The 121472-nt window shown below is 39.5% G+C and overlaps 3 protein-coding genes across 5 annotated transcripts; 1 reads left to right on the plus strand and 2 right to left on the minus strand.

Annotated features, from left to right (window-relative positions):
- The first annotated feature begins 26269 nt into the window (after positions 1–26269).
- On the plus strand, positions 26270–46957 carry cables1 (Cdk5 and Abl enzyme substrate 1). Of its 3 annotated transcripts, XM_054626415.1 has the most exons (10): positions 26270–27030; positions 35038–35109; positions 35250–35342; positions 36489–36566; positions 40017–40125; positions 41319–41475; positions 41597–41700; positions 44124–44230; positions 44366–44573; positions 45138–46957. In XM_054626415.1, exons 1-10 carry the CDS (start codon positions 26417–26419, stop codon positions 45276–45278), a joined length of 1683 nt encoding a protein of 560 aa, XP_054482390.1. In that variant the 5' UTR covers positions 26270–26416; the 3' UTR covers positions 45279–46957. The 3 variants fall into 3 exon arrangements, with proteins under 3 accessions (XP_054482390.1, XP_054482405.1, XP_054482397.1); XM_054626430.1 differs by lacking the exon at positions 36489–36566; XM_054626422.1 differs by lacking the exon at positions 35038–35109.
- Positions 46958–54740: 7783 nt separating this feature from the next.
- npc1 (Niemann-Pick disease, type C1) lies at positions 54741–70833 on the minus strand. The gene is given in 26 exon segments (XM_054596150.1): positions 54741–56791; positions 56907–57069; positions 57403–57516; positions 58139–58370; positions 58988–59173; positions 59360–59489; positions 60246–60361; positions 60976–61166; positions 61463–61552; positions 61710–61844; positions 62044–62171; positions 62340–62454; positions 63006–63188; positions 63430–63619; positions 63727–63829; positions 64745–64845; positions 65266–65492; positions 65696–66066; positions 66175–66257; positions 66395–66509; positions 66512–66643; positions 66793–66960; positions 67200–67363; positions 67755–67861; positions 68029–68157; positions 70711–70833. Coding segments are annotated over 26 exon segments (3834 nt in total). The 5' UTR covers positions 70789–70833; the 3' UTR covers positions 54741–56708.
- A 2461-nt stretch (positions 70834–73294) lies between these two features.
- egfra (epidermal growth factor receptor a (erythroblastic leukemia viral (v-erb-b) oncogene homolog, avian)) lies at positions 73295–114364 on the minus strand. Its single transcript, XM_054624123.1, has 28 exons — positions 114136–114364; positions 94528–94679; positions 92901–93087; positions 92656–92787; positions 92500–92568; positions 92161–92279; positions 91646–91787; positions 90456–90572; positions 89557–89683; positions 89363–89436; positions 89188–89275; positions 88854–89053; positions 88565–88697; positions 88022–88112; positions 87198–87355; positions 86298–86336; positions 85989–86133; positions 85573–85695; positions 84176–84274; positions 82823–83008; positions 82264–82419; positions 80851–80926; positions 79627–79773; positions 79365–79462; positions 79083–79250; positions 76828–76875; positions 76640–76733; positions 73295–75549 (listed from the first exon to the last, which is right to left on the minus strand). The coding sequence occupies exons 1-28, from the start codon at positions 114215–114217 to the stop codon at positions 75206–75208; spliced, it is 3594 nt and encodes a 1197-aa protein (XP_054480098.1). The 5' UTR covers positions 114218–114364; the 3' UTR covers positions 73295–75205.
- Positions 114365–121472: the final 7108 nt, after the last annotated feature.

Here is a 121472-nt window from a genome sequence, read left to right on the forward strand (position 1 = left end):
TAACACTTTTATTGGGTGGAAAACAATTCTCTATTTGAATATTTTAGCGGCTGGTACGGGACACAGTAAATAAAGCTCTACTCTGATATGCAAACATTCAAAACAAATAAAACCATGTTGGGATTCAATGCCTGGCCTGCCAGTGAAAAAGCTTGTCACGTTTTGTATTTGTTCAATCTGTTGTTCCTCCTAAAGGTGCAGACTGGAACTCTGTGCTATGAATGGCGTGCCAAACTGGCACAAACAGGAGGTCATTGTAAAGGAGAGATGTGGACAGTTTGTTTTTGAATGAGGGCAGTGTGGAAGCATTTCTGTTTGGTAATAAATCATTAACACTATTTTTATTTCAATAAAGCAGTAGAGAGTAGGACATAGAGTTATCTCTTCTACTTGTAGAGGACATTCTACGGTATGTTAATTTGTTGTATTTATGTACATACATACAATTTTAGGTGTTGTGTAATAGTTTTATTCCAAAAGTCTTACATAGTAGGACCATTTTTATTCCATGGTAGAATCTATGATAGGAGTGTGGAAGGGAAAGTAGAGATAGAAGAGCACTACTACCCAGGCAAGGGGCGGAGTCTATAAAAAGGGGCGGGAAGCTCACCTGGGCTTTGCTTCCTGCACTGAAACACCTATGAGAGAGTCCAGCTTTTGTTTGGTGTTTGATTTGGTAAGCTCCCTTTCAAAAAAAATGATGATTTTAATAATAAAACTGTAGAACTATGAAATGTTTATTTTAGCTCATACTATCAAGTAAAATATTTGTTGAATTAGGACACTTATGACACTTGAAGTGATTACTAACATCAGCAAAGAAACAAGCAATGCTCAAGCAGACCAGATATGTTTTAAATATGTTTTGGTCCCTTTAATACAACATGGTTCTTTATAAATATAGATTCCAGTCACCTTTATGTCTCTACTGGGAGAGGGGGCAGTTAGCCTGTCTAGCAAGGTATATTATTTACGCTTAAATTGCATATGTTTTGCAAAATGTTTCTATATTAATGTGCTTCTATTTCTTTTATTTTTCAAACAAATACAGAGGATCCAAGACTTTAGATTTTATTGTGCCTTTAACTCATCAATTGAATATGCATTTTCCGTTTTATTTGTTTCTTGAGGGGCCTCCTGCCGTGTTAGAGGTGGGACTGAGTTGTAGAGCGGCCATCTTGCATGTGTGCTTTATTGTGTGGTTTGAGTCAACTCAGCTTGCTGTAAAATAGTTATGTTTTGGCTCAAACTGGTTTGTGTCTAATGGTGGTTGATTTATAATTCGCTACATAATTTGTGATAATTTCTTCTTTCCATGCATAACTCTACATTAACCTCCCTGACTGTGCAGTCAAGCCGCACATTGTTTGTTTTCTTTGCAATTGACTTCATCCCTTCTTTTATTATTGCCTGCCTTCTATTCGAACTTCCTTACTTCCAGTTGAATGGAGAAAGTCTTTTATGCATTGTCAATAAAATCTATATTTGGTATAGAACATTTGTAAACGTGATGCCAGTTTTTTTCCCAGGTAACAGCTCTGTGAGTCTCTAAAGGAAAAGTAATTTAATAACCAAGCCCACTGCCTAAAGGGGTCTGGGCTTTGAAACTCAGCCACTAAATCATGTAACTTGTGTAAGTATTTTCTGCTGCCGCGGTAGAAGGAGTACGCTGGGATTCTTGGGAGTTCAATGCAAGGTTACAGCTATCTCTCCACTCCGACTAGCCCGACAGTCAGCCTTGTGTCCAAGGCGTTTTGAATTAGGTTCAGTGCTCTCGTGTATGGGAACCCGAGCGCGCCGCCAAATGCAATACTTCCCGGAGTACTTCTGTCAGAACCCAGGCCTCTAAAAACAAAACACAGTGAAATCACAGCAGGGCTGTTTTAATCAATTAAACATATGTCAACAAGCAATATGCTAATCATAAGTTCGACAGGGAGAGCAAATTCTCTCCTGGTGAGGTATGATCAGAAGTCATCATGATTGTGAAAGGACAAAACTTCAAAAGTTCAGTTTTAAGATTGATGCGAAATATACTGTGTTGATAAAATTGTGAAGAAAAATACAGGCATACATATTTTCAGTTTGCCATTGGTATCATCTGTATTGTTCAGGTTTAGTGTGAAATGGATAAAACAATAAAGGGAGTCAGAGTAGGGAATTTTCTTTTTCCCATGCTCCATGTTGTGTGTTTGTGTGTCTGTGTTTGACTTGGATGAAGAGGCGTGTGTGGAAACGGTGCCTTCCTGACTGGTATCAGACATTTAGCTCAGAGTCTCCGGCCTTGGAGAGAATCTGCACGGAGTCATCGCTTTAGTCATTTGGGTCACCCGAGGGCTAGGAAGTTCGATGGGATTTTATCGGCCTCCCCCTCCTACCCAGACTGCAACACTGCATCTCAGACTTTCGGACTTTAAAACGAGGTATGCTTGTGTAAACACCATTTGGCTCCGTGAAGACTTGAAATGCAATAAATTTTCATCTAGAGCTCAAGATAGCAGCACAGCCACACAGTGCAGACGGGGGATGAATTGCAGGATGCAGCAGCTTGACAGAGGAGCCCAGCGAGGCTCCTCTCTTGCCTGCTGATTGGACGTCTCTCCACTGAGACCTCTTACGAACACTCCTGATAACCAAATGAGCATCTAAAATAAATAACAGGCTGACGCATGGCAGGCTCCCAAACAGAAGAGACAGCTGCTCATTAAAATCACACCAGTCAGTGTAGTCAGGTTTTATTAACCATATATTTTACTTTTAAGATATTTACAAAAATGCAAAAAAAAAAAATCAAATTCTGTTTGAAGTGAATATACAAAGCCAAAATCTTACAGGAAAACTATCACAAAATTTGGTTTTGTAGCTTCAGCCGTGTCTAATGATAGCATTGTACTAACCAAAGTAGTAACTGAGATAACGACAAGAAACCAATAGATTTTATTTTGTGACTATTTCACAAATTGCCGTGAGACTGTGATGGAATGCCACATAGCTGTGCTAGCCCCAGGCTACTGCTAGTGAGCTAGCATGTTTACTGCTGGCTGTGCAAGCTATTAATAAGGTGTTATCTTATATATCACACTTTATGATGTTTTACTACAGTAAAGTCTTCCAAATTTGATAAACTACAAATTCTGTTGGTTGAATAGTCATAAGTTAGCATATATCTTGGAGCGAAGTTGGCGTGCTGCAAGTCTGATATATTTTTGTATTGATTACATTGGAATCACAGTTGCTGTTTTGAGAATCAAGGTAGGTTTATTTTCCAAGGACAGATGTCTTAAATGTTTCTTCATTGAATAACGTCTAACAGTACAAGTAGGAAGGCTACTGAAAACCACCTTTACTTGTTTTTTTATGTTGTCGTCAGATATTTGCTGCAGTTTTCTGTGGAGAGTCTCCCGAAGGGTTCAAGTACACACTCTCGGTTTTCCTGTGCAATGAGGGATGATAAGCAATACTACACACTAGCTCACTTTTGCCAGTTTATTAGTTCTACCTCATACAAGCTTGTTTTCACCCTCCACAATAGTCTGGCTGCTCTTGGTTGTTGCCCCTTTGGACCTACTTTAAAAATGTGGCTGCGTTCCAAGATGTTAGCAAATACTTTTAACTGATGGCCGGACATACAGAAATAAAACCCAAGTTGCAATAATGTGTAGCTTTCCTTTTAAAAACATCCCCAGCAGCATAGACTGTATGAAGTCTTATGTGAACCCAGTGACTGAGCACAACAACAGAGCGGCTTCCTCATGCTCCCCTGACCAGGCAGACCCTTTGGCTGAGGCGACCAATTAATTATAGACGTGACTTTAAAACTTCCTGTTTTTCCCTCTTTAATTAGGCCAATCTTCCCTGCTGCCCTAAAGAGAGGAAACCCCTCAAAATAGTTCCCAATTTCAGCACATTCAATTATTTTGTGCCCAGTACAGATTGCATCGGTCGTGTTAATGTACGAACCAACAATGTTTGATCACAGGGAAATTATGTCTGTCATTTCTTCCTGCTCCGCCCCCGAATAATGTGGGAATTGTGAGAGAGTTGGTGCCCAACACTGGCACGGCCCTTACACGGGTTACTAACTACGTGCCCTTAGTCAGGCCTGTCCAACATCAATCTCTGCCCGAGATGTTTATTATTACACCCATGCGGTCACTTATTCTGAGAAGAGAGGAAAAAAAAAATCCCTGATTTATGCCTCCACTGTTACTCTTTCCTGTCCTCATTTATGAAAACAAAATTCCAGTAAATTCCTGCAGTATTAACACTAAGCAGTTATGAGGTCAAGCTTTCACTTACATTGCACAATTCAACTGGCCGGCTACAGTCCACGCACAGATATCGTGCTGTTTGCTGTAGCTTCACTGTTTTGGCTTTATTGACACGTGAGAGTAAAGGAGTCTGAGTACAAACTTACAAACTGACCTTGACAGCAGACACTTCTCTCTCCGCCTTTTTTCATTTTCAGTTACACTAAGTCTACAGCCAGTGTTCAACAGCACCAAGTCAACTTGAGTGTTATCATGAATTCACCACACTTGTTGAACACCTGCCAGTGTTTTCTCAGTGGTGCCCTTTTCAACTTTGAACTGAAACTCACCTCCAGGCCTCACCCTTCAGTGTTTTTCACTGGGAAACAGGAAAAAGGAAGAAAAAGTGAAAACGTACTTGGACGCAAAAAAACAGAGGTGGGGCAATTGGAAATGTAGGGGTTTTATGTGGAGTGTTTCTTTAGAAACGTCTGGAGTTTGGCCTTATTTAAGAACGGAGCACAGTGGGAAGTGATTTTATTAGTCATATCAGGGGAATAACATCTATTGTTCTCTGCTTTGGTATCTTTATGCCAGATCAGTGGGGTAGGTGAGTCTTCTGTAGGTGTGTACCACCAACAAGTATTATATACTATATATTTATATCATGAAATACCAGTTTTACCCCATTACTACTGATTTCTAATATGGGCTGTATATCAGAATATCATTATATCAGTATTTGGTCTTATCAGCCTTTACTTTTCGAGAAAGGGGTCTCTGTGACTCCTTTTCAATTATGTTTTTGAAATAGGGGGTGACTGAACACGGAGGCTTTTCTCTTAACATTATTGTGTTGTACAGTTTGTTGTTGTGCCCCAATAAACTACGTACCAGAACACACATACAAATAAACACATAATTTGGGAGTTTGGATCCGAACATGCCACATGTATTATTTTTACCACATGTCTTGTCAAAGATGTGGCCATGCTATAGTTTTGTTAGCATAACATTGTACTCATCAGCATCTTTGTTTCTGGCTCACTAACCAGTTTGATGGAAAATTCTGAGTTTTCACTAAACCTGCGTTTGGATTAAGTCCCAGATGTTGGCCTTTTTATAGTTTCTGCAGGCTTAGCCATGAAAATCGCAATGTAAAGCAACAAAGAAAAATGATATCACAGCTAAACGTTTTGGTTTCACATTGTTCCTCAAGTGGCTGAATTCCTGTCATTCTTCAGTCTGAAGAAAAAGAAAGTTCATATGTGATTTGTTAATTTGACCAGAGAGGAAACCGGCCTGATGACTTATTTGGCAAGATCAAGAGGATCCTGGCCTTGAATGCAGAATAAGTCAAGTGTCGAATTACAGTCATTCCACAATTGTCTCAATATGTTTCCAGCAAACCGGACACTTCACAGTTTGCAATAGCTGACACCTACACTTAAGAGTATGCACTTAACTTTTTGCATTACTGTTCATGCAATGCCATTCATGTACAAACCCTTAAATTGTGTCCATTCGGTGAGTGGATGACACGATTCTTTCAAGTTCTGAAGCAGTGTATAAGAACAGATAGAAAGAAAGGGGCGCCTGATTTGGTGGACTGGCGGTATGACATCATCAAAGAGGAAACCCAAGCAGGCCTTCTAGCTGTCCTGCTAGAGGCCCCTCAATAAACAGGCTGGTTATCACATCACTAACATTTATTTAACCCTTCTGCAGAAGGTGTTCTGTAGAGGATGTTCAGAGGAGGGAGCTCCCGACTCTTTTTGGCTGACCTGTAACCAACCTTAACCGATACCCTAAACACACACATACACAAGTCCGTACAGATTCATAACAGTATTGTGTAGTGACATACAATTGCTGTCTTCTCTCGGCCATTAAGTGTTTTAGACTGATCTCAAGACAACCCCCCCCATTCCCTTGAACTCCACTACTCTCCGTCTCCCACTTCATCCAGTCCTCCCAAGTTTGGCTGCCTCTGTGAGACTGAGGACTGAAACCATGACTTCAGCAGAGAGAGAGAGAGAGGTTTGAGGGGTCAAGAAAGGATGAAAGGATGAGGGGAATGCTCCTATCCCTGGATTCCGTATGTCCAACTCTAGCTCTTTCCCGTTTGTAGTGAGTCAGTGCGTGCCTCTCTCTCCCACACATCTCCGCACCCGAGCTCCAGGCTCTGTGTTTTCTTAATTCATTACTTAAAGGGAAGAAATGTAGCCCGTACAAAAATAAATACGGCTCTCTTGGATCCGACCATGTGTCAGAGTGCGATAGCTCCTAGGAAAAGACTTGTTGTTTTAACCGGAGGAGGATGGAACACTGGCTCTGCAGAGCGTCTGTCATTCCGCTCTCTGTCTCCGTCACACGGCACAGACCAGCAGCATGCACCCTTATCGCTAGATTTAGACCTAAATACATTACTTTAAAGTGGGTAACACTCAGCGATGAAACCAGATTCACTGGGTGTCACTCTGGAGTTAATGACCTGAGGCTGGGGGCTTTGGTTTTGGCAGTATTTTTTATATTCTTTAGGCCTACACAACTTTATTTTTTTTGCCAACCAGCAGCATAGTTCTAGACAAAGTTGGTCAGTCCACTATTTTGTCAAAGATTGAAATATCTAAACAACTATTGAATGGATGACTGATTACATTTTGCAATAACATTCATGGTACCCAGAGGATGAATCCTAATGACTCTACTGATGCCCTGACTTTTACTCTTTGCTACCGTGAGTGTGTTTTAGGGAAATATCTCCACAACTATTGGATGGATAATGAAATATTGATGGTGGTTGATGGTCCCCTTCGTGAAAACTTTTGCAATCCCTTCACTTTCATCCAGTGCCATTGTCATGTCAAAACTTGTATTGTCCAATGTTTTGGTTAAATGACCCGATACCTACAAAGCTAATTACCCTCTCAATACGCCTCAGCTGTATTTTGTGTTAATTGCTATTTAGCAAATGTTAGCATGCTGATATGCATAACTAGGACAGTAAACATGGTAAACAATATACCTGCCAAACATCAGCATGTTAGCATGGTCATTGTAAACACATTGTTATGCAAACATTAGCATTTAGCCCAACGCACTGTGCCTCACGTATAGCTTCACAGAGCCGTATAAGACTCTTAAATAGCGTTCCAAATTGCATACTACACACTGCAAAGTACATACTGTTGTATGCAATTGGGACATACTTCTTCCTCATAATATTACACCTTGAACTTTGACCCTCTTGCTCATATATCATCTGCGCAGAGGATTGTGGGTCAGAATAGCCAGAAAAGCATGCAGGCTTGCATACTGCAAAATACAACCAGGATGCAGTAGGACATCCTGGTATTTCTGGATTACTACATAGTATAGTAGTATGAGTTTTGGAATGCAGAATTAGTCTTGTAAAAGCCCAAAAAAATTCTGGGTTATTTCTGGATATATCTATAATTTCAAGCTTTAATTGTATCATCAATATTTTCAATATTTGCATATATAGTGATCGCTGTCCCAAGCCTTTGGAAATTTTTATTCTATATGACAAATACTGTGTTTTCTCAATTACTTGGTATAAATGGCACAACGTTGCACTCGTTCCTCAATTACCTTAGCATTTAAATACAAACCTGTCAAGAAGGCATCAAGATAAAGACTTGGGCAATTATTTTTCTTCCCATTTACAGCTCCTTGCTATTTGTTTCAGATTAACCCAAGCACGTCATTAAGAGTTCGTAGTCGCCTTCATGGAGCGTACGCTTCGGGTGAGGTCTGTGAAATGGCCAATTGAATGCTCTGTCAAGCAGAACCTTACTCTGACCCTGACACACACGCTCACACATGCACGCACGCACATGCATGCACGCACACACACACACACACACACACACACACACACACACACACATGCACACACAAACATTTACTGCACTGGCACAGTCCAGCACAATCCTTTGCTAGAACATCAATAGTTTGTTTATAATTAGCCCTGGCACCTCTTGACTACTTAGAGAGAGTGATTGTTTTTGAAAATGGCCCCTGGGGTCCTGTTGACTGATTGGCCTGCGGTGGTTAAAGGGGGGGAAAAGGAGGAGGGGGATTGAGGGTCTGCAGTGTGCAGTAGAGGGTCTGTTGCTGGCCCACAGTTGTAGGCTGCATTCCTCTCCAGCCGCTCTGGACCCTCGTCTGACAGCCACTCCGATAATATCCCAGTCAGATAGAGTCGCAGGGGCGGCGTGTCTGAGCCCTGTTCTGAATCACTCAATTAGTGGAGGAGGAGGAGGAGGAGGAGGAGGAATAGGAGGAGGTGGTGGAGGGGGGGGATCTAAAATATATTTTGTTCTCCCAAAAAGAGTCTCCAGAGAAGTACACAAACAGCGTGAGCTCAATTAATAGCAGCGGTGTTTATGCAGGAAAGAAATGCAAGGTGTAAATACAGTTTGTGTGGTCTTGTGGCGAGTTCTCCATTGGTGGGAAGAGGTGTGAGCGTGTTTGTGCTGACTCTGTTTATAGACAGGAACATCACCGCACAACCTTGCTCCACATGGGTGCCAGCACCTGCTGAATACATCTATCACCCTGCAATCAATTCAAAGAGACCTGCATCTGAGTGTGCACTACTGTGCGTCAGGAAACAATTCGTTTTTTTTAGTTATAAGAATAGTTATCATTACGATGCACGATAAATATACAGAAATTCTTTAAAAGTATACAGTTTGTTTGACAAAAAGAATCTTAACTTAACGTTCACTTACTTGCTTGTTTTCAACTGCATCTCGTGGTCTTCATCAGTAAATGGGGTTTGATCTGTTGTCATGAAGTAAAGTGAGTGATTTAACGCTGACATGAAAGGGCTAACACTGACATGAAATGGCTAACATTACAACTGGAATCTTATTTCCCAGTTTTAGCCATCCATCTCCATAACTTTTTTATGTACTTTTCCTAAATTATTTTTAACTTGGATACTAAAATGTTATTTATGTCAATGGGATGATCATCAAAACTGTGGAACTATGGTTGTAAGCATTTTTGTTCATTTTCAATTTCCCTATTTCTACAGGACATCTTTTATGTGCCGTCAAACTGGTGAGTGGTTTATATCATTTGCTTGTCATTTGCGCATGTTAGGATAAATTCTAAGGGATTGAACTCTCTTGTCCACTTTAAAAATAAATTGTTATAAACCAAGATTATCTTTTACGATCTTAACCTTTTAAACCAGATTTTCTTTATTATCACCAGAGATACATGTAATCCTTAAAATGAGGCAAAGAAATTCAAAGAATATGGGACGACACCACCACTAAGTGAAGATAAAATTGTCTCTGGAATTGTGTGAAACATGCAGGAGAGGTATGGGAACAAAAACACATGTTACCTAAGAACTTGTTTTTATATTTATTTATATAGATATGGTTTACATACTTAAAATAATATGTGTATACTGTATTATGTTATATATTACTCAGCCAATTGATTTATTGCATTATGAGCAGCGGCACTGTTTGTTGCCTCATTTTTCATCCGGCACATTGGGACTATTTGGTTATACAGGGCCACGGTTTGATTCCAGCTGAGGTGAAGGAGTGGGGGTTCAACCTCACCCTGTTCTTCCACTCAGCAAACCAGCTTTCTCTTTAGATTTATTTTCTCCACCTCTGCTCAGACTGGCGGCTCTGCCAGCCTGCGACCGACCCCTCACCTCTCGCTGACCCGTCACCTGCAGACACCCTCTGTGGCCGCCTTTGATGCGATGTTTGCTCTTATGTACAGTAGGGGTTAATCACACACCTTGAGTCAGCGACGTAGAATTCCATACAATGGGTCCGCTGGCTGGTGTTGTCTGAGGGATTAGAGATTAAAGGGCAGCCAGTGTGTGAGGTAAACAGCAGAGAACAATATTCTACCTGCTCCACTTCAAGTCAGCGGATGTTGCTGTCAGTCTTTTTTTCAAAGGGATAGTTTTCACTCACTGACTGTGTTTATTCTCTCCTTGTTTTCACTTTTCCCCTGGAATTCCCTATAGTTGGATGTTAAAGAAGTGTCAAATTTAAAGTTTATTTTAAAAGTATAGGTATAAATGTGTCCTATGTTACATTACTTACATTCTTTAATCATGGTTGGCATCATTAAAGCTGCAAAAATTGCAACATATACATTTTTAGGAGCTGGGCTTAAAGGTGTTAATGGTGGTAACGTATGGTACAATTTCTTTAATAATATTCAAATGGTGCATTCAAAGTGATTACTGGTTTTATTTGACTCAGATAATGTTTTGCAATCTTGGCAGTACTTCTGTGTTTTTTTTTGTTCCTTCTTTCTTTCTTCCTTTTTCTCTTTTCATAGACACGAGGAATTCATTTAAAATAATTTATACTTTGATATTTAGTGCCAAGATGACTGTTTAATATGGCAGCATATGAATATTAATGTTGCCACGTTTTGGGACCCTTTAGAAGTTTGGGTTAGGTTTGTTAGTTTTTAGAGTCTTGGGTTAGTCTTAGGTTTTTCTTATAGGTTTTGCATGTTACTGTATAATAGCCTATATGCACTTTTCCAAATCTAGTTGGTAAACGTATATTTTAAATATCATCTGCTTAGAGTCTGGGCCCCTATTTCTAAGCTCAAATATAACTTATCAGGGTGTCCCATTTCACATATCTCCTTGTGTTTTAAGATTGTACTTATATACTGTATTTAAACTTTGTTGTAAATCAACTGAACTGAAAATTGATGATCTGATTTAGAATTCATATAGAAAATGCACTAAAATATTTAAATCCCACAAACCACAAAAGAAAAAACTGGGCCACACCTCACCGAACTAACATGCTGTTAGTCATCACATACTCAAAGCCTCACTGAAAAGAAATGTTATATTTAATAAAATATTTCAAAACAGGCTTGAGGTGTGGTTTCTGTTGAAGCTGCAAAGTTTTGGTGCTTTGTAGTAGTTTGTTTCGATGTTATCAACCATTTATGGAAACCTTTTATCCAAATTAAACAAAGATGTTTTTGCAGTGAAACCGAGGATTGCTAAATCATAAGCACCATAAATATGCCACATCTGTCACACTAATGCTCCTTTCTCTTTCTCAGAAGAGTTTGGGGAAAAAACAACTCCAGCATCATTGATCTTCTAATCTGGGAAGTAACCCAACATGTTTGTAATGTTCATTCAATCTTTCAGCTTTGTTGCAAAAACTTGCTTGCGCTGAAAGACGAGCTCCAAAGAACAGAAAAATATATTCCCTCGATCGCTGAGGGCCGCGCTCAGGAATGGTGTTGTTTAAAAGTTAATTGTAACAAGACACTCCCTCAAGAACATGGTCATTCACACACTAATTGAAACTGAAGTACATGAGTTATGGTGTAATGATTACTCATAAAAAACACCATTAATTTTTGTGACGGCAGAAAACAAACCAAACTATAACAGTAGATATCATCTCATGAGAAGATATCTGCAACACACATGATGAATGGACAGTGAATGCAGATCCCCATATAGGGACTCATTAGAGAAGATTCATAGCTAGGGAATCCAGGAACGAATTTATCAATTTGGTGCGATTGGAAAAACTTCAGCTGGTGCCTTACATCACAGCCAGTTTCACCACTAATCATTGTGTTCATGCACACAGAAACTGCTTAGCTTTTTGTCTTTGAGATTAAAGTATACAGATCACACTCAAAATCAAAACTGTGATTAGAGAAGATTCATAGCCAAGTAATCCAGGACCAAATTGATCAGGAGCTGGCCCTGATCAATTTGGTGCCCTAGGAAAAACTTAAGCTTGTGCCTTACATCACACTCAAAATAAAAAACGTTTTTCTCAAAATCATTTTGTTGGTTGTTCCTAAAACACCTATTTATTGGCTATTGGGTTGATGCTGTGGGCAACCAAGAAGAAAGGGCCTATTTATTCAATAGGCTACATAGTTATGGTGTTATGGGCTTTTTTGTAATATTTTAAAATGATAGTATTATTAACCAATATAGCTCCACAACCATAAGACTTATGTCTGGTCTCCTTTAAAAGGTAAGAAGCAAAGTAATTTGAATCCATTGTAAGTCAACTTAACTATATTACCATTCCAGAGTAAATGGAGATGCAATAAAGAAATAAATAATATTTAATCCTAACATAGTATATTATCTAAATTTAAAAGGCAATATCACCAAGATCCCATAGAGATGCAACTAAATGTATTCGCACACTCATTACCTCAACTGGGACTGTTCATTGACAAAAATACATAAAAGTACAGCATTAATGATAGAATTTATAAAGATATACTTTTAATATCTATTGTTGAAATACCTCATAATAATACATAGTTTGGACAACAACATACAGTTGATTTACGGATTCTGAAATCTGAAGACCCCCATGTTTTCAAAACAATATAACATCCATATGTTCTATAAATAAACCATCTTACATTGTGACTGAGAAAAGGGCGGATGCTGACAAAAGCCTAAATAAGACTACTAAATGACATCACACTGAACAGTAGTCGGTGGTGACATGAAGTCATGTGACAGTGGTGTAGTTTGTTAGCTTTTTACTTCTGCTAATTGCATTCACGCTTCAAAAATCATAAAAGTGGTGATCATTTGTGAGGATAATCTTAATGAACAAAACGTGTAAGTATCATAAATGTTTTGTTGCCATATAGAGCTTATTTTATACAACAATTCAAATTCCACTGGAAAAATCCCATTGGCTTTATGTTGAGGGAACCAGTGTGATGCCAACTTCCAGGTTGGCCAACAAAAATACATCATCCCTGCAGCACTCTATTATCATGCACAAATAATGTAGCTACGTAATTGATGTGATGAACACTGATAGATTACAGAAGTTAAGCAAGTGCCAAAAGTTGATTATGGATTTTGTCCTGAATCAATAGCTGCTTAGAGTGGTTTGGAGAACGAATCCAAACAAGAGACTAAACAACATGGTTTATGATGAGAGGTTTATTTGATAACACAGTAAATTAACACCAATACACACACACACACACACACACACACACACACACACACACACACACACACACACACACACACACACACACACACACACACACACACACACACACACACACACACACACACACTATTATGGCCATTTAAATCTCTAACAATTCATTCAAGATAATCATAATCATGTATTGTAGGTAAAATCTTCTATCTATAAAAAAATGAATATCTTCTTATGAAAGGTAAAAGTATAAAGCAACGACAACAAGAAAATAAAAATACCCAAATGAAGTACAAACTTTTACCTTAAGTCCTGTAAATGTGATGACCCTGACATCAGACTGTGAAAAGCATTCACTGCATTCCCAGTGTGACAGCAGCACGCCGATGATGAAGCCATTCTTTTTAGTCAAAATACCGCCAGTGCTCTCAGTAATTTCAGGGTGAATCAAGTTATGACAATGTTTACCTTGGCCCTCAGCCTCTCACATGCTGTGCAATGCATAGGGGGACAGCAGGGAGTGAGGCTGCAAAAAACATTATGTCTGTCATTACATTATTCTTTCAGACTGCAACACCTGATGAGCACCGTCACTGACTCTTTCAGTCCCACACGCTCCTCTTACTGTGACTCCTCGACCTCCAATAACTCTTTCTCATTGACATGAAGTGGGTGTGATGGTGATGTTTGTTAAAGAAATGGCTCACCAAAAATGTAACTTTTGGTAAATTTGAGTCACATGTGTAGTCAACAAAAAAAACAACTTGTTTTATGCAGATTAATTATTTTTTTTATTTTAAACTACGCTTTGAATAAAACGAGCAACTGTAACGTCTCAATTGTTCCCAACGCTCTACATCTGTGGGTCGAACCATTGTTGGTCTGATGTATTGTCACCTGATCTTGGCTAACAGGCTAATTTTGACATGCTTCATTATATGTCCTTACTGACACCAGATTAAATAGACCGCAGTTAACTTTAGTTAATTCTTATTGACGCTGCGTTTGATTATGTCATGTGTTAGCAAGAAGGGTCTGATTTCAATTGTTTCGCTTTTATTGTCTGTCATCACTGAGCTTGAGACAAAAAACATGTGCCACTATCAAGGACCATGTCATGCTTTCTGAGTGATACAATGTTGTATTGGGAAATCTGTTTTACAATAGGTTGATTCCCCTACCTTCCACTACAATTTACTTCATTTTATGTCGTGAGGGGAGACAGGTAAAGCTTTAGAGTTGCCATACAGTAATACTTTTCTTGAAAATATAAGCAACAAGAGGTGTAAGAGTGTTGAAAGACATGAAGACTCATGTTGCAAAGGAACTTTCTGATGAGATTTCTGAGAAGAAGTGTCTGTAGGGGTCAGATGCTGCCTGTGAACGGGCCTGGTTGCTCTTTGCACAACGTCTCCATCCCTCCCACTGGAATCTGATGACAAACTAGGTTTAACCTCCCAACTATGAGTAGCTGGGTTCAGCTACTTATTGCTCCGTGTGGAGGAGTTGCTTGTCTTCCGAGAGATGAATTCTAGTGGCGGAGTTATGATTCAGGATTCACACATATGGATTGTGGTTTCTTCCAGCATGCAAGCACCTTTAGTGGGACTGAAACAGACAGGGATGAATGCATGACTCTGCAATTTTAAAATGTCAATAGAGTGGTCAACACAAACGGATTTCTCTAGTTTTTTCTCTATTATTATCAGTTGAATCCAAAAGTTGCAAACCTTAAACATACAGCCTCACTTGAAGATGATTAATGGAGTTCATATACAAGCGTTCGGATCCTCTTCTGTTTAAGTTAAACCTGCATTAGGTGATTCTTTTTGCAACTTTCTCGCAAAATTACGTTGATTTGCTGAACATCTTACACATCCAACAGATATGGGGCAACATTAGCATTTATGCTGAGTCGCACGTCAAGCCAACTGATTTCAGTCCAATATTCACTCAACTTTAAGCTTTGGACTAACTCCTGAGAGAAATATTTGGCTTTTCTTTTGGCTGATAAATGCTCATCTGTGTTCAGCAGCTAGTTGCTAACTGTCTGACATTTATTGCTCGACAGGAAGAAAAAAAAAAAGGTTTATAAGCGCCTCTTCCATGAAAGCAGCTGCTGCAAAAGGTGAATGAGAACGGTGAGAGTAAACAAAAACAGAAATGTTGTTGGACATTATCAAAACTATGATCTGAATAATGCTCAAACACTTACCAGAGTTGTGGTTAAATAGTGCCACAATATGGTGACTCTTTTTGTAAGCATACACCGAGAGTTGAGAGTTGTTTATATTATACTGCTATCAATTAGCAGACTCTTAAAACTGATCTAAATGAAGCTATTGCAGGATCAATGTTAAATCCTCTCTGTGTTCTAGCTAGCTAGCTGGACACAACACATTACATGAAGCCTGACAAGATGGATTTTTGGCTAATATGTGCTATCAATCGCGAGATATCTGGCTGTTGTGCAAGTTATATGTTGTGTTTCCATCAGAGTGAATTCATCAAATATTTTGTAATTATCACTGCATAGTAGAGCAGAGCATTAAGTTGATCTATCTGGATTAGAAATTATTTGGGGGGAAAAATGGATAACTGAAATACTAGAAGTAGATCCAACTAAGGATAATCAGGATTTTTAGCAGAATTATTACTTGTGATGTCAAGTGATTTGTGTTGGGTTGAAACATGCAGAACCACTGGTATGGCCATTTAAAGTATACTATAGCCTACATGATCTGTGTTTACAGAGCTCTGGCCACTGGTTTGCTGGCTAGATCTACATGACGCTGACCAGTGCACACTGGTTTAAATATAGTCTCAGGGGGAGATAAAAACAAGTGAAAGCTCAATTATCTCAACTTCAAAGCAGTCAAATTGTCAATACTTCCCCATGCCATTTCAAGTTGTGCCAGTTCTTTCATCTCTGCCCACGGCCCTTTAGGGCCAGGCACTTAGATGGAGCCAGGAAGTCATTGGCACAGCTTGGCATACAGGGATGTCGGAGGCTCGGTCCTGTATAGTATATGGAGACAATTATCCTTGTAAAGGTATTTATTGAGCCGGACCTTGTTTCTGTACTTCATGATTTAATGGTGTCCTTTTGTCAGTGGTTACTTTCCTCTTAGCTTCACTGACTCCCAATTGATGACCCAAGACGAGAAGAAATCCTGTTGTATACTACCCCTGCTGGGGAAAAAACCCTGACTATACAGAAACCTTAGTGTTCTCTTATAGCCTCCACTTGGTGCCACCAGCTTCACTTTAACATGACAAATCGGGCACATTTCCAGCCTAGGTGTTTCCTCCAAAGACCATTTCACGGACAAAAGAAAACCAAAAAGTGCTGATGTAGCATGAAGGATGGTGTTTTCATAAGTGGTTCGGCGTCTCTTGTCACAAAGCCTGCCACACACCACTATCCATTATCTTTCCGTGGGACAGGGGAAGTTCTCTTGGGGACCTATTGTATGCTCGGTGGAGTTTTGACTATGTGTTTGTGGCACCTCTACTGTGCATACAGGAGGTGTCGGGACACCAGGGCTGGAGTCTGGGATCCCAGAGGAAAGTCTCGGCTCCAGGGGGCCTGTCCTCCCCTCCGGCCCTTGCTGGGCTGCTGGGGAAGCCAGGAGGAGTATGAGGGGAGGGGGAGGGGGGGGGGCAGCAGCAGCATAGAAGCAAATGAGCAGAAGAGGTGCTAGGCCGGCTCTTGCCCTCTCACTGACAGGATCTGGTCAATGTCCTGCCGCCAAGGGTCGCGGCCCAGCTTACGCACACAAACTTATCTCCAGTGCATCTGCCGGGCCGCCTGCGCAGTCAGGCTGTCTCCATTGCGGGCCACGGACGTTTTCCTGCTGGGGGTGAGAGGAGGATGGTGGGAGGATAGAGGGAGGAAGGGAGAAGGGTGGGGGAGATGCAGGAGGGGGAGAGAGGGAGCTTGAGGCGGGACAGGAGGGGGCTCAATGTGAAACTGCCCCTGTAGAGCCTTGCCAAGTCGCTGAGCTATATGGAAAACACGAGCTGCCTCCAGGGTAACGGGACCACTTCTGATTTTCTACAAACAAAAATAGCTCCGATGTCTGGCTGCGACCTCTCTGGTCTCTGGCCCTCGTCGCTCTCTGCGCGTCTGTCACATTCAAATTCCCACACGAAGACAAAGCTCATGTTTGAACCTAAACAGTCCCCAAGAACAACTTCAGTCACTGTAGAGAAAGGGGGGGGAGGGGGGAGAGGAACACCGAAATTTAATAATTGTGTGGAGCCGAGCGTATTTATCATTCCTTCTCTTCTCTCGGATGGAGATGACCTCTTGGCAACCAATTGTGTGGACCTCAATCGAGGTCCCTTTGGTGAGCCATTTCATCATTTAAACAGCACGAGATCCAATTCTCATGACCTAATGCGTTGTAGAATGCCTGAAATCTGCCGCTTGTGTTTTCTCTCCTCTCCCTCAACCCCTTTCTCATCAGCAGCAAAAGGGATCCATAACAGGAAGCTGTTGAGACAAGGTGGTGAGCTTGCAGTCGAGACAGGATTGAAATGTGTGAACTTTTATAATATCAGTAAAGTATAATTAGCTTTTTTTAATCTTTCTTTTGGTATTTTTGTCTTCATTTGATAGTTTATAGTGTAGATGTAGACAGGGAACACAGGAAAAATAGGGGCAAGAAGACTCCCAAGGTAGAAACAAACCAGTCATGTTGCAGTATATGTCCTAATGACCAGCCCCCCAAATTTTGTTTAAATGAAAAGAATTCTAATGTTGACCTTCCTATCTATTGGTATATATAACATTGTACTTATCAAAATAATTGCTGAGATCAGGGAACACGGTGGCATTGCAAGTCTGTCGGTGCAAGAAACAACAGACAAGACGGGTATTACACAATCCAACGGTTTATCTAAACAACTTTATTTGAAGTAAAGCTCAACAGAGCACACTCAAAATGTTGGGAGCAAACTGTCATTGTACAAGAAAACTATTGGTTTACAAAACAACAGCTTGAACCAGGGAGTTGGTCTCTAAACTGGGATGTATGTTTACAATTGACAATATGACAATACGTTTGGCTAACCTGGAGTTTCGGTTTAAATCCCAATCGTTTTGTCACACTAGAACCTAAATATTTGACGTTATCCAAATAAATCCTTTCTGTAGGTTCAATGACAACATTGCATCGCTGCATGGAAACTACTGTGTGGTTAGTGTTAGGGAAAGATGGTGGTTACAGTAAGAGATGCAAACTTTGGTCCTTTACACCAAATTTGGCACTAAATGTTGGAAGAAAATTGTGAGCTCACAACAGTATGGACGTTATTGAAACCTGCACGGTCGTGTTGCTTTACCTGTCTGGCTTCTTTTAACAATGCAACTGTGTTTCCAGATCTCAGAATTTAGTTGAATTCAACCCTTATTACCAATAGGTATAATGGCCAAAACCACAGCACAAATTGTAGTAAACCAAAATGATCATTTGATGCATATACATAAAAAAAGAGCTTAATAAATGACTTGAATAAACTTCTCATCATTGTGTTTTGTTCGCATTTTACAGTTCTAATCATCTGCATTGCCTGATGGGGGAAAAAAACTTGAAACTAACTTATTTTAGGTCAGTTACCTCTTGCCTGTAAAACAGTGCACCATTCCTCCTTGATACTAATTCTAAATTCCCAAGACCTGCAATAGATCCTCCAAGTCCTACATGACAGCACACTCAACACTGACACATGCACACCTATAAACCTTCCGCACACAACTCCCCTCATCTGCTACTCATTGGCTGCACTGTTAAAGCAGGACATTTAACACAAAGGTGAAACCGTGCAATGGGTGTTTACAAGGCAAGATTTAGCCATGTGACCTCCGACGCTAAAACAGTTTGACAGCGACTGAAGGAGGAAGGGAGCAGCACGGCGAGGGCCTGATTATGGCGGACTGCTCTTCAACCTTTAAACGCTCTTGATGTAAAGACACAAACAGCACTGTTAAATGGAGCCAGTAGTATTTGAGCCTTACATTCAGGTGGCTAATTTCCTCTTATTCCTCATTTGTTAAGCAAAAGAGGAAGTAACATAAATGAGGACGAGCTTACAAGTTTACCCTCCAATTTGCACCTCAGTCCAGAGATTTTAGAGAATGTTTTTAGCATGTAGTTAATATGAAGGGTGCAGGGAGAGGAATAAGGAGAAAGCTGGGGAGAGACGACCTCCTTAATGTACATTCTGTCCTGCTTTGGCTGTGATTCCCAAGGTTGCCTGTCTACCGTGTGTGTGTGTGTGTGTGTGTGTGAGTGTGTGTGTGTGTGTGAGAGAGAGAGTGAGTGTGTGGTGGTGCCAGGCACAGCGTTTCTTCTGGCTCACACTGTGTTGACCCTGCCCTGTACTCTCCTCCTACTATGGGCGAGGCTTGGTGGTAAAGCACGTAGCAACACTGTGCTTCTTACTGATATGTGCATACACAGATAGGCCAACAGACAGGCACACACACACACACACACACACACACACACACACACACACACACACACACACACACACACACACACACACACACACCAAAACACACACACTCAAAGAATAAAAACTGTGACATAAGCTCATTGCATAAATACATTCAAAGTTCAGAATCTGCCAAAATGAATTCTGCTCTTTAATGTTTATTTCCCCATTATTGCTGCTTTTAGCGAGTAGCAAAAAAGCTCAACTGCATTCTTTCAGCATGTTATTCATGAACTAGACAACGAGGCTGCTAATCGAAACAGTGTAGTAGCTTTATTAATGGCAAGGTGTAAAAACGTCAGAACGGGTTACATTTCTCTTCCTCTGTATTATGGATTGACTGCTTTAGAAGAAGAGAAGAATTCAAATAAAAGTCCTTTCTTCCCTTCATCTCACCCCTCCATTAACATCACCCGACACTCTCAACCCCAGATTTTATAAGTGAGACAAATACTGCAAACGCGGGGTATGTGAAAGTACATTCCTGCAAATGTTTTACCCTGATTTAAGGCTTTCTCGCCCAAGTTCAAGTCTTTAAAACCTCACTGCTCATGTGCGCGAGCCCACGTAGTCCGATCGTATCTTGCTGCCAGTCCACTTTGTCTCTCACCCACTCCATTCTAAATGAATATAAATGAGTGTTTTCATTGTGAGACAGAACGAAAACAGCAAAGTATGTTATCAAAAACACTGGCCAATACTTTATAAAGGAGCAATCTAGTCTAAAAGGAAAACAAAAGTAGGAAATTCTTGCACAAAAAAAAAAAGTTCAAGCTCAAATAGTTTTTAATGTCTGCATTTGGTGCACAAACTGCAGAAGAGCAAAAGGAAGATGAGAAAGAGCATTAACAGTAATGGTTAATAATTAATGCTTATATTATACTCCACATTAAATTCTATGAATATAAAATATGTCTGTTTTAGGCGTTTAGCTGTTAAATCATCCAAAACTTCTTACAATAAGTGCACTAGTGCAACAAGCCTACATTCCTAAACTAAAAACATCACAAAGTAACTAATAGGAAGGAGTGCAAAGGTCAAAGCAACAGGAACAAGTCACTGGATGTGACATGAATTTGTGCAAAAAGCAGTTCAGACTTCACATACAAGATCAACCATAGAGCCTTACTACTCAACAAGAAATATAAAAATAATATCTGAACTAATGTTCCCAACAAGTGATTTCGTCATTACTGTGGAATTCTTAAAGATGCCAGGAAGATGTCAGAAATAAAAAGGAGTTTTTTAATAACTTTAACTCTGCCTTCCTCATGGTCAGACGGAAAGCGTGTGCTCATGTGTTTATAGCATCAGATGATACTGCTGGACATTTACAGCATATACATACAGAGACGTATATGACAAAAATATATTTATGGATAATTCATGAATCATGGAGGACGGTCATAATATGAGTATCAGCTAGCTAACTGAAGCTGTCAGATGTAAGGCAGACGTCACAGAGCCTCACATGGCTTCTTCTGGATCTGTAGGTTGTCTCAGTGTAAATCTCTCAGTTCAGGACCCGGGCTGACCCTGAGAGTTAGCCTTTGTTTGGCAGACGCCTTGGCCCCCTTTAATCTTGTGAAGAGATAAATCCTTTGATGGACCTGGCCTGACTCAGTTGAAAGTGCTGCCCAGCCATCTCCATAGATCAACACAACATGTTTGATGTTGGGGGGCTGTGGCACGCGGGTGGGCTCTTTCTCCACGACCTATAGCAGAGTCATCAATCCCAGGCCACAACCGCAGACCCCGACCAGCTCTACACGCCTCCTGTCCCCTCCTCCTCCTCCAACCGTGAACCCGACCACAACCAGTCCTGCCCTCTTGACCACAGAGCACTAACACTCAACCAGGATAAGCATATCTGTGTGTGTCAGGCACAAACAGGCAGACGCTGAGATGCCAAGCGTTTGATAGCCTTCACAGACACATTCCTTATTCAAAATACCTTACTCTGTCTAAAAAAAATACTTTGATATTTGAGGAATCGTGATCACTAACTCACTCCCTTGCAGAGAATCAGGGGGTTAGTTGTCTGGCAACATCACTGACAGCAAGACTCCAGGAAGTCACCGCTCCCGGCCAAGAAGTAGTCCGTCTCATAAACTCTGTCAACCCACAATGTGTTGTTTTTTTCCCTTTTGAGATTAAACAAACAAGATGTTACATGCTGATAGGTGGATTGTGTTACCTTTAGACACAGCCAGACTGGCTGTTTCCCCCTGTTTCCAGTCTCTGTGCTAAGCTAAGCTAACCAGCAGCTAACTCCAACTATAAACTCACTCTACACACATAAGGCCCTGATATGCGCCTCACGTTTATTGCAGAGGCGCCTCCAGTTAAAAAAAATGGATTTAAGATTGAAAAAAACAACGACTTAATGTTGTATTTTCTTATTGTGGTGACTGCTACGTACCCAGAGCTATATGACTTCATCAACGTAGTTGCCATGATCTAAGCAGAAAACAGCAGGCCTGAGTGCAAATATTAGCTGTAATTGAGATTACAAGTTCTTTTCATATATATAAATAGTACTTTTAACTCTTAGGTAGCATGCGGTTCATGGTCTGTGGTTAGCTAACGTTAGCACTCATTCTTTGTCTGCAATATTAATAATAATAAAATAAGCAAACTGCAGAAATCACTGTGGCGTCTTCAAATACAAAAGATGCACTGTGGTGCACCTTGCTTTTTCAACTCTGATCAGGGTGTTACGATCTGTAACACCCTGATCTATAATGCTGATATAGATTTGATTTTTCATGTCTCTCAGCAAGACGGGAAATAAGTGTATTTCCCAAAGTACAGTGCAGACTAATTCCTCATATCTTCCTCGATGAACTGTTGAATCATCCACACTCCCTGGACAGCATAAAATCACATTTAGCCTAATCTGTTTGTCCCTGATCTTATTATCCACAACCCTCGTATGAAAGGGAATGATCCTTTCCACTGAGTCACTGGTCTATATAAGTGTCGTCCAAAAGCCCACGATTTAACTGAGGTGAACTTCAGGGAGCTCTCTTGATTCCTCTGATAAGATCCTGGTCCCATTAAGACGAGCTGTCCCTGTGCGAGAGCTCAGCGCAGGCCTCACACACTCGCTCTTATCTAAATCCTTCATCAACAGGCACCTAATCTGACCACGGCTGCTAATGTTGATAGATTTGATTCTCCACTGGGGAATATGGGAGAGTTGAGTGTCAAAAGTCAAACAAACCATTTAATAATCTCATTGTAGATAGGATCAGGTATTATGCACTGTATATTATATTTGTTTTGTTTTCTTGCTTGGGTGCAGTAAGAGTTAAGGCACTCTATAGGTGATGCTGTCATGCTTTCCTAGGCCATGTATTTTGTGTGTACGTGTGTATGATTGTGTGTGTGTGACACATGTAAAGAGTCCTGGCAAGACCAACTAAGGCAAGCAGCGACATTAGCACCCCTGAAATAGCTTGGCAGGCATTTTAATTGCTTTACCCTGCAATGGCTCAAAATGTTATTGGTGTACAAAAAAAAAGACAGGAGAAAAAAAAAAAGGGTGAAACCTTTCTCAGGCATTGGATTACCAGAAACAATAACCGTACATCACTGACAGGGAGTTTCTCCAAGTGAGAGCTAAATTGCACGCTTATAATAACAACAAATACCTGAACGACTGAATTTTATTCCCTATTGTTGTTTCTGATCTTTGCCCTCTTCCTTCCGCATTCTGTCCTCTCACCCTAATGCCATCTTTCTTTCACTTGTGCACCCAATCTTTCAAACTAATAATAATATTTGGGCTTATAATTTTTGTACGATTGCACAATGCTACACCCAGAAAGAGACTAGTATTGTGTTTCTACCTCTTGGGGCAGTGAGGGAAATTTATGATGCATGTTGGCATGCTGGTCTTTAATCATTGTGAAAGTAATGGCCGAGCCATGTGCATGAAGCCTCACAATGAGGTGCTGAAGTACTTCATGAGTAGGAAACTTCACACAAACACAGGAAGCTCAGAGTTTCTCATCGAGGGGAGTCTTTGCCACGGCGCTGCGGGGCCTGATGGGCCGCTCAGATTAACTGGGGCCAAAGAACCTGCAGTTCCTACACATTATTGTTGCCCAGGCTGTCTACAGAGAGGCATCAGAGTATAGATTTGCAGGGCATAGAGTTGTTATCCCAAGGTAAGTGTTAAATGTAGAATACTGTTTAAATAGCATTCTGGTTGAGTGTTGGAGACACTTTTCCTGTTTACAAAAAAAGGAGGCAAGATTTTAAACTCTACTTCTCTTTTTGGGTGCACAAGTGAAGTCAAATTAATATATATATATATAAAAAAAGAGTCCCTAAAGATGAATCATCAGTTGTGATTTGTATGTATATGTCATTATCATAACCTTATGGAGGAGTAACTAACACAACATCATAAGTGCCTTTAACCTGTGTTAGTTATAGTATATCAGCAATAAAACACACTACGAGTGATTTTAAGGTACATAGGATGATATTATGATGTTCATCCACTCAGGGGATTTATGCACATCAGTTATATTTGCACCTTTGTGTGATGTAGAATGGAAGAAACATGCAGCAAAGTGCCGATTTGAGGTCCAACAGTGATCTCTAGTGGCAAAGAAGTGCAATGTTGTTTGCAGTCTCAACAAAGCGAATTATACAGTATACCAAAGCAATATTTTTTTCCAATTATTTAATTAAAACTTTTTAAACATTATTTGTCTGTTGCGTAAGACCAATTCTGCAGATGAAAACAGGGTTTGTATTGTTTTGACTTTAGCCATATTACAAGCTATCACCTGTCTTTATCATTTCTATATGGAATCTGCAACATTTAGGTTGATATCCAATTGTAAAGAAATTTAACATTGTATCTATTTATACACAAACAGTATATGATCAAGCATGGTTAAAGTGAACATTGCTAAAATTTGATTTTGAGCGATTGATGAACATTTTTTAATTAATTAATTAATAAAAAATTGTATCAGACATATATGTTGGCATAACACCTGTTAAAAAAATGCAATGAAACAAAATAGCTGCTTATCTCACCTGGGATTGCTTGCGGGACTAGAACTTTACCAGAGTATGCATTGGTCTTATTTTAAAAAGTTTTAATTAAATAACTGGAAAAAAATATTGCTTTGGTACACTGTATAATTCGCTTTGTTGAGACTGCAATTTTGTAATTTCCCCATTGTGGGACTAATAAAGGATTGATTATTATTATTATTATTAGAGAGAAGAATAGGTTTAGATAGATTCTTTGGTGAGGAACATGACTGTAAACTTCTGGGTAAAATATCTTCCTCTGGTAGCAGTAGTCATGAGTTTGATGTCATTATGAACATGTCGGTTTATCACATTCACAATTGGTTTTGAAGTAGGGAGAAAAACCTCTTTGTAAAATAAGGTTAAATCCCAAATTGTTCATCATTCCCAAGATTCCCTTTGTGCAGTCTTGTGGACCCATGTCAAAATGTTAGGACTTTATGTTCATATTGTGCTCACAGGGAGTGTAATCCTAATATAATTTAGGCATGGGAGCACTGGTTGTTTTCTGGGTCTGATGACATGCTGCCTTACCCTCTAATATTTTTGTTTCCCGAGTTTAATATGACCCTGGCAAGAGGTATTTAACATCACTTTAGTTGCCAAATAGTGCAAACAAAAGAAAGTAATTCATTTTGGGAATAAGCAGTATTCCCTAAAAGGCTGTGTCCCTTCAATATTTTACTCAATGCCATCTTAAAATTTGGAAACATAGTCAACAACACATTTAACATATTCAATTAATAGGCAAAACAACCCCCTGTTTATCCATCAACCCTGCCTCTCATGAGCTCTTCATCAAAACTTGTTGTCTCTCCAACGGTATATGCTCCTGCAATAAACTACTGTGGTTGTCACCCCAAAAAAACCACTAGATGGCATATTTAATGGGGTTAAGGCAAAAAGGGGAAAAAACAGCACACTACATTGCATGTCAAGCAGACAGATGGCGCAATTGCTGCAGAAATGCTGACTTGTACAATTTATATAAAAAAAAAAAAAAAAAAAAAAAAGAATGATGTATTTTCTCAAAACAAACAGAGCCAGGCCCCTTTGTGACAGCTTCCATGGATCATTGTGCACACAGCAGCTTCTTCTGCCTTGTGTGGACAGAGGAAGCAGCATCAATGCTTTAGTGAAATATGTAATGCATGTAACACTTTCTTGCCATTATGCAAAACGTTTCTTGGATGAATATTGTTTCCCCCAAATTGATGCATAATGAAAAATGTTGCTTTTTTTTTTTGTGTGTGTGCAGGTCAGATTGTTTAGGAGATAACATGCTTTAGTTTATGTAATGTTGGCATACCCTGCTGTCAGGGAAGCGAGCTCCAGCAGTCGGGAAAAAGGTAGGGGGGGAGAGAAAAAAAAAAAAAAAACCCACATGTATTCCTGACAGCCCATTGGTCCAAATTTTCTGTGTGCTGCCACAATACTGCACACACGTGACCTCCCTGTTTTCACCCAGTTGGACGCGTGTACTTAAACGACGAGGCCACTACACCATGCACCAACACCAACACAAGCACGACTCACACACTCATTAATGCCAGCCAGGTGAGAGCAGTGCTGCGGGGGGGATCGGATCACTGGGAGCGGACCATGGCGGCTGCCACGAGCAGCAACAACACATCCACGCTTCAGATCAAGCACTCCGGCATCGAGCATACGCGGAAACGCATCGACCCGAGGAGGAGGCAAGCGGCGCTGTCCTTTCTCAGCAACATTTCTCTGGACGGGAGACCCGTGCAGGACGACGCAGACAACCAGAACGAGGAGGAGGAGGAGGAGGATGAGTCGCTTGAGCCCAGGACTAGGAGGATGGTTTCCCCGGAGCACGCTGCGTACGGGGCTGCAGGATCTGCCGCTGCCGCTGCCGCAGCCACCGCCGCTGCTGCTGCTGCCGCTGCTGCTGCCGCTGCCGCTGCTGCTGCCGCGGCGGCGTCAGCGTCAGCGGCGGCTGCGGCGAACACGGCCGCCCAGGCGCTGGCTTTTGCAAACCAGGCTTTCGGGACGGGTCCGGACGCAGAGGGAGACGCGTTCCTGCCCTCCACGTTCAGCTCCCCGTTCTCCGCCGTCCCAGCGTCGACCAGAGGGAGGCTGCAGACCTACACTCAGGGAATCCTTCCTGCCGCTTACTCCAGACAGACCTCCGGGAACTACAGCCTGGAGGGCGGTCAGATAGCCAACTCTGCCATAGAGCTGCAGAGATCAAGGTAACTGTATGAGCATGGAGGTCTGGTGTTTGTGTTTGTGTGTGTGTGGGAACATGCAGTATAAGTGTGTGTGTGTGTGTGTGTGTGTGTGTGTGTGTGTGTGTGTGTGTGTGTGTGTGTGTGTGTGTGTGTGTGTGTGTGTGTGTGTGAGATGATAAAGGTGCAATCTTGTCTGCAGGATCTGCACAGTCAGGCTGTTAAACTGAACATTGATGTCATCATAGCAAGCAAACAAAAAACTTAACCATGTCCCAGGAAAAAAAACAATCAGAGGAGAAATGCACAGAAGCAGTCCAGTCCTCATGTTTGGTAAACTCGCTTATCAGCAGACAGTCAACATTTCATTTGTTTTTAATACCCTGTTTCCTCTCAATAGGATGAATAAGCCTCTATTGCAGTTTATTTCGCACCACCAGTCTACAGTAGCATACGGTAGATCATCAGGGTTTCCTTTTTTCCATTTCACAATTTGGCACACCAGTTATTGAACTTCCAGTGCATGAAGTGTTTGTGTTGCGTTTCCTCCAAAACCACATTAACCAGGGCCCTGAATGAATCAACTCTAGGAACTGTTTGTCTTGCAGTTTTCTTTTTTAAAAGTCATCTGTTTTGGAAAAGGTGCTCGCAGTTCTCAGCAGCGCAGTCTGCCCGGACGCAATAAATACACATCAGAAGGATAAAGTTCAGCTGTTTGATTATGTGCAGGTGGTCATAATCTTATGATTCACTGGTCTGCACAGAGATGGATCGGTGCAGTATGATCACAGCTCCAGCAGCTGTGGAGCTGTAACCTAGTTTCTCCCCAGAGAGGAGAGAGAACTCACAGCAGCACACCTCAGAAGTTTCTTTCTTTTTATTACGTACTTGTGCAGATGCTCTCATGCTCATTGTCAAATTTACTATACCTCAAATCATTTTTTGTGAATGTCATTCCCTGTCACACACCTGCCGTCTCCTTCTCCTCAGCGTGATGTAAACATCCTGTAACTCTACACCCCTGTTCCACCACATTAACAACAGGGGTTTGCTGCTCCATGTGGATGTCTTTTTATTTGTCCTCTCTCCGCCCAAGGAGAGTTTGGAGGGTCTAACCTCGCCGCGGGACAGCTGTCAGTAACAGTCGTCTCGTGGTTCGCTCATTGTCAGAACCTGCTGTCCAATCCTTTCTGCTCGGCTTTCCAGTCAGAGCCCCCGTACCCCCCCCCCCCCATCCCCCCTGCCACCCTTACCAAAATCCTCTCCTCACTCTGTTGTCTCTGCCAGACTTCTCAGGAAGCGCTGCTTCATGGCGAAACACTCAATAGGCATTTAGTTCCCCTTTCCTGAACTCGAGAAAATTGCACTGGCAAACTAAAAACCCTTGGAAAGTCTAAATCTGTACTTTTTGATAGTGAAGGAAGTGCATTGAGTAAGTTTATATAACAATCAAGACATCATTAATCATTTCAAAATGTGCTTTTATTTTCTGAGAGATCATTTACAGTTTACTGACGCTCAAAAAGTACAGGGAATAAACAAAACATCACAAACACCTTGCAATTAAGAACTATCCTTTTAACTGCTGCCTCAAAATTAAACAGAGTTGAAGTGAAAGAAAGGCTCAAAATGAAGTTAACATGAGTTGACAAAACAGTCTCCTCACAAAGCCCATTTAGCTGTTTTGGAGTTTTCAAGCATATCACACAATCTACTTGTGCAGATGGAATTAAAGATGTTTACATTTTCATTTTCCTGTTCATGTTGGCGAAAAAGTCGAGATTGAAAGTTCATTCTTGAGCTTGGAAATAGCAGGTCTGACCAGGTTTTTTTTGCCGTTCTTAAGCTTAAACTTTTAAGCCAACATGGAAGAGAAGTCCTTAAGTGCTTAGAAAAACTGAAATTTGAAAATCTGCAATCCATTGCAGCTGAGAAAACTCCACCTGCTGAGTGAGATCATGTGACACGATCGAAAGCTCCAGAACGGACAGGTTGTTCTGTCTACTACTGTTTTCAAGGTCGAGAATGAACTGTCAGTCTTAAAATTAAAGTTATGGTTTACATAGGTTTTCATGGTGTGTATGTAATGTAATATAATATATTGTATAATAGTGTTGTTGGGTATCTATGTTGTTTTTGATACATTTTAATGCTTCTTTGCCACCACTGTTTTGGCAGGGTATCATTAAAAAAAAAAAAAGCCAAACTTCTCAAATGTTTAACATAAGCAGCTGTGCTAGAACTTTTCCTGAATGAAATACTGTCAAAAATTGGCAAAAGTATTAAATAAATCATAAACTGTGCAAAAAAAATATATCTCTGCCAGCTTCCATCACTTGACAGGTTTCAATACTTTGTGCTTTAGACAAGTTTCAGTTGGTACCAACAAAAGTTTTGAGGTTTAACACCCAGCCCTGTTGCATCTCATCTCTCATACTGTAAATACCGTACGAAGTCGTTAAACCCTGACTGTACTCTGCCTTTGGAATGTGCTCGGAGGATGTCAAAATTAATTCTCACGTTAAAAAGTAAGCAACCTGTTGATGCAGTGCGGCCATATTCCCTCAGCGCCCAGACAGACGAGCGCCCTGCACAGTGACTGGTTTGTTTTCTGAGGTCAGCTGGTGGAAACGTGTCCAAAGGTCCCTGGCTGGGAGAGGCAGGATGCCCAGGCTTTCTGAGAAGCAGCCTGGCTCTCCGCTCTGTATTTTCTGTCCTCCACTTCCTCTCCCAGAGGCATCAGGAGACACACTCTCTCCTCAGACTTTTAGCTTTCACTCCTGCTCCCATTCAGGAAGTCGCAGGGCGTCTGATGTGCTGCCAAAAGAGACTTTCTGAGGCCAAATCTGCTTTAGACCAAATAATGATAATGATGGATGATTTCACATTCAGCTCTCCTTCCACTCCTCAGCCTTCATCCGTCATGAATCAGCACGCCAAGTGTTGCAGCTTTAAACATAGCATACCTATTACCATCTGGCCTTGTCTGCCTAAGGTGTAGAGCTATTTTCATTCCATCCTTTCCCCCCATAAAACATATCCAGGTCTTTTTGCGTACTCTTTTAGTTACATTCCCAGCATCATTAGGTAGAATGAATCATGTTCTGAGCAGCATTTTAACAAGTTTTTTTTTTTTACCATGAGGCAGCAGATGTGGCTGGAAAACAAGCAGTTCAGGCCATTATAATAGCCCTGTGGAGTGTAGTGTGATTGGGTCACATACTTCTGGTTTATGAGGTTGATTTTTGTTCGTTGAGGTCATGGTTGGCATAATCACAGGATTATATAAGAATGCTTCATTTTCCTTCTCAGTGTCTGAGCTGTCAACTAACACCCCCAACAAATCCCTTGAGATTTAACTGAGAAATCCTCTTCAAGTATAAAACAAAGTAACAGTCAGCATGTGGTTTTGAAAAATGTTCTCACCCTGAACAGCTAACAGTCTTTCTGTTTCATTAACTTCCTTTTTCTGCCCATTCATTCTTTTTTTTTTTTTTTTTTTTTTTTTTTTTTTTTTTTTAATCTGCTGATTCATCCTGCTTGTACTCCCTGTGTGTTCGAGGATCAAAGAGGCTGAACTGCTCTGAGTGGATTTTTTTTTTTCTTTTTATAATCATCAGAATAATCAGATTTCCAATGGCCTTGGCTGTATTTGTGTGAAGAAGCCCAGAACATGACATTTATTTCAACTCAGCGACTCTCCGGCGAAAAAGGGAAGACTATGTCCTGTGGCAAGCTGCCAACAGGGCGTACGTGTGAAACGGCTTAATCTCCACATCTAAATAGTCCACTTGGGTTTTATAGCTTCGTTGCATGGCACTGCTGGGCAGGATTATCAATAGCCTTTTGGAAAACAGTTAAATTGCAAGAGGATTGCATTGTGTTTGCATAGAAACATCTTTATGTTACATGGATTGCATTTATCAGACACGCTTAAATAAAATCACTGAAGGCAACAATTGTGTTGGAGATACTGAAGGATGCTTGTTGTTGCCCCTTTGCCACTGATTTATACTGAGGTTTCTTTAAAGCTTTTGGCCCGGTCAAATCCAGTATATACAGACTGTTCCTCTAACCCTAGTTGGTAGGAGTTATGTCTGAGGTGAATAAGTGGCCAGCACAGTGTTATTGTTTCCAGGATTTGTAGCGGCCTGGAAAACATCTTTTGCATTAAAAACACTTCCTGCAGGTCTTTGGATCTGATCAAAGTCCTCACAGGTCAGCTGTGTCCTCAAGAACTGGGAACATGCCCCTGGGCCAACTAGTGAATGAGTTTTGAGGATCAGTAACAATTCACTGAGATATTTTTTGGACTGGAATAACGACAAAAGTGTCACACAAAGTGGAGACAGATGGCTACAATAAGAAGTTATTTCTGCTTTGGCACAGTGTAAGACTCTTTGCAGAGTTAGAGGACATGTTTGGATTTCTCGGTCTGTCCTAGTACAAAACTCATGCCTGTATGTACATTGAGTGCTATTAGTCGTTGTTAAATCTACCGTACATTCCTCCTTTCCTGCAAAAATCCAGTCACAGCTTATATGAGGCATCAGCAGGCAAAGTTAATGAAATCTAGCTTCCATTGTTGCAAGCCTTTTAGTACGAAAACCCATCTTTTTGTTACTAACCCTCCACTGCAGCTCTGCAAGGAAACACTGCGCAGGATAACCCCAAGGGTGAATTGTACTAAAAAGACAGTAGCTCTGAAGGATACACGCTTGATTTGTCTGAGTCAGACTCCTGAAGCCTCATGGGGATGGGATGAAGTTTACGATGCATTATTATTTACTCAGAGCATGAAATGTGGATTTGGTAGCCTCTCTCTTCCTAAGAAGTAATCAAATCGCTTCACAGTTAGAATGGACAGGAGGGATGATTACAGCAAACAATAACTCTCTCAATATGCACATGAGTCATATATTAAGAGGCCACAAATCTAAACCTTGGGGCCAGCTCAAGAAGCTGAAAACACTTTTTATTATTGGTATTACCTTATACAGTTGGTTTGGCGAAAGTGCTGGCAAACAGTTTCCTACACATCCAGCTGGAGGAGAAATATTAGCACCCAGTTGGAGAAGTGCCAACCTGGTGAATGCAAGTCATATATTCACTCTCTTTTTAGCTTTGTTTTGGTCTCAACCGACTCCTGAGAACAGTAACTGGCTCATTAGGTGATTAAAGGCTCCTTTTATGTTGAAAGCTTGATGCAATTTTTTTTATTCTGTTGTTTCATGCTAGGCTGCTAGTGCTCAGTGGGTCTGTCTGTTAAAAGATGAAACATTTTAATGGTCTCTGTAGAGCTCTGCAGTGCCGTTTAATAAATCTGTCTGTTCCATATTACATGCATCACCTCTCGCATTACACATCAGTCGTTTGATCCATCTAGTCATACAAAAATACCCATTAGTGCAGCTTTAAGTGAAGCCTTCAGTCAAAAACTCTAAATTGTATTCAGTTTTATGCTAATATTAAGATGAGGTGGTTTTTACATTCTCATTAGCAATGGACAGTAATATGTTACACGCCAACGTCACATTTCAGCTCTTAATGTATTAAAATATGGAAGCATGACGACATGGAAATGTTTTCTTATGACCTAAATTGTTCTAAAAGCTTCATTTAATATTAAGTAGCTTCGAGAATGAAGTGATGCAGCATCATGAGGAAGATACAAGTCCTCTTAGACTGTCTGTACTCTCAGATCTCTATCCAACCAATCTATCTCCTCCACCAGAGGGATGATGTAAGAGTGACTATAAACCACATGATCCATCCACTCATCTGACCATCAGTCAGAGTTCACACCCCTTCATAACAACCATGTCGGCTGTTCATCGTTCCACTCTGGACAAAAAGAATGTTCTGTTCTTTACGCTCTTTATCAGAGTGTTTTTAATTCTCCTCCTCCCAGTTTATGATCATTAGGGTCATAATGTACAGTGCAGTAGGTTAACCAGTATAATGGCTCTGGGTTTCTTGTCTGCTCCACTCTGGGTCCTCATGTACACACTTGTCTAAACTCGTCTCCTCAGGCGTACGCTGTTCACTCGGCTTGCATCGGTTTAAACCCTGAGAGATCCTCAAGGACGGAGTCATCTTTTGTTAATCTGTCCTCATGGTCTGTCGTACATTAACCAGCCGCTCTGCCGACTCCCCCTTTTTGTAATGTTCAGTGAAGAGAGGGTTGGGTCAGGGCAAGTGTCATCAGCTTGTTTCTCGCTATTACATTGTGAAAAGAATAACGTAGTCCAAGATTAAATCAAATACTCATGGTGCGAACAGACATTTGTTTGAAATCTTACTTTGCTTTTCCAACTTTGCTGCTGCAGATTTATTGATAGACCCCTTGGGAGAGTGCGTAGCGATTTAGTTATTTGACCACTAATGTGTTCATTTCCACTACTTTGAGTGTGGCCACTTTATAAAGCAGATTAATGATGTTGGATTATGTCGTTATTGTGGTGCTAAACATACAATTACAATCTAATTTTGGAACAGCGCAGGCCTACTTAGCTATCACATGTGGGTTTGTTTCTTAAACTGGCAGCCGATCATATAAAAGTGGTCCAGCAGAATGAGCCTGTTGAGTCGAGCAAACCGAAGTGTGAAATAAAGTCCATCTGTGACAAAATGTGTTACACAAAGTGGTTGCTTTGAGCCAACTCGTTATCCTCTCAGCAGCTCTGATCCTGGAAAATTGTCTGTGATGTACGCCAGATTGAGGACTGATCATTGACCACACAGGCACACAGTGGTGTAGATGGTTGATCATATCTGGACCGCCCAAGACTTGTTTTTTGTAAATGAACCACACAGAGACTCGTGATCATTTCACACCATTGTTTAACCTTTTGCTCCAAGGCCTCAGTGACCACAGTCATATTTTGTTTCAGGGCTTTATATCGAACCTTAAAGCTTTTTGAATACTGAATAAAATCTGTTTGTGACATCTAGTATCAAAAAGTGTAAGTATCCAAAGTTGGCATTGTATGCATGGTCAAATTCTTAGGTTATTTCTTTGATAAGATCGTTGTCTAAATCAAGAAACCTTTCCAACTTTAGAAAATAGTTGTTTAAATGCTGCCATGTGTACGGCATTACATTCTGAGAAGAATTGCGTAGTCCACGATTAACCACAATATGCATGGTGTGAACACATATTTGTGCAATCTTACTTGGCTTTCCCAACTCTGCTGCTGCAGATTTATTGATGGTTTCATATTTAGTTTTAAGGGTTTGTATTAAACCTTACTGCCTTTTGAATACTGACTTAAATGTGTCTGTGAAATCCAGTTTTAAGAAGAGTAAAGTATAAAAAGTTTGTTTTGTATGCATGGTCAAATTCTTAGGTTATTTATTTGATAAGATCTTTGTCTAAATCAAGAAACCTTTCCATATTTTGAAAATATTTTCTTTAAGAAAAAAATCTTTATTTAACACATTTTGTTACTATTGCCTCTAGTCCTAAAACTAAGGTATCGTGAAAGGTATTGTACCTAAAATGTGTGAATGGTATGGCACAAATGTCAAACATTTTCAAAAGATAACAAATAATTGTTTATTGCTGGGAAATAGGTGTTAGGAATCTCCCATGCTCTTCAGTTTCTCAATAGGTTTGTAAAAGTATAGTGAGGTTTATAGCAGTTTTAACCACTCATTGACCCATTGATTCACCCAAAGTAGGTAAATGGAGATTTCGTTTGTCTGTGTGTGTGAATGCTGATACCTTGGTTTTATTCTAAAAGCTAGACTGACCTCAGTTTGTGAGGAAAATGGATTGATTTTTACTGCCCACTCTTGCAATTTTAGGTATTGCTACGCTGTGGAATTGGCTTTGATTTAGTGCTTTTAATCAAATTGCTTTGCAGGACTATGTGTCTATGTATTTGGCAACAAAAAAAAGATCACACTGAGGATTATATCATTATGTAGTCCTCCTCTAAGCTGTTTTGCAGATGGACAGTTGGTCCTGTGTTTGGTATGTTGATGTCTCTTCATATCTTCTAACTTCGTCTCTGTCTGTCTTCCCAGACGGAGACTCATCTCTCAGCGCTCTTCGCTTGAAACGCTAGAGGACATTGAGGAGAATGCTCCTCTGCGCAGGTAGCGAACTGCACTGAAATACCGGTCACATTGTCTAATACTGTATACGCTTCTGAGACATTTAACTCAGTGTAATGTGTCCCACTAGGATTCTCTGTTTTTTTGTGGTACTGATGTTTTGTGTTTGTTTTACATTTTAGATGCCGAACCCTATCGGGTTCCCCCCGACCAAAGAGCTTCAAGAAGATCCACTTCATAAAGAACATGAGGCAACATGATATTCGCAATGGAAGGTATGATGGCAAACAACGCCACCCGTTAGTCAATACAAGTCCTCAGTGGATAATGGCAGGCTGCCCCAGTCAATGAACTGCAGTTTGGATGTTTCTCAAATTACAAGCCACATCGTAGGCAAGCAGACCTGGCCCGTTCACTGCATGTCATTCTGACTCATAAATTAAATGTAATAAACTAAGAATCCTTTTCATTTCAAACAGAATATCTGATTTAATTTTTCTTTTAACCTTCAGTTGATCACTGTTGAAACATTTTGGAATCACACCATGCAATCACTACTAAAAGCTAAATCACATATTGTATCGCAGTGCACATAAGCGCGTATGCAGCACACAAATCCCCAAATATTAAAAAAACAGTTAATGTTGACGGGTTACTGGCTGTGCAGACAGTAAACAAAGGAAAAATGATTATTTTTTTATTCTGGGCCGGGAGACCAAGGAAGTGTTTTACTGCTCCAGACATTCTTTGGATTTGAAATCTAACTGAGTCAGCTGTTTTTCAGGGTATTCTGTGATGCAGAGTGTAGTTCTGGTGCTTTCTTAGAAAAATCATTATCCAGTTGAATTGTGCAGATGTTAGTGCAGTATCTCTTGTTTAGACAACCAGTTCACCATATTTGATAAGTTTATCCTGATAAATCAGGACTCCTGATAGGTAAAGTTGTTTATCTTCATAAGCACATCCACATCTGACGTGGAATAACTGTGAGCTGGATTTTTTCCACACTATTAAGAACTGCTTGTTGACCTAGTGTTGTTTATATCTGATGTAGATTTTTTTTTTTTAAGTAGTGATATTCATTATGTGTCTGTGCATTGCAGATATTAAAAGACGTGTTACTTTAAGTATTCTTCCCTGTGCTGCTGACTCGTCATGCATGCATGTATTGACACGTACTAGGAAATGTATTCTAAAAAAAGCAAATGGTAACAGAAGTGACCTTATAACAAAAAAGCATCATTGTTGCCCCCAAACCTCTGACTACATGCTACATGTGCTACAGTACCACAAAAACAACACACACAGTTTCATCTCATTTTCCTAATTCTTATTTTAACTTCACACACTCTCCAATTTTTAACCTGTGGATATTGTCAGATAGATATTGATTAGCTTGTTTACCATTTTTGTTTTTTTAGGATAGTCCTTATCAGTGGCAGAAGATCCTTCTATAGTGTATTTTCTGTCCTGCCCTATCGAGATTGTAGCCAAGCAGGGTATGTATCCTACAGCATGCCGAACTTTGTAACCTCCTCCAGCCTGTGCTCCCTCTTTCCCTTTGTTTTTTCTCATCGCTCTATTTCTGTGGATGCATACTCTCCTCTGACTGGTGCATACTTTGCTAAGGGCTGGTTTTGGTGGATGCATTTTTACCATAATGGTTTGATAAATCAATAAACAGCGGGCTGAAATGGGCTTAAAAGGATTAATTTTTGTTTATTGTTGCCCAGTGCTTGTTGCTTGTATTGCTTTTCACCTAATGGCTCCTGTGGCTCGTAGCCACTCCTCCTTTTTGTTCAAGTCAAACCATTTTTGTCTGTTGCAACTGTCGCTGGCTTTTTAGCATTCAAGACTCACCTTTTTTGTCGGGGTTCCTGTTTCTTAGATTTAGAAAGTTTAGCTCTTAGTTTATTTCATGTGTTGTCTTCTATTTTTTGACTGGAGTTTTCTGCACACAGTTATGGCAGTTTCTAATAAGCCATTCTTGTTTAATCTTTGCCTTTTGTTAAATCTTTGTTTAAAAGTTTAACCCCCTTGGTGCTAGAGAAAAAAATGTATTCTGGCTCATGTGTAGACAACGCTTGGTTCCATGTAATGGGAACCCACCTGGCTTTCATAGGGATAGCTCTGGTATTGTCCACATTCTGACCCCCCCCCCCAGTTTGTTTTTTGAGGAAGTTAAAGAGAAAAGGGGACAGATAAACGCCAGAGAATACAATGCACAGAAATACAAGCTTCACACCGGGGCTTAGTGAAGAGCATAAAAGGCTCAATTTGTTCGTGGAATTTCCAAAGCCAGCCAATCAGTGTCAGGTTAAGGGTTAATGAGCCCCCAGGGCTATCCAATTTGACTGCTCATTGCTGCTAATTGACAGTTTACTGTTAGACTTTGGTTGGCTCAGTCAGGTGTTGTAACTGCAAATCAACATTTTAGTAGACCAACGGGCACCAAAAGGATGATTGCATGTAGTTTCTCTCTCTCTCTCTCTCTCTCTCTCTCTCTCTCTCTCTCTCTCTCTCTCTCTCTCTCTCTCTCTCTCTCTCTCTCTCTGTCTCTGTCCTCATGATTACTGTAACTACCGCCCCTTGAACAAAATTGCCGAATTTTGCAGTGTAGTCTGGCATGGTCCCTAAAGTTACAACACAAACTAATGAATTTCAAAGGGAATGGTTTGACATCTTGGGAAATGTACTTATCAGCTTTCATGCCAAGAGTTAGTTGAAAGCACTAACTCTGTCGTATCCGTCTGTTTGATGTGAAACTATAGCAATATAGTGCAGAAAAACCACAGTTTTTCTTTATACTTGATGCAGATACTAGTATCGGATATCGGGTCGATACTGACCCAAATAGCTGGATGGGGTATCCGTTACAATAGCCTGACCTCGTATCAGATATAATTTTCATTAATTTCTATGTATTACTAAAATAATCCCAATCAGTCATAGTGAGGCCTACAGTTTATTGATTAAACACTGGTATCTGATTGGTGCTCTGTATCGGACGATACCCAAAGATGAGGTATTGTATCAGTACTGAAAAAGTTGGATAGATGCCTCTCTACTTTATTTTTGTACCGAATAAACAAATAGGTTTAAAAAAATCTCTATATCTTAGTTTGGACAGAACCAGGCTCATATTTTCCCCCTGCTTTGAGTCTTCATGCTAAGCTAACAAACTACTGGGCGCAGCTTCTTATTGACCATACTTTCTCATCTAACTGTCCATGAGAAAGTAAATAGGCGCATCTTTTCAAAATGTCAAACTATTCCTGTAAGGGGAAAAATAAACATGAAACTTTGGAGACTAAAAGACTATTTGATTGGATTATTGGATCTATTTATGGGGCATCACTGTCTCATGACACCTAGATGGTTCTATGATCCAACCCCGCTGCGGTCAACTGTAGCTAGTCTGTGCAGACTTCGCATGTTCTCCCTTTGTTTGCATGGGATTCCCCACATGCTTCAGTTTCTCTCACCCTAAAATACATGCATGTTAGGTAATGCTCCTGGCAATGCATTGTAGTTGCAGTTGGCCTCCGGGGTAAAAACTAAGATTGGTTAAATGCAGAGGAAATGTCCTCACTGGGAATAATAAAGTATGATTAACTGATGCTCGTGAGTTTAGTGTAATGGTTGAAGCTCAGGCAAGACTGCAGGGGAATATTATTACAAGCCAATCAGGACAATTTGAAACTGTTTATATGAGCTGTTAAGTATTACACAGGGTCAAGATTCTTTTAGTCCGGTTAATAGTTATGCTTTGTGTGCTTGATGCTAGATTTAGAAGCATTTGGCAGGGCATGACGAGCACTTAGCATGGGTCATAACACTACTAACATACAGATGTTAGAAGCCAGTGATTCCTGTCCGTGCATGTTATAAAGCAATGTCAGCTTCTCTTATATTTTCCCTTTCATTTCTCCTTACTCTCAGCAGACTGAAGCAAAACAATTACATTTCTGGGATCGCTTCTTAGAAAAGCTCTCTCCTTAGAAAGCTTTCCGTCTCAAATGTTTCCCCCTTTTCTATTTAATCTCCACTGTTCTGTGAGACGTCTGCTGCCTGGGGATCTTCATGTCTATGATGCATCTATCAACAGCGTGCCCTGATGTGCCTGTTTGCCAAATAACACTGTTTGCATTATGTCGGATTGGCCCCACATGTTGTCAAAACACTGGGAGAGTCATGTGAGAGCCGACTGTGTCATTTCTTCTATTTATCTGGCCAGTTTGAAAAGAAAGCATGACTGAGCTAGGGAAGATTAGGGCAGAGTAGAAAAACAAAACAGTGTTACGATTTAATGTCTGCTGTCTGCTGACACCACAATGTAAATATTGTGCTAAAATAAGGCTGAAGTTAATATTACACAAACAGAAGTGGATATTTGGCTGCCTTTGTCTTCTTGCAAGCCCAAGAGACATTTCAACCCACAAAAACAATCTCAGTTTTTAAATCATAAAGTATAGTTAAATTATAGCAGTAAACGATGTCTACTTTAATTGATATTTCTTACTTTATAGTTTGCTGCTATGATGGATATTGTGGTTTTATCCTCTTATCGAAATGCTGAAATTCCATTTAACATAGACTTAATGGGCACACGTTTTTTTTTTAATTATACATGTGATCGCCCTGGTTTACTATGCATTCTCAGCAGCAGACATTAAATACAGAGAAAATTGGCCAACACAACATGTGTGCTGTCGAGGGCTCTCCACTGTTTGCTCCACTGACACACTTTACTCTCCAGCAGTTACAGAAACTAGACCAGCTGATGAGTGCAGGTCGATACAGGGCCGATCTGTGAGGTAGAGATGGAGAGGTGAGGTGAGCTAGAACAGGCCTGAGCAAGAAGGATTAAGGAAAGGGATGGGAGTTAAAAGAAGCTGAATGAAAGTTTGTTTGTACAGTGAAAGCTCTAAAGGTCTTGTGGTCATTAGGGATGTCAAGCTGGAAGGAGGAGGGCGTCAGCGGCACCCGTCAGGAGGCGTCAGTGCCAAGGAGATGGTGATCGGGCTGGAGGGAGTGGAGTTGGGAGCTGATGGAAAGGTGAGATGCACAGCAGAAATATGCTGTGTGGAGAGGGGGAATATAGTCACGTTATAAATATTAATAACTGGATGAATATTAAACTAAATACTACTGTTACTATTTGAACAAAAAATTTAAGAAAAATTCACATAACACTTTAAAGAATCAAAAATATTGTTTTTTTCCATTGTGTGTAAAATTACATGTTTTTAGAGTATAATTAGTATAATGTGTACATAAGACTTGATTTACTCACATTCAATGATATGAATTAAATTGAAAAGGTACCAATTACTCTAAACATGACAGAGTTACACTGAGGTACCACTGGGAGGGAAAAGGAAAACTAAATACAATTTCCACTGCTAAAAGGTTAAAAAATGACTTTCTACACTAAATATAATCTCAGTTTTTGCAAGAATGTGTTCAATATAATGAAACACTACAAATGGCCAAGATTTAGTTTCCTTAACACGGTGCTCATTTTCAACATTTTGAAAAATTGATAATATATTAACCGTTTTTGTCTCCCATACTAGCTGATAGTTACTAGCTTCTAATGTGCAAGACAGAAACATGCATGCTGTTGCTTCATAAACCTTCCAAAAGTGGTAGCTCATGGAATAATGGCTACATCACAAACATGTCTTTCCTCTAAAATAATGCAAAACATTTCTGAACATCTACTTTTCACAGTATCTTCTCATTCCTGAGTGTGTCACATGTGTGTCTGCTAAAGACATGTGCTCAGTAACAGCTCATCAATGCTTGAAATTTGAAGGACAATGAGTTAGCTCATGAACTTGTTGGTTGTTTGCTACTACAGAGGCTAGAATGGTACTAAGCTAGCTAGTCGGCCAACTTATTTGTCTTTTAAGTACTTAACTGTTTATCATAAACATTGCACTAGGTTTTTACATTTAGAAGATTTACATGTTTCATAACATTACACCTCTGGCGTAATTGATCACATTATTAAAAACTGCATTCCATTTAGGAAAGTCTGTTTCAGACTGCTGTTATGTTCATGCTGACTTACTGGTTTGAGGTACTGGGACAATTTGAAACTGACACACCTTTTAGGTTATTGGTGCTTTGACAAGCAAGTGAAAATGATTTATTATACCCGTTCAACCTGTTAGATAACTGCAAGGCCAAACTTTGTTTAAGCTATTATGAAACAGCCATTATAACTACACCTGTGTCTGCAGACCGTGTCCTACACCCAGTTCCTGTATTCCACTAACGTGCTGGGTGGTCGAAGAAACACCATCGACTCAACCTCGTCCTTCTCTCAGTCTCGCAACGCCAGCCATAGAAGCCTGAGTTTGGGCCGAGCCAACAGCAACCAGAGCAGCATAGACACGGGTCAGTCGACTGCCAACAAGAACTTCACTTTTTTTTTCCTTTATCCAGTTTATTTTTATCGGAAAAGGTAGTGCAAATGTTAACTTCTAGCTCGTGCTTTTTTTGTGTTTGTCTGTGGCAGGGAATGATTTGGGGGACTTTCGCGAGTACGACCCCAATCTGCTGGATGACCCCCAGTGGCCATGTGGAAAACACAAGAGAGTCCTCATCTTCCCCTCTTACATGGTGAGAAACGCATCACAACTACCAGCAACAACAACAACAACAACAACGACAATAACAACAACAACAGCATATGCGGCCATGTCTTTGAACCACCCAGGTTTTTTTTCAATGGTTATTTTTGTCACTATGGGCCTTCTGTACTCTGTTTTCCCACCACAACCAAGAACAATAACACACCAGAAAGATTTGTTGCCATGACAGTTTCTTTGGTAAAAATCTTCCTGAGTTTTATCAGCTGTTTTTGAGCCAGGAGGATGTTCAGAAGGCTTAAATCAACAAGGCCACTGGCCTAGACTCTCTCCCACTTTCTGGGACCTGAATGAATACACAGAATGTATCCCAGTATAGTGGGCAGTAGCTATTAAGTTGCAACAGTTAGTGATTTTATTTATTTTTTTCACCCCAGCACTAACCCCTCTCTTACTTTTCCGGAAAAGAACAGATGCCTTATCCTGTCTGGAAAAATAAAGAAAAAAACCTGACCAGACTCCCTATTCACTCTTTCCTGGTGACTGTTTTTGTTACGGAGACTTGCAGAATACACAACAAGGAATGACATAGCTAGTCAAGGCCAGGCTATGTGTTTTGTTTTGTTTTTTTCAGTTCTCTTCCTCCAATTACAAAACCCAGCATCTCATAACAATGGCCATTGTGTTTACTACAGGAGTGGAACCAGTAAATTCTCAGCATTTCACAGATTGAACACAGGCTATTTAGAAGACGTGACTCTCAAGCAACAACTTTTAAGCTGGGGATAATAATAGTTTTTGTACTCTGCATGCAATTTAGAAGAAACATGTGTGACCTAGAACACCAAGGATATTATTTTCAGTCATTTAGGATGTGGTTGGTTTTGTGGTTCATTGATTTGTGTAATAGTATCCTCACGGTGAAAACATGTAGTAATGAAATGTTTAGTGTGAGACATGGTCACAGAAGAGTATATTTTCTAACACGCAAAGTCATTGCCGTTCTGCTTTATGTTCATTCGAAAGCATTCCTTCTCCTTCATGGTTCATGATCAGTAACGTGTTCAGTTTGGATGCCATTATTCATACTCTAAGAGATGCCTGCAATACCATACATGCATTTTGAGAGTCATTTTAAAATATTGTGTGTCCTTAGTCACTTTAGTGCAGTGGACAGAAACACAGTCAGTTGTTTTAGGCGTATGGGTGAGTAGGGTGAAATGAGTGTAATATGTGTAATGTGTGTGTTCCAATATGCCACGATGTGTGTGTACATGTGAGAGTGAATAAATTAATCAAGCAAGCCAAATGAAATGGGTTAGATCATCTGGCTTAAGTGTTTCAGGTTCGAACTGAAAGTCAATGCAGACAAAGGGTTTGTAATAATCCTGTGAGCTCTAAGTATGGGAGGTCAGAGTTGAACCTAGAAGTATTTACAAAGGACATTTTGGGTAATTATATTAATTACTTGAACCATTAGGATAATACTGCTTGTGTTTCTTGCCCTGTCTGACTAGCAATGTTGGTATGTTCCTAGAGCTTCAATGCTGGTAAATGACGGTGTTACTAAGAAGAAGACGATTCCTTTTGCCTCTAGAAGGTCTTTAATTTAAGCTGTGGATTCAGCAAAGTGCTAGAAGTGTACTTTGTTCTGCAGGGTTTATTACACGGCCTTAATGTGACTCACCCACCTGGTACTCAAAGCATGTTATAACAAACACTAAGGATCGTCTAATGGAAGCCTGGAAAAGAAAAGCTTGGTCAGCAATCATATTTTTTTGTGTTCTCCAGATTTGTCTTTTTGTTATCCTTACCAAATCCCAGGAAAAGATGATTACCAACTAAGTGCTCATCATTTTTTAACATGAATGTGCTGTCTGACGCGCTCCGGCCCACGCCCAAGCCCCAAAACCTCAGTCATTTACCAAATCCGCAGGGCACTCAAACTTTTAGCAAGCATTACTCAAACAGGAGTAAATCATAATTGTTGAGGACAATTTTCATTGGCTGATTGATACATCATTTTGCTGCTGTAAATACTCACTAGCACAAAATAACCACAGTGGCTGTGTTCGCTGTGTTCATTGTAGTGATGGAACAAGTCACCAAGTGAAACATTACGGCTCATTGGAGTTGTTATTAGTGTTTTGACAACAATGACGCTCTGTGGCATAGAAGAATAAGATACATCAGGCTTTGGATGCACACAGTGGGGTTTGTGTGTCAGTATGATTAGTTCATTGTTATTTCTGCTCTTTTCATGGGATTTGTTGACGATAAGAAAGATGCAGAATATCACCAGACTTACCCTTCAAGTGACACGAACAACACCAGACCTCGGTAAAGCCACGTAGCGACACCGTGGAATCCAACACTAGTGTGTGAGGATCCAGTCACCCCGCCCAGGGCTGAACGCCTGGTCATTTTGACACCATCTCTGGTTTTCCTTTTCAGACTACGGTCATTGAATACGTCAAACCCTCTGACCTCAAGAAGGACATGAACGAAACCTTCAAGGAGAAATTCCCCCACATAAGGCTTACACTAAGCAAGATTAGGAGGTAAAACGGACAGAAATGTATAGAATGTGTCATATTAAGCATGTGTGATGACAAAGATGATTTATTTTCTTTAACATCAACATATTTATTTTTCCCTTTTCTCTTCCTCCTCCTCTGCTTTTCGCCTCACTGCAGCTTGAAAAGAGAGATAAAAAAGTTGGCCCAGGATGAGTGTGGCTATGAGGAACCGACGGTGGCCATGGCTTTCGTCTACTTTGAAAAACTTGTGCTTCAAGGCAAACTAAACAAGCAGAATCGGAAACTCTGCGCTGGAGCTTGTGTCCTGCTGGCGGCCAAGATTGGTGGTGATCTCAAGAAACACGAGGCCAAGCTCCTGATAGACGTAAGTTTCCTCACTCGCAACCTCCAAAAATCACAACTTCGGTGCCTCTATCATACTTTGATGATGATTTGTGTCCTCAAGTCGCACCAAATCACTCAAATAAAAGTAAACAAATCACACATAGTAAAAATGTTCTGCAGTGAACTGTTGATTATTCTGACTAGTCTCAAGCCACACCTGAGCTAACTCTGGTGACATCATAAGAGGTTATTTTGACTTAAAAAAAGCTGTTTTCAGAGCCACGAAAGACACGACACAATCAGTGGAGTGCCCCTTTTTAATAAAAGCTTTAGAGTTGCAAAACTCTGATTCCTGCAGAACTGCCGGAAAAACACATTTCTTATAGTCTATTCGTCAAATTCCACCCCTGCTACCAGTTGGCTTGTAGAGAATGGTGAATGCATCAACAGTGGGTTTGTCAAACATCCAACAGGCATCTCATCTTGTCCAAATCTTCTGTGCCAATCCTCGCTGGTTAAAAATAGCGGTTCTAATGAGAAGCAATAAGCAATGCAGAATCGTACATATCTATTATTTAATATTAACTCAATTTTTTTCTGGCAGAAACTGGAAGAGAGATTCAGAGTGAACCGCAGAGAGCTGATAGCCTTTGAGTTCCCGGTCCTGGTGGCGTTAGAGTTCAACCTGCACCTGCCAGAACACGAGATCATGCCCCACTACAGACGCCTCCTGCAAACCTCCTAGCATTAGTGACCCATCAGAAGGACGACCACCAGGCCTTCTTCTGATCCTCTGATTCCAATGGTATCCATCCTTCCATTTCTCTCCTCGTCTCCCGTCTGACAGCCCCAAGGTACCGCTGGCTGTCTCTCAACTGCAGCCGACAACACTCTCCTTCCTCTCAGAGACCTGAAATCAGCCAAAGGGACCCACAATTCTCAAACTTTCCTCTATTGTTTGACTTCTACATTCATCATCACTACACAGACTTCTGAAAAAAAAAGGGTTGGATCGTCTGCAAACAGGTTGTTTTTCTAGTTTGCATGTTCCTGCGTCTTCATCTTCACTTTCTACATTTTCCAGCTCTCTTGTTGATTAAGAGAGCCTTTTTTTTGTTTTAATCTGATGGTGAACTTTTTATCTTAGTTAAAGCAACCAATGATTGTAACATTTTTATCATCTCTTTTCATGAATCTCTCTTTTATAAAATCTGATATGATTGGTTGCCTCCTAACCTGCAAAAAAGTTAAACTAAAGCCATTTAAGTGGCTTGTTTGGCTGGACTTTCTAGGAGTGACTCATCTTTTCGCAAGCCCTCGTCTTAAAAAAGTGCACTTTTTGAAGATTGTGAGACATAGGGGGACAATTTTTCAGAGTTTTAATAATCTTGGGAACTAACACTGAAAAATAAGCTGTGTTCATAAACACCACAATCATTGCACCGTTTGAATTTTCTCTCATATGGTATATTCACAGTTTCTAGCCACAACTATCCGCATGAAAAGTATTGATTGTTTGCATACAGGTGCTTGCAGACAAAATGGGACTTCCTATTTTCACTGAAGTATTCCATTCATTTTCTACCAGTCAAATGCTTGCTATGGATTTACAGAGACTAGACCCCCTTTTATCATTGTCAAATTTCCTGTGCTCTATGTTAGAGTGTATTGCTAGCACATTTACGGTGCTATAAAGGGGTTAGGAAGGTAGTTTCAGAGGTGTTTATGAGTGCAAAATGCCATTAAACAGTTATCAGAATAAGCAGCAGGGTGCTCTCATGTTGAAAATGTAATCACTAGATGTGGACTAAGACCCTCTTCCTTCAGGCTTAAGGGACACTTTATTTGACCTGACCTCTGACCTCAAAAAAGAAGAAGAAAAATCTAAACGCGATCCAAACAGGGACCAATGACGGATCAAACATTTGCATATAACTTTAATCAGCATTTCTTGACTTGAAAACTAAGTAAAAAAAGAAAAATGAAACTGAAAGTTGACAACCAATGTGACCAATTTAAAAAATACTATTTCATTCATTTGGCATGTATCTCAACTTGATTTTCTTTTTCTTATTTCAGTATCTTGAAATTGTCTTACACAGTACCACAGAGTTCTGAGGGGGAAACAAGTATTTAATGCTGCTCCAAGTATTGATGATATTTTAGTGGAAATGATCACAACATTAAATCAAATTGTTGAACAAAGCAAGAATTGTGCTGATTTAAGGTGAAAAAGTACTGAGCATATTTGTGTTTGCAAGCCCAAAGATGTCGCTATAAGATGCACACTAAAGACTCGTGGGCGACACTTATTACCTGTGTATGTTTGTAAATAAATTGCTTTGCTTGTTCGATCAAAACGAGACTCGGACATGTTTTTGCTTCACCTGAATAAAGCGTGAATTGAGTAAACGGAAAGAACTCTCTGCGTCAACTCAAGCCTTCCCTGATTGCACGCAGCCTCTAAAATAAACCTGAAGTTTTGTGTGAACACACGGTTAAAGCCAATGAAAACATTTACTGAAGTCTACAGTGCTTCACTTTTTACAGTAAAGAGTAACTTAACACCAGGTAGAAAAGCAGCGTTTGTCTGCTCTCTCAGGTGGAAGGTTTAACGCCTGTTTTACCTCTGAACTTGGTGTGGTTAGCGATGTGCTTTGTTGCACCTTAAACCACACCCAACAGTGATGTTACGAGGTCCTGGAGAATGCCTGTGCATCACGGTAGCTAAATATAAATGGCAGAACAACGATTAAAGTTTGGTTAAAAAAAATAGTAAACATCTATGGTTATACCTTTTTTTAGTCAGAAGTATCTTCACAATACTTCACATGCTTTTCAAATGCATTGCAATAATAGTAAATCAAATTCACCATTACCCATATCAGTTGCCCTGTAAGTTTAATTTTCAACATTTGTTTCTATTTTAAAATGACAATTAAATAAGAGTAGAGAAACAGACACCCAGAAATCCATCTATTAAGATAAAAGAGAGGCAGACTGAATCACCAGCTCTTAAAGTGCCTGACTGTTAAGACACGCTTTGCGCAATAAACCCTGCTTTTCCCAGAAACGATTATGACACATCTGTTTTGCAAATGCACAACTCAACACAAAGATTTTAAACTGTTAGGACTCATTGTTTCAATACAGTAAAGTAAAGTGTTCCCCAGAAGTTTTGACTAGAAATGGATTGCACCTGTGGCTCTGATGCAATCTGAGAGGTCAGTTTCTCATCTAGTGGGAACTCTCGTGACACACATCCAACATAAACAACGCCCACAGTCACACCAGTCTCGTGCTGCCATCAAAACAAACAGAACAGGGTCGAGTGTGGACACATGGCATACGTGGCTTAGTCCCCTCCATTGACGGCCTAATTCCCCCTGCACCGTCTCATAAAGGGGTCTATTGACAGCCCTTCCTGAGCCCTGCTCACACACAAGTGACCCTCATTGTGAAAATATGTGTACCATCATTTGGGGCAAGCAGCGGTCTATTGCCATTCCCTTTAAAATAACAACATTTGGCTGAAACGGCATTTTGCCCCCTTCCTGTCATGATGCTGTGACTCAGGGCTTTTCCGCCATTTACAGTAGTTTTGTAAACAAGGAAGTGGATTGTGGCACATTAAACACTAAAATAAGTATGGGAACCTGTTTGATATCCTTTATCATGTATTGTCTTCTGCAGCAATATTACAAGTTTGACTATACAAATCATACATTTATTAATAATATTACATTTACATACAATATAGGCATGTCTCGAAGGTTAACAGGTTGGTTCATCTGTTAAAATCCACAAACTTCTTTCTTCACTAAAGGAAATGTGGACCATGATGAAAATCTGATCCTCTCTTTGTGTTTGACAAGGCTACCTTATCCCTTTTGTTCCACCCCAAGAGTCTATTTCAGAGTCAACTGAACTCACTGTAACAGAAAACCAGTGACGCAGAGCAGAACATTTAACACTTCTTACACTTATTTATTGATGGATCTTAAAAAAACACCCAGATCAACTTTTTAGTAGATCTGGAACCCCCCCAATGGGAGTTCAAGGACAACTGTGGGAGGAAGCAAAGGGAAGGGCTAGTGGACATAGATAGGACTTGATTTTGAAATAAGCACAGTCCATGTACTTTTACCCAATGACTTTCAGAAGCAGATGTCATAAAAAAGTCACATTTTAGTTTGCCATAAAGATGACATAGAAGAGTATGTCTTTCAAATGTCATAGTATAAAATGCCATTCATAATATCATATAAAAGTATGCAATAAACATGCCATAGTGAAGTATGCCATACAAATGTCATAATATAGTTGTTGCTGGTATGCCATAAAATAAGGAAAGGGCTAGTGAACATAGTGAGGACTAGATCAGTCCATGTGTTTGTATCTTTTGAGTTTCAGAAGCAGATGTCATAAAAACGTCATAGTACAGTATGCCATGAAAAGTCATAAAAATTGTACAACATGTCCAAAAAAGGTATAGTATCTCGAAAAATGTCATCAAAAAGTCTTAGCATTGATGTGGAAATGAGTCATAGTACAGCATCTCAAAAAAGGAAAAATGTCATAGTATAATGTGTCAAAGAAATGTATTTAATGTATGTCAACAAAAATAATAGAAAAGTCATGTAGTCAGTGTAGTATGTAGAAAACCCTTTAAAAACTATGTAGAAAAAAAATCATAGTATAGTTGGTAAAAAAGGTTCTAGTATAGTTTGTTGAAAAAGTAATAAAAAAAATGAAAAATGTCATAGCATTACACAAAAAAAGTATATCACAGTATATTAAGTCGAAAAAAGTAATAGTATAGTGTGTCCAAAATAATTTAAAAAGTCATAGTATAGTGTGTCAAAAAAAATATGTAGTATAGTATGTTAAAAAAGGTATAAAAATATCATAGCATAATACATCTGAAAAGGTCTTAGTATAACATATTGAGAAAAGCCATAACAAAGAAATAAATGTCAAAAAAGTCATAGTATAGTATGTCGACAAAAGTCATAGTATACTATGTCAAAATACGTCATAAAAATGTCATGGTATAGTATCTTGAAAAAAGTCATAAAATTGTCATCGTATAGTAGTATAGTGTCGATTTAAGTCATAGTATTGTGTGTCCAAAAGAAAAAAAAAATCCTATTATAGTATGTCGAAAAAAGTCATAGTATAGTATGTTGAAATATTCATCAAAATGTCATAGTATAGTATGGAAGAAAAGTCCTAGTATGGTATGGTGAGAAATATCATAGTGTAGTGTGTCCAAAAATATAAAAAAGGTCAAAATATAATATGTTGAAAAAGAATATCATAGCATTACACATCAGAAAAAATGTTGTATCGCATGTCGAGAAAAGCAACTTAAAAGCCATACTATTGCAAAAAGTCATGAAAATGCCATAGTATTGTATGACAAAAAAAGTCATAAAAATGTCATAATATAGTATGTCGAAAAAATGTCATATTATAGTATGTCGAAAAATGAAAAAAAAATGTCATATTATAGTATAGTTTGACAAAAAAAGTCCTAGTATGGTATGATGAAAAAAATCATACTGTAGTCTGTCCATAAATATAAAAAAGGACATAGTATAGTATGTTGAAAAAAGTCATTGTATATTTTATCAAAAAAAAGTCATTAAAATGTCATAGTATAGTAAGTCGAAATAAGTTAAAAAAAAAAAATAATTAGAGTATAGTATGTTTAAATATTCATAAAAATGTCATGTTGAAATAAATTGTAGTCTGGTATGTCCAAAAAAGTCATAAGAATGTCATAGTAAAGTATGACAAAAAAAGTCTGATTATAGTATAATGAAAAAATTCATACTGTAGTCTGTCCATAACTATAAAAAAGGTCATAGTATAGTATGTTGAAAAAAGTAAAAAATAAATAAATAATAGTATAGTATGTTTAAATATTCATAAAAATTCATGTTGAAATAAGTCATAGTATGGTATGGGGTAAAAAGACAGAAAAAGTAAAAAAAAAAAATCTTTAAAAAGTCATAGAATAGTGTTTCAAAAAAGTCACAGGACAATGTGTAGAAAAAAAATCATAACAAGGTCATAGTATGCCAAATTAAATTCATGGTTTCAGTTCTTTATTGTGGTTTGTAAAAAAACAGGAAAGCCATCACTGACAATGAAAATTGTAGATCTCTCTTCTGCTCCAAAAAAAATCATGGTATAGAGTATCATTAAAAATGCCATCAAAATATATAAGAATAGCATTTCATGAAAGATGTCACGATAACCCATAGTTTTTTATGCCTTGAAAATCACAAAAAAGTCTTGGTATCCTTCAAAAAAGAAACATTATAGTATTTTAAAACAAGTCATAAAATGTCTTATTATAGTATGTGGATTAAAAAAACTTTCAAAACTCAAAAAAAGATTAAATAAATGATAGTATAGTATGTCGAAATGTCATAGTAGAAAATGTTGAAAAATAACATTGTAAAGTAAGTCTAAAAAGTAAATAAATTGCATGTCGATCATAGTTTAGACATATAGTCAAAAATAATGTCATAATGTTGAATGGCACAGTATGCCATGCACATATTTCAAGAAAACTGTCAGATTATAGTATGTCATGAAAAAAGTCACAGTGTAGTCTCATGATTTACTTAACATTTGATACTTTACCAGTATTATGAAGCGTCTTGCACTCATTATACAAACGTAACAAAGATCTTTATAGCCTGTTTTCTGATTTCTTTAGTAGAACTCCCGAACTGTATTTGTTAGAAAATGAGAACATTTAAAGAATATTTTCGATATAAATCCCATTACCTAAAATAAAATATTCCAGGGATTGATAATCCAGGGTCACAGTCATGCAATGGGAGTTATTTCATCATAAATCTTCCTGACTGATTGTTTGCAGTATATTAAAATACATTCAATTTCTTTTTTTCCCCCAAAAAGTGAAATCTTCTTTTAGTGCAAATATTATTGGGACAGCTAACTGTCACATGATGCACAGATCTGATGCTACAGTAAACTGAGCATTACTATTATCTATACAGCAAAATAACTTATCAAGAACCCAGTTATAACAACTATAATATCACTAAACCGCTGGTCCTCTCTTTTGGGAATACAACATCACCTCTGTGAATCACTTCTGCTTTTACTTTTTCTTTCAATTTTGATATTATTGTCCTTAGTTCCAATCCACAACAACATTGTTGATTTGTTTTACTTCGGTTTGACTTTATAAAATACTTTGCAATGCTATTTTTTTGTTATTCTTTATCCCCTTACCATTCCGGGAAAATTTGCCTAAAACGCCTATCCAAGGCATACCCAAAGTAAATTGAAAGCTGTTCTTGAACCATTTGGAGTACATGCATGGTTTTGGTCTCTTTTGAAAGGTAACACTCTGAAGTTTTTTCCCCAACAGTCAGAATCACTCTAAGTGCTACTGGCATTGAGTAATAGAAGTTCGAACACACTGACGTAGAAGGTTTTTTATTTCCGCCTGAATATTTTTTTGCAAATAGATGCCTGCAGATGACTGTAGCTGACATTTATGGATTGGAAAACACAATGGGACCACAGCATGAAGCCTTACCTAGTCCCAGTTCAAATATGATAACAATACCACAGAAAATGAATATTTTACACATGTTTTTCTAAGGGTATGTCTAGGCGTTCCCAAAAAAAGGCCATTTGGAGACTCCAAAGGACCCTTGGTAACCATGGTCACTTACATAGGCTAAAAAGGCTACTAGTCTCATAATTATTTATTATTTATATTATTATTTAATATTTGTTATTAATTATACCCTTTCGCCATTACAAAAACTCAGAAACCACACTTTACGCCTTTTACGGCAGCAGCTGTTGGCGTTACGCATTGGAATCCCTCGTCGTGGTTTTAGATAAACCCCTGAAGCGGCACATCGTTGTTTCTGGAATTTCATTGGCTATCCGAAGAGTCAATCATCGGAGCAATCGCTTGCCATTGGCTCGCTCTTTAGACGCGAGAAGAGGGGCGGGCCCTTTGCGTCAACGCGCACTCTCGTTGGCTGTTGTCGGCTGTAGTCTGGACATGGAAGCTCCTCATGGGTCAAATGAGGTGTCCATCGAAAGGCCAGAGTGCAGCGGACATCTTGATAGCGAGATTTCTGCAATGTTTACATGCGAACGAGCGTTACTACGGAAACTACACAAACAATTCGGCGAATCTGCCGGCTAATTTGAAATGATCAGCAGTCCGTTTATTGATGTAATAATGTGTTCTGGACTAAATACTTTACTGGATCGTCTGGACCTTTGCCAATGTACCAAGAGCGTTTTTGTCTGAATGTTATTGATCTGTGGATTACTATTGAATGTTATTGATCTGTGGATGACTATTGCATGTTATTGATCTGTGGATGACTATTGCATGTTATTGATCTGTGGATGACTATTGCATGTTATTGATCTGTGGATGACTATTGAATGTTATTGATCTGTGGATGACTATTGCATGTTATTGATCTGTGGATGACTATTGCATGTTATTGATCTGACTATTGCATGTTATTGATCTGTGGATGACTAGTGACTATTGCATGTTATTGATCTGTGGATGACTATTGCATGTTATTGATCTGTGGATGACTATTGCATGTTATTGATCTGTGGATGACTATTGCATGTTATTGATCTGTGGATGACTATTGCATGTTATTGATCTGTGGATGACTATTGCATGTTATTGATCTGTGGATGACTATTGGATGTTATTGATCTGTGGATGACTATTGCATGTTATTGATCTGTGGATGACTATTGCATGTTATTGATCTGTGGATGACTATGAGGCTTCAGAGGTGAGTTGACACAAGTTTGTGACTGTTTGTTTGGTGGTGGACTGACAGAGGCGGTGATTGTACCTGCTGTTGTGATCGGATGAAATGGTTTGCATCAATCGAATCACAAGAATCTTAGCTTTCCAAAGATATGTCGCATCAGTACCTACCTATACACAGCAGTGGTGTAAATAACACATGTTTACACTAAACAGTGCGAGGGCCCGTCCTCGATAAGTTTAAATTAATACATCATTTTATGTTTTAGGATTCACTGCCAAGCAAAATGTGTCTACTTGATATCTAAAAACAAATAAAAAAGATCCCCAGAGTAATCATATAAGCGGGGCTATTCATTTCTGATTATTTTGTAGCCAAGTTACATTTGTCAGCTTTCAATTCAGTTTTTTTTTCTTCCTTTCTTTTTGTTCCTAAAATGTTTTTTCACATCATATTGAGCTAGCACACCCTGGCAGTGCAGTATAGGTTATTTTGTGACATAATGAAAGATGGGACTAGGTCAGAGTCTGGTTAGAGGCAAGCCTTGTTAAATCTTACATAACGGTGCTTTCACAGCAGGTATATCCTCCCCTGCAGACAGCAGATGCTGAGGAAATGAATATTTTAATCTTTCAGTGAGATTCAGAGAACAGTCCCCGCTCTCACAGGGCAGCGGATAAATAAGTCATGAGCTGGAGGTTTGTGTGACAACAGGGCCGGACAGACAGACACAACAATAACACGCTGGGAGGAAGTGCATTGATAAGGAGGTTTGGCAGCCACTTTCAGATGGGATGTGAGTGACTGGTGTGCTGTGACGTTGTGGTGTAAATATCTAAAAGCTGCAGATTTAGACCATGAACAACCAGTTTAACTAAGATGTATTAGTTCATATGTTCTGTCGAGTTGGCATTTGATACATTTGCACCCTGCAGAAATGTAATTCACTGACTATGTAAAAGCATGGCAGTACTGCTGCTCTTCCAAGACATAAAAATGAGGTCACTCCCACTACATTACTCAGTGAGAGCTGGATGCAGACAAGAGCTTGATGAACAGGTTCAGGCGCCACTCAGTGGTCAGTCTGAAGAAATGTAACGGTGTCGGTCTTAAAACTGCAGAGGCAACCACTGCAGTTATGGTAGTAACCCTAAAGGGAAAAAAAAAAAAAAAAAAAAATCCTGTACATTTTGTTCCAAGTAGACTTCTTTAGGATGGAGTTTAAAGACGAGATCGGACTTAATAGGACGGTTTGTAGTGTTTTTCTATGTGCAACTGGTACCTCATTCTAACTCGGGTATTATTTTATTAAACCAAATGTAATTCTGCGGGAAAAACAAACAAAAAAAACTTCCGTTGGAAAATAACAAGGGGTGGCAGGCTTCGAAACATACTTTTCTGAGAGGTATTTAATAACTGTTAAAATAGTTAAAAACTAAAGTATTCCAATTCTTGACTCATTGCAAAATGACTTTCTTAAATGCCAGAGATGATTTGTTCATTTGTACAGCACTATTAACAAGCACAATTCATTGTTATTCATGTTACAAAATATTAGGTTGTTTGCTCAGAAACTTCACATCTAGGTTTAAACTGTATATCGACACAATTCTTTCTTACACTTCCCCCCCCAAAAAAAACAATAAAAACAAAGAAGCGTTCTGCTCCTTTAAAATCCCAGTAGATTGTATACACCTGAATGTTAATAATCTCTTCCACGCATGTCACAACCCGATTCAAATTAAACTAGTTGGGGGATCATCTCGACTTGCGACTGTCTCGGACATGTTGTGGTAGAGGTGATGCGTATGATCACGGTTCTGGGAAGTTTTTTTGTTTTCCTTGAAAACAAAGTGATGCCTTTACTTGCAAGGTAAGACAGCTATGCATGGTAACGAAAATGTTAATAGTTAAAATAAAAAATAACTTAAATGTTTGAAAGAAATATTCAGGACTGTACCATTATCCAGTCATTTTACAGTTTTCTATATAAACACACTCTAGATGACATAGGAAAAAGTCTTAATTAGTCCTGTGTAAGCTATTAACAGTTAAATATAAAGCTCCTTCTCTTAACGCAACAATTGTTACGTAACTGCAAAACATATCACATCATATCAAATTAAATGTAAAGACATTTTTCGACATAAAGCATCCCTTTCACCTGGCATCAACATATATCTCGACTTGCGTCACACGGGGGTTTTGTAAAAGCACCTAAGAGGGAATAAAATTCTAGTTCTGCAAACACTTCAAAAGGACACTTAAGATGCATTAACTAGCTCTAAAATGAAATGTTGCACCAGATCATTTAAATAGCTTCCAATGTGGAAATAAAAGACATGGCAGGATGCAGTTTAGAGAGCAATAAGTAACACCTAAGGGCGCAGTGTGCACAAGAACTTGGACCGTTTCATTTTGGCTCTGATTTTTAAATAAAACAAGACTTTGAGGTTTCACTTTTGAGGGCGTTTACGTCCTCATCCATGTAGAAATTGAAACCTTTTGTTATACACACTCCCCAAAAGGTAAACGGGGCAACAATTCCTTCACTGCCCTCCCAACATGGATCTGAACATGACCAAACACCTGCTGAAAACACAAACTTCATTTCAAAGTGAAAACATTATTGTCCAAAGTGGCCCAGGAAGCACATTATTGCTAGGTGAAAAATGCTACAACTAGCTGTCCTGCTTTATAATACAGTATGTTAACCCATGGATATGATGTTGATGCCAGGTATTATGAGAGCGTATGATATAGTTATTGTTATCTTCTTAGCTCCACTGTGTGCCGTGTTCGAGTCAATAAATGTTTCATAATATCAAATAGTTCTACAAAAGTCCCACGCAAGTAAATAAATCCCTGTTACACATTGTTTTTTTTCTGGTATATATTAAAAAAAATATGAAAAAAACCCAACCAGTTTCACCCTTTTGAGCTTCCACTAATCGAAATAGCTAATAGCATATGGAACTGACTGCGAGGTTCTCTGTAAACTGATGTTGGGGTTGGTGTCTCTCCTACTTCCACAGCCAACATGGATTTTTTTTTTTGCTAATGCTAAAAACGCTGAAGTCAGGCCTTTCCTGTAGTGTGAGGAGGAGGAGGAGGAGGAGGAGGAGGAGGAGGAATGGAGGGGCAGTCCAAAGTCTTGTGAGAAAATCTAATTGTTTATAGTTGGACTAGTCCTCTGGCACTCCTATTCCCAAGAATATTCCTGAGTCAAATCCGTGCATAGAAGTGGCAACGACGATGAGGATGAGTGTGTCAGTAATCACAGGGATGGCTTGTGCCCACACCCACACACAGTCCCTGTCAGACAAATAGTTCATTGTTCATTTTCCCAAAGCGCCTGTTTAGTAGTTGAGGAGGCGCTCCCTTTCTGTACCAGCAAGGCGCTTGTTAGCAGCAAACACTTTTGCTTTGTTCGCTGACGGACCTGTGAAAAAAATAAAATAAAATCAGAACATATTAGGATTGAATTTTAAATCGAATCTGTTGTTAGAATCTTGTATGCTTCATGTCTGGTTCTCTAAATGTGCGACATTACTGACCGATATAACTGAGCAACACAGGTAGGAAGATGAGGCCGTGCGTGGCCCCCAGCAGCACCATGGCCAAGTACATCCTAAAGTAGAAGACCTGGAAGATCTGCGACTTGGAAAGAGCCAGGATTAGGATTCCTCCAAACTTTGTTAATGTGATCCCACTGAACACCTGCGAAAAGGAACCAGTGTCATTAAAAAGAAATGTCATATGATAATGATCAAAATAAGCATTAACGTACAGAGAACCAAAATTATTTTACAACTGATTTCATGTAAATAACATGTTAACCTTTTTCAAATCAAAGAAAATGTAACCAATGTAAATTAGGTTTCCTCACAAAAATGACTTTATTTTTCTACTTTACTTTGCCCTAGAAGCTTGTTCATGCTGATATCCACATAACCAGTCCACAAAAAAATGTTCAAAACTAAAAGCTGCTTGTTTTACTTATATTGAAAGGCTTAATCTTGTTAAATTAGTAAGAAGTGAATTGAGACTTACAGAGCTGCCCATGTGAGCCAGGGCCTCCTCAGCCCGTTCCACTCTGTTCTTCTTCACACTGATGGAAAAAGCTCTCACAATATGGCTGCAAAACTCCACCGAGATACCGCAGCACTGCAACAGAGGATAGGAAACAACTTGTTTGTGTTAAAATGTTTTACTGCCTTAACATGATTATCTTATACGAGAGATGAAGGGGAAGTTGTTAACAGAGAGAGATAAATTCCTAATGGTTATGACAACGTTTTGTTCACAAACATAAGTGGTAGAACAAAGTCCCAACGAACAAAGTTAGACACAGTCAGTCAGATGACCAGACAGCTTGTAAACAAGTCCCAAGTTTAAAGAAACGATCTGTGATGCACACAATCCATATTCAAAAAGGTGAGAAAAAGCTACAACTCTTTAAACATATTTCTCAAAATTGCTTATCCTGTTTAACAGAGTTATAATTTAGAAGTGAAAGAATTCTTGCTTATTAAAATTAATTTATTAAGATTACAGTTAAAGTTGAACCACAAAGTAGCTCTGTAAAATCTAATGAACAATTACAATTAAAACTGACATTGCGGCAAATAATGGTAACATTCATCTTAATTTAATTGGCAGGTAATATTTTGTCAAAACCTGATAGAAATAATGGCCAAAACTACAAAAACAATTGCTATAAAAAGCTTATTGTCTATTTTAACTTAAAATCTATGTTGATATTCAGGTGTTTCGTGTTGCTTCTCACCATGACCAGGTTCACTAGGGATACTGCATTGAGGCTGATGCTCCACAGCCACATGACGCCGAACATGTTGACCAGGATCATGCCGATGGTAATGCTGACGAGCACAGCTGACCACAGCTCGAAGCCCAGCAACACCGTGGACACTACAAATATGGCTGCCAGTGACACGCCCAAGTTCAGAGCTGTGTCGTACGCAATGGTGAGGTACTGCTCGTAAAACACGTAGAAGATGCTGTAAAAAAAGGGAAATATTAGTTAGTGAACACCCCTTAGAAACATTTAAAACTGTTTTCCAGTATGTGATGGACAAAACTGGATGTGGCAAGTCTTTGTAACATCATTCATTTTTTTTGTGGGTATTAGTAGTATTCAATCTACAGTATTGTTCTGTCATGCACTGCAATAGAGAGACCTGTAAGTAAACCAACATTAATTAGACACAGCAATTCTTGTTTTGTATCTGCAAAACACTTTTTCCTTTCGTTCTTTCTCAATCTTTGCTCAACCTCAGTTTGTGAAGTTGTGATCTACGTTAGTGGTGGCATGACGGGAAGATAAATGCAGGACTCGGTCAAACATCAGCTATATTGCCATTTACAATGTTTTCTTTACTGTCAGCTTATCTGTGACCTACTTAACACCACCACCCCACCCCCACCCCCCCATGTCCTTGAACATTGACTGGAAAACAAGCAAAACCTCAGTTTCAAGTATTTCACCTTAGAACACTAAAACAGGAAAAACAGTGGCAGTGGGGGGAAACTGATAACACCTTATTACAGTCACAAAAACAACAATAACCATAATGTAATTTAAGAAGAGCACTACATGTAGTAAAACAGGACTCACCTATAGGCAAACACTTTGTGTCCCATGGTCTGAGTGATGTTATTGGCCAGGATTCGGGCCATTTTTAGAGCTTCTATGAAATCTGGGGATTCTTTCAGGATGGTGTGGTAAGTCATGAAGTACGTGGCCCCGACCCCGATGTTGTTGGGATACAGGTCAACTGCTGTGGCATAAGCCGCATGGCCGCTGGAGGAGCATGAACGCATTGTGAGAAAGATAAATGAGGGGAAAATGACCAACCACAACGAAACTGGCAATACTGTTATGACATACTCCATAAAAAACAGAAGTTAAAGTGAAAGCAAACATTGACATGTCATGTGTTTTCAATAAAAATACTGAGAAGAAATTTTAGCAGAGCTATAAAATTACCCTTTTCCACACTTGATGTTTGGATTGTCTGACAGGAACATGGGTAGAAACTGCATGAAGTCTTCTCCTTCTGGCCTCTGCTTTCCACTGGGAGTCATGGGCCGACAGTGTACACAGGAGGTATTTACCACTGGAAAACAATGTTAGGATTTATTATTTATCCATCTCACAGGATTGGAGAAATATACAAATTTGTTCTAAGATAAAGCCATGAACTGAAAAAAAAATGACCTTAAAGTTGCAAAATAAGGTTTTGTCACTCACTAAAGAATCAATAAAGAATAACCACTTTGAACACTGTGAGCCTAAAAATCAATAGTACAGGTTTAAACAATGCTTGTTTTTTTTATTATAGATGTCTTTATTAAATAATCTTCATGGCTCTATTAAAATGTTGGTAATTGTCATATCCTTTCTGAAACTGCATGCAGCTAAAATACCAAAAGCAGTATACAGTAAATTTCAAGGAATTTTACTGTTTATTTCCTCATTTCTCTTTTGTTTGCTTCCAAGTTCCTCAAATAAACTCCCTCTTGCTGACACGAAGGTGACATTTAACTGTATGCCAGTCATTTGATCAACCAGGGACCTATTAATAACAGAATACCGAAATTTGCTGAATTAATAACATTTCCCCTTTTTTAAATATTGAATAAGTTTGCGTTAGTCATTCATAAAGTTTAAATATTGAAATACCTGAGGTTTAGTTTTTATCTCATATTACTTTAACAATTATTACGTTAATGCCATGGATTATTTCATTTAAACCATATTTCTTCACTCCATTTTGTGTATGAAAAACTGGAAAAAATGTCTAACAGCAGCTTGTGACACAGGGAAAATGAGACAAGGGTTCAAAGTATGTTGACATTAGATAATAATGTACCAGAGGCATTGCAGAAAGTCCCGCTGCTGTTGTAGTATCGACAGCAGCTGGACTGCGGCTTCACCCAGTCAAAGTAGTCATCAAGCCAGGAGGACGGAGTGAAGGCAATGGTTGTGCTAGAAGTAAAAGGAAAAGTGAAATTAAAGAGATCATATAACCAGAGGTTAGATCAGAAAGACTTTTTCTACTTTCATGACCTTCTCCTAATCTGAACTCCCAAGTTTTCATGACTATCATATCCATTCAAATGTATATTATATGTTTAATGTAATTTAAATTAAACAATTCTCAACCACTTCCTGTAACTCATTTATGTTTTTTCAATCTTCAATGGGATAACAGGAATAGAAATGAGTCCTAAAACTAATGAATTAGAATTTTTGCACTCGTTTTAAAGTCAATGGGTCTGTTTAATGAGTTTTTGGTTGGGTGCCTGAAATAAGGTCTCTAGTTAAATTCACCCAAAGAGATTTTAACTTTCTGTTCTTCAACATAAAGTATGACAGTAAATAACCTTCTCATTCATTTTGTTGATAATGTGATGATTTGTGAAGATTATCTTGCTGAACAAAATGGGCATTTTGCCACAAATAATCCCAAATTATTGTCCTTTTGTTGAGGGAACCAGTGCAATGCTAACTTCTGGGGGTCATCCTGCAGCACAAATAATGTTTTTTGTCGTTTGCAAATAAACCATCTGTGATGTAAATTCTTCATAGCTCAGACTTACTAGTTGCTGATGAGTGAGGCGGAGTAGACCTGCTGGACTAGAGAGTCGTTGTTGCAGCCGACTCCTCCACACACAGCGTTCTGGCCCTCTACACTACTGTAGTTCAGGCCGTCCTCTACCACAAAGTACACTGGAGCTCCGGTGTGGAGATACATGCTCAGGTTCTTAAAGTAGTCCAGCACAAACGAGTCCTAGATAAAGAGACAGATCATCAGAACAGATCTCCACGGGTACAGAAATGCTAACCAAGGCACATGTTGTAAGGGGAAGACTTGCAAAAAAATGCAATGATATGGATATTTGATGATTTATTGATTTAGTGGGATGATAGAATGACATGAGCAGTAAAACCGTCACAAAATAAACTGCATTACAGATAAGTGCTGCTACAAATAGTATAAAAATTCTACTTTGCCCGCATCTATTAAAATATTCAAGCACTAGCATCCATGAACACACAGTTATGATAGAAAATGCAAAAACATACGTCAGGCATGGAGAGTTTCTGGTCCAGTCCGATCTCTACTTTATTCACCACAGCAATGCTGAAGGAGAGCATTCCCACAAACACTGCCACCTGAACAAAGGGAGAAGAAAAAACCCATAAAAAAAAAAAATTATTCTCATGAGGTCAACGGCCACTATTTTCTTCTCAATGAAAAATAGTAGTACAACTAAAACAACAGGTTTAAATAATACTGGTTTGACTGGCAAAGTGCCACTGAGGAACTTACTATGATTGGTCGCACCCACTCTTTGAGGATGAATGGGGCAAAGATTTTCTTGAAAAAACGGAAGAGCAAACTCTCTGTCTTTGTTTCCTGACCTTCCGGCAGCTTCGCACAGCAAAAGATGTCGAGTCGATTCGCCTTTTTAACACAACAGACAACACAGCATTTGATAAGTGTAACTAATTTGAAGGTTGAAACGTGTGTTGCATCAGGTCATTTGTACAACGCTAAACTGGGGCTGTTAAATCTGTAGGAAATTACGTAAAAGTTCCCAATCTGCCATCTGTAACCCCTCCAGTATCATCATATATGTCACAATCATTTCCGTCAGACTCACCTCCTGTCTCCTGGCGTCCAAGCCCAGCAAGCTGACAAAGCAACTGATCTGCAACAGGAAATCAATGAAAACGGCCAAGCCAGCAAACATAGAGAAAGTCCTCACTGCGGGCATGTTGGACAGAGCTCCTACAGAAGAAAAGAGTCAACAGGTTTATCAGCACGTGACTCACCAGGTAACTATGGCACTGTGTGAAATCCTGTCCATAAAAACTCTTTCAATTTAAATACAAACAGTTTATTTTTTACAATGTCTGTGTACATATAGGGTCTATTAAATAGGGTGATGTATTTTACCCAGGAAAAAGGCGACAGTCTCTGAGAAGGAGGAGAGGAACATGCTGGGGGCTACGTCTCCAAGAATACGACCAATCTGCTGGTGAAGTTCCTCCTGGGGCATCCGCTCATCCCTCTGTTCACAAATAAAACAGGTTTTATTGGCAGCATGCAAAAAAAAAAGGGTACAATTTATTTTCTAAAAAGGTAGACTGGCATACATTCAACACTTTATGAGCTCTCCACATAGTCTCATATCTTTCTTTAAAATGATCTTTTATGTATTTAAACAGTTTTATTTCATACATTTTTATTCATTTATTTTATTATTTATCATTTAAAAATGTTAAATGTTTTCCAGGCTATATTCATCTGTTGAAATGTTTTGATTGCACTGAAAATGTAAGTGCAAAAAGCATGCCCTGTTGACGTAAACTTTTCTGTTTTTAGTTATTTATAAATGTGCAGCACTTTGAGCTATTTAGTCAGTATGAAATGTGTTATATAAATAAAGATTATTATTATAATTATTAATATACAAAACAAGCACAGTTACATAAAAAAATTGTCACTTTTTAAGTGAATAAATTCTAAGCATGAGTAATTAAGATGAACGTAAGCAATAAACCTTGACAGATCAAAGGGTTAATACACAACAGTTTAATGGATTGGGGTAGCGGTGGTTACCTGATATGTCTGCACTATAATAAAGATGTTGTCCACCCCAACAGCCAGCACCAGGAAAGGAATGACCTCGATCACAATGAGGGTGAGGGGAATGCCACAATAGCTGAAGATCCCCAGTGAGGAGGACACCGAGCTGAGCACGATCAGGATACCTGCTATACCCAGAGAAATCTTAGAGTCCACCTGTACGGGCAAAAAGATAGAGGATCAGTTCTTCCCTTTAGCTGCTCCCTGTTACGCTAGAGTAGCAGGAAGTTGTCCAGCATGTTGTACTAGTTTTGTTGAATCAAAAGAAGTGTGTCAAGCTGTGATGTCACAGACAAGAGGGAAGAGTTACACTGCCTAGTGCGTAAACTATTTCAGATATGGATTATGGTAATAAAATATGACATTGTATGAAAAACAATAGCAAGGAATGTCTTACCATCAGTCTGCTGAAGCTGTTGATGTGGCCCAGGGCCAGGGAGATGTAGATGAACATAATGGCATAGCTGACTGATATAGTACTGATGTCACTGCTGCTCTCTCTGTAGATTTCATCTTCAATACTCCTCTCAGAACTAAAGGCTATTGTCAGGTTAGGATGTTTGTAGTTCTTCATGAACTTGATGAATCTGAAATGAAAAAAAAACAACAAAATGCAATGCAAAGCCTCCATTAACAGTCATTTTTGCTAAACAAAAAAGCTCTCTCTCTATTTAGAAACAAATAGTTGTCTCACTCGTTCTCCCACGCCATAGCTTTGCCCAGTCTGACGGAGTCGTTCAGGTAGTTGTTGAGTGGGAAGGTGATCACTAGAGCAGTGGCATTGTTGTAGTTGGTTTCTGTAATGGAGACACATTCATTGTAAATGTCAATTACACAATCCTCAGTTATCAACCACATAAATAGCTGGCAGCAGCTGGATCCTTGCAATATCACTCAAGAATCGTTAGATCACAAGATCAAATAAAAATCCATCTTGTCCGGCTTCACGTAAATGCGTTTTTGTCTGAACCACATTGGCTTGTACCAATCAGCATCCCGTGAGGAGCTGACACAGAGAGGTGATTGTGTGCATTCACAAACAACAATGGCGGCTCCTACAGAGGTTGGCGTTAATGCTGCAATAGCTCAGTTATGTCAGAGGTAGGGATTATTCATTCTTTGAAAGAAGAGCAAAAGAAAGGCACTGAAGACTTTTAGTTGTTTTCGCTCCTCTCCCAAATGGCTTTGGTGAGAGTTTGATCTACAGATGGTTCCTCCATTTACCAATGGCCACTACCCCACTTCCTAACCCCCTACTTCTGGAATCCCTTGCTTGGATCACACACACATCTTCGAACTCAACTTTCATTTTGATCTCACCTACACTGCTGTATAGTTTTATGACTGCACTTGTTTGTGACAAAGTACTTAAACTGACAAAGTACTCAAAACTGCTTCTGTGGTAGTTCCCACTACAGCTGGAGTCTCCAGAACCAAATTCTGCTAAGATAACAAACACACAGACTCACGCTGACAAGGCTGCGTAGGCTGGTAAGAGAGTCACGGCACAGATACAATGCCCTGGAAAAACATGGCTGCCCTTGGATAAAAGGTTGTGGTTGGTTGCTATGGCAGCTCTCGTAAAAACAAGTGGACATTTTTCTTTTTCTTAGTGCAATTTAAGAATCTTCAGAGAGGTTGCAAAGTGAATATGTAACTAATATAAACTCTTAAATTCTTGTCTGCCCTCAAAAGGTGTTAATCCAGCTCACCATCGTAACCCCCGAGGGCCAGCCAAGGGAAGACGGGGCCACCGTAGGTGGCTAGACAAGGGTCATGGAGGAGAGTGGTGTCGTTGAGGGATGCTGGTGCACTGTGGGAGAAAAGACCGACAGAGTTAATAGCCTGAAAAGTAATCATCATCATCATTATTATATGATCAGCCCAGTCATCAGTACAGGTTTTTGCCATTACGGGAACGAATTGTAGCAGAGCTAAGAATGACAGATGAAGAACCACTGTGTGACAAGCAAATGAGGAAGTCGGATTGTGCTTTTTTAAGAAGACACACACAACAGTTCTCAGAAAATGCAGATGGCAGTGTCTAAATTCTCTTGAGCTGCAGGTGTTTGATTTCGACACAAAGGTTTTGACCTTTTTACTTTACCATTTCCTTAACCTGCAATAGATTTCTGCTGGGAATCAAGAGGCAATCAAGACAAGTTTAAGACCATAGGAGTGCGAGCTTATTGGTTAACATATGAAATTGATAAAACGAAGCAGCAAACCTCACCTGACACAGTAGAGGAAGTGGCTGTGAAAGTCTGCATAAACATAGAACTCGTCTCCTATGCTGTGGTTCAGCACAGCATGGCTGTTCTGGAAGTAGTTGAGTACACTCAAGATGGTACAGTTGTTATTGTAAGGAGCCAGTGGAGCCAGGCAGACGTCCTCCAAGGTGACATTTTGGTCCTCGTATGTCGCTACAATGCCTTCAATGCCAAGCTGAAGATCCAGCACCTGAATGGTTAAGGTTTCGAAAAAAAAATTGTGAAAAAAAAAAAAAAGAGAACCAATCAACCACAGTTTTCAAAAGTCCAGCTGCTGCTCACATGCAAAGTTTATATTTAATCTGGTGACAGAAAGAGTACTTCTTTAGACAAAACTCACAGTGGCTCCAATGACAAAATATTTCTATTGATCAATCCTCTCCAATAACCCACCTGGTCCAGGATGTCTTTGTCCAGGATGGCTCCAAAAGGGACATCTGCTCCTCCAAAGTATGGGGAGTAAAGAAAGGGTTTCTTGAGTGGGGTGGTTATAATGAGCTGCGCAGTTCTAAAAAAGGGTCCGAAGTGGCTGTCAAAGTAGTCCTTCTCTTGACGAGCCTGGCTAGTGGGAGAGGACCACAGCGCAACAGGGTCGGTGGTGATGCGCATGTAAAAGAGGCCCCCAGAGGAGGAGACCACCACTATCAGGCTGCCTAGTAGGACCAGGGAGGGATGCCGCACGCAGAAGGAACCCCAGGAACTGAAGAGGATCCGCAGGGCATTCTCGAAGCGTTCCCCCAGTGTTTCACAGCACGATGCATTTACTTTAGAGAAGACAAAGACTGGGAGTTAGCTTACGTCACGCACCAATGATACAACGCGGTTACAAGACGCATTACACCAAGAGAGAAATGAAATCAGCGTTACAATACCTTGGTCAGGATTATCACCATTGAGAGACAGTGGGTTATTGCTGTCCAATATGGGGCCATACTCAGACATGATGGTCCTCTTCCTGTATGCACAAAGAACCATGCAAGCCAATTTGATATTAACTCCTAAAGCAAGCATCAGAACCAATATTTCTGCTGGTATAAACACATGAATTCTAGAACAGTACACCACAAGAAAAAAAAAAAAAAAATCCTTTACCTGTAACACCAAACTCCCAGTACAGCTCCAATGAAGATAAGCAGGAAGGCTGTGTAAGAGATCCACATAATGACAGTCATGGCATCCATACCGAGGATCGTCCAGGGAGGGGGAGAGGGGGAGGCACAGGTTTGGGGCCACAGGCCTTTGTGCAGTCCTGACAGGAGCAGGGACCTGAACCGTCCTCCAGGCCCTCTGTACAGGCATATGTGTGGTTGTTCATGGGAGTGTAACCTGACACCGGGACATCTAGTGCAAAGAAACAGCAGAACGGCATGGTGAGTTAATCACACAAAGAGCAACAGGTAAACATCTGTTTAAATTTAGCATAAAGGAAGCCATAGGGAGATGTTTCTGCAGCGCGACATAATATATTAAAGTACTTTAAAAGGATTTACCTGAGAATATGGGGGTGATAGAAAAAGGAGTCTGTCCATTGTTAATATCGAACATATACTGGATCCAGTTGGTAGCATTGCAGTCCTTTGCATCCTTCCCACACAGCAGAGATAAGGCCGGAACGTTGCTGGATGGTGCCTGGACGTCCTTGCAGGCATTGTACATGGCTGAAGAAAAACAACAATTTCATTAATTCAGGGCCAAGTTAAATTGCCAATCCCCTATTTTATTTGACTTAAAATGAAGTTATGACTGCAAGTCATCCTCAAAATAACACAACTGAGAGCATGACAGCATGTCAAATTAGGAAACTAATGAAGTTTACTCAGCAGGTGTGATATACCATGAAAATAATGAAAAGTAAACTGTTTTTCATATCTAAATCAACATCTGGCTGTGAACTCACCATTGGCAAATGTGCTTCCAATGTAGTACTGCACCTCCTCGACATTGCTCTCGTTGAACTTGGTGGTGTTCATGAACTTGGTGGAATTCATGAACTGACTCTGGTGGGGGCTGCATGTCAGCTCACAGAAGAGGTTCATCAGGTTGAAGAAACAGGCGGGACACCTGCACACAGACGCACGGAAGTGAGTGTGAGAAGCAGAATTTTAAAGAAGGAAAGCGGTCAAGGCATAACCTAATCAAATATGTCTAAGTTTAAGAGTTTATAACAGTTTATAAAGGCAATAATAAAAGCAGTAAAGTAAATAAAAATCTACAAAGATAAGAAAACCTGCCAACCTTGTAAAATCAAAGTCATTTGGCCTCTGAGCCACTGTGTCCTTAACCCATCATTTGGAAAGCTAAGGCTTGCATGTTCAAACAACAAATTTGAGCACAACATGTACGGACAGATTCAAATGTGCAAATACTCCCATTATTTGTGTTCAGCAATTCATAATGCCCTTCAGAGCATGTCATGTGCTTCATTAGTTAATGTTTTGGCCGCAGTGCATACCGAGACAGGAACTGAAGGGGCAGCTGGAGACTCCCTTTGAGAGTCTGCAACTGGTTGACATCACAGCAGAGGCTTCGGTTTTCATAGTCATATCCAGGACAAAGCTCCTGCAAATAACCCCCAAAAAAGGGATGGTGTCACTTTAATACACTTTTGTCAAAAAAAAATCACAGCGCAAAGAAAAAAGCACTTCTGAAAGCAGAAGTACATCACGGATGATTGATTTGTGCATCCAACCTCAGCAAAAACAAAATCAAGATGCTACTGTACGTACCGTGAGAAGGTCGTAACCTGTAGGGTCTAGCGGCTTGGGAGGACCAGTGTAGTTGCAGTTGTACTTCTTTCCAGGCACCTTTTCCGACTCCCCACACTCACCATACCACACACAGTGCTGTGCCTCAACCTGACAGAAAGACAACAAAAAGACAGTGATAATTTGATCAATGGCGTTTATAAAGCAAAGTTATCTGTTTCAGTACATTGGTCTGCATTCACTACATTTCTTTTTTTGCAGAGTCTGTTGAGTGTTATACTTTTTACTGAGAGTAGCCTACTTCTATTCTTATCTACACGGTCTTGTCAAAAAAGAATCAAAGACAGAAAGCTTGTTTAGAGTTCCTCTAAAAGGTCCACTATAGGATCATTTGGCTTAGTTTTGGCTGTTTAAAAAAGGACTTGGCATTTCTTATCCGAGGTAAAAGCTGTACCTTTTTACCTTGAGGTTTAACATTTTGCCACATTGAACCTCTAGTCATGTCTCCTTCCTGTGTTTCTAATATCTCGTGCTTTGCATGTCTCAAAATAAAAATTTCACTTCTGCAAAATTGTTTCCTTAGGAACCTGCATTTGAAGAGTAGGACTAGTAATACCCCGAGTCAGAATTAGTCACATTGTGCACCGTCAAGAAAGAAGGCCAGAGAAAGGAGAACTGTGGTCAGATTTCTAAGGCAACATAACAACACTCAGCGACTGTTGCTATAGCGCTGACCAAGTTCAATTCGAGCACTTGAAAAAAAAAAATGTTATGTGATATGATAGAAAATATATAATAACATACTATTTAATAATTAAATGTTTATTACTCGTTTGTACAATGTATAGCTTCTGCAGTTTAGGTTGTCTGTTATCTGTCTACTCAGCATCAGAGCTCTCACGTGTTCTTTGTTGGGAGGGGAAGCTAAGGAAGTTAATTCACTTACTCTACAAACTGTTTTATGAGTTAGCCCAGTGTTACACTCTCTCCTACTTGGGTCTTGTGGGATTGAGTTCAAGGGCAGCATTCTCATGTCATTATTGCTTCAATTGGGAGTTTTATGCAGCTGCAGCCCAGGTCAGTATTCCAACTACAGTATAACAACTATTTGTCCAAGGTCAACTTGGAATACTGAAAATTAGTTGTGAAATATTTGTTTATATTGAATAAGAACCAGATGTTTTGTGTTAAGTGGTTCATAAACATAACAGAAACCTGATGCCCAACACCAAACCCCTCTAAAGGAACTCACACATTTCTGTAACGTCCTTTCTACTTATCCACTGCAAGCTCCAAATACTTAAGATTTTTAAATCACATACCACATCCTTGCAATTCTTTTGCCAGAATGCGGATATCTTATCTTGAAACAGTAATGATTCATCATAATCAAAATGCTCTGATGTTTAGCATAGTTTCGGGGTTGGAATGACCTAATCACCTCATGAAGAGGAGGGCAAACAATGCAGTCAAAGGAGCAGAGAGAGTACTGATGACCAGCAAGTGGGTAATTATCTACATCCGATTGAATCAAATCAAATGGATTGATCAAGGACTTGGGGACAGATTTTTGTCTGGTGTGATTTGAAAATGACATTTTGTGTCTTTAAAAAAACAAATCACATTCTCTAAAAAAAGTAAAAATTTGGAATAAATACTGAAAAGCTGGATCTTGTGTATTACACCTTTATGTCCATCATTCGTTTAAAGTTTATTCACTTTATTTTTTTTTTATTGTATAATATGTGTATTTATTGTCTGTTTCTATGTAGTTGAGCTGCTGCAACACCCAAATTTCCCCCATGGGGATCAATAAAGGAATATAATAATAATAATAATTAAGTTGATCTTTTATTGTAGCTAATCATAAATATAATCAAGGTGCATTACAAGGATTGTGTCCTTTCTCTTGTAATGTCTTTGTAACATTATGTATTATTACTACATTGTTATCCTTTAATAGTTATTTATAAAAAGGAAAGTTTCTATGTTTTGTCACAATGACTACATTATCCATAAGATTTAAAAAAAAAAAAAAAAAAAAAAAAAAGGACATTCACTACATCCTGTTTGTTTATTTGTTTGTTTATTTGATTATCACTTTTTTTTGTTGTTTCTTATGCACTGTCTTGCTGGCTGGTCTGTCAAAGCACTTTGTAAACCTTGTTTTTAAAAGGTGCTATATAAATAAAGTTATTATTATTATTATTATTATTATTATTATTATTATCCTCAAACAGTGGCATTCCCATTAACCTAGCTAGCTTCCTAGTTATGTGATGTTATTGAATAACCTGCTAATGCTGCACAGTCTGCACTTGTATGAGCCGTATAAACATCACAATGTTCAATGCAACATTGACCTGAACTTATTAACCTAAGCTGTATTTCTATACCTTGTTATTAATAGTGTGGTGTTTGGTTTGCAATCTGCCAAGAGACTTATTCCCACACCGGCTCTGAGTCCAGTTTGAGGCTCGTCAAAGCTAACTATGTCCACTAAGGCCGGTGCTGTTTCCACTAATACTAGCTATTATGTTGGAGCTACTGTTAAGCCATTGACTGGCTAGATGCACCGTGTTAAAATAAAAGAGAAACCTCGAGTAGCTAAACCAATAGCCTCAGATAAACATCACAATAGCAACCTCGGACCGAGCTGAGTCACGTTTTTAGTCACGATAATACGGAGGTTAGATGACTTACCCATCGAGCAGGCCCCTCTGACAGGAGGATAATAAAGAGAAGTGTACATAAAAGGTTTCCCCCCGGTAGGACTCCCATGCCTCTGACTTAAACGGAGCAGATCGAAGTGGCTGCTCACTTAAAGTTTCGCATATCTTGTTGATGGTTCCTTCTTCGTGGTATTTATCGTTGGGGGCGGAGACAAACTGTCGCCTCAGTGCTGCCACCAAGCGATGCAGAGGAGGTACTGCACCTAGTCGCTGTTGTAACTACATACATACAATAAAAATAATCCTTTATTAGTCCCGCAACGGGGACATTTGCAGCAGCATAGGGTATAGTGCACACACGAGACATAGTAAAAGAAAGACGAGATAAAAATAAAATTAAATAAAAAACAAGTATTATGAATAAGCAATAAAAAACAGTAAAAAATCCACGATAACTGAAATATTATATGTACAGAATACTCTAGTCCAGTGGTTCTCAACCTTTTTTCAGTGATGTACCCCCTGTGAAATATTTTTTTCAGCCAAGTACCCCCTAACAAGCGCAAAGCATTTTTGGTTGAAAAAAGGATGTAATACACAGTGCTGTGCCATCAGTGTCTGATTTATTAAACTGTCAACACTGAAGAACTTACAATTATATTTTACTGAATATTTATTAAATAACTATTTTTAAAGGATTTTTGAATGGATGCTAATTTTAAATATATTTAAAAAAAATCTCATGTACCCCCTGGAGTGCCTTCACGTACCCCCATTTGAGAACCACTGCTCTAATCCATGAAAAGCTATTTTATCAATCAGATTCAGCTTAGATCTTTTGACAGCAGGTTTATACAATACAACTAATTAGACTTTGTCAGGGATAGAAATATTATGTCCTGGATTTATTTCCATTGTTGTCCCTTGTGTTCACACAGTCCATTAACTACTGAACAGGACAGAGAAGGAAATTTAACGTCTGATTTCAAGAGGCATTATTAATAGGTGAACAAAAAGCAAGAAAGTTTGAATCACATAAACACATCATTTATAAAAAAAAATGTCAGGCACCAGACAAGGTAACACGTATTATAGACTTTAAAAAAATGTCATAAAAGAAGTAAATGACAACTTTTAAAAAAAAGTAAAAAAATACCAAAAAGAAAAATCTAACAAGAAACCTTTTAAGATTAGTCCATTAGGGAATACTATAAGGAAGTAGTGTATAGTTAGCTTTAAATGTATGCATATTTGACTGTTCTTAAATTGAATATGGCAGTTTATGTCATTCCATGACACCAGTAAATGGAAACTTTTAAAATGTAATCTTTAATGACTTAAGTTTGTTCAACTGCCTCTTGTGTTATGACTATAAACATACCCCTCCTTCCTGAAATAAAGGGAAAACTAGCTGTGAGCAATTCATGTAATATCCTTTACATCATGTTTAACTGAATATATTAACGATAATATTGAACACCAAAGTTAGAACAATTGTTCTTGTTTTGTTTCACCATGGAATTTTCTTAATGCAGAATATTTATTAAAATATATGAAAATATTTATATTAATTATAATAATAATGATGGAAAAATAACATATTTACAAATCTAAATATGCTTATTTAAAACCCTTAGTCTTTTTCTCATTAATGAAATCAAACAGTACATTGACACAAGGTCTCGATTGGTGTGTGCTCTTTTTTATGTGAAACTTCCTCCTGGTCTCTGTTGTTAATGATTTGTTCCTCTAAAATTTGGGAAATTGTCAATCCAAACTGATTAAAGCAATGCCAAACAGTGCTGATTAAACAGATTATCTGACTTTAAACTGACAGTTCCTTGTGTTGAATTGTAAATAATAAGTAACTATGGATGTTTCTTCCCCCCTTACTTTGATTGTTGCTCATTTAGTTACACATACTTTATGTCATTGAGACATGCTTGAAACAAAGTTTTCATGTGCTTTAAATCTTAATTTAGGAATATTTCATACAAATGTTATGATTTCTAACCTTACAACATTTAACATGTATGACCTATGCTTAAATATAACAGTTTGTAATATAATCTGTAAAATCTGCAATCCTACATAAACTTAATATATACTAACTCTGTTTTAAATGAAATGCATCTTTTACGGTCAAAATCTGCTGTGTTGGCAGTTCATCGAGCGTGCAGCTCATTATAATTGGAGAGTTTAATCTAATATTTTCCCCTCGGGTTAATATTTTAATTAAACTACGTTTTTTTTTATGTCCTGAACACAGCGGACAGCACCATATCTGGCCCTGGTGTTTAAGAAAACCATTGTTCATTTAAATGAATCACTCAGTTTCCTGTTAGTTTTTCATGTAGAACAGGGCCCTTATATACAAATTAAACTCCCAAGTTAGCTTTTAAACTGAATAATTAGCAATGAAAGGGCAGATTTAGGACAATAAACAACATCAGCAACACACATCACTTTTGATCAACAAAATAAAAAAAACTACTGTTTTATTCTTTGTATTCAATGAGTTTTTGTCCCAGAAGCTCTATCAAGCTCTTTTATCTCGTCAGTGGTGGTTTCATGTCATATCATTGGTGCTCACACTGACACAGAGTGGAAGCTGCTCTCCTTCAGCTGATTATCTGCTAAATACATTTCATCAAAGTGTTACTTGAAGTTCTGCAGGCATCAAGATAAAACGACTGAGTAGATAAGTGAATCACTGGACTCCCAGTCTTTCCTGTGTCTCGCTCCTCACTTGTTAAAGCTGTCGGGGGGAAAACAAACACTGTATTTCCATAGAAAACAAAATGTTTATTCAAGTTCACTTTTGAATTAATTAATCACAATTTAGGAATAAGTGCATATTCACGTATGATGTGACAAAACTGTGTATGGAGTATAAATTATAGGTGACTATTTTTAGGGTATATTACAGTATAATCACTGTTTTCTGTACATGTACCTGTGTAAAATCTGCAAAAGTAGGCTTTCAGGTTGCTACAATAGTATATTCCTTTAAAACTAGGAATAATATTTGCAAAGTGTAATGCTCTTGCAAGACAAGACTGTAAAGCTAGGAGCAGATTCATAGATATGTTGTCAACACCCTGTGTTAAACAACTGTTAACTGTTTAACATTTTTGTTAAAAAAAACAAAAAACAGACAAGGAAAAGTCTCCAGGTAATAATATATATACATTAGACCACAAACGTCAGAAACATTCTTTGTTTCAAATAATCTGTAAAAACAACTCATGTTTACAGGGAAACACTTCTTCTAATCTAAAAATTCAAACAAGTCACTCTTATGACCTAAGACAGTTCTACCAGAAATTTTCAAACAAGTGAAAAAAAACAACATAAAATCTGTTTTGCTGCACAAGTAAAAACTTAAAGCTGCAAGTCAAAAAATACTTACCGTGGGAAATAATCCGTGAGAGTACCAGAATATACTTCCTGGATGCACAAACTAATGTGCCACAGTGATTTAAAGCTATCTTTGTGGGTCGACACAAATATGCTTCATGCTACAGGAGTGCTGCAGGTTTTCAACTGCAAAACTACGCAGTGTGAATACGACCACCACCACATGTTTACCATCACATTCTTTACATAGTTAGAGGGATATCACACATCAGGGGACACAGGAAACTCTTACTCTCTTGTTTCTATCCAAGAGAGAGAGTAACCCGTTTGTAATACATACAGAACGGTCTTAGAGCATAAAAGTGAAATATTTAAACAATACAATTCTCCAGTATTCCCATTTAAACTGACTGTGCATTCTGTACATGGCAACATTTTCTTTCCTCGTTGACTCATCTTTCAGGATGAGTGTCGTCCGGCCCCCTGAAGGACCCCAAACAGTCGAGCAAGCATTTTACTCTTTAAAAACTCCCCTTAATCGACCTGACTAACCCACAGGGACATTCAACCGCTACGTGTTGTCAACCCTTTGAATTCCAACATGTCAATACTGTTGAACGATTGTGTATCTAACTTGTAACACAAGTACCTTAGGTGGCGTTTTGGGTTGAGCTGCAAAGTTATAATCTTTGCCGTTTAGAGCTCCTGCCTCCTAAAAATGGAGGCAGTTAAACCTTTTTTTAATGGAGGCGTTTCGACACATTTGGATGACATACAGCATCACATACAACCTGTAGAGAGATTTTCAGAAGAGATTTTCACTTTCTGACGGGGGTTACGACGTACGGACAGAGCGCATCTGGTTACAGCGACTCTCAGGTCAACTGAGTCTTCTTCCGTCCAGCTTTGATCAAGAAAAAGTCATTTGTAGTTTGGTGGTTAAAAAAAAAACAGTATTTGGAATGAGAGGGGGTTTTTGTGTGACAGTTATGCCTGCATGCAAACAACACGGAAAGCTCGCACAAAGTGTCACTTGACTCCGTAAGACATGTAGAATTATTGATGGTACCACTTAGCTATGCCTTCCCAGCCGATAGATACATCAATGCCCCTTATTAATGGAACAGGAAACGGTCTCTTATGTATTGTCTGTATCCACTTGGTCCTCAGTCTGGACCCAGGTACTCTACGTTTTCAGCCGCCGGGATGTGTCCGTTGGTGTGGGTCTTAAAGGTGGGGGTGAAATCCTGTTGGTAATCAGGGTTGTCTATGCTATTCTGGGGCTGGTATTTCTGAATGCTGTGGACTGTGCCGTTGGAGGTGAGCGGGAGGATGGCGGGGGCCGGGAGCTCGTTGAGGTACTCGGGTCCGTTGGTCCCGTTTTTAAAGCAGTTCAGGTACTCGCTCTCTGTGTCGTCTGAAGAAATGGTGGGCAGGATGGTGCGAGGTGGACCCGGGTGCTGGTAGATGGGATTCATCACATCTGAAACTCCGTTCTGGTTCATGTAGTCTGTAAGAAAAGAGACTGACATTAGCAAGGACACTAGATGGTTCCTCATTAAGTGTATACACATCTTAAATAGAAACTAGCAGGTCATTTATAAAACTGAACAGAACATAATGGTGGCATGTTTCGGCCCATTAACTGCAAACCATTACATCACTGTGCTACTGATCACTTCCAACCTTCCAGGCTGCCACTATTTTGGAGTTAAAGGGCCAGTCTACTAATTTTCCACATAAAGGTCAGTTTATTAATTGTACTCCTCAGTCTGTCATGACATTTAAACAATATATTCTGTTTAACAAACTGGGGGCATGGAGTTTAAAAGGAGTAGATGTTTATAAAGTGATATTAAGACACATTATGGGAAATGTAGAAACCAGTGTTTCTGGAAATTCATCTTTACTAAGGCTTAAAATTCAGGATATCTCGGCCTCTTTGCTGCAGCGATTTTGACCAATCTTCTATAAATGTATGAAAGGGCAATTCCAAAACAGTAGTGTAACAATTTAATGGTAGCAGGCAGTGAAAATCATCGTACAGACGTAAATCTTGCTTCAGACAACCAGACAATCGCGTGCCTTTCATTTGATTTACTTTTTGAAGTTAGTTACATCACCATGAAGAGGCAATACCGTTGTGAGCAGCATCTGTTCTGTAAAACCTTCCCCAATGGTGCACTCAAGTAAGTTATTTGCAGTTAAAAAGCTATGCTATGAGCTACGATTTCAAAAGGATTAAAATCAAACAATAAGTAAATCCTGTTTCTATGAAAAGGAGAATGAGGCTCTAGAGGTTTATGAAAACACCTGTATGGTGTTAAAAGATCGAATTAAGGACTCCAGGACTAAAGATGTATGCACTAATTGGTCCAATAAAACCAATGGAACAGAGACTACACCAAATGGTAAATGGCATATGTTCTTCAGCTGTGGCAGGCAGCATTGCAATAAAAAAGCAATTTGCTTCTTGTGCACTAGATGGCCCTCTTTCTCACTGAATAAAACAGGGACAAGGGGAGAGCTCTACTGCGATTCACTTGAATGACATGAAAAAGCAGATCAGCTGAGGGGTTTTGAAGTTGCAGGATACTTGCCTGGAGATGGCAGGAAGGCATCGTCTAAAAGTTTGTCTGTGGGGTCAGGAATGTATCGGAGGACAATGCTTCCATCTCTGCTTGGATACCCATTCTGCAACAGAGGACAGAGGTTCTTTTATAGAGCTGTGGCACATAATACAAAAATAATTTAAAAGTGCAATTTAAAAGGATTTATTCCCGCTTACCAATAAGCCATTTCTGCTGTGGCACCTTCCAATGCTGCTGTTTAGGCTCTGCAAAACAGGTGATATAAACATGAGTTAATGTCTGAATGCAGAGGAGGAAATTGTGTTTTATGGATCTATAACACTGTATAGCATTTCCATCTGCCTTGGTTATCCATAAATTAGACATTAAGGGATAAAAGGTTTAAAATGTAACTAAACAGGTAGTTTCAGAGCAATGCACAACACAAAGATGGTCCGCAGTGCGCAATGTTTTTAGGCAAATACTTTGTTATCTTTTACTTTCATAGTATTCTTACTTCCTTCTTTTATTCATAGCATTTTTGAAGTGCGTTTCTTACGGTCACTGTGCTTTATTTCAACGCCTCTTAGGGGACAATAAGTTCCCGTTGAATAGTGATAGTAATGTGTTTTTACTGCACCAGAGGAACCAGAGCTGTCATCTCAGCACAAGCTGATGAGGATCGAAATAAACGAGCAGATTCATATTCATTCAGGCAATCTGACAAGCTTTGTTGTGTCCGTCAAATTCTCTGGTCAAAGGACTGTGAACGGTGTTAAAACCATGGAAACCGAGCGAGTAAAGAGAACCGAGTGACAGCTGTGGCAAAGCAATTACTATCAACACGAAAAGGAAATTAAACACGCTGAAGGAGCGACCATCTGTAAAAAAAGAAAATTCTGGACTCATAGTGAGACATGCTCCAACAGTGATATTAAAAAAGCAGGCTTATGCTGAGCTTTTATTGGACAGAGATTTAAAAAAGTTGCCTGCAAAGGTAATTACACTTTGAAGCTTGTATGGGCTAAGCAGGCTGTCAGTGGTCGGAAACGTTCCCAGGTACAAGAGCCAGACCTACGCATGGCCTTCACTGAACCTGGAGAAGAAGAGTTCTCCTCGTTCAGTTCTCATCAATCAAAGGGGCACCTGGGAATAAACGTGGGAGAGGAGATGATGATGAGGACGAGTGGGTAGGGGTCAGGAAGCGGAGAAATAGTCCCACTGGTGACAGTTAAACAGAATGAGGGCAGCTGGGTCCGGCAGGGTTCAGGCCAGGTTAGAGTGTGCGCTTAGAATCAAGTTGGAGCTATAAGTTTAACTCTCCTCACTGTTCGATCATCTGGATTCAGTTTAACCGTCAGCGTTCTGCTTCTTCTCCTTCATGTGAAAGATAATTGCATTCAACAAGGTGAAAAATTACCCCGCGTTTATTTCCATTCTGACGCACAGGGTAATGATTTATGCAGAAATCCCATTTCCCAAAACACAGTTAAAATTGATTCAATTCAATTTTCAAACAGTTGACTGCATGTTGGTAAAGTGTGTACTGCTGGTGTAGTTTCTCAATCAATGAATGCTGCTATGTCTGGGAAATTGCTCCCTTCCTCTAAAGCAGATGGTATTCACCTTTCACTATTTTGATAGAGAAGGTAATTGTGAGTCTGTCTTCTTTAGTAAAAGGTATCTGTGTCTCATTACATGAACAGATTCACTTTCTGTCTGTTGAATCTACAGTATACTGGCTAAATGTGACAATATTCTGGTATTTCCCAGATTTGTGTAAAACACTGATAAGACGTTGATGTGGCCGACCAGCTCAACAGCTGCTATATAAAGGGCGTATCTCTGTCTATCCTGTTATCAAGCACTTTGGTTTGCTTCAGTTTAACTTTTTTGTGTAGTTGAAGGTTTACTGTAAGCGGAGAGTCATACAAAATATATTCTGATGTACTGAAGGATTCCTGTAAACAACACCCCTTGTGGGAGTTCTACATACACTGACCATAATCAGTCTTCTCAGTGAGTGACTCAGAGGCCAGTTGTGTTAATAAATGATTTTAGTCGGTGCCTGATTGTTTGCCTACAGTCATTTCATGACCAAAGAAAAACGCTGCACCTTTTGCCTGGAAAATTCAGCAAAAATGGACCAGTGGTTTGGCAGTACTGGCTTTGTTAAAGTTAGAAATGTTGTCTTTAAATTATAGTACTCGTTTTCTATTTTAAATGCCTGACCACAAAGTGGAAATTATTCTCCCTTATAAGATGTTTTTCTTTAAATATCAGCAGTGGTAGTGATTAAATCACATTTTAGTTTTTTAGTTTTTTCTCTGCCATGAAGAATGCATCATTTTCTCTGCTTTTGCCAAAATCTGAGCTGCCGTACCAAAATATCACCTGAGACAGAGAGGCAGATGGACAGACACACCTGATCCAACACCTTTCATGTGTTTGCTTTTTCTATGAAGTAGCTTACTGTGGAGTGAAGCAGCGGGGTGATGGAGGTGCTCGGGCTGCTGAAGAAGCCACGTTGTGGCACCAGGTACTCGTCCGCATCCACAGTGTCCTCCATGCCATCCCCGCTGACCAGAGTGCGGTACAGTTTAGTGTCTGCGGGACTCGGAAGGTGCATGCGGTCATCGCCCTGTAATAGAAATAAAATGTATCCGGTCATCTTGGTGTGTCTAATAGGTTGCTACAATTACATCATCAAATAAACTGAAGTTTCAAGAGTGTTAGATTTAAAGTAAAATCCCACCTGAATGACCAGATATCGAGAAGGATCCCGAGCCATTTTTGTAAACTCAGCCATTAGTTCCCTGAAACGAGGTCGGCTATCTGCATCAATCATCCAACCTGTACAGACACATCAGCAGATATCATCATGAGACAAGAAGATAAAATCAGACTTTAACATCTGTGGGGAAATGATCAGAACTTAGCTGAAGAAGCAGATGCAAAATGAAAATGTTAAATGAATACGGTTGGGAAAAGCAGAATCTTTCATCCACCAAGCTTACATTTGACCATGATCATGTAGACATCTATGGTACAGATTGGTGGTTGAGGCAATCTCTCCCCTTTCTCCAGGACCGATGCTATTTCACTGGCTGGAATCCCGTCATACGGTTTGGTCCCAAACGTCATCAGCTCCCAAACGGTTACGCCTACAGAGAAGAAGGACAGTTGGTATTTATGTCAGTCTGTTTGAGCTGTCATTCACTTTGTTTTGCTCCCAATAAAAGAGAGGAAACGAGAGTGACAGGAAGTAAGCTTCCCGAATATCACACAGTATCAAAATAGCTATGTTGACAAATTGGCTCTGCCTGCAGGAGTGGGAGTTGGCAGGATGCAACTCTCTGTTGGAGGAACTGAAGAAGGAAAAAAGGGAGGAAAAGAAACCTGTCACTTATGCCAGGGTCTGCTGATGCTTTTGCCATATTGAGCGGAAGGCATGATCAAAACCTTTTGGGAAAAGAACATTTGGAGCTAACCCACACGATAAAGCTGTGCTGTGTGTGAAGGCATCTGTGCATATGTGTGTTCCTGGGGCTGGGAGGACTGTTTATGTGGGCTGTGGCAACAACCTCTTCTGACGTGATACTGTCCATCTGGGACTGCTGGTGTGTAGGTGTGTGTGTGATAAATGTGTCCTTAAAAATCACAGATGCTGGCAAGAAGTTCTCCCTTCTCATTTTCTGTTTTCAGACGTTGACAGATTAACTTGAATTACCACCGCGTGGTTGTATTCCTCCACAAACAAGTCAAGTTACAGTTTACACCCAAAAAGTCATCAGCTTTTAATTTCATCCTATCAGACATTTGTGTGAAATTGTTAGTATTAACATATTCATTCTTGAGTTATTGCCAAATATGTGTTTTGTGAGGTCACAGTGATCTTTGAACACCAAATTCTAATGAGTTCATCCTTTAGTCCAAGTGGATGTTTGTGCCAACGGACGAATGTACAGTCAACCGAAAAACATGATGCCTTGGGCCATGGAGTAGAGGAATAAAATACAAAAATGCCTTTCCTCTCTTTGCCTCACTTGCTGTTAAAACACTTTATTTGAAAATGAATACACATTTGTCCAGTGAGACTGTCACCAAAACTCTGCAGTACAGAAACAGCTGTTTTACATATCTGAAGTTGCACAAGTATTTATCACATTCTGCATCCAGGCAGAGCTCATTACTTACTTAGAGGTTGAGCATGTATTCACAACAGAAAGCACTGGACTTACCATAGCTCCATACGTCACTCTGGTGTGTGTATGTTCTGTTCAGGATTGATTCGAGAGCCATCCATTTAATTGGTACCTGCAGAACAAGAAGTAGTAATGTAATAATCTCCAAATATTGCAGTAACTTCAAAAAATGCAATATACCTGTACATTTACACCTAACTTGATAAAGATGAAACACCTTAATGTGCTTTTGAGAATATCTGGACAATATTCTTGACTGGAACACAAACACAGAAGCACTGTGCTCCATCAGATCATTTTTGCTGGCAAAATATTTACATGCCTGTGTTTGCAGGGTGGTGTTTACTTAAAGGGGGATGAATAGAAGGCTAATAAGCATGTTGAGACAGCGGCCTCATCTGTACACTTGCAAATGGACTCTCAACAGCAATGTCTGTCATTTTTGTACCTTGATATCATCTAGTCAAATCTGTCTTCTTTATTCAAGTACTGTAGTACATCCATATATACAGTATATATGTAACTGTACTGTCACCTAGTGGTGCAGAATTGCAATAATCACACATACAAAATCAACAATCTTAGAAATGTCAACTCATTTTCGGAACAGTTTGCATCACATAAAGCTTAAAAAATGATTTCTGGGATAGTTTCCTGCTGACGGTGGTCGCATACTAAATTGATATCTCTAACTGAGAACTGTCCTGTAATTTTAAATCAACAACACGTCTCAGAATTGAATTTCCGGGAACTCAGACAAATGAAAGAAGTCTCAGCAGTAGCTGGTGTCTATGTTTGAGTTCCAGTTCAGCTTTGTCCAGATGAATTTCAAAGAACTGGTCATCTACCCGTCTGGTGAGGACAAGCAATACAGTCTCTGGACAGAAACTGAACATTGCATTACATTATGAAAGAAAAGAAAGCAAAGATGTAATCAAGTTACAACATTTGAAGCACCAATAAAGAGGAGTTCTACCGTATTATTGGATTTCAGACCAAGGTAAGCAAGATAATGCAAATTTTGGGTCATTATCATATTATGGGAAAAGTATTACAACATTGGGTACTATGCAAATAGTGTATAGGTCACACTGCAAATACAAGTAAAACCAAGCACTACACATTTCTGTGGGAAAAAAGTGCTTTCAGTTTCTTAAAGAAACATTGATAAGAGACTTAACTTATCTGATTTGTTATTTCTCTTCTTTCTGACAGAACTATTAATAATCTCTTACATAAGATACAATCTAGAGCAAAACTAGAAATGCAAAAATATCATCTTTCGTTCATCTACAGGAAGTCATTTGTCTAACAAAGACCACATTTGCAACAAGCTATTAATGAATAAATATGGTTGCTCTTGGGCCTATTTTAGGCCTATTTTCTTATAATCTTATTTTTATAATTTGAATATACTTGTGACAGGTCCTACTTTAATCTTCCACCAACCTTTCCGCCGTCTGCGTGGTACTCTTTCTCATCCGCGTTGAGGAGTTTGGCAAGACCGAAGTCGGTGATCTTGACATGTTGGGGAGTCTTCACCAGGACGTTTCTCGCTGCCAAGTCACGATGTACCAGGTGGCGCTCCTCCAGGTAGTTCATACCCTTTAGTCAAACAAACGATGAAGTACAAGCTGTTACATAAGCGCACTGCTCTTTTTTTTTAACAAACTGTTTGATATCGCATTGAAACATAACTTGATCAGACATGATCAAAGTGCTTTCAAGATAGACTTGACATAATCACACAATAAGTCATGTCATTCAACAGTATTTCTTAACAGTTAAAGACAGGATGTACTGTTCTTTATAGCGCTTGTTAATCAAAACAACTTGAATTGCTCTGCAGAAATACTCAGTTACCTTTTGGTTTTATAATAATGCCACGTAAGACTAAAACACCCATATGGGCTTTGGATAAACTGTGCTGTAATGGTCTATTCAACAGATACTGAGCTTGACTTGCTCTAGCATGTAACTTGATGTCTTCCCAAAGTTTCTCTCTCACCTTTGCTATCTGCACACACCAGTTGAGCAGGTACTGGGAGCCGATATTGTCCTTGTTCTCTCTGACATAGTCCAGCAGGCAGCCGTAGGGCATCAGCTGGGTGACGAGCTGCACAGTGGAGGTCAGGCAGATGCCGAGCAGACGACACACGTGGGGGTGTTCAACGCTGGCCATCACATAAGCCTCCTGCAGTGTGCAGGTAGATATGCAAAAAAGAGTTTTATCATTCAATGTTTTGTATTAATAGGAGCAGTCAGGTGACACAAAAAAAAACCGTATCTAGTGCACGGACAAAAGGAGACATTCGGCATTCACATTGATGGATTGAAGGTGCGAAAATGAAATTGTCTGTTTTAGAAAAACACCTCACTGAAGCAATAGTGGTTGTGGTTTATCCTGGAATCTGATAGCTTAAGAAACATGAGCTTTGTGGAAATATCTGGTGTTTGGTGATAAGTTTCTTAGCAGCAGTCATGCCCAGCCAAGCATATTGCATGTGGATCAGCTGAGTGGAAAATCAGTCGTCATAACAAAAAAAAATTAAAGAAATAAACATGAGGATAATCTGCACCAGCGACCAACAACAGGCTTCATACAAGGAGATCTGTGCAAACAGCACTTCAAACCTAGCTTTATTTTTAATTGTACCCCAAATATCTTCAACATGACCATTTAAGTATCATCATTGTTCAGTAAAGAACCACTTGATTGTTAGGAGCTCTGTAATTTTGACAGTCTGATGAGGAAGAGTCTTCAAAGCACATTTAAAAAACTAGCCTCTGCCCTTAAGTCATGACGGTCAGAGGATGTGTACGTCCACAACAACCTCCAGATGTGCAGTGACTGAGCAACGCAACCACAAAATCACAGGATCCAAGATGCACACTGCATTTTGAGCAGGCCGCTTTCTCAGAGCGGCTACAGGACTGCATTCCTTTCCAGAACACCTCAGCCTTGGATTACAAACCGACACCCACACACAGCCCTCCATTTCCTAAAGCCCTGTAGGAGGGTCACCGTGTAGAAACATGACCCATGTCTTTTTACAAGGAAAATAAGTAGTCATTAGTTTCAAATAATGTCGCATGTGCTATAAATTACAGGATGCATTACTGTTGAATTGACACATGGGAAGCAATTTGCCAATCACTTTGTGCAACACATTGAGGTTGACTTTTAATCCAGTCAAAATATTGTAATATGTGCATAGAGTTTAAAACTTGTACATGTAATTTCCCATCAGTAGCACACACTTTACTAAAGAAGTCTGGGAAATAACATTTTAGATGAATGTTTTTTTCCCTGTTCTGACAGTAAGCTTCAAAAAGGTATCACATAAATCATTAAACCTACGTCCAAGATCTCTTTGTTTGCTTTTGGTGATGTGGCCTCTCTCAAAACTTTGATGGCCACTGGGATCTTCACATCCTCTCCCTCTGGAACCCACAGGCCCTGTATGGACACAAGTGAGTTATTTTACATGCTTTAATTACAGCTGAATCATCAAGTGAACACAAGTGCATGCATACAAATGTACAGTACAATTACAAATGCTGATGTGTATGTACTGCAACACTTTGTCTTCTACTATATTTGTGAGGACCCTAAGCCCCCCCTTAACCCAGGGGTGGAAAATAGCATAAAGTACATTTACTGAAGTACTGGGCTTAAGTACAATTTTGAGGTACTTGTACTTCCATTTACGCTGCTTTCATACTACATTGCAGAGGATAATATTATACTTTTCATTTGATTTGATTGCTTTGTTTAACACACAAAACATATGGCCAGTTGTTATCTATGACCAATCATCATGGATTAAACTACTCTACAGTAAATATAGCAGTCAAATAATCTCCATCTCAAGCCACTAAAATGTTAAAATGATGATAATACCATAATGCATTAGTAATAAACATAATCAAATAATATAATTGACTTTAATATAATGAATACTTCTACTTTACTTAGAGTGCATTTTGCTGCTACTTAATATACTTAATATCATGATGAATGCAAGATGAATGCAAGACCTTTACTTGTAATGGAGTATTTTTATAGCGGATATTGGTAGTTGGGACTACAAAATATCTTTCTAACTATAGATGTCAAAACTTCTTTCACCACTGACTTAACCTAACCCCCAAACCTTACCCTAACCGTTACTTATGTGTTTTCGTTCAACCATAATCCTATAACCAAGCCTTAACCCTCAAATAGTCCTTTGAAAAGATGCCCTTACTTTCAAAAAATGTCCTAACTGTCAAGGTCTGAGACTGAAATTGGTCCTCACAAAGATATAAATTCAAAAGCACACATGCACACTTGTTTTTGTTCCAAGTGAGAAGATGGCATTGACTTACATTCTCTCTCTGGAGATAACGTTAGCCTAAAAGAAACCCTATAATAAAGGCCTAACTTTGTATAGATCAGCTTTTTGTCCCCTCAAGTCCCCACTGTGTAAACACGTATCCCCACAATGATATTAATACAAGTATATAGATACACACATACACACAGCACTGAAAGTGAGAGTGGAGTCACTCATGCATGATCTGGGAAGTTAAAAATGTGTCTTTTAATTGAAAAATTGACAACAGATGTAGATGAGCGAAAAACCCTGACGGGTGTTGGTTACGTAACCTTGGCACACGGTGTTCTCCTGAGCTCCAGCTTCAATAAAGATCAGCGCTGGAGTGGAATTTTGACGGCGTATTGTTTTGAGACACAAACGTGAAGCTTGTTATTACCTTGTACACTGTCCCAAAAGCTCCTGATCCCAGCACTTTGATTTTCTTAAATTCGGGTTCCTTCAGAATCCGCAGCAGAGCCTGGTTTGGTGCTTCTCCACTTGGAGTCAAAGGTTCAACCAACTGAAAAAGAAGTAATGAAAATCTTTAAAAACTTTCGCACCAGCTGCGGTGATTCTTTTTAAATGTACTGTAGGTGCAACAATATTCAAAAGAAATCACACAAAAAAAATCTAATATTATAAACATAATATGAAATTGATGCATGTACTTTCCCTTTCAAGCAATAGAAGTCAAGTAAAAATGACTGTCTCTGCATAAAGCAGGCTTGTATCTCTGTAAATTATCATAAACAGACAAAAAGAAAAACTCCTCTCAACATCTGGAGGTGTCCAGACTCAGTCCGCTCATCTAACCTCTTTCTCTTGGAGAAGTCTGCGCATGGTTCTCTTCCTCTTGATGTGGCGTCGGCGTAGCAACACAAACACAGACAGGCCTGCAATAAGAACAGCCAGCAGACCACCAACTACACCAGCCGAAATCATGGAAAGGCCAGAAGAGCTGAAAGACAGGGGGAGCTAATTTAAGAAACGCAGATACAGAAAACAGAGCACACATAAATGCAATAAACAAGGAGAGATGAGATTACAACGTCAAACTTAGACAAAGTCTGCATGCCAGAGTATACTTTAGCATCAGTGATTAGTGTAACTGTATTTACTCACCTTTTACTCTGGCAGCCTTCCAGACCAGCCCCCCTGCACCTGTAAAGAAGTAAATGCAAAGAATCTGGTGAAACCATACCATCATTTTTATTTCACACTGCATTCATCATAAATCCATTTTTCTCCATGAAGCTAAAACAAGCAATCGGGGAAAAGGCTTTGCAATCAGCGTCCATCATAAAATCAGTCGCTGTCGCCACATTTCTATGTTTCCTATTTCATTTCAACGCGTGAGTGCAAAAACAATGAGAACATAATTCCTTCCAGCAAAAGCATCCAAGTTCTCTGCAATTTCCTACAAATCTACAAGCGTAAATACTTTAAATGCATCAATCACTGGGGTCCACCGGGATCTGTTTCATTCTATGAAGTCCAATGAAATATGAAAGAGGTGTGGAAATACTTAACCATATTTCACGTCATAAAAGTTGTACAATAAGTACTATTAAGAACAAGAAGGACGTTCTGGTATCCCTGGACCACAGTAAGCATCACTATACCAACCAGCCACCATAGTCCATCAACGTGAACATTAAGTCTGCTTTCATTTCTGTCAGTTCATTTTGTTTGTGCAGACCTCGATCTGTTTAATTCTGAAATGAATGGAAACCAATAATAAGCAATAATAAACTATATTTATCATTAATAAACAATTCTCTTGTATATTCCTTTAATCTTACACTGCAACATTCTCCCTAACTTCTCAGATTTCCTCAAAATCTCTCTCTCTCTCTCTCTCTCTCTCTCTCTCTCTCTCTCTGTCCAGTCTTTGCCAACAGAGCCACAGCTGACCCTTCGGGCTTGTATTAAGTAACTGCATCAACATTACGACAGACAAATGTTTTTTCAACAGAGAGACGTACAGTGCCAGTTCTCAGGTCAGCTGTACAATGCACTTACCCTTGAGTGCAGTTTTTGTGGCACAGCTTGCACACTTTCATCTTGTCTGCGTATTTCCACACCAGCATGTCGTCCTCCCCTGGCACACCTTGTGGACACCGAGCCACACAGAACAGGCCGTCTTGGAAGTTGGCACACTTAGTACAGTTACCAGAACCCTGAAAGAAAAACAAAAAACTCATGATATTTACAACTCTCTTGAGAGCAGTAATAAATATTATGTAAACGACTCTGTCCCATAGTAATAAATCAAGCTGTGTCGGTCTTCCTCATTAAGATGTAAATGTTTGGCAATAAAAAACCCACCCAGAAGTGTTAGGTGGTTTAGTTTAGGCCAGTACATCTCTGTACACTGAGACACTTATTGCAATTAAGTTATGGAATGTAATGCTTTCGTTGACACTGTCTACTTGTCTTGACAATAATAATATTCCACTGTGAATTCCCCAGTTAGTTACTGTGCTTTTAACAGCTCCGAGAAGGTTCTGGGACTTGTTGTTTTCAGTCAAAGACGAGATTATGAGCATTTAAAAGTAGACTGTGGGCCAACTAGATCAAACAGCCACACCCCTCATCCAAACACAACATGCCTTGTGGCTACACTGATTATGGTCTAATAAGGCTTCTGTTGATGGAGAAATTGGTAACACTTCTGCAACAGATTTAATGCTGCGTAGTTGTTCATGGGTGGTGCTCTTTGATTCTACAAAAACATGACACATATTGATGACATTTAAGATTAATAAATATTGTCCACAAAGCTTTTTAAGGTGTTTTTTTTTCCTATTTTTGAATGCAATAATAGTTTGGTGTGACACACATACAGGTGCATTGCAGGTTGCGGTCCCATTCATGCGTCGACACTCGGGGTGACACTTCACGCAGGTTTTATTCACGACAGTCTCCCGCGGCTCTCTGCAAAAAACAACAACAAAGTTGACAGACTGTCGCCGGTGGCGCGCCTCATTTCAAACAGTTACGTGTGAAGAGAAATTCTTGATCCCTTTTTTGAGGGCACAAGTTAAATTGTAAGCATGTCGGGATTCAATGTTTGACAGAAATCTGCAAAGATAAACAGATGTGAGTGAATGTGCCAATTCAGCTACAATGTTTGTCTTATATCTGCTGGAGGTTTAACTTCAAAATACCTTAGATGGTATTTGGTCTTTCAATTGATTCAATAACAAATCCCCAGTGTCTAATGTCTAGTCTGGAAATGATCGTGGTATGAAAATAGACTTTGAAGGAGTTAAAGGAAGAGTTGAAGGAGTGAACACATCTGATGTTCAGACTGTTTGTTTGTCTAAAATAAGGAACACTGCATTTCCAAACTTAAAAAGGCATTAAAAGACAGATTCCTCCCTTACCCCTCCAGGATGTTGCAGGAGTCAACACAGCTCCCATCACGGCTATGGTCTCGGCAGGCGAAACACATGTCCGGGCCGGGGCCCCAGCAGCTGTCTGTAGAACACTTCCTGTCACAAGTGTTGTTCTGCAGGGCTGAAAACAAACATATTATCTCAAGAAGGGCTCTTTCCTGCATAATTATCCAATTTTAAGATTAGACTTAATTTATTAAATGTTAGAAGTTATAAAACAAAACAACAGAAAAGGATCTTGATGAATTATCCGTGGGAAAGCAATTTTTTAATTTACCACATGTGGCAGCATCAGCATTTTCCTCAATGGTAGCGCTTTGTCTTTCTGATTTGAAGAGCCCCTTCCAGTGGCTTTTGTCTGTGTAGCACAGGTTTTTGTTCTTCATGATGATAACGTCTCCATCGCTGATTTCCTTTAGGGAGTGAAGGCCCAAGTAGTTGATATCGAGCTGAGCCATGATTACACTGCGGCTACCGCTACCAGAGACAAAATGGTGGAACAGCAAGAGAAGAATAGAAAAAGGAAAGATTTTATGCCTTGTAAAAAAAACAAATACGTTGCTTGCGATCCAGTGGTTGTGAATCTACGGAGGTCTTTATAGGGAACATACCGTTTTGTTCGTCCTCGAACGATCTCCAGATTCTCAAAAGGACTGAGTGAATGCATGTTCTCTGGCCAGGTTTGAATCAACAAGTATCCTGAAGAAACAAATGGATTGTTAGTTGTGAAACTCTTCAATGAGCATTCAATGTGTCATGCATTACTCATGTCTTATGCTCTCTTACCAGTAATTTCTTTAACTGCCTTGAACACTTCAAGCTGGGCAGGCTCCATCTTTGGTGTTTTGGTATACGAATCCCTACAAATAACAAGAATGTACATGTTGTCTGCCTTTGGAAAAGGTGCTCAATGATCTATTGCAGTAGATATAGTTGATATACAAAGACAGGCTGTATTGCTGTTCATTTCCTTGACTTACCCATGAATCGATGTGTGGATGATAGCAATGTTACCATTGATTTTCGTGCAGTTTTTAAAGGAGTCAATGTTGGAGGCATTGATAGACAAGATGTGAGTCAGGTTTCCTGACCCAAGTCCGTCACACACTGGAAACAAATCAGTAGAGAAAGGCATTTAGAGATCCTGACCATATTCTGATTCTGGTATAAACCAAACTGAGCAAGGCATTGTATTGAAGGCAAACTTTGTTGGAAGTACTTTAGTGGTGGTAGTATTCAGACCCTAAAAGTACTAATTATTACCAGCAAAAATGTAAGGTATCAAAAGTATTGATTTATTGAAGTACTGAAGTATTGATTATGCCAGAAATGTGTTCCCTTAAAGTGGCATATTACTGTATTATGCATTACAAAATTGGATTATTACTAGTGGTGCATTAACATGAAAGTAGCATTATAACAATTTTACACACCATTACCCCATCGACAAAAACATATTTTATAATTTGATTATACAATTTGTATGCAAAGTATAAGACTGGAACCAGTGGAAAACATGTAACCTAGCTCTTTCTAAATGGAACAAAAATTCCACCTACCTAAAGCTGATTAGTAATCACTGCATATCTTGTATCTTTTTAATTAGTACAAAAAACAAAGTGTAAAAATGAATGTGTTATGTGCTAACTTATCGGCTGCTGGCTGTGACAGCTAACTCAGAGACAGTCTCGAGAGTGGTATTATATTTTTCTCATCTAATTCTCAGCAAGGAAGTGAATATTCATATTTCCCAAAACAGTTTAAAAGTAGAATTGTAATAAAGCAAAGTGCTTAAGTAAATGTATTTAGTTTTGTTTCACAATCTACATGGTGTATGAGTCAGAAATATGTCCTCGGGTTGAAAGCTTAACCCCCTTACCTTTTGGACACAGTCCGTCACACTTGGCGCACTTCCTGATTCCTCCCTCGTCCACCTCGTATGTGTTAACACTGCACGTCCGCACACACGCTCCATGATCAGTTACAACATAGTTATCTGGAATGATTTCAATATTCGTTATGTCATAATCACATGATATTCAATATTTGCAGGTTGAAGAACATCAAACGAAATCTAAATGTTCCTTTAAGAAATAATAACCTGTGTGAGTTACACCATAGTGTGACTTTAGGGACATAATAATGATGCAGGCCTTAGAGTATGCATGTAGGGTGAGTAATACTGGGACAGACTGGGTAAGGTTTAACTGATGAGGAACAGTTGTTGCATTAACACGCCCTGAAACTCAATCATTTTCTTTCTGTGTTTCTATAGTTTATAATTAAACTTAGACAAACTGTAACTGCTGAATGTGTAACAACCCTGAAGGACAACCTGGGCACTTGTTGAGCACACCACAATGTGAAAAAGCTCATAATCATGCGTGATGTGTTTCATTTTGGCCAGTGAAGCCTATCAGTTTTACTTTAATCATCTTGACTGTCAGCTATAGCGAATGCCATAAATCAACCCTGTCTCCTACATACAACTAAACTGCACTTTCAATTAGGTTTTAAGGGAAACATATTATCTTCAGGACGAATGGTGCAGTTTTAAATCGTTACAAACTGGTGGTTCACAAACAAAACAAAATAAAAAATGCCACAAAAGTACTTTGTTACATTAAGACAACAAAACTGCTTAGTCAGGTTTAGGACTATGACCAAGAAATTGAAACAAAACAAAAACGCAACAAAAGTACTTGGTTTGGTTTACGCAACAAAACTAATACTTTGTATGTTTAGGCAACAAAAATACTTAGTTCAATGGGGACACAAACAGTAGTATCCTGGCTGAATGCCTTGTGTTTTAGACCCATCAACCACCCTGACTTTTCCTTATGCAAATTTCAGCAGACTCGTCAAAAAGCAAACATAATCACTGACATAATATGTTTCCTTCCAAATGTAATTCACAATGCATTTTTTTTTTTTGTATGGGGACGTCATTTTTATGAGACAGGGCTGCATGAATATATATTGCTGTCTAGGAAGATGAAAAGTTTACTTCAAAACAAAATAAAAAGTTGTAAATTGTGATTGTAAGTGTCTCTGTTTATCCGTCCTTACGTGGGCAGCTCTTGACACAGGCTGCTCCGAAGTTGTACTTCCCATGTGGGTTGGGTACCAGCTGGTGCAGGTTGGGGTCGTAGCGCATGAGGCCCGGGCAGGAGTCCTTACACACCCCGTCGTCCTGGAAGTCCCGACAGGCCTGCAGCACAAACAACAGTCATCCAGTACATTGGGACCATAACAGAACACCGCTCTAATGATAACACTGCATTCCTCTACAGCATTGGCTTAATCCTCAGAGCTGCACAGAGAGGCAGAGCAGACGCCGTTACTCAAGACACTGCCAATAGACAGATTTAATCATCATTTATATGTCTCATTGGTACTGAAACTGATGACAATACTTCTGATCATAAAAACAAGTGCTGCTGAGTGACGGCTTTGTTTTCTTGGAGATTTAATGCAGTAAGTATGAAACATTCAGAGTGTTTTGTTGTTTAAGCTTATCTCCTCCCCAGCTCCTTTATCATATCATTACTCTTGTCCTCCATGTGATAGTGTCTTTCTCTCACCAGACAGTCGGTGGGCCGCGGTCCTGTGCAGCCGGCAGCACAATGCTCATTACAGCAGTCGCTGGGTGAAGGCCCTTTGCATCTCTTAGAGCACTGCTGTGCACAGTTCAGCTTTGTTACTGGAAGGAAATAACAGGACAAAGTCAATGGAATGACCTGTAGCAAGTCTTCTTTTTTTCTATTTTTTATTATTATTTTGAAGCCATATTAAGGCTGTTCATTTTGCGTGTTCAAAATTATGGCAAAAATTATGGAGCTTAGATGGATATATTGTACACTGACAATCTTATATTGATTGATTTTCTTCCATGATAGAATAAAAACAGAATAACAACTCACAGATCTGACAGTTTTCAGGACCAGGTCCCCAGCATGAACCATTGATGCAGCTTGAGTCGCATTTTTTACCTGTGAAATCAGACCACAAGAAATGTTTTCTTCAACATCACATAATGAATTCCTTTGCGAACTTCTGCTGTGAAATGTTTAACTTACAACGTGAATGGCTGATGGCCAATGGGAGCACCATTTTTGGTTTGCTTTCAGCGTTGACAATATCATACCACTGTATCGTTTCCACATTGCATGGCTGGTTGGTCCCAAACTTAACACCTCCTTTAAGAATCTCTGCAAAGAAAACCCGCCACGTGAATTCAATAAAAAAATACAACATTCATTTTACAAATCCTCAATGTTTTTACAGCTTAATAACAACATATCACAGGGAAATGGATACTGACCTGTCAGGCTGGTCAGAAGAAGCTCATTGGTGCCCTGACCTGTAGCTTTCTCATAATTAGTGAGCACAACGAGGCCAAACATTCCCTCATAGAGCGAATGACCTCGAATGATGCGCAGGTTCTGCAGAGGAATCCTGGATGCTGTGTTGAGGGCGATCAGCACATAACCACCCACTTCTTCAATAGACTGTCAGAAGAAAAAAAAACGAGAAAGCCACACTGTGAACTGAAGTAGCTGACGTGCAAAGCCAGGGGTTCTCCAAGCAAATAATTAGGTCAATTAGATAAAAACTGAACCTGTGTGAATGCGATTTCCTGCGTTTATATATATTTCTTTCAACCTTAAAACAAAATGTGGAGAAATGGGCTGTCCATAATAATGTTGGTAGAACAAAATCATTTGAAATACATGTCAATAACTGTATTAATAATGTAATAGCCCTAAACCATATTCAGTTACACAGATAGATGGTGTTGACTTTTTTCAAACTTACGGTCAAACTTACCTTAACATAATGATAGATGATAATGACCACTGCCCAATCTTTTGATTGGTATACTATTCTAGTATATTTTTTATAGCATAGGAACAAATATAAATTAAATTACTTTTTACCCCATAAATATGTAGATCCTGACCAGACCATGCAGGTCTTCTTTTTAGCCTGAGAGGCTACAAAATAAAGTCCAAAAAGTCCTTGCTATTGCAGTGAGTGTAGATGCCCTTAATGTGATTATCAGCGATTTTATCAACTCAGAGCTTCTCTTATCTGGTTTATGACAGCTGACAGTAAGCAGACTTTGTTAATAGAGATGTTATCAAACTGAAAATTAAAAAGGGAAGGGGGGGACGGGACAGAAAAATAGGATTTTAAAAACGGAGGGAGCCATGCCTTCTCCTCAGTTGCCCTTGGAACTATGGCAAGATATGTGCTGACTGTATGTTTTTTCTGTGTTTGTGTCTGCAGGCTTGCATGTGAGCGTGTGCGTGTGGTCCTTCTTCACATCTGCCCAGTGTTCACAACCTTGTCGCTACAGCTGGTGTTCAAGCAAAGCTCCAACCGGAGCATCATAAACACACTGAATCATCTGTCACTATGGGCTCCCTCTCCACCGATTTCAATTTGCTGTACTGAAGCCTACGGACATCTAGGAGAGATTGTCTTGCAAACTGGATTCAGACCACCAAAGAGATGATAGGAAACTTTTCCCATCTGTAATATGCATGTTTAGTTCAATATGATGATAAATCGTCTTTTAGATGAAATCATTTATAGTGTCATCTAAATTGATTATAACAAGCACACACTACCTCAAATTTCTCAGAAGTTCTCACATGAAATAATTTGAGGATATGAATATCGTTTCAAGATTGTAATTTTGTCTTTAAGTCACAATTTACTCAGTTCTATGCGATTAATAAACTGTGCTGTTCATTTTGCGCTGCTCTTAATTAAATGAGAAAATACTCAGTACTTTTCATTTGTCTTTAGTGTTTACTGAATACAAATAAAGCATGCTATATTGTGATTTATCTCGTTATTGAGATAAGAAAATGACCAATATCAAGATGGAAGTTTTTTGCAATACGTTTAGCCTCCTCTGCTATACTGGGTTCAGTCTTTACCGAGAGGAAGGACAGGTTGCGGTGCTCCTCCATGTAGGTGACCTCCAGGTTCTCCAGGACCACCGTGCAGTTGCTGTAGGTCTTCACCATGTTCTCGTAGTGGTCATCTTTGGAACCCAGAAGGTTTAAACGGTTGCTGATGCCTTGGCATACTGCAGGAAAAAACAAAAAAAAATACAAATTGGAGAATTTGTTAGTTGGTTACTTAAACATGTGTTGTTAATCCTCTGCCATGTCACCAAAGCATTTATCCGAGGCCCTCAGTGTCAGAAACATCCACCGCTGTAACAGCCTGGTTCAATTTATGACTGTCTGTCTGGGAGTCTCTGTTTGTGATTTTGCTCTGCACAGTCATAACTTGGCCGTCTTTCATGTGAAAATAACCGTTCTGGGTTGCATCTACAATAGGAATTAAATCAGCAACGAAGCGAGTTCTGGCTCATGAGTCAAAGTGAGCTGGCTGTATTTATACTGGCAACGGCCTGGATCTTTCCACTGCAATGCGGTTATAACAACCACTGTGACCAGCAGCTCCAGGCCCATTGTGTCATTTCAGAATAAAAGGATTTGGTGTGTCACAGATTCCATGACACTTTAGAGTAAGTGTCATGGGGGAGCTTAGACTCTCTGATTCTCATGATCGATAATGGTCTCAATAACTTCAGCCGAGTTTAGGCATATCTGATTTTGGGGCGAGCTCTTGACGTGATTAAAAACAACTTATGGTTTACCTCAAACGCTGATCATGCACCTTTTCAAGTTTTCATTGCCAATAACAACAGAGGCATTGATAGAGAGATTTACAGGTCTACAATTGTGTGCTTATAACGCAGCCTTCCTGGAGTTATGCAATAAAGAACCTGGATAAGGAAGGCTGTATTACTGATAAGTGCAGAAGACACAAGAGGCTTTCTCTGTAATGGAGTTTTTAAAGGAAGAATGTATGTCTTTAGAAAGCAGGTCGTCTCCTTCTGTTCAGGAGTCCCTTGAGCTGGTCCGACAGGTTCTGACTGGCACTGAAGAAAGAGTCAGCTGTGTTTAACAGTGTGTCACCCCTCCACACACACACACACACACACACACACACACACACACACACACACACACACACACACACACACACACACACACACACACACACACACACACACACACACACACACACACACACAAACACACACATAAAACACATGTAAATACACACATAATAAGCATTGATAATGGAGTCTTTATTTATGGGTTGCCTTGAGCAATAAGTTGAGAAAAAAAAAAGTTTATTTTTCCTGTTTATTATAAATGATGGTGCTGCTGTAACGTCTCTTGGGTCACATTCCACAACGTGTCTGCTCTTGACTGCAAAGAAAGGCAAAACACGCACTCCAAATTCTGAAACACGCCTCGCAACACTGTACATTACAGGTAAACTCATATGCACTGCCACATTTCTGATCTGCCACATTGAAGAAAGAGAAATAACTTTGTCTTTCAACTCAGTCAAACGAGTATCTGAAGCCAATATTTGTACTTTTTTGCTTCCATTGTGCATTTTGCTCACTTTGTTATTTTGAATTCACACAAATCAACGGCGATGGTGCACGGAATCAATGAGAATTAGGCCCAAACAGCTGTCTCCCGCCCTCCCTCTCCTTCCCCCTCATTAGTTTGTCCCTGAGGGATCTCCATGACATGAACCTTGCAGTCCAGCAGCCTAACGCCATGGCAACAGAGGCAGACTAGCAAAGGCAAGCTGACCGTTTTAATTAGAGCAGCCATTTGAGATGTAATTAGCCCCCTAATTATGACGCAGACAGGGACACCGAACTGTAATAAACAAAAAGGTTGTCATGAGTGTGCAGCTGTGAATATTATTCAACCTGATTCGGACATTCTGACTGACAGTTTGCTAATAGGGATTAATGATTATGGTTAATTGGTGTGTGTTCGATTGGCATATATAATACATCTATGGTTATCTCCCAGCCCGCTTCCTGTCTGAATGTTTCGTTCAGGTAATATCTATAATGAGCAGTAAAAGCTGCGTGAGGCCGGCGACTTAAGGTTCAACAAACTTCCTCCACCAGAGGTTCACACAAGGAAGAAAAAAGAAAAAAAAGTTGATTGCTCAAGCAAGCAGCTGAACAGCCACAGTAAACATTCTCCTCTGCCCACTTTTTGATATCATAACTCTGTTGCAGGTGGTAAATTACCTGATATTACAGGACCATAAAGTGACTTCCTCATCAGGCTGCAACTCATGAGAAAGAACCAAGGTCAGTCTGTAGCTACATAGTTATAACTAAAAGATGGCCTCATAGTTTTACATAGACTTTGATTTTCTTCTAACAACACAGCCTTGTATAAATCCACTCCGGTATACAGTATCTGAGCTAGATGTGTCATAAAAAGGTTGCACAATTTAAAACTACCGGCCTGCAAGTAGAGACAGACAACAGCTTGTGTTTTAAAGAATATGCAGATCGGAAATGAAGGTACCCGGTTTTTCCATGACACCTGATCCATTTTGACTCATGAAATTCATTAAGAAACACAGCTGACTGTCTTAAATCTGCTTTAATGCAAGGGTTGGGCCATGCAGTGACGTAACTGATACTGTGACAAAGACTAATTAGAGATTGCTTCACTTCTTCCAGCTGTATTGTCGTCACTAAATGTCCAGGAGGTAACTCTATGAGGAAGGAGTGGCAGGTCTGGTATATCTCTGATTTAGTACTGTATGCATGTGTGGGTGTGTGGGTGTGTGTACAGGCATGTGTGTGAGTGTGTAACACTGGGAGGAATATATATAATATTCGCTGGCCTGTGCCGATCAGCACCCAGTCACAGCAAGACAAAAGACTGCGTAAACCCAGATCATTAGTCATCTAAGCTCGTTGAAATGTGCGGTTGCATATCACTCGTTTGATGTTTACTCGGGGACTAGCATTGGAAGTCAAGGGTGTGTGGGTAGATATTTGTTTCTTGAGGCTATTGGATCTGCAAGACTACAGAAAATGAGACTGGCTAAGCTAATTATGTGAGATAATTAGCTCATTGTTCAGGTCCACCCTCAGTACAGACTTCAAAACCACACAGAAATTGAGAATGCACATGCTATACTGTTGCAGAGAATCCAGGTCAAATCTGCTTTTCAACCACCTGTATTTCTCTCCAAGAGCTGGATATTGAGGAATGATCCCTCAAATAGTTTCATATACTGCTTGAAAGTTTGTTCCTTTGCATGTAAAGAGAAAGAATTACAGGGAAACAACTTACTTAACGTCATGCAGTACAAAAATACCACAAAAATACATTTCTAAGAAAAAGCAGACGATTGTGTTAAATCAGTGAATCTCTGAATTATATATTTAAGGAATACAGTAGTTCAACATTTCAGATATATACTTATTTACTTTCTGGGGGAGAGGTAGTTGAGAAGATTGATGCCACTTTCATGTACGTATGGGAAATGTTAGGCTTCTGTGAGCAGCGGTTAGCTTAGCTTAGCATAAAGACAGGAAGCAAGGGGAAACAGCTTGCCTGCCTCTGTTTGGTTTATAACCCCCGTAAAACGGTGAACAGTTTTTTGTGCAGATTGAACAAACAAGGTGTTATGTGTAAAAGACTGTATCCAGTCTTTATGCTAAGCTAACTGGCTGCTGGTTGTAGCTCTATATGTAACAGACAGACACGAAAGTGGTATCAAAATGTCCAACTTTTCCCTTTAAAACCTTTCCAAAGACAGCATTTAGTGACAGCCTGCTGCATTGCATATATGCTACAGGTGTTTGTGTTAATGTGACCATTTCCTTTATTATGTTAGCAGCTTTCGCACAAAACATCAAAAGTGAAACTTTTCTTTCTGAAAATACACATTTGACAGAGAAAAGAGGGGAACAAGTGAAGCAGGGTATAAAACCAAAGTCACGGCAGACAAAAGTTACGGTAAATATTTGAGACACATTAACTAAACATGGCAAGAAGAAATGCACAATGTTAAGTACCAAAACCAACCAAAAGAGAAAAAGTCTGCCATAAATTCATATTCTGAGGTCTCATTTACATGTTTGGACCAAAGTTTGTATTTTGATGGGCATGGTGGGAAATACTGAATTTCCACAAATTAAAACTAAACTTTCCACAGTAAAAACCCTTCTCTAACCCATCTAATGGTTTCCTTCTGTACACTGAGCTGTCTACATTTAAATCATCATGCTTTCTACTTTTCTACAGACTACAGAAATGGCCCTGCTGCGTTCTCTTCCTCTCATTCACTACCTGCAATTAAATTACGCTGTGTCCAGAGTCTGATAATCAGATTATCTGAAAACTTATACATAATTAAAGGGAAGTAACAATGCTAACTGACATGACTTGTATATTTCTCTCTCCGAGCCAACAGCATTACGGCAAAGTATTTTATGTAACTCAATCTGCAGTGTCCCTCAGCTGATAACAAATCGATGCCAAGATTAATTCCCTTATTGAGATGTAAATTATGGTTATTCCCCTGATCTACACGTATCGTAAGAGGAAGTTGATAAGATGTGGAAAAAAATACAAGCTCTGCTTTTATTGGCCTCCATTTAAAGTTGGGGTCCACTTGGGGTTGCGTTGACTCATATTTTAAGACCTCCAGATTTCAGGGAATCATAAATCTCTCAAAGCCCCCCTATCAGTGAATGAAAAGAGAAAAAAAATCCACTTCCTTCCATGATTCTTTCTTTGCATTCAGCTCATACTTCCTCCATTATATTTTCTGGCTAAGATTCAGGAGGAGATGAGGGATCAAATGTCATATAAAGGGAAAACCAGCAGCACAAGTACTCATATGTACATTCTTTGAGGGTGTGTACTATATTTTTATAAACACACTTTGTAGTTTGACATAGAAAATCCTGATATCCTGCTCTCTGTACAGGGGGGAAATACAATCTTCCTTTGCGTGGGAGATGCATCAATCCCTTAGAGAAAACATCTTGGGGCCTCAAAAACAAAATACAAAAAGGGGCCAGTAAGGACTAGAGGATACCCCCCCCCCACACACACACACACACACACACTTTTCCTCCCTATCCCAAGTGAATGCAGCAACACAAGTCACTTTGACATCACAGGAAGTAGATTTTTGCAAAGGGTCAGTTCCAGACAGCTACCCTGCGATGCTGAACCAGATGGTAGCTGATTTGTAGTCTAAATCTAACTTTATGTACTACTGGAGAAAGAGAACTGATTGACAGGAAGTGAGGAAAAAAACTGAAACTGAGGGATAAGGATAGTCAAGAGCGGTTTGTGGTTTAGCTATACTAGATGTAGATGTGGGACCTAGCGGCCGGCTGTGGGTCAAAATGTGGAACGGGGGTGTTAAAGCCTCACACTTGATGTATGAACGTGGCTGACCTTTCTCTGAGGGCTCACAAAGGGGACAAAACACTGACGGGGCCAGCTGTAGAACACAGGCAGATGAAGCATCCAAGCCATTACGTCACGTCCCGCTAAACAGTTTAACCCCTGTAACTAAACGCTCACCGGCCCTGCCTCGGTTTGAGCTCAGTCAGTGAAGTTTAGTCTGTTCAAAGCTGAGCAAAGTGACCAAATAAAGACCAAAAGGCCTAATGTTTACTCTCCGCTCCTGAAGAGCACTCTCTACCAGTCAGTGAGACATTCCAGATACATGTGGCTGGGCCCATCAAAATGTTTATGCTCCCCCTCAGCGTGAGGAAACCGTGGATTTAGGTTCAGCACAAACACAGGAATACAGTATGTATACTCACACTTCTGCATCCTGTGATCAGCATTTATCAGACCTTAAGGCATATAAATTAGTCCAATGTAAGGTCTCATTTAGAAGCCAGATTGCGGCCAATTGGATCCTTAAGGTTTAAATTAATACAGCTTATGGATATTATACATCTACATGGAGTTAAAGGTCCAAAGTTCACCCGAATTAAAAGAAGTGCCAACCAATACAATAGATGTTAATTCAATTTTTTAGTTCTGCTTACAGCAATTAAAAGATTACGTTTATGGGCTGTAATTGAAAAAAATGGCTTTGGATGCAATGTCCCTGTTACTCAACAGACCTCGCAACAGTTTTCGTAGGAAGACTTTTCTATGAAAACACAGTAACAGGGACATTGTTTCTGAAAAAAAAAGCTGTAGAAATTAATATTTGTATATGAACAACCTGTCAGATGACTATTTGTGATGTGAAAGAAGTATTTCATGCTGACACATAGACAAACTATAGATATACCACCAAACTCTGCAGTTCCCCTCAGTTTTAGTAAGATTTAAAGCTTATTCAGCTCAGTTTTGGTTTTTTCAGCACGCAACTTTTCGGTTTTGGTTAACTCTCACTGCTCATCTGTATTGTTTCCAGCTGCTTTCAGAAAGGAAGCTGTGATAAACATAACGCATTTATCGGCTTACGAGTCAGATACTTCGCTCAGAAGTTAAAGGAAAACAATACAGAGCTAAAATAAGATAGAATACGACTGTAATATTTGCCAGGTAGCCTGAAACACAACATCAAATAATCGCTAATGTTGTTCCGTGTCAGCCCAATGTGTGATAATATGATAATATGTCAATGTTGTGTTTACAGTTGTGAGCACCACAAACTACATTCCATTAATCTCTATTGTATTGGGGTGGAGGCAGAAATCTCAGAGGTTAAACATCTCAAAACGTGTACAAACAAAAGCAAAACTGTTTGCATGGTTACATAACCACTACAGGTAAATTTGAATTTTTTCCTTTTTTGTAATTTCAGTTAGCCAGCCCTTTAATTTAGAAAAAAATCTGAGTTCATCATGTGGTTACTGATTGACAAGAGGAGCTTTCATTGCATTCCTGCTGGTTATCATTTGAGCTACTGCTGTGACTAATCAACACTCCACATTTATCGAGATAGTCAATGATGCATTCATGACTTAATAGTGATATCCATAACCGAAGAGATAAATAACCCATAAATGTTAGGAGAATACATAACTGAGCACAAAGCTGATTTATTGGAGTTACTTTAACACAGCTGCACTCCTATTACTCTCCAGCTGTGACCGGTATACGAGGGGCCCAACACGATGGCCCAAATAATCAAACAATACATATCATTAGTCAGAAAATTCTCCCACATGCCCTGTTGGAAAGTCCATTAGTCCTCCATTAAGGCCCTGCACAATCCAACTCCTGTTACCCAAAGCTCACACAACTTACGCTAGCCCCAGCCCCATTTAAATTCCAATAATGCACCCACCATCCTCCTGAAATGTTCCAACATTAAACCCACTTCCTCTTTAACATCCAGACATTCTCCCTATTGAAGCCCGTTCTAGCCAAGACAACCCCCCCACTTCCCCTCCTTTTTCTCTTTCTCCTTCCCTGTTAAAACCATACTCCTCTTCAATCCCACAGGAAGCACGGGAGGAAGACTGGAGCGGGAGTGGGCGGCGAGCACATTGCTGCTAACCCACTGTCTTTTTCTCTCTCCCCCCCTCCACCTTCCCTTCCCTTCCCTTCCCTTCCAACGACCATCACTAAGCCATGCCTGGAAAAGAAGAGCAGAAAAACCAACAACCACAAGCGGAGGAACCCACACATTTCACACATCATTCCAGCGGCAGAAAGCAGCTGTGATTCGGGAATCCCCGTACGGTTTAAGCATTCCCAGTGCCGAGCAGCAGGCCCATATTGGTGCAACATCAAGAGAGGACAGATAACTCTCACTCACTGGACTCCTCGCTCCGTCTAAACAAAGGAGATAGACGCTCATTGAGACAGCCTTTTTCTGCTGAAGGGTTTCTTATTTTTAGCCAATTGCTGACAGCCTCATTTGTGTGAAGGTCTGACCGCTGTTTCGTAGCGTTGCCTGCCAACGACTCTGTTACTGCCTTAGTCATGTCTCTAGCAACTCGGCCCCGCTGGAGTCCTCACAGAGAGAGACCCCATAAAAGGAATATTGTACATACGCCGTGGGGTTTGCATTAGTAAGCTTCCCTCTGTGGCTCAGACCTTACTCAATATTCCAACCTCTGGTTTACACATCAGCAGGCCCCTTAAATCCACCGATGAGTAGTTTCTTCCTCATCCACACTGGCAGAGGGCAAGAGTCAGGGACAAACAGAGCTCAGGGGAATCAGTTTGGACAGCAGAGGAGCTCTCCTAATTTTCAACACTCTGAAAGGGGGATTTTGTTACATGTTGCGTTGTTCTCGCCAAAAGCATGACCAATTTAATTAGCCTAGGAAAGCTGGTAAGAATTTAGCTGCGTCTTCCTGTTGACACATCAAACTGAAATGTTTGAAATGCAACGGGGTGCCGCTGCCAAGTTCTCAGAGGCCCCGGAGTGCTCCGTTATAATCTTCAGAGTAATTTCAAAACAATTCTATCGCTACTGAAAAAGTATGAGCAGCAACGAAGCACAGACAATGGTGCTAGTTTTTCATCAAACACCTTTCCAACAAGCCCACGGCTCAGATTTCATTCATTGTTAACCCGTGGGGCCTCATCCTGCACCAAAAAAAGAACATGGTTAACAAAGCTCCGAAACAATGCGCTAGCTTGTTTAAGATGATTATGAGTGAGGAGGGCGGTTGTTTCAATGCCACCCCCTCACTACAGAGACACAGAGGGGCTTTTTGCACAACCTATGGCCTGGCTGCTTTTCGTCAGTCAACAAAGCCATCACACTTGGCAAGCTGGAACCTTTTCTCGCTATCAGCTACACTGCTGAACACAAGGACCCTGGCTCAGAATCACTGTCTATGAAACACACTACAAACTCTAATGGCCACTCTAGAGAGTGGACAATCTGTGTATGAGCCAGGATACAAAACCTTTCCAACATTATAATTTTCCAATGTCCAACCAAGGGAACATTTTTAAAAATTGGCCAGTTACCAGTTGAATAGCAGACAGAAAATACAACCAACTGTAATGCAATAATTACCCTAATAATGGGGTGAAACACTTTGGTTTATATTACACAAGTGCAACCATTACAAACATGTTGAGACAGAAAGTTCATTCTTTACACTGGATACAATTATTTGCAAAAAACCTGTTCTCGAGCTTTGGATCATATCACACAATCTTCCTCTCATTACAGTAAGATTGTTTTGTCAACTACCATTTCCAAAGTCAAGAATAAACTTTCAACCTCATTTTTTAAGTTAAGTACAACTGGGTCCACAACAGCTACTAAATGGTCAAAAATCCCATCTGAACTCTAAAGGCGTAATGGACGAGAGGCTCCAAAGTTAGAAAAAGGGAAATTAAAATCACTCTGTGACAACTTGGCGAACACCATTTGCTGATGGAGAAACGATCAAAAGCTCCAGAACAGCTCCTAAATGGATCTTGTGGTGGGATTGTTTTTTATCAGTTACAAACATCTCAACAGATGTAATGATGTTCCCAGCTACAAATTCTGGATCACATTTCGGAAGTTTTTTTTCAATGGACCAACAAGCGCCAAACATTTATAACCCAGAATGATCCATTAGATGACTTTATTTCCTGGAGGAAAAAGACAGAAGCACATAAAAAATGTACAAAATGCTGACCTAACAAGCCACAATAAGGCCAAGAAGAAAAGCAAAGGGAAATGTATCATGCCAGTCTAACGTGCATATCTATATTCCTCCTTATTGACTGTTTAAATCAGGTTTCATGGGTTGTTTAAATGCCCTTTGACCCAAAAACCTAATTAGAATTTCAGTGTTTTTAATCTCTTGGAAATTGTATGGTTGACTGATTATTAAAATAATACTCGGATCAAAACCAAACAAGTGCATTCATATTAAATAATCCCAGACTGCTTTCTAATCAGCTCAGGAAGAGGTTGTTGATATAGAGGATGTACTGCAGGTCCAGAGGGCTAATCCTTACTGCCTGGCACTGGTCCAACTATGCACTCCAGGGTATTTCTACCAGGGAACCCATTCTCCGCCTAACTACACAGCTGAAGTGGTTTGTTATGAAAATGAAAGTAGAGTAACAGATATTGATCATTTATCAGTAATGCTTTAAATGTTGTGGGACTGTAATATGAAGCAGTGAATGGGAACTTACTTAATATATACGGCCTTCACTAATGGTTTAGTGGGCAATCTTGCAATAACATTTTTTTTTTTTATGGAGGGAAACATTAAAAGTGAAGCAAGTAGAATTCCTTCGCTTTTACAGGCCTCTGGCTTCAATTATGAAAACATGTGGTAATGAAGATGTTCCGCTCAATGTCCCACCAGGAAATTAATTCTGAGCTCGACGAAGCATTGGTGTTGTTGAAACTTACTAGGCAATTATAAAAAGGTACTGCAGAAGGGGTGTTGTGTTTAGAGCACATTATGTTTTAGTGCTCCGGGAGTTAAACAAATCACAGATCGACTCTGTAGCCGAGCCTTGCCACCATGACAATATTATGAACAATGCTGTCAACCCGTCTATAACTGGCTGGGGTGAAATACGTTTTACGATGCTGATGAAATCCCTGAGAAGAGATGTTGGCTTGTAAAATCCGGGAAGCATGGTGAGGTTAGGGCTGACATCTTCTTTTCCTTTTCTAACTCGCCCCGCTGCAACACACCGCCAGCAGCCCCATCATCATTGTTGTCGTAATTCAGACAGTTATATCATGAGGAGGAACATCTGTTGTTTGCTTGTCAAAATTATACTTTACTGGTCTATGAGGAGATCGTAGTGCTTGTAGTTTTGGAGGCAAACCTTTAGGCATATAAAAAAAGGCATGTACAAAATAGTTTTGTCGGTTGGTCCAACACTTGAACTAGACTAAATTATCTCAACTACAATTGGATAAATTGCAACAAAATTTTGTGCAGAGAAGTTAAATCCAAATGACTATGATGATATTCTTAGATTTCTTTAGTTGTCACTTAAACTGTACGTTGACGGACATTCATGGTTCCTTACTTTGGTCATTCCCAAATTTGTCCTGCTCTAGTCCCATCATGAGGTTGAGATTCATGGTTTTGTGTGAAATGTCTCCGCAACTACTGCAAAGATTCCAATGAAATTTGGTGAAGAACATTCACGTTCCCCTCAAGATGAATGAACATTTTATTAGTCTGATGCTTTAGTTTACGACCAAATTCCTACAAAATTAAAGGCCATTCCATCAGCCTCGGCTGTACTTTGTGTTAAGAGCTAAATTACAAATGTAAGCATGCTAACACGCTAAAATAAGAGATAAACATAGCATGTGAGTATTGTCTTTAAGAGCATTTTAGCATGTTGATGTTAGCATTTAACTCAAAGAACTGCTGTGCCTGAATTCAGCCTGACAGAGCTGTTATTATGGCTGTAGACTTCTCTGCATACCGTCTCAGGCCATGAATGTTTTTATTCCCTACTGATATTTGTGCCTAGGATTAAATTCAATAATCCAATATAAAACTCCAAAAAACAGCTAAATAGATTCATATACCTAAAGAGCCTTCACAACTTTTAGCATACAGGGATGCCTTTCTCCTCACTGTTTACACAGAGCTGTAAAGTCATGTCTACATGGCAACTTAAGGTCAAGGAAGACAGATAAGCCTGTGTCAAAGAACACAAAATCCTGAATAAAGAACCTTTTGTCCAAAGAATTGGTGTTTCTGCAAGGAAGGAGACATCCATTCAAGTTTGGTCCACACATGAGCCACAGAGGATGGAAGAGAACTGATTTATCTCATGCACATTTCCTTTTTCTTTGTGAATGTTTTTCAGTCACGCATTTTGCCTCATTATCTTATTTGGCCACCCATCCACTATGTATATTGGCTCATTTTCAGCCTTTCTAACATTTTCTGTAGGGAGAAACTCCTGTTAGGAAGCCCAGGGAGGCTCACCACAATAGGCACAGTGTAAGAGAATTCCAGCTTTTCCACTCTGCAACATGTCAATACCAGGCCCATTCAAAGATGTGACAGGGGGTCTAGACTAGAAGAAACCTGGAGGCAATACAGGTATCAGTTAACAAGAGATTCTGCATGTCTGAATATGTTTTTTGCTTGTGAGAAAGTCCTTTCTGGTAAGCAAGTTTCCTATTTTCAAATGCGTTCCAACAGTGCAAATCAAATCAGCAAGATAACAAACCAATTATTCTCTTAATCACTGAAGTTGTTTGTATTTTTGTCCTGCAGAGGATGCAGTTAGTATTTTGCGGTGTCATCAAAGACATACCAAGGCAAAACCCATTCTGTTTCTGTTTGACTAGTTATTACCTGCCTCTACTATCTTTTCAATAATGGAAAGTCACACACAGTAGGTCATGATTGACACTCGACCGCGCCCTAGCAATGATGCATGTAATGCCTTAATCACATTGTCAAAGAAAACACGATTTTTCATAAGAAGTGGAGCAATGAAAAACATCAGATTAACGTTCAGGGTTACCTAAATAAATAATGAATATACATAATAATTTTGTATTCTATAAATAAACTAGATTTAGCTGTTGATGTTTAACATATTCATCAATCATCGTTAGTAAAGTACTCAGTTGAAGTACATTTAAGCCAAGTTAAGCAGTACAATATTACATCAATGTCAGTTTTCCCATTGTTGCACAGTTAGGAGTGTGGAAAGAGCTAAACCCTTAAGCAACAGACTAGACCAGAGTCAATACAAACTAATGGAAAATCAACTTATCATCCAGGTTAAAGCTGTTAAGGAGCTCCTACATCCTTTTAATCAGGACGTGGAGCAGGAAGGCCCCCCTCCCTTTACACTGCAAAGGGGATTACAGATTAAACATCCTGGATCTCCATCCTGATATCTTTTGACAAATGCAGGAATTCATTTAGTAAAAAATAAATAAATTACCCATAATGTGCCACAAGGCTCCAGTCAATAACAGTGAGTCACAGCTTAAAATGCACCCTTTAGTTTACTGGGCTAATGGACCACACAGGAAGAGGCTAAATGCAAGTTTCAGAGATCAGCCACCACCCATCTATCAATGCTTTCTTCTGAAATATTCGAGGATGGAGATTTGCTTATGAAGCTATTGTTCCCTTCCCTGTGGGGATTCCTCTTTTGGGCGAGCACCGTTTGAAACATTGCTCCTCAGAATGACCCTTAGGTCATTGGAGAAGATGCCACACCTACATGAGGTTTTTGGGATAATGGTGAGGGAACTCTCATATCCAATTCTGAATGCTAAAGGGAAGCAACAGAAACTAGGAAGACAGACTGAGGCCTGTTTGATAAGCATTTAAGGGAGAGCATGAATTTAAAAGTTAAAGATCTCACCCCATCCTTCTTATGTTTGTTTATGTATCCTCGACTTTCCTGTTCTTTTCCCCCTTTGCTGTGATTCTTCTTTTAATCTGTGCACTAACCCTGTCCATCTCATTGAAATCTCGTACATTTGCATTGTGACACGGAGATCCAGAGAGCTCAGTACTGAATACAAACGAACTGTGAGGGGGAAAAGGCCCCAGACTGTTCCTGTTCATTGGCCTTTCTGAATTGAATTGAGCTACAGATTTCTCTTGAGCGGGTTTGAGCAGTGGTTTTCATCCAAGCTGAAAGCCTCCGAGATGGAAACATGGTTGGTTCCCACTTTCCATATTTACCTTCACTAGCGAGGCATACTTTACTGTCTCAGCAGTTCCAGCCTGACAGGGCACATTTGAAAAACTGCTTTGTCAAACACATGAAAAACAAATAATTAAGTTACTATTGAAAGTAATTGGTAAGAAATGATTCAGTTGCTGCAACTGGAATACATGTAAACAGTGTGCATTGGCAAATATCTACAAACCAGTCAACCAAAAGAGAACATTCTTTTTCTTTATTTAAACCCCTAAATTGAGCTTAAAGTAAGTCAAGCATTTGTTCCCACACTATTTTTCTGTGGTTACCAGTCCACTGTGAGCTAAAACTAATACTGTTAACATAGAGTACATGAATCAATGTGTTTCTTTGAGAATGTTTAACATACTGTTTGCATTTATGTTACTAAAAGTAAATTAATTTGCAATCTTTTCTTTGTAAATTGTAAAAAAAACAATAAATTCCTGTTGCCATTTTCTAAAGCTCAGGTCTTTAAATGGCTTGTTTTGTTCAGCCAATAACATAAACCTAAAGATATTCAACTAACTATTGCATAATGCATCTTAAACAAATTGAGAAGTATCAGAAAGTCATGTTTTTAGCGAAGATAAGGTCATAAAGATTAAAAACCACTGAATTATGATCACTCCTCAACACCCTCTCACTTAGCTATCCTGTAGGAGATAGACATACAAAGATAGGCTTAATAACTAATTTGGAGCCGTGGCCTCTTTTCCCTTTTAACACGACACTACATCTGATGAGATGGGAAGATAGCAGAGGGCCTTTTTTTCCAACGTGAATTCCTGGGTCTCTTTCCACTGGAGACTTCATGCACAGCCAGTTGATCATGGAAAGGCCATAAATGCAGCGGATCACTTTGTTACCATGTACAAATAAAGGACGCAAATCAGTTCAATGAGTAACCACGTTCACTCACTTATTCCATTCTGGGTTCTCAGTGGATGTATACAAACTACAGAATGGATTATAGTAGCTGCAGTTACAACACAATACACACTGGTTTATTTTGTTTAAGAGTTCCAAAGGGCGAACTTCCAATAATTAAAATCAATGATGTAGCAGGAAGCATTTCTTTACTTATTAAATAGTCATGGCAGACATTTGAACAATGCATGAAACGGGGAACCAGACATGTAATTAATGGTTAAAGAACTTTAGTAACTGTTTGATTTTAAAGGCTACACAATAGATTTAGTGTATTCAGATGCGGTTTTTACGGTTAAAAGTAAGAAGAAGAACAAAAGCTGCTTCACTTCTGTGTTCTATCTCGATGACATGCATGTCTAGCCTCGGGTGGGTCTGCACGACACAGATCTGGGTCGCTCTACAAAAGTATCAGGGCCGCCAGATAACCTGCCCTCTACAGAGGCACTATTGTCCCAGAGTGAAACCAAAATCCTTCACCTCACTAGCAGCTCTCGAAATCTGTACCACTCAGACACACTAGAGTTTATCAAAGCTTGGAGGGAGGGCGGCAAGAAAGCCAACTCCCACGGACAGCACCAAAAAGCGATATTTCCAACAATGGCTGCAGCAGATGGAAGTCTGGGAAGGTCATCAGAGGACCAGCAAAGCGTAGCACGAGGGCCGCACTGGACCCAGAAAGCAGACTGGAGATTCTAGGATTACACAGGACCGTAACCTGTATTTCACTACAGACATTCATCTAATCCCAGAGAGTGGGCTTTAATGAAAAGAAAAGGCATGGTTTCCTGAAAGAGATGGAAAAAAATAGTTGACTGATGAGGGAAAGCTGGCTTGTTAGAGCCCAACACAACACAGAGGGAAAAGCACTTACTCAGGATGCTGAAATGCACTGCAGGAGTGAAATTTTGTCATGATTCAGCTCGACTTTAGCAGGTGTGCAAGCACATTTAAATGCAAAAATGATGAAGCTGGACCATACACCTATACTTATTATCTTCCAATCTCATTCTGTGTCCAGAACTTGAATAACCCATTAACTCTGGAAAAAGCATATTGATATTTAAGCGGTTTAGCCTGTGCCTGAAGAGAGACGGGGAGCCTTGGATCAAGGCTTATGGATTTAGCTGTTGACATGCCCCTAAGGTTAGTTTGATCTTTCACAGGTTAACCCAGTTGGAGGGGTTCTGAGTTCACCTCATATCCGTCTCTGTACTTTGGCCGCTTTGAAAAGCAACATTCAACATTGAAAGGTAGAAGAAATATTGAAGCGTATAATAAAAATATGTAATCATCATCTCAGTAGGGCTGTGTATCGCCAGGAATGTGGCATTATGGTACTTATCATTGCGAAGCTGGACACAATTTCATAGTCATAGTATTTCTAAAATAGTAGAACACACCACCATTTGCGTAAAAAATTTTTTTTTTTATGCAATCTGAACAGTTGGTTCTGCATTTCCAACATTAAAGCTACTTTGAGAGTAAACTAAACAAAGTATTGACTTGGTTCATCTCTACATGTAAACTATTAATTAAAAATCAACAGTGTATTTGAGAATCGATGCAGTATCAAGAAGTATAACGGCACAACGCTCAATAATTCCGATATTTTCTTACACGCCTACTCTTCAGTAAAACTGCAGTCACAAACAGAGGGAGTCCAATTGATCCAGAAACCATTTAGCATTTCATCTGGGAAATAAATCCCCACAGTTATTACTTGTGGCTGTATGCCGGCTGAAGCTGTGGGCATTATTTACAACCACCCCACAGATGATGACAGTTAATAAACTGAGCATGCCATCGCGCGGGACGTGGAGCTTTTCTATTATTCAGCAAGTCCTGTCCGACTCCCACAGAAGCCATCACGCCCTGGCAGGCTGTCGCTGCGTGGAGGACTGTCAGGTGGGCTTCCTGTGGGACGAGCTGCTCGTTTTCAGGTGCATTAGCAAAATCTCAAATTTATTTCCAGCCGGCCTTAATGTCCTTGCATAACTGCAACTAGAGGTGGGCTGAATGACCATGTGGTAAAGAATCTGTTCATGATTATCATTTAATACCTTTGATCATGCATCTTTAAACGGCAAAAAAAACCTGGTCACAGCTGATTTTGATACTATCAACTGTTATAAATTACTGCAATAAACGTTCCCCCTTATGACTCTTGCTACACCTGTCAAGTTTTCCATCCTCACACAGCACACATGCAGTTGACAGGGAGAACCGCGACAGATTTAACACTGAAAAATCTCAAGATAACACCCAGAGCACAATAGGCACCAATGCTTTGTTTCTTACTCATGATCTCCATCAATTTGAAGTTTTACTCAACTAGAAAATGATTTGACGCTTCTCAGTGTAAACAGCTGAGCAGCTGTTCTCACTTGCTTCCTAGCAACACAGACACTACCAAGTTAAATAGACACTACTAATATAGATCAGAACGGTCGTCCATCCCTGAAAACCATGTATCTCCCCGTTTGGTGATTTTTAGAATAAGTCGAAGGATTACATGCTCCTTTGTGGGCTGAGAAAATTATCCTTCTTCTAAAGGCTTATAAAACCTTTCAGCCCCCTTTTGGATTATCTCAGAAGTACATTGTCACTAAGCTTAGAACAAGACTGTTTTTCTTTCTATTTGATTTGACATTTTGAAGATCCTTGTTTCTACTGGAGGTTAATGTTATATATTACAGCACCTTAAAGTACTGGGCCGTACAATTAATTCACATTTGAAGGAAGAAATCATGTTTATATTTATTAATTTAGATGGACTTGCAACGGACGCAGTTAGGTTCAGTCAGTATCAGTAATCCTTTATCAGTCTGCCACACAGCACAACAACACCTCAGATTTTCAAAATAATAGTTGTCTAAGGTCTATTACAGCAATATTTTCCGATTATTGTTTTGATTTAACATGATCAGCCCACCAGGAACATCACCATCCAATAGAGGGGCAAAGTGAAACCAGAACCATATGTAACAATGTTGATAATTAAAAATCCTTCCTTGAATCATAGACTTTCTCAGCAGTATGTTGTGTGGCTTGTAATAATTAAGGAGTTTTATTCTGAGTTAATGGATAAGCCAACTGCAAACTGGATGAGACAACCCCATGAACACATTGTGGCACCCTCCAGCTACTTTACTTTAATCAATAACAAAAATGTGAGTTACTTTTGTTCATCAAAACATAAAACAACCCAAATATCCAAGCAATGGTTCATTTTTGCTGTTTCAGTTTGGAGTTCTGATGCCATTAAAACGTTATTGGAGTTTGACATGATGTTCAAATCAAGTTTTGCCTATTATGGACACTGCGTTCTAGGAAAACACTGCGTACAACATACAAACATCTGTCTTAGCCCCTGGCCAAAAAACGAAAACAACAACAACAACTAAAACTGTCAGACCATATGGCAGGGCAAAATGAACAGTAATTAAACCAAATTGTAATGCATACCATAACTATCATTACAGCTGTTCACTTCTAATCTTCTCTGGTTTTAATACAATTCTAAAATCCTTATTTACTGTGGGAGGCTCGCTGCAGCGTGAAATGTGTGCTGTCTGGTTTGTTTAGAAGCCCAGAAATATTTAGGGACTCTGTCTTTTTGGCTCACAAACACTTTTGATTTGTTATGGTTCTCTGAAAACCGGCACTGGTTGTTACTTGTTGGAGCGGACGGGAAAAGATGCAACCTGCACGTGCACTGCTGGCACCAAACACACTGTGCTTATCTGCTTATAAGGAGGAACTACAGTGCAACGACTGTGGACAATGATGATTCATGAGAATAGGAAGCTACAACCATTAGGGAGTAAAGTGATACTTCTGGTCACTTTCTAACCCGGCATCTGGCCTTCATGAGGTCTGAGTCACTTGAACTTCATGTGGAGCACATTTTTTTTTGAATCTAACATTAACATTGAGATACAGCATCGTTCCTGTGCTTATATTCCAGCTAAGTCTGTGTCAAACACATCGGCTCGGACTGTAGTGGGGTGATCTGAAATTTCAGCTTTCATAAGAAAAAGACAAGACAGCAAGAAAAGCAAATAAGTGACAGACAAAACACTGCCATGTCCTTAGAAGAAATAAGATTTCTGTGACCTTTACTTCAGGGACAATAGAAAGCACAAACAAAAGCTGAGCAAGATAAACCAAGGAACCTGTTCTGTGCTACTAGAGCACTTGTTTTCATACTTTCATCAGCCTCCCTCCATAACACACTTTCCAGACCCTCTCTGGGTTTTTTTTATCATTCGTGCAAGAGGGATGAAGTGACTGTCTTCACATTTTGATCTAATTTCCTTTGAGGACCAGAGGCAAACTGGGCTTTTTTTATTATTATTATGTTATATTATTTATATATATATATATATATATATATAAACATGTGAAGAGCTGAGTGTGTATATGAGAAATACTCAATAGATGCATCTAAGAGCTTTCAGTGTGCGTTTCAAGGTGACAGCCTCGCTCTTTTTATTCTATTTTTGCCCACAATTAGGTCAAACACTGGATTAAAAAAAAAAAATAAAACAGACTCACACTGCTCACAAAAAGATCCAAAGAATTACAAATAAAAGAAGGAGAAAAATGAGGACTAGAAAATAAAGTACGCAACAAAATTGCTCAATCTACATCCCCTCCCAGGCATCATCAACACCATCAATTTGGTGAACATTTACGCACTTGGGTCATCGCCACTCCAGCAGAATTGCGTATTTGCGCACTTTTGAAAAATTGAGTCAATTAATCACAACTTTCAACACAACACTGTAATCCTCATCAGTAACTATCCAGCGTAGACAGTGAACACTAAACGTGATCAGAGCCTCTGTGTAACTTTTAACAGGTCACAGACTGAACAGCGAGACGCTCAGAAACTTTTTTTTTTTTTTTTTTTTTTTTTTGTCTGTCTCCCACGCTGGATCTAGTTTCTCTGCGGCTTTTTTTGTGCCGGTCTGTGATTTCTGCGAGATTTATTAAAAGGACAAAAAAAAAAAAAGAGTGTAAAGTGAAAGCCTGCTTGGCATTATACAACCCCAAGCCACGTACATGTTGCAGAGGCTCGGCCCGACATACCTTTCCTTTCCGCAGGAACACAGCAGCCCAGGCACAGCAGAGAGGTGAGACCGAACCAACTCACAAAACCACTTTCAGCCATCGTGTTTTCCCGTGAAGATCCCGGTGAGAAGGTGTCATTCCATAGCACCGATACGCGATATTCCGCTTGTTCAAATGGTCACAAATCTTTTAAGACTTTTTTTTTTTTCCTTCTCTAGGAAACTCAAACTTTGACAGCTCCTCCTCCTCGCAGATATCTCAAGCACTATACGAGCTCTTGCAGCGAGGACAGACTACTGGCTGCTCTGACGTCAGCAAGAGGGAGGACAGATGCGCCTCTGGAGCTGCTCAGGTAATGTGAAGCAGGCTGGATGCTTCTTAGGAATAAAGGTGTGTACTCTGGGATGAAGTATAACACTAGTTTCGGGGAAATGGTCTACAGTATGAAAAAGTACACAGAAGTTGTGAGAACATGCACACACACACACACACACACACACACACACACACACACACACACACACACACACACACACACACACACACACACACAATAAAAACACAGGTGCAGTGGTTTTATTTGTTGACATTCAGTTCAGTCAGTGATCCATAAACTTCCTGTAGTAAGGGATGGGCGACGATTCAATATACGATCACTATCTTTTTATGGAATCATAATATGGTGAAATTTACTTTTCAGAATCTGAATCAGAATCAGCTTTACTGGCCATGTATGTGTATGCATACAAGGAATTTGACTCCGGTTCTTCCGATCTTGAAGTACACACACACACACACACACAGAGATAGATAAGAAATGTTTTGTTTATTTGTCTATTTCTGTGTGTGTACTTCAAGATCTGAAGAAGAACAAAGGTAAGCATGAACATTTAACTATTATGTACGCATAAATATAAATGCAAAAGTATATATTTGAACATTAAACACAAAAACAATGAAAAATGGAATGGAAATAAAAGTGGAATGATGCAGAGTGCAAGTATGCTTGAATAAATATGGAAAGGTTGTCACAGAATACTTTATGTACAAGAGGTAGGTGGTAAGCATATATAGTTTAGAATATAAAGCTACCGGATGATTTCACACAGATTTGTTTCTGACACTGTATGAATGAACAATGCACAACTTTGTCATCTAAACTGATAATAAATAAGTACATTCTAACTCAAAATTCTTAGACAATCTGATTATTTTTCCCTTAAGTTCTTAATTAAAGCTACTACAAGGAATTTTATTTTTTTGTTTTGGCGGTCTATGTGGACGAAAGTGGTAGTGTTTCCAAAAACCAGAGTCCCTTTAGAAAACAATTTACTGCAGCGGGGTCTGGCGGTCTTAGTATAGTTCTCCTGCGCCTTCCTTTCTTTCCAGCGGGCCCAACAATACGGCCTGATCAACCAGCAGCGTGGTTTCAGTGTTTGCCCGCAAAATATTTACTGAACCCCGACTTGTTGTGGATTTTTTATAATTTAGAGTTTAAAAATCTGAACAATCAACTACATTTTTTTCTTATATTTTAAATAAACAAAAACATTTTGGGATAGCTTTAATTTGGTCAATAAATTATTAAATTATAACCAAGATAAGTACCTAGCGAGTTAAAAAGAAAGATCTGATTCTGATTTCTAATGAATGGAGAGACTATCGCTATTATTACATTAAACACATTTGGCATTTCTGTTCTGCAATTTCTTGTTGCTTATCAGCTGATATATATATATATATATATATATATATATATATATATGCTCAGTAGTTGTTAAGTTTATATAGGTAGTTGGGCTTGGGATTTGGCTTTACACCTTTCGCATGTGTACCAAATGCAACTTTCCAGTACCGTGGAATGCAAAAGGCCATTTTGGAAGCCGCATATTGACTTGTCATTGCAGGAAAAGCAGAAGTTTAACTAATATAATTTATGTTGGCTCAGTTCCATTATTTGTCCCAGTAAGTCATTAAGCCGCTAAGTGAGCATTATCAGGACCCTGGAACAGACAAATGGAGTGGATTCATTTTGAATATTATTAGTAATTGCTTTTCCTGCTATGTCATGTCGAAATATCTGCAGTAAAAAAAACAACAACTTTATTTGATGTTACTAAGAGAGAGATGCTCTCACACAGACACAATCTGATGTAAGTGTCCCTGGAGCTATTTCAGGTGAACACCAAAAAAGGACGATGATGACTCATCTGGGAAGTCAAAGCTGACTTCTAGAGGTTTCATTGAATTTGCCCAGAACAGGAAAGCTCATCAGTAAGTTCTGGCATCCTAAAATCACCCACTCACCCTTATTTATTCTTTGATGCATGCATGAGAGAAAGCCCTCAGTATCAGTGTCACACAGGGGTTGAATGGACAAAATTGCTAGACTGTTGACAGATTGTCCGTCTGATCGGAGCCGAGTCTAACTGCATGTCAAGCTGCCTAAATGTGTTTGTTGTTGTACACAGATCAGACTCTATGGGGACAGGAGTGATAGAAATCATTCCTCACACTGGTGTTTATTTCATTACCGCGCCCTAATGGCTCACCAAATCGTCTTTGGTTGTGCTGTTTGGAGGAAGAGGTTATTGTGTTGGGTGAAATTATGACATTTTCCTCGAGGAGAAATTACCTAATGTGAGGCTAAGGTTTCACAGGAGATGGCACAGTACACAATTTTCTGTGTGCTGTGGATGTGATGACTGTTCTGAGTACTGTCATTGGGAAACAGAGAAATAAATCCACGGCCTTTTGCCATTTTGGTAACTCAGGGGGAAGATAGGAAGCTCCATGAGTGAAAGAGTTATTCCTTTCACAGTGATACACACTTAAAGGGATCAAATGCAACAATTTCCTAAAAACATTCACAGACTGATACAAAAAAACCCTCTTAATCATCACTTATGACCGTCTTTGGCGATGTCTGTATCTGCAAAAACCCTACCCTTTGCCTGTATTTTCTCTTTACTTCTTATTTTGCTGTGTTCGGGACGTTTCCGGACGCCATCGAAGATCCCTCGGACGCCCCATGGGGGTGTAACCCCCAGCCAATAAGCAAGGGTGTGCCTCCTGTCCTCATTCCCAGGTCGAACGCTGCAGCTTTGTTTTGATACTTGGCGTACCGATGCTCTCAGACCTCACAGTCCAAAAGAGAGAACAGACGGTCCTTAGCAGGATGAAGCGGGCTTTCTGCTGCATTCATTAAAAATCCGGCACCTTCCCGCAGGTTTGTCAGGGGGTGTGTATGTCTTTGTTTGTGCTCTAGGACAAAACCACTGTGAAACAATTAGAAAATATTGATTTATTCTTCTGAATCACGGCTTTGTTCTCACTATACCATTGGCCCTTCGACTCAATCACTCCCTAGCTCACTCGACCACTGCTGAGTTTTCTCTCCCTCTCTCGCTGACTTATTAACCCCGCAGAGGAATGGTGAAGTTTGAATGCTGTGTTTACAAACAGCAACCGACACTGTGAATACATATTAAATAATTTAATAGTCCGAGTCTAATAAAGAGGTTAAAAAGAGGTCAAATATTGAAGCTTTACTTTAAGAGAAAATTGAATTTTTGCTTCTTTTCACAGTCGTATTTGTTAAATATTTGAGTGGTTGGTTTTGAATGTTTTGGATCCAAGGTTTGCCACACACTAAGCCACAATGGAGGCTCGTTTAAAGAAGATAAACATCAAGAAATCACCTTGGCTTCTCACCAGCGGCCGATTTCTACACCACCGATCAACATCTCAATTATGAAATGTTCCACTGTGAGAACGAAAAAGACATCCCTGCTGTTACAGTGTTTCACATGGCCATCCATCCAGAGCCTCACACCAGAGCTGTCTGTCAACCGAGCAGAAACATTAAACAAACACAGAATAATGGCCAGACCGCTGGGGATGCAAAAGAGAGTGTAATAAAATAAAATCAGAGTGGGAGAGGAAAAAAAAGTGTGAGAGAGCGAAGGGAGAGATGACAGCTACTGGCTGGCAAAGTAAATACATTTCCATTTTTGCAATATTCTCACATTTTCCATCTCTTTTGTTCAGGAAGTACTGGTATTTAGTACCTGAAGGGACTTTTTGGATTAGCAGGATGTGTTAATTAATGCAGCTCATATCTAAATTATTTGAGGTACAGTAAAAGCCAATAAGACTTCTAAGAGGATGATGTTTTCATGAGGAGTCTTATTAAGTGGTTCAGTCAGGCAGAAAGGTTATGTGACTGTGTTGTGAAGGGAGACGACTCTATGTCCTGAAGGTTTGAAGCCTGATCTGCATGACAGGGCCCAGATGGAGCAGCAACATCTCAGTACATTTTTTGAAAACCCCAATAACAACATGTTTTTGAGTGTACATTGTAGAGAGATGCAGGATAGAAGAGCACAACATATGGGATCATATAAGATTCACTGTCACTCAGCGGCACAACATCTGCTGCGTCCACCCAAACAGACTTCACACTATTTGTGTTTAAGAAATAATTGTGAGATATCCAAGATAAATATCAGCCAGGAGAATAAGGGCTTTGATAATGTAACATTGCAAAAATACATATTATGCAAAATAGAGAACGTTTTCGGAGTCCAATGTGTGGATGCCTTTGTCTTTTCCTAAATGTGTTTTCTTGCACCTGAACTCAACTCAACTCTATTTATATAAAATCTTTATCCAAAGATCCAAAAATCCAAATTCCCGTATCAAAACTGATCTAAAGAACTTATAATTCAGCATTTCATTTGAAAAGTATCTAACTAATTCCAGATGAACAAACAGTAAAAATGAAAAGCCTGGAGGTATGACAACACCTTGTGGAGATCCACTAAATTGTAGGTTATGATTAATGATAATGCTTCTAAACATTATCAAACAACTTTTAGAATACCAAATGTTTAATTTCAGATGTCCTTGCTGTAAATCCATAGCACCGTTTTAGTCACTTGTCATGGCCGCCATATCTCTGACATGTTAAATAAGACATAGATTCGAAGTGACTGAATCCATAAAAGCTTTAATAATAGCTTTCTAAATTCTGTTTTTGGCGGTATATGGCTGAAAAGCCTACGGCGATCAGAACAAACTGTCAGGCACCAATTAATTAGGTCTAATTAGAGAAGCCAGTGAGATTACCTTGTATCTCACCATCTGGCCCCCCAAAGCAAACGCTGCTTCGGCTAAACGTCAGTAGGAAAAGGCAAATATTTGAGTGTATGAATGGATTGTTGTATTTTGATAGTGAGCACACACACACACACACACACACACACACACACACACACACACACACACACACACACACACACACACACACACACACACACACACACACACACACACAACACACACACTCTGTTCTCTCTTCCTATGTAGAACGATCAAACATGTGCATATCTTATTGCTCCGTTTTACCATTTCCTAAAGAGGCCCCCGGTCTCTGGCTCTGAGCCATCTTCACTTGCCGGAGCATGTGGTCTCCATGGCAGCCCACTGGGTTACACAGTAAACACCTCAGAGTAAATGAATGAACCTGTTTTAATCCAATAGGAATCCCTTTCTCAACTTCTCAACCAGTCACATCCTGTTTCATGACACGGAACACCTTGTTCACAGTTATGAGTAATGTGAATGATTTTCTGAATGTTTTGTGTGTTCAGGTTTCAAAGCTTATTAAGCAATTGTAATGTTATGCTGATGCCTGCATATAATAACAATAGTGATAGAGTTAATCTATAAAGCCTTTTCAAAGTGAAGTACTTTACATAAAGCAATAAAACAGAAGGGAACAAGTGGACAGTGTAACTTTTAATCAGATATAACAAAATGGGTTAAATTATAAAATTATTAAAACCAACAAAGAATATTTTTTAATATTCTAAGATAAAATAGATATACAGTTAATAGATGTCACCCAACTTTAACTGTTTATCCTAGAAACTGTTATTAAATGCAATCTTAATGACTGAGGTGTTCTTGTCTGACCTTTCTTTAAAGGGGCCAATTCAGATTATCATTCAGGTGCCCTGAAGGTGCTGCAACCTATTTGGTCGCTGCTTATCTAGAGAACATGTGTGTTATGTGTGTTTTTTTATGACGCTCTTGGACATGATAACAATCCAGCGTCAGGGTCAGTAGAGTTTAACCTCATTCAGGTGACATTTCTGAACTTGGATGTGGCCTTTACAGTTGATGGGGCTTAGACGAGCAGAATGCACTGAAGTGGTTTGGTGCTGACTGTGGCACAGTTGGGGTGAGGCCGAGGGTCTGCATTCCCACAGCTGGTGCCATGAGTTTTTCCGGTAATTGGTGGCGCAGCCCCTTCAAATCCATTCAAATCAGTGGTGAGAAAGTGTCCCTAACTACAGGAATCTCTGAGTCATCCACAAGTGTGAATAAAAGGGATAAAAAGATGTTAGAAGTTAGCAGACTGGACCGCGGTCGCAGGAAAAACTGCCAAGCCACAAATGTGTCAGCTTAGATGATATTCATTCCAACTCTTTTCTCTTTTACAACTGATTGATGGAATGAGATAATGGAGGTAGTAATCAGTTAAAATGTAGATTTCTCTGCAGGTAGCCACAATCTCTCCAGAGCTGTTGGCTTATTTTCGAAGGAAGGTATTGCTTTAAAGAACACAAAACTTTTAGTGTGACGAAGGTTCTGTCTTTCTGCAATCCTTTCCAATATGCCCTTTCCGCCTGTCACATCAAATCAATGTCAGATCAATTTCTCGCCTCATTAGTTCATGTGGGGCGGATTCAGGTTCCAGTGTGTCCTGTGCCCTCTGAGGTTTGCAAGAAAACAGCTTACGGCCATGTTGCTCTATGAAACACCGCCATCTTGTGGATCGTTTGCTTGGGGGCAGGTTGTTGTAGCATTTTTTTTTCCAGCTCTACATAAAGAGCTGCAGGAGCTATAAATGTCTTAGGATTCTGTCAGGTCGTTTGTAATGTGTCTTTAGGCCAGAGATCAACACAGGGGGGGTAACCTGTGGGACATATATTTTTAAGATAAGAGAGTTTAATTACACTAATGTCCAGCTTTTATCTTGATGTCTTAATAAACAAGCTTATGATGATTATGATAAGATGATGAATGCATCAATTATTGGCAAGGTGCATGCTATATTTAGTTTATTATAGTGTCATCACGCAGTTTTGTCAGTGCACATATAGATTAGTTGGTTTCATGGTTTATAAAGGCATCAGCAGAGGAATGTGTAGCCTATCAGTCCATAATAATCTGGATCTAAACCCTTTGTTTATTATCAGGTGCGCTCCAAACTGCATGGAGACAGTGTGAAAGTGAAACGTACTGGCAGTTGTGAGGAATTGGCATCTCATCTCTCGTGCACTGTG

Source organism: Anoplopoma fimbria, chromosome 3, assembly GCF_027596085.1.
Source record: "Anoplopoma fimbria isolate UVic2021 breed Golden Eagle Sablefish chromosome 3, Afim_UVic_2022, whole genome shotgun sequence".
NCBI lineage: Eukaryota > Metazoa > Chordata > Actinopteri > Perciformes > Anoplopomatidae > Anoplopoma > Anoplopoma fimbria.

Coding starts and splice junctions, on each gene's coding strand:
- cables1 (XM_054626415.1), top strand. CDS start 26,417: ATGGCGGCTGCCACGAGCAGCAACAACACATCCACGCTTCAGATCAAG. Junction 27,031..35,037: donor ATAGAGCTGCAGAGATCAAG/GTAACTGTATGA, acceptor CTGTCTTCCCAG/ACGGAGACTCATCTCTCAGC. Junction 44,231..44,365: donor ACACTAAGCAAGATTAGGAG/GTAAAACGGACA, acceptor GCCTCACTGCAG/CTTGAAAAGAGAGATAAAAA.
- egfra (XM_054624123.1), bottom strand. CDS start 114,217: ATGGCTGAAAGTGGTTTTGTGAGTTGGTTCGGTCTCACCTCTCTGCTG. Junction 79,463..79,626: donor CTACATGATCATGGTCAAAT/GTAAGCTTGGTG, acceptor GTGTCTGTACAG/GTTGGATGATTGATGCAGAT. Junction 75,550..76,639: donor TGCCTTCCTGCCATCTCCAG/GCAAGTATCCTG, acceptor CTTTTCTTACAG/ACTACATGAACCAGAACGGA.